This window comes from Nothobranchius furzeri, chromosome 2, assembly GCF_043380555.1.
Source record: "Nothobranchius furzeri strain GRZ-AD chromosome 2, NfurGRZ-RIMD1, whole genome shotgun sequence".
Classification (NCBI taxonomy): Eukaryota; Metazoa; Chordata; class Actinopteri; order Cyprinodontiformes; family Nothobranchiidae; genus Nothobranchius; species Nothobranchius furzeri.
Window position 1 is genome coordinate 24,515,482 of NC_091742.1, and position 125,145 is coordinate 24,640,626.

General features: G+C 42.1%; 8 protein-coding genes across 10 annotated transcripts; 6 read left to right on the plus strand and 2 right to left on the minus strand.

Moving 5' to 3' along the window:
• Positions 1 to 4,093: 4,093 nt before the first annotated feature.
• On the minus strand, positions 4,094 to 5,130 carry rps29 (ribosomal protein S29). The gene is made up of 3 exons (XM_015948097.3): positions 4,982 to 5,130; positions 4,491 to 4,590; positions 4,094 to 4,210 (listed from the first exon to the last, which is right to left on the minus strand). Exons 1-3 carry the CDS (start codon positions 5,092 to 5,094, stop codon positions 4,202 to 4,204), a joined length of 222 nt encoding a protein of 73 aa, XP_015803583.2. The 5' UTR covers positions 5,095 to 5,130; the 3' UTR covers positions 4,094 to 4,201.
• A 2,469-nt stretch (positions 5,131 to 7,599) lies between these two features.
• On the plus strand, positions 7,600 to 14,333 carry mgat2 (alpha-1,6-mannosyl-glycoprotein 2-beta-N-acetylglucosaminyltransferase). The gene is made up of 2 exons (XM_015948096.3): positions 7,600 to 7,798; positions 12,529 to 14,333. The coding sequence occupies exon 2, from the start codon at positions 12,789 to 12,791 to the stop codon at positions 14,190 to 14,192; it is 1,404 nt and encodes a 467-aa protein (XP_015803582.1). The 5' UTR covers positions 7,600 to 7,798; positions 12,529 to 12,788; the 3' UTR covers positions 14,193 to 14,333.
• An 11,916-nt stretch (positions 14,334 to 26,249) lies between these two features.
• wdr20b (WD repeat domain 20b) lies at positions 26,250 to 35,173 on the minus strand. Its single transcript, XM_015948095.3, has 4 exons — positions 34,784 to 35,173; positions 30,406 to 30,588; positions 27,546 to 28,958; positions 26,250 to 26,497 (listed from the first exon to the last, which is right to left on the minus strand). Exons 1-4 carry the CDS (start codon positions 35,030 to 35,032, stop codon positions 26,441 to 26,443), a joined length of 1,902 nt encoding a protein of 633 aa, XP_015803581.3. The 5' UTR covers positions 35,033 to 35,173; the 3' UTR covers positions 26,250 to 26,440.
• Positions 35,174 to 41,662: 6,489 nt separating this feature from the next.
• Positions 41,663 to 46,251, plus strand: LOC107378076 (heat shock protein HSP 90-alpha 1). Of its 2 annotated transcripts, none has more exons than XR_011516751.1 (11): positions 41,663 to 41,891; positions 42,495 to 42,644; positions 42,746 to 43,112; positions 43,193 to 43,326; positions 43,414 to 43,719; positions 44,108 to 44,273; positions 44,593 to 44,783; positions 44,868 to 45,015; positions 45,109 to 45,377; positions 45,519 to 45,802; positions 45,911 to 46,251. XR_011516751.1 is itself a non-coding variant. In XM_015948093.3 (11 exons), exons 2-11 carry the CDS (start codon positions 42,495 to 42,497, stop codon positions 46,018 to 46,020), a joined length of 2,175 nt encoding a protein of 724 aa, XP_015803579.3. In that variant the 5' UTR covers positions 41,663 to 41,891; the 3' UTR covers positions 46,021 to 46,251. The 2 variants fall into 2 exon arrangements, 1 of the variants encoding a protein (XP_015803579.3); XM_015948093.3 differs by having other exon boundaries at positions 45,469 to 45,802.
• A 196-nt stretch (positions 46,252 to 46,447) lies between these two features.
• Positions 46,448 to 48,424, plus strand: LOC139061575 (uncharacterized). The gene is made up of 6 exons (XM_070541900.1): positions 46,448 to 46,483; positions 46,527 to 46,734; positions 47,074 to 47,107; positions 47,447 to 47,554; positions 47,923 to 48,043; positions 48,174 to 48,424. Exons 1-6 carry the CDS (start codon positions 46,448 to 46,450, stop codon positions 48,303 to 48,305), a joined length of 639 nt encoding a protein of 212 aa, XP_070398001.1. The 3' UTR covers positions 48,306 to 48,424.
• On the plus strand, positions 46,602 to 52,552 carry LOC107378062 (heat shock protein HSP 90-alpha). Its single transcript, XM_054748452.2, has 11 exons — positions 46,602 to 46,734; positions 49,131 to 49,280; positions 49,578 to 49,944; positions 50,030 to 50,163; positions 50,259 to 50,579; positions 50,670 to 50,835; positions 50,947 to 51,137; positions 51,222 to 51,369; positions 51,463 to 51,731; positions 51,836 to 52,169; positions 52,273 to 52,552. Exons 2-11 carry the CDS (start codon positions 49,131 to 49,133, stop codon positions 52,380 to 52,382), a joined length of 2,190 nt encoding a protein of 729 aa, XP_054604427.2. The 5' UTR covers positions 46,602 to 46,734; the 3' UTR covers positions 52,383 to 52,552.
• Positions 52,553 to 61,333: 8,781 nt separating this feature from the next.
• Positions 61,334 to 65,811, plus strand: hsp90aa1.2 (heat shock protein 90, alpha (cytosolic), class A member 1, tandem duplicate 2). Its single transcript, XM_015948092.3, has 11 exons — positions 61,334 to 61,515; positions 62,166 to 62,315; positions 62,610 to 62,976; positions 63,058 to 63,191; positions 63,287 to 63,604; positions 63,695 to 63,860; positions 63,972 to 64,162; positions 64,336 to 64,483; positions 64,633 to 64,901; positions 64,987 to 65,320; positions 65,403 to 65,811. Exons 2-11 carry the CDS (start codon positions 62,166 to 62,168, stop codon positions 65,510 to 65,512), a joined length of 2,187 nt encoding a protein of 728 aa, XP_015803578.1. The 5' UTR covers positions 61,334 to 61,515; the 3' UTR covers positions 65,513 to 65,811.
• An 851-nt stretch (positions 65,812 to 66,662) lies between these two features.
• Positions 66,663 to 100,870, plus strand: ppp2r5cb (protein phosphatase 2, regulatory subunit B', gamma b). Of its 2 annotated transcripts, XM_054748454.2 has the most exons (16): positions 66,663 to 66,788; positions 67,257 to 67,316; positions 69,825 to 69,987; positions 85,753 to 85,952; positions 91,754 to 91,864; positions 91,969 to 92,061; positions 92,155 to 92,285; positions 92,368 to 92,427; positions 92,525 to 92,633; positions 92,717 to 92,770; positions 95,055 to 95,225; positions 96,432 to 96,559; positions 96,646 to 96,747; positions 96,838 to 96,910; positions 96,988 to 97,104; positions 100,519 to 100,870. In XM_054748454.2, exons 1-16 carry the CDS (start codon positions 66,762 to 66,764, stop codon positions 100,651 to 100,653), a joined length of 1,734 nt encoding a protein of 577 aa, XP_054604429.2. In that variant the 5' UTR covers positions 66,663 to 66,761; the 3' UTR covers positions 100,654 to 100,870. The 2 variants fall into 2 exon arrangements, with proteins under 2 accessions (XP_054604429.2, XP_054604430.2); XM_054748455.2 differs by lacking the exons at positions 66,663 to 66,788; positions 67,257 to 67,316; positions 69,825 to 69,987 and adding an exon at positions 77,359 to 77,659.
• The last annotated feature ends 24,275 nt before the right edge of the window (positions 100,871 to 125,145 follow it).

The following is a 125,145-nucleotide window of genomic DNA, read 5'->3' on the forward strand; positions in this document are numbered from 1 at the left end:
CCTCCGAGAGCCAGAAGAAGAAGAAATAAAAAGTTGATGCCCATACCATCTCACCAAATTTTAGCTCATTGTCTGTAAAATTGAAAGAGTTGCATCCATTTTTTTGTTTGTTAATGCTAATTTGATGTTGCAAAAATGTGGCATATGCGTACATATATATTAATATTTATATGAAAGGAGCCACAGCAAAATTCCTACAACTAGTTAGGAAAGTCCTAAGAAGTCAGCTCAATGGCAAGAACTGGCCAAAGGAAGAAATGCAGACCACAGCTGGACACGGAAGCTCCTAACCATGCATGGAGGGTTCCATCCCAAATCCAGCGCCCTGAGACTGTACACTAGCCATAAGGGAGGAGACCAAAGACTAGTGAGTGCAATCCACCACATATCGGCAGAGAAAGCACGTGGCTGGCATCGTGTACAGGAACATCTGTGCAGAGTACAGACTGGAAGCCCCAAGATCAAAGTGGGTAACACCCCCTAAGGTTGTGGAGAACGAGAGAGCCAAGCTCTTGTGGGATTTCCAGATTCAGACTGACAAAATGGTGACGGAGAACCAACCAGACATTGTAATGGTGGACAAACAATTGTCTGAAACAATAACTGAGCTATTTTATGTCTAATGATAATAAAACAACAATTTACTAATCTATTTTCTTTTGTTATATAATTATGTAGCAATTTTATTGTTATAAACTAATTAAATTAGCCTTTGCCACCTGTAGCTCCTCCACTAGAGGGCAGTAGACATGTATAGGACCAGATAGGCACGGTTGTTGAAGGTACGAATATTAAAACCTACATAAAGTCTAAATGTCTCCCCACATCTTTCCTCGATGTTTGCATTTCTGTCATACATCAACAGGAGAGATGCATTTAAGTACTCGATACATTTCGTATGAGAACGTTATAAAGTAAAATATAAACAAACTACGGCTGCATTACCCCAGCAAGTCTTCTGGAGAAAACTCGGGCTTAATAAAACATTTTTCTGTCACGTCAGTCTGCAGCATCAAGGAGGCATAACCAGAGCCTTAATGCACTGGTACAAAGAAAAAAAACTGCAGATGAACTGAACATCAAAGACAACACCTTCCATCCACCTGCGTGGTGTGATGCAACATGGAGCACTTGTGTGATCAGCTCCATCTGTCCCAACAGCCCAGCCTCCAGCAGCCACACATTAAAGGCAACTTTCTGATACCACTCTCTCCTTTATGCATTATTTAGAACAAAAGACACCAGATTTAATACTAAATACACTAACACCCTTCTGTTAGCACACCTGGGTCTTCATTTGTAAACTTGGATGTAAATGCAGTGTGTATCAGGGATGTTCAGACACCCCAGTCCGACTCTCTGGGTCTGATTAGAATCATTTTATTATGATTGGAGATCTGTGAAGTCCACGGAGTAACCTTTAAATCACGTTTAGTGAATTTTGAGGTGTATTCAGAACATTTGCGTTGATGTTGCCTATTTATTTTCATTATAATATTGTTAAAATGTTGTTGCCAGAGGGATTTTCTGCTGTTTTTGTCAAGAATTCCTAAATAAATAAGGAGCAAACACCTGAAAATGGTACATAAATCTGCATAACCGTCTCCTGTTTTTAGTGTTTTAATTTCAAAATCTTTGATCCAGTTTTACCAGGTTCTTCGTGTGATTTCCTGTTATGAAATAATTTCAACTGAAAATATGATTTGACTTATTTCCCATCAGGATGTTTGCCCATCCTTCCTTGATGCAGCGTTGCTGCCATCTAGTGGTCCAGATTGGTTCAAACTAAGACAAAGATGAATAATCAACAGAACCAAGTAAACACCCATGTTTGCTGCTTGAAATCACACCAGTCAAGCAGAAGTTTGAGATAATCTCATGCAATATTTGAGTTAGGTCACCAGTCTGAATGCAATTAGCCTCACAGCAGGGTAGCTATCAGGTTGTTGGGTATTACCTCTGCAGGTTTCCTACTCGAAGTACTTTGAAGCCATGCTGACTCTATAGTGAGTTTGTTGCTCTATATGGAAAGTTCTTTCATTATGACACAGCAGATTATTAATCTCACAGTTGGACTTCTTACTGAATAGTTCAGAATACTTGAGAAAGTGACCACACACACACATCGCTTTGCAACCAGTTTAGTTGTTTTCGATTGCTAAAACGAGTTTTTCAAAACAGCACACACAAAACCCCAAACATAACACACAAATTCCTAAACCATGGCTTCCCTTTGCAACAAAACCCTGCCACCACATATCGTAACATGTTCCCAAAATGGAACACGTGTTTTCATTTGGTAAACACAGCCACATTTTCACATGACACACACATACCATTCATTGCTTAAAGAGCAAGTCACCCCCAAATAAACCTTTTTTTTTTGCTGATAAACTAAATAAATGAGTGTCTAATCGTGCTGCAGACACATGTAGTCAATAATTTGGCACTTCAGTGCATCTTAGTTAAAATTTAAATATTCTGCCTAAAACTGGCAGTGTTGTGCCGTTGTCAGGTAAAAACTCTGCACTGTATTTTAATTTAAATCTGCCACCGCTATTGGCTAGTAGGTATGCTATGATGTAAACTGGTACATTATGATGTCACAATGCTGTCGTGAGCCTCTGTGTGTGTGTATTTGTTAGCAGCTCCGCCTTCTCGGTCTGCCAGGCAACAGCATTTGTTGCATTTTTCAAACATGAAGTGGGAATGGAGTTAGACTCTGGTAGGGCTTGACTTGCTCTTTAAACACAAGTAGCCTTTGGGTGAACACTACCAAGCATGGAAAGAACACTGAAGAGCAAAACTGAAAACACAATCGTCTAAATGGAACACAATGAATTACACACTGAATGTATGACAGTGCCCACTTTTCTCTGAGACAAACATTAGACATCACACACATTTTGAGACAAAAAACTTTATTTTTACAGTCGCAGCCCCCCCCCCCCACCCCCCCCCCCCCCCCCCCCCCCATGCAAGCATAACCATGGGGCATCATGCCTCCGGTCTCTGTCTGGCCAGAGGGCCTAATCAACACCTTCCTGGTCCAAACAGCGCTGGAAGTACCGCCTCGAGTGCCTCATGAAGCCCTGACAGGCCTCAAAGGCCACATCTCCACAAGCCTCCTCCATGGCTTGAAGCAGTGGGACCTGGGATTCCTTTCGTACACCTTCCACCTCCAGGCTGAGAAAAACTCCTCAATGGGAGTGAGGAAGGGGGAATAAAGTGGAAGGGATAAAATGGGAAACCGTTGGTGGTCCTGAAACCACTCATACACCTGGGTGGCCTTGTGGAAACTTACTTTTATGCTGCAGTCCCTGATTGCAAATTTCTCGCCAGACCCGAAAGTTTAGATATGAATATTTGTGTGTTTGATTGAAGCTTTGAGAATTTATGTGAGAAGTGTGTGTAAACCTGAAAATTGTGTTTTGACAGCAAGGTAATGTGAAATTGACATCAGTGTTAAGGAGGAATATAAGGAAGTAGTGATAAATTGAGTCAAGCAATTGGGAACAGAAGTAGAGGTTGTGAAAAGTGTTCCTCATTTTTGCTTATTGAATTTTAGCAATCGAAAAAAAACTGTTTCTACACATCAGGTGTTTTATATTGAAACTGAAATGCCTTTAAATGAGGTTCAATTAAAATAACCAGAAACTGATTAGAAAACTGTTGGATATTGTTGATGCCAAGGTTTGCTGCAATGCAGAACTAAAAGGACATTTGCCCAAATTAAGTCCAGACCTCAAGATTGTTCAATGGAAGCCTTTTTACAGTTTTGTCAGAAAAAATGTGGACCTTAATGTACATGATTATTTTTCATGTTTTACATGTACTTGTGATTCACCTTGATTTTGTATATAGAGGTGTTAAATAATAAAACTTTCCTACGTGTTTTTACTTTGCATATTTTAAATAAGCTTGTATTCAAACATTGAGACAATAAAGTTTTGAATTTCGAGCAGCTAAAACCTTTCTATCCCAGCCCGGGTCTCCGACTACGCCATTAAAAATAACCAAAAAATGTGAGGTAGTGAGGTTTTATGGTGGACATCATTTAAAATCACAGTGAATAACCACACAACTCAGATGATCTGGACAAAAAAAACAACACATTTATTTGAAGTGTTTAATTTTTTCCCATCTTGGTCAGCCTTCTAATGACGCCATGACCCGATCAGAGGATGTCAATGCGAGTCATTTAATCCAGCTGTAGGAAAACAAATAAAAAGAGAATTAGAGCAGAGGTAATTATTAGTTTACAACAATCATAATTATTATAATTTGCTCATACAGTTATACTCCAATTTGGGTTTTTTTTACTACGAAATTTTATAATTTATTTTGTTCTTGAGCAGCTGCTCGTGGTTTTTATCTGGACAGAAGCTACAGAACAGTTTCTTCATGGACTACTTGTGCAACACTTGTTTACATGTGTAGAGGGTGATGTGGAATAGAATTCCGCTTTTAAGGTGAAAACTGAATCTCACCTTAATGAAGCCGATGTCTTTGGCGTATTGCCGGAAGCACTGGCGGCACATGTTGAGTCCGTATTTACGGATCAGTCCGTGTCTATTTGAGCACACTCGGCTGAAATCACACAAGAATACGGATTAGATGACTATGAAATTGGAAAAGGTACCTGGAGCATCCGGAAGCAGAGCGAGCCCGGCTAACGGTCAACACATTACGCTACATTTATGATGATTGCTTACTTACTTATCTAGTCTTAACATTGTCATTTGCATTAAAGTCTAGTAAAAACAATAAACTATTGTAAACGCTTCGAACCAACAACACAGATGATGTTGCTGAATAGAGGCGGCGAGGTTCATCCTAAGCCGCCATATTAGCTTCGCCATGAAAGCCCATGCGGTGCAGCTTTGATCCCGTTTTCGCACAAGAACACATAAACAAACACACAAATATCACTCGCATTAGCGCGTCACGCGACCATCCACGGGTTAAGAGTAACACTGACCAGGAGCGGGATCCCTGGCCGAACTTTCTAGGGTGACTCCAGTAGAGCTGCTGATGGCCCATCTTGCCTCTTTTCGCTCGAGTGTCGGAAAGGAGGAAAAGACGTACGCGCATGCGCAAATGACGTTTGCATAGGCTCAATTTCCGGTAAGAACTATTTTAGGTGCGCCCCTACTGGTCAAATTAGTAACTGCGTATTACGTTGAACGACAAAACCATACAGCAGCGTTCACTTGTGTCATAATGACTTTTAGTTAGTTAGTTAGTTAGTTAGTTAGTTAGTTAGTTAGTTAGTTAGTTAGTTAGTTAGTTAGTTAGTTAGTTAGTTAGTTAGTTAGTTAGTTAGTTGTTTATATCACAGCATTCAAATGGTGGATACAGATTTGAGAAGTTACATTTTTGGTTATTATTTTTTTTCAATAGAGAATTCTGACTATGACTCGTGTCAAGTGATTTCTATTTAGATATTAATTGCCAATTTAAAATGCCATTTATTATAAAGAAGAGGTTTTAACTGTTTTGAAATGTGCAAAATCTGGTGTATCTTCATTTTTAAGGATGCATATTATACGTTTGGTAAACTGGCTTGGTTTTAGTCACATATCTTAGAAGTAGAGTTATATTAGCAAAGTACAGGCAAGTAGTAGTAGTAGTAGTAGCAGTAGTAAATCTATCAGCTGAGACCTTTGCCTCATTCTTCACTGACAACGTGGCAGCTATAAGCAAACAGTTTACTCAACTGGCCACTCCTGAACATTCGCTACCACAAACTCCTTCTAGCCCAACCATCTCAAGCCCGACTGCTTCATTTTCCTCTTTTTCCCCTCTCATTGAGAACTGTGCGTCCAAGCTTCTCACGTGCAGCCGCCCTACTACATGCCCACTCGACCCCATTCCGACTAAGCTGCTCCAGGCTATTGCTCCTACAGTAGCCGCAGCAGTCACACATGTGATCAACACTTCACTGACATCCGGTACATTACCCATCTCTCTCAAGCATGCTCAGGTTAAACCGCTGCTAAAAAAAAATTATCTCTTCCTCCAAATCACGTGGAGAACAACCGATCTATCTCTCTCCTCCCTTTTCTGTCAAAAATCATTGAAAGGGTGGCTTTCAAGCAGATCACAGAATACCTCTCACAAAACTGTCTGCTAAACCCTTACCAATCTGGGTTCAAAAAGAGTTAGGGTTACGGTGCTGGTGCCTATCTCCAGCGGTCAATGGGCAATGAGGCGTGGTACACCCTGGACAGAGAGTCAGTCCATCACAGGGCAACACAGAGACACACAGGACAAACAATCATGCACACACACACACACACCCAAGGACAATTTAGACAGACCAGTTAACCTAACTGTCATGTTTTTTGGACTGTGGGAGGAAGCCGGAGTACCCGGAGAGAACCCACGCATGCACAGGGAGAATTATTAGACTAAAATGTGCCCAATAATGTCCTGTGCTTCAGAATTTCTCCTATTTTAAACACTCTGAGGACACTGCTCATTATTTTTTATATAGCTTGATGAATATTTCTATCATATTCTTGGAGTTTGGCTGGAACCTGATTTATCCTTTAAAACACGAATACAAGCAACTACAAAAAAATTAAATTCTCGTCTTAAAATCCTCTATCAATCTGTTAATTGTTTTCACTTTCTGGTTAGGAAAAGAATCGCCACACAGCTACTTCTGCCTATTCTGGACTATGCTGACATTATCTATCAGAACACTTATTTATGTTGCTTGTCTCTGTCGTTTTGTTCTTCGTTGTCCATTTAGGACACATAGAAGTGTGATGTATGGACAGTTGTCCTGGTTCGCACCTGCTGTCAGGAGACAGTTTCACTGGTTTCAGTTCATTTTTAAAACTTTTTACTTTAATTATCAGGATTAATTCCCTATAATTCACTTTACAGCCTGCGGCATAATGACCAGCTCTCTTTTGTTGTTCCTAGAGTGAAAAGAGAGGCAGGGAAACATGCTTTTGGTTTCAAGGCTCCATGTGATTGGAATAATCTTCCTTTATCTATTCGTTGTTTATCATCATTCACTACTTTTCGAAGGGCTCTGGTCGATCATCTTCAGGAATAATCGTCTACGTTACTAATTGTATTTGTTCAACTGGCTGTTGCTTTTGTTTTGTCCTTGTTAGTGTTGTGTGCGTGTGTGTGTGTGTGTGTGTGTGTGTGTGTGTGTGTGTGTGTGTGTGTGTGTGTGTGTGTGTGTGTGTGTGTGTGTGTGTGTGTGTGTGTGTGTGTGTGTGTGTGTGTAAATGATTGTTGTAATGTTTTGATTTTGATTTTTGCTCTGCTGGCTTGCTCTTAATTCTTGTTCCTCTTTTTGTTGTAAAGGAGGACCCACTCGAAAACGAGATGTTACATCTCAAGTGGTTATTCCTCCGCATAAATTATGTTCAAATAAATAAATATTGTTGTTTGCTGTACTAAAATCTCATGCTATGTTCCACTTATTATCCATTCGAGAGTTTGTATAAATCACTGTACTGTTTGATATTGATAGCAATAAATATTTATTTAAAAAATAATTTAAATAAAATAAAAAAAGAGTGGAGAGGAAGTGGGGTATTTTGGGTTTCTTGTAGCCGTAGTAGACGGTATAAAGGGCCGGGGTGCCCACCCACCGGTCCAGTGTGTTGTAGGACAGCAGGAGGCGGTGGTGGTGCTGTTTTTGTACAGTTTTTAACAGCTAGCCGTCATTTGCGCTTCCACGCAGCTTGCTGGAAGGTAAATAGGAGGATGGGACGCCACCGTTTCTCTGTGTGTTCGTGAATGAAGCGCAGGACCTGGGTAGTTTCAGGTGAGTGGCGTAAACACGGGGCTGCTGGTTGTTTACGAGCTTGCTAGCTCGGTTCGGGAAGCCGCCAGCAGCTTGGAAGCTGTTAGCTGCAGCCCTTAGCTAACACTGTTAGCATGATAAAGATGCTAGCTGTCATGTCGAGCCGCAGAGAAAACGCCAGCTGCGTGTTTTACGTGAAGACGTTTTCGTGTAATTTGATTGATTTACTTCGTGGTTTTTTGCGGGGTTTACGCCTGAGCACTGCCGTTGCTGGCTCGGTTTGTGTTTGACAGCCAGTGGCTAGTTGGGGACGAAAATGGTTTGCAGGCACATTAATATGGAAACATGGAGGTATTAGTAAGGGAGGGGGGTCAAAAACACGCAAAATGTTTTAAACAGAAAACGAATCAGTCACACTAGCGGTATGACAATGTGTGGAAACCAGTAAACCCAGCATGTACACTGTAAAAAAAAAAGTAAAATAAATAAAGTAAACATGCTATTTAGTGCAACACATGTCATAATTTCCTCCTTTTTTTGTGTGTGTACAAACAAGAAGCACATGTTTATAAAATGGAACAAATCTTAAATTTGTTCGAATTTCTTTAAATTAGTTTTTCATTAACAAACAATAAATACCAGATGCACCAATTCTGGTTCTGACAGATCTGACCAGCCGATACCAATTTATGTTACTGCTTTTGAGGTTCCTAATGTGCCAAAAATCTGTCCATGTGTTTGTCTAGTTCAGGGATTCCCTAAAGCCGGGCGTACACTGTGCGACTTTTTCACTCGTAGCACTCAGCTTCAGCTCAAACTGTACGACTTCCTCGCAGGGCAGATCTCACGAGTCATGTGCTCACACTGCACGACCCAGTTCTCGGATGCGATCTGACTGCTCTCACTGTACGTCTGGTAGCAACACTTCGGACCTAAAAATATGCTAAAAATAGCAGTTTTTACTCAACACGTCAGACTTCTTTGTCTTGTTTGGCCTGTTGTCCTTCGGGAGTGCTGCAGGAGGACACACAGGGATTTATGAGGGTTGGATGAGGAAAACGAAATAAAGAAAGTAAATCTGTGTTTTGTGATCAGTTTAATTTGACATGAACACGACAAACACGCTTTCTTGACGATCTTTGTGAGTAAAAAAATGTGTAGAAATAAAAATGAACAGCGTGTGTTATTAGGGAAATAGCGAGCGGTGTTGATGCATGATTGCGCATGCGCCGTGAGCGGTTCTGGTACTTTTTGGGTTGCAGTTGCTCGCAGCGCTGCTTCAACAGTGCGATACCCTCACGAGGGACGAGCAAAATATTAAACACGCCAGAAGTCCGTGCGAGCTCACAATTGCTGATCGGTAGCTGGTCACGTGGTGTTAATCGCCTCTCGTAACCCCCTGTACACTACACGACCGCTCGGCGCAAAACTCGCCCCGATCTCGTGGATTCTCGCACGAGTGAAAAATCGGCTCAAAAAAGTGAAAAAGTCGCACAGTGTCCACCCAGCTTAAGTGTGGTGCACTCGAGCTGACGCTAGGGAGTGCGCGAGTTGAAAAGTGTAACGGCTGCGGAGCTCCGAGAAGTCTGTCACATGTCACCATTAGCGTAGCCAGAAACTCATTTGTGGGTGGGCCTAAGAAAAAGTAAGTGGGCCCAATAAATGTAACTGAAAACAAGTATATTTTGCATGCGTGTGTTTGTGTGTCCTCCTCCGTATGTGCCCTAGCTTCATAACAATAATGCGCCGAGCTTCAGCACTCTGGCCTGCGCACGCTGTCAATAGCAAGATATGTTCCATATTTGATCATTTTTAACGATGTTGGAGAAATCTGAAGGTGGTGAGTCATTTTGGCAGATTGTCGAGTGGCTGTTTAGCTTGACGTCCGAGATATGTATGTGTGTATATATATATATATATATATATATCCATGCCCTGATGTGTGGGGCTGGGGGGTGCGTCGACATGGTCGGGACATAGAGGGGCGTGCGTGGCTAAATAAGTTTGGGAACCGCTGGTCTAGTTCATGCGGTCACTACACAAGTGAGTTAACATTTCAAATGAAATCAAATCAAATCACTTTTATTGTCACGTCACATGTGCAGGTACACTGGTACAGTACATGCGAGTGAAATTCTTGTGTGCGAGCTTCACAGCAACAGTTATGCAAAAATACAGTAACGTAAAAACAAGTAAAATATAAAAATGGCTAATCTAAATATACAAATGAATAAAGTAAACAATGAGATAAGAGATATAAAATATACAGAGGCTGGTATGTGCAAAACTGTGGCATTAATGTACAGTATGGAGCGTGTAATGTTGGAGTTTCAGTAGTGAGGGTGAGGTGTCTGCGCCGTGTTCAGCAGTCTGATGGCCTGATGGAAAAAGCTGTCTCTCAGTCTGCTGGTTCTGGACCGGATGCTGCAGAACCTCCTTCCTGATGGAAGTAGTCTGAACAGTTTATGGCTGGGGTGACTTGAGTCCTTGATGATCCTCCCCGCTTTTCTCAGGCACCGCTTCTTATAGATGTCCTGGAGGGAGGGTTCATCTTTATAAATGGCACCAGTGCGTCTGTGGTCACAAATAGAATATTATTTCTACATTATGCAGAGAAAAGAGTAAAATGTCATAACATTTAAAACGGTTTGTTTTATTAAATTGTACTGTATTGCTGTAAAGTTATGGTCTTCTAAAGTATTATCACTCTTAGATATTTTTGGCTATTAACAGACATGAAGTAAGGTGAAAACGGGTTTTAACAGCATAGTTGGGTAACATCAGCTGGACAACAGGCTGTAACGACAGAACAAGACAACATCACGTAACAACGGCCGTACAACAGTTTAGACTGAATCGCTTGTCGATGGGTTGTAACCAGAGAATATGAACAGCCGAATAACAAATTTTAAGGACAAAGTGATGACTTTTTTTTTTTTGCACATTCGGAACCCCTTAATTGCTAGAGTGGATTAGCGGTGTTGTGTCCATGAATGGGGTAAATGTTTGTTTTTGTTTGAACTTGTGCCACTTGATGCTTCCACAGACTGGTGGAGAAAGAAAATCAAACTTTTTGGTTTGAAATTTGTCGATCACTGCTTTAGCCGAAAATAGGCTGATTCCGATCACCAGCTTGTTGTTAAGTTTGTTTTGTGGGTGCATGTTGACTGCACATATTTGAGGCTTGATTTGAATAAAATGCATCAGGCAGAGATTTACGACATGAAAACTGAGAGATGACTGAATTAATAATAAGTAATGGACGTTTTGCTCTGCAGGTCTGAGTGGAACGAGCCAGTCAATACAGAAAATGTAATTAAGAACAGAAAGTAATGTAGGAGAATGCAAAGGGACATCTGGATTGCAATATTTTCTGCTCAGTTTGCATCTTTCTATAAAAGCAGGAGTTCCAGTTAGGTCTGATTGCTGATTAAATGTTAAAATGACTTGCCTAATTGAGACATGCTCTCCCTTTGTGTTCAGCTTTCACTTATCTCACCTCTTTGATGTGCTGTTTGTTTTTCTTTTGTCCTCCTTCTACAGATTTGTCCCCAACAACATTTACAGGTCCTGCCACGTTTGTTATGTTACATCCAAGGCATGTTTCATGTGCCACCATCTCCCTCCTTTCATAGCGATCGGATGTGTGCAGCGCTGCGCTGCTCCATCAAACTGGAGGAGCATGCCAATTTTTGCCGTTTGTATCGTTATTGTATTTTACTGGGGAGCCAAAATGCTCCCATACATGCAACCTAAACGGTACAGGTGATGTCTTAAGCTCCTCTCTCCTCCTCCTTCATGATTACCGCTGTGCGCTTCTCCTTTGGGTTGAACAGGTAGCCCCTCCACGTGACCGATCCACAAACCGCGTGCGCGCCAAACCGTAGAGAGAGGCCCGCACAGATCACGGATCAACGATGATCCGTTGCACTCCAATCCACCACCCTTAGACGAGCACTTCATGGTTTATTTTTATCTAAACACTCTTGTTTCTGTTGACAGAGTATCTATTAGGGATGTAAGAAAATATCGATATGGCAATATATCGTGATATTTTTTCCAGCAATATTATTTCGATATCCAAAAGCTGTGTATCAGAAATATCGATATGGCAATATATCGTGATATTTTTTCCTGCGATTATTACATCGATATTCAAAAGCCGTGTATCTAAATCTTGAAAGAATTTACATGCAAACTTTTGTGTATTTTCTTTTCATTTTGTGCAATTCAATCGCCACCCGCTAGTTGGCAGCAGTGTGCAACGGGTTTTGTTTCCACCATTGAAATGTAAATCCCTCCATCATGGTTCAGATACCTCATGTTAAACATGTTACTTATCATTTTGGGCTGTTTATTGAACATTCTTACAATAAATTCAGTAAAAAAAAATTGCTTGTAACGTCTGACCGAATGTATCGCAATATATCGTATCGTCTCCCCTATATCGTGATTTGTATTGTATCGCCAGAATTTCAAAAATACACATCCCTGGTATCTATGTATTTAATATTTATTTGAGCTGATTGTTGTTGGTTTCCAGGTCTTGCCACAAAGCTGTTCCTCCTATTTATACATGAAAACTGTAATCTTGTGAGATGTGTAGCAGTATAGCATGGATATTTGTTTTTACTAATCAGTTTGATTATTTCCTTTGGCTCCTTTGGCATATACAGAGTATATATTGGCTATAAATGACTGCCATAATGCACTTGGATAACCTACTTTTTTGGTTTGTTTCTCTTTTTCAGGTGGCTTCTGTACACTGCCTCCCAGCAACTGTCATGCCTTATGGGATATTTACGAACCGCCTATGACATTCCAGCAGAATCAATGTTTACAACATCAGGTATTTTTGCCAGCAATTAGCCTCCCAGCATCTTTTTTAGACTCATTTTTTTCATTGCGCAAAGCACAGAATATATACCACTGCAAGTTTTTCCTTAGTTCCTTGCCTTGTTTTTGTAAACAAAACTCCTTCCATTCCCTGGCAAGAGGCTGATCCTCTATCATGAGATTCCGAATCTACAAGAAGAAGGTGGTGATTGTGACTCTGGTGGTTGTCATCTGTGGCCTAGCTTTCTGGAGCAGCGCAAGGCAAAAGAATGAAAGTGGCTCCTTCCCCAAGGAGTTGGAGGCAGTGAAGAAGAGCAGCAGCAGCAGCAGTAGTAGTAGTATTGTCAACATTCCAGTCCAGGTGCAAGCTACTCCTGCAGTTAGCAAAGCAACTGTTCCGCTGCTCATTGTGCAAGCAAATGACACGCACCAAGAAAACACAAAAGAAAAAGGCAAGCTGGGCCATCCTGTGGTAGATAACACTACTTTAGTTTTTCGTGGCATCGTCTTCCAGCTGAATTTTGACCAGACGATAAGAAACGAAGAGAAGTTTAAGAAAACACGACAAAAAGATGATCTGGTTGTGGTAGTTCAGGTCCATAACCGACCCGACTACCTCAAGCTGTTAGTAGATAGTTTACGAAAGGCCCGAGGCGTGGAGAGCATATTGCTGATATTCAGCCACGATTACTGGTCCCCAGAGATTAATAAAGTGGTGGCCTCTGTGGACTTCTGTCAAGTCCTTCAGATTTTCTTCCCCTTCAGCATTCAGTTATACCCCCAAGAATTTCCTGGACATGACCCCAGAGACTGCCCTAGAGACATTCCAAAAAAAGACGCCTTAAAACTTGGATGCATCAATGCAGAATACCCAGACTCCTTTGGTCACTACCGCGAGGCTAAGTTCTCTCAGACCAAGCACCACTGGTGGTGGAAGCTGCACTTTGTATGGGACAGAGTCAAAGTCCTTAAAGACCATCATGGTCTGGTTCTACTGATTGAGGAGGACCACTACCTATCTCCAGATTTTATCCATCTCCTCAAGCTGATGAGAGCTCTTAAGGGGGAGCAGTATGCCGACTGTGACATCCTCTCGCTGGGAAGCTACAGCCACATTGGCTATGCTAGTAAAGCAAACAAGGTGGAGGTGAAGGCCTGGAAGTCCACAGAGCACAACATGGGGATGGCTCTAAGCAGAGAGACATACCAGAAGCTCATCCAGTGCACTGATACATTCTGCACCTATGATGACTACAACTGGGACTGGTCCTTGCAGCACCTGACGGTGTCCTGCCTGCCCTCGTACTGGAAGGTCATGGTGAGTGAAGCGCCCAGGATTTTCCACGCAGGAGACTGCGGCATGCATCACAAGAAAGCCTCTTGCATGCCCGTCAGCCAGAAAACGAAGATCGAAAACATCCTGCAGAGCAGTGGGAACCAGCTGTTTCCGAAAAACCTCCTAATTACAAAGAGACTACCAGCCAATGGAGCCGGAGGGGTGGCTCCTCATGTTAAAAATGGGGGTTGGGGTGACATCAGGGACCATGAACTCTGCAGAAGTTACGTTCGATTACAGTGACCTTAATTGCTACGATTACATATTATTGTCTTTTGCATCCTATATAAAGAAAAGTAAATCTTTATTAACTATTCTTCTTATTGCCTGTCTTACTGGACTGTTTTCTTGAGCTGTTCTAAATAAAGACGAATGTTAAATTTATGGCCTCTTAACACTTGATTGGTCTTTGACAGAAGGGTCTTGTCTTTTCACCAAAAGTGTTTTTTTTTTTTTTTTTCAAAATCGAGGCTTTGAGACGAGGATGCCAATCTTGTCCTTAATAAGGTTGAACTGATTTTAAATAAGATGTCAAATCGGGGAATACAGCTCTGCTTTTAAGATTGGTTGCCCTGTATAGTTCGCAGTCCTGCTGTGCCCGTGCTTAATTTGAAGATATTTATAGCCCACAAATTTGCTGAGATTACTCCAGGTGCTTTGTTCCGTTGAAGGGATTTCCACTTTCCTTCAAGTTTCCAGAGCAAACCGGGAGTCTGTTGCTTAAAACTGTAGTGTGATGGAATGTTCACATGCAAAAAGTAGGACATTCTTCCATCCAGTCAGTTTCAACAGGGAAAGCGCAGCCAGCCACTGCTGCTGAGGACTGAAGCCTGCAGGGCATTGTTTCATTTCGTTGCAATGCATCACTGTCTAATGCTTAAGGGAGAACATAGAAGTTCAGGCCACTGCGTCTCTGCTGAGATTTCCACTGATAAACACTGTTCTTCTGGAGACATCCCAGGACTCGCGTACCGCATTGTTTCTTTTGTTGCTATTGAAAATGCATTTACATTTTAAGTGCCTTGAGCACGGCTCGATATTGATGGTTTCCACTGAGGCCTGAGCTCTGGCCTTTGAAGTCGCATTGATTTTGTTTTCCCCTCCCCACCTCCCAGCAATGTGTAATAATCTTTTCTGCCTACTATTTGAAATCTAGAAGTTCATTGAAACGAGCTCTCAATGCAGTTTATTGTGAGGTAAAAAGTATTTGCCTCCTTAGTTCTGGTTTTGCTTTTATTTTCTGTCTCTGAAGTTTCAGAGCAGTAAACAACTTTCAGGAAATGCAGACTGGTTTAACTTTGTCTAGGTTGAGTTCAGAGGTCACGATCGAACAGTAAGACATGGGGATGGGTACCTTTGACATTTGAATCGATTCGGTACTAATTCCCGGTACCTAGGAATCGATACCGGTACTTAACGGTACCAATTTTCGATACTTTTGAGTGTTTAATATTTTAATTCTCTTTTATAATTAAATACACATTTTTCTCAACATATAACCATATTTGATAAATATCATGATAAATAACATACAACTGTTTGTATTTTAACATCGTCCTTGTAGTTTTATAAGCTGATAATTAAACTGAAGCAAACATCTTTACTGTGAACTAAATTTACTGTATATCTTCATTCCTTTTGCCGTCCTTTTTCATTAGATTTTTCCTACTGGGAAGTTAGAATTTCCGAGGAGAAAGCGAACGCACCATTAGCTGATTTCAATGGTGGCAATGGAAGCTAATTGATCAAGCTAACGTTATCTTAAACAGTTTATTTAGCTGCTGGAGCAGATTAAAACGATGATGCCTCACACTTAGATCGTTGTCGCTGGTTTCGTCTTCACCCAATCACCCGTCGCATTTAGTAAAGTGAAGCCAAACTTTAGAGCGCGTTCATGTTCTTCTAGTCGGAAAATCGGAGTTCCGAGGAGAAAGCAAACACACCATTAGCGAAACGGAAGCTAACATATCAAGCTAACATTATCTTAAACATTTTATTTACCTACCGGAGCAGATTAAGATGAGGATGTCTCACTTAGATCGTTGTCGCTGGTTTCATCATCACCCAGTTACCCATCACATTTAGTGAAGTGGACCCAAGCTTTAGCGTGTGTTCTTTCTACCATGCTGCTCTGTTTACAACTGGCTCGCAGCAACTGACGACATAACGCTCTTGCGCATGTGCAGCTGTCCAGGCAAGTTCTCGTTATGAAGGACGGGTACCGAAACGAGGCACCGTTTCAAATGACATGAATCGGGGGTTCGCTGAAATTTGACGATTAAAATTGTCAAATGTCGTTTCTGCATCTTTACTGCTCCGCTTCAGCCCTCTCCCCCCTCCCCAGCGCAGCGGCCGCAAACTCACTGATGCGCCTGCAGCCTCTCAGAGTTCCTGCTTCTCTAAACATTAAAATAATTATTTCATTTTCTGTTCCTCACTTCTGATGACCTTCAATGGTGTCTGTTTGTTGCAACCACCAGGTACAAAAACTAACTTGTTTTTATTTGACTATTTTTCTGTCCTGCCTGTTTATTATCTTCCTGCATCTCCTCCCAATCCTAAAGAGAAACTGCTACCTGGGTTCATATATATTCACCTTATGAGGTACCTTTGAACTGCGGTTCTAAAAGATTTACCGACTGCAAAAACTGCGGAGTGCGCGCCGGCTGCACCGGTGAGGTGCGTCACCGGAGGACAAAACAGGTGATGCGCTCCGCTCCACAGCAGCGAAACGCATCAGGCACAAATAAGACAGAAAACATAAAAGGAAATGAGCCGACATGAACGATTGTGTGTTAAATTAGTTTTTGAGGTGGTGACACCTAATTTGATGTTACTGTGGCCGTGCTCAGGACGCAGATGTCTGGAGCGAGTCAACGATCAGAGCTTTGCATGCGCAAGCTGGTTAAGGTTAGGATGGGGGTGAGGAGAAGGTTAAATTGCAAGAGGGTAAAGGTCACAATTTGGTTAAATGCCCGTTATACCGCAGGTGTCAGTACCGACGCTCTGGTACAGCGCGTCGCCTGCTGACGAGCTGGGGCTCGTCACCTGCTGTCTTTTCCGAGGACTGCATCTTGTCAGTCATTATCACGTGACAGCGACTAGTCTATGACGGGCATAAAACTCCACTACAGAGTTGTGAGGTCGACTAGTTCATACAACCCCTAGTAGTCAGTAATGATTGGTTTTAACACGTTGGGAAGCTTCAAATGCAGTCATTAAGTTCAGGGGTCACTCACATTTTCCCCTACACACAGGTAAATACAATATTCAGATTTAGGAGAAAAAAAAAACTTATGTTCAATATTGAAACTGGTTTACTGACATGAAACTTTATGCTAAGAAGGAAACGTGAGAGCTGTGTGTTATGAAACGGTGTCTCTTATGCCCTTTTAAACTATAGATGAGGTTCTTAATCCAAGTGTGTCGTTGAGCTGAACATGTCTGAGACGTTGTAACACAGCTGAAGCACAACGAAGCTTTCCTGCAGAGTGCCAGATCTCTGCACAGTAACGAGTCCCAGATAATTTCCTCCATAGTGAACTTTAATTCGCTAACGTGGCACTGCTGCGCTAGATTGTTATGAGGAGATTGTGCTGCTGCGTCCATGGTAGAGGCTCAGTAAATGGGCTGCGCCTTAAGGAAACCAGTGGCATAGCAAACGAGATTAGAGGAGTTGGTACTTCATACATGGTGGCTGGATAGCATCACTATAACCAAGACATTACACCAGGCAGCCCATAAACAACTGTTTTTATTTACATACTTGATCTTTGCAAGCACAGCAACCGCTGCTTGTGCACGACAGCAGTGTCGAGAGCCTCTTAAGATTCAATAAAAGCTTGCACGATCGCTATGTGTGGACAAGATGGTTTCAGTCCAGGTGGGAAGCTGATGGAAACTAAAGTGAGATACAGCCTCAGTTATTGAATTCCCATTAAGAGGGGTCTATTTCCCTGAAGACACAACATGAACACATCAATTTTTGACCGTTTAATTGCTTTTCAAACACCAAGTACACTCAATAACTGGATTTCAAATCTATTGGAGATGATCATGGTTTACTTATCTGAACAAGCAGCTCTGTTTGACATCCATGCATGGATGTGAGCAGATCCTGAGAGCTCAGAAACCCTGACAGGTCGATCGAACTGATCCAGCCTGCTAATCACTTCTCTCTCTTCATGTGGATTTTACAGTTGTGTTCAGAAGGATGAGTGCTTGCCCTTATTCCCAAATGTGACTCATAAATTATGGAAGAGATGTGGTTTCATTCCGAGTTTGGAATATAAAGTACAGATGGCGAAAAGGGAATGTGTCTGCAAAAGGAGATGAAGAGACAAGGTGATGCGTGCAGACAGCGAGGGCCTTATTTCATCATGTTATGGGAGGAAAGTTGAAGAAAGCCACATTTTTTGAGAAATGCTGCCATCTGTTGAGCAACTGTACACAACCCACATAAGCAGCAGAGGAAGGGCAAATTTTATAAAGCTAACTGCTTCATAGCTTGAATAAGATGTAATCCTTAAAGTGATATCATGAAGTGGGATGACAAGTTAAACACTTGAGCTATCAGCTTATCATAAAGAGGCAGTTTCCTGACAAAAGAACTAATCAAAAAAATTTGTAGCCGTGTATGCATACTGCCATACAGTCCTCATTCATATGGTTTTGTTCTGAAGGAATAATCACTCCGTTCCAACCCGAATGCATCTGCAGCTAATTTATCCAACAGAAAAACAGATTTATACTGTAATAGCTGTGTTTAAAAATTACATTTGCATAAACCGCTATGATTTTATTTATTTAAAGTTGAATCAAAGTCCTAAATGACTAGTTATTAACTCTTCTGGGGCCTCATTTTTAAAGCTAGCAAAATTGCGTATGTCCTAAGTCATTTTTTACTTTATGATTTATAAAGAAAACAAGACGTCTTATGTTGTAAATAGTTTTTATTTTTATGGAGTCCTTTGTTTCGGGTGGATTTGCTGTGTTTTTCACGCTGACTGCTGTTTTGCTCCAAATTTCCTCAAGAGGGATAATACACCAACTGAACTTGACAGAAAAATGTGTGTAACTTTGAGCGATCTCTGACCCTGGCGTAAGAACATTTTGGAGGAACATCGGCAGTGCAGCCGGTGAGATGGTACAATGTTTATTTTAAGGCAGATCTTGTAGACGCTCGTGCACACACACACACACGCACAAAAAACCAACAGTCAGCCTCCATCCCATCTCTGAATGGAGTATAAAAATTATGTCTAATTAAAATATATAATTTTTTAAGACATTATGTTCATACACACATTTTCAAATTACTGGTTGGTCCAGTAATTTTCTGACACGTGACAGACCCTAACTAAACCTCCACGCCCAAGTGAAGCCGACACTGGCGCAGCTGCAGCACTGTCGGGGTTTCCTTAAACCTGCTTGTTCAATTGGGATTTAGCCAGCAGGTATATGATGAACGATATTTCCTTCTTAAATCCCTGTTGGGCTAAATTAAATGTTCCCTTTATATCTGGAATATCTCATCAATCACTGTACACCTTAGTGCTACTTTTATTGATGGTATCAATGATTATTGCCTACTTCCTCTTTGTCTCAGTCTGACCATTTCCCTTTTTTGTTCCTTTTTTATGTCTGTTATGAACGCTCTGCAGCTCCTTATCACCACTGGAAAATCAGGGTGCTGCTTGAAGGCAATCAAACATTTTTTTTCTGTGCCTAAGTCACTTTCAAGGGTCTCGATTTCTGTCTTGGTGATAACGGTCATCTATGAAATTGTGCCAATAAGTGTGTTGATATGTTGTAGACAGTCACAGTTTTACATGAGCGACCAGCAGAGGTCACTGTTTTTTAAAGAGCACATTAGGGTAGCACAAGGAAGGAGACCACAGGTGGTGTTGATATAATAAAGAAATGTTTGAGCTGGAGGCTCAGAGGCACGGAATGGTGTGCTGTGTGATCCTTCACTAACCCTCAAAGAGCAAAACATGGTGTCAGGAGTGGGATTGTGATAGTGAAGGCCAACAGAGATACCAGGCAACAGTTCCTATCAAGATGGAAAGTTTGAAGCCACCGGAAGGACTGAAGCTGGTGAGGAATGTCGACAGCAACTGGAGGTGTTTTAAGCAGCAGTTTGAGCTTTACGTGGCTGCCATGGGGCTAGACTCCAAACCTGAAGCAAGAAAGATTGCATTGCTACTCACTGTAGCTGGTCCTCAAGCCATTGAAGTCTTCAACACCTTTGAATTTGAAGAAGCAGCGGACTGAAACAAGTATGACAAGGTGATTGAGAAGTTTGATGGACACTGCTCGCCACAGAAAAACTATGAAAGGTACGTCTTCCGCTCTCGGATGCAGCAACAAGAAGAGACATTTGATTGCTTTGTGACTGATTTGAAGCTGAAAGCACAGTTGTGATTTTGGAGAGTTAAAAAGATTATATGGTTCGGGATCAGATCGTGTATGGAATCTACGATAAACGGAATAGAGAACGACTACTCGGAGATGCCAAACTAACTCTGGATGAAGCGGAGAGACCGTGTCATGCCCGTGAGCTAGCTCTGCAGCATGCAAAGACCTTTGAAACAAGTGTCACAGCAGTACCTGACAGTGTTAAAGTGGCTGTGGTAAAGAAAATGAAGAAAAACGTGCCTCAAAAGATCAGCAAAGATGACATGTACACCTGTAAGTGGTGTGGTGGCAGACATCAACCTCGACAGTGTCCTGCTTTTGGCAAAAATTTGCTTGAAATGTAATGGGAAGAATAATTTTGCCAAACAATGTCTCTCTAAAGTCAAACCAAAATCAGTGAGACTAGTTGAAGAGACTGATTTAAGTGAAACCGTCTTTGTGGGCTTGGTGTCATGTGAAGATGTAAGGACTGTGCACAATCAGGCAGATGGCCGTTGCCAGTGCCCAGAAGACGTGATGTGTTTCCCTTCCAATAAATGGGGCTTTGGTTACACTAGCCCCTTCTTTCCACTGGAGCCGTCAGCAGCACGTCTTACTCGCGTAAGTTGCTGCTTGGCCTTTCCCACGAGATGCAAAGCAGCAGGGGAGCAGCTGTCACCGACAGAGTGTGACTTCGTCAGTAAACACAACAACAAGCAGGGGAAAATTACAACATGACTCCAAAAGGTTTGTGTTTTATGTTCTGTCTGTTTTATAATCGCCAATATGAACCTGAAAAACAAAGGAGACTGCTAGCTAGGTAATAACTTCTCACGGGGCCGCACGGTTAATAACTTTTTTTTTTTAAAGTAAAGCAACCAGAAGGCAGTACGTTTCTTTATTCTGAAAATCTCTGGAGCTTCGCTCCGTTTCGACGTCCGATTTCCTGTCTTTCCTTCCCCAAAAATGTCGAACTTGACCCGTTTCAGAGGCGTCACGCGTAGAAAATAGAACCGGCGCGTAAGGGCCGCGACATGCTGCTCCTGAGACGCAGCCGACTCGCGCTGCTGACGGCTCCGGTGGAAAAGGTTCTGTTGACCACAGCGGTTCCTATCAGCAGCTATGACATGCTGCTGCAGTAACGTGCTGCTGACGGCACCGATGGAAAGAAGGGGTAAGGATTAATGCAGGTGCACAAGTTAATCTGATCAGCACACCAGAGATTCGAGGCATGAAGAATAAGCCCAAGACACTAAACCCTTAAATAACAAAACAATAAGCAGGTTTCTGTATATGCAGTTTAATCATAATGTAGTTCGCATTTGTCCAAAAACACCTGAGCCCCCTGGTCAAAGGACGAATTACTATTTCTCAAAACTGAGCTTTATCCATCTACAACGGGCATGCTAATAATTATTCACATGTAACCCGTACAATCTTATCAATGAACACCCAACTATGTTCTTTATCAAAAGCTTGACACATGGCTACCGTTCACATAGGCTAAACTATTTAGAAAAAATGTTTTCAACACCTTGTTGCGTCTGCGACATTAAAAGAAACGAGGCAGATCCGAAGGCAGAACGGGATCCAACCTGATACTAAGCTGTACCTTTGCAAGTGTCTGATGTGTGTATTCATAAACTCCAGGTTGTCCATTAATTTGCAGATACATTTCTGTTATACACACATACAGGTGCTGGCCAGTAAATTAGAATATCATCAAAAGGTTGAAAATATTTCAGTAATTCCATTCAAAACGTGAAACTTGTACATTATATTCATGCAATGCACACAGACCAATGTATTTCCAATGTTCATTACATTTAAATTTGATATTCATAAGTGACAACTAATGAAAACTCCAAATTTGGTATCTCAAAAAATTAGAATATTCTGAAAAGGCTGAATATAGAAGACACCTGCTGCCACTCTAATCAGCTGATTTACTCAAAACACCTGCAAAGGCCTTTAAAAGGTCCCTCAGTCTTGTTTTGAAGGCACCACAATCATGGGGAAGACTTCTGACTTAACAGCTGTCCAAAAGACAATCATTGACACCTTGCACAAGGAGGGCAAGACACAAAAGGTGATTGCTAAAGAAGCTGGCTGTTCGCAGAGCTCTGTGTCCAAGCACATTAACAGACAGGCGAAGGGACGGAAAAAATGTGGTAGAAAAAAGTGTACAAGCTCTAGGGATAACCGCACCCTGCAGAGAATTGTGACGACAAACCCATTCAAAAATGTGGGGGAGATCCACAAAGAGTGGACTGCAGCTGGAGTCAGCGCTTCAAGAACCACCACGAGGAGACTCATGAAAGACATGGGATTCAGGTGTCGCATTCCGTGTGTCAAGCCACTCTTGAACAAGAAACAGCGCAAGAAGCGTCTCGCCTGGGCCAAGGACAAAAAGGACTGGACTGATGCTGAGTGGTCCAAAGTTATGTTTTCTGATGAAAGCAAGTTCTGCATTTCCTTTGGAAATCAAGGACCCAGAGTCTGGAGGAAGAGCGGAGAAGCACAGAATCCACGTTGCATGAGGTCCAGTGTAAAGTTTCCACCGTCAGTGATGGTGTGGGGTGCCATGTCATCTGCCGGTGTTGGCCCACTCTGTTTCCTGAGGTCCAGGGTCAATGCAGCTGTCTACCAGGAAGTTTTAGAGCACTTCATGCTTCCTGCTGCTGACCAACTTTATGGGGATGCAGACTTCACCTTTCAACAGGACTTGGCACCTGCACACAGTGCCAAAACCACCAGCACCTGGTTCAAGGACCATGGTATCCCTGTCCTTGATTGGCCAGCAAACTCGCCTGACCTTAACCCCATAGAAAATCTATGGGGTATTGTGAAGCGGAGGATGCAATACGCTAGACCCAACAATGCAGAGGAGCTGAAGACGACTATCAGAGCAACCTGGGCTCTCATAACACCTGAGCAGTGCCACAGACTGATCGAGTCCATGCCACGCCGCATTACTGCAGTTATTGAGGCAAAAGGAGCCCCGACTAAGTATTGAGTGCTATACATGCACATTCTTTTCATGTTCATTCTTTTCAGTTGGCCAACATTAGAGAAACAAACATTTTTTCATTGGCCTTTAGAATATTCTAATTTTCTGAGATACCAGATTTGATGTTTTCATTGGTTGTCACCTATAAATATCAAAATTAAACGTAATAAACATCGGAAATACATTGGTCTGTGTGCATTGCATGAATATAATGTACAAGTTTCACGTTTTGAATGGAATTACTGAAATATTTTCAACCTTTTGATGATATTCTAATTTACTGGCCAGCACCTGTAGGATTAACCAAATTTTGGGGAAATCTTGTCTTTAAATGTTTCTAAATAAAAGTACCAAATTCATCAAATACCGCTGTGCTTCTGCAGTAAAAATAAGCAGATCGACCCAAAGGTGATGTATTTAATCAGGAGGTAGAGAACACTTGTTCAGTAGTACGTTTCTTTATGACTTTGCGCATGCAAAGACTTTACTAATGTCTCAAAAGAGCAACTGTTTGCATCAGTGCCTTAAAGCTATACTAGGAGTGCACTAATGGGAAAAATTGCAACACTATCAACACTTTTTTTGGCCAATAACTGATTTTATAAACTTATTTTTCCATACACGTCCGAGATCACTTAAGGGTCATATACTTCCTACATCGATCACACATTCTGTCAAATAACACATGGCCAACCCCCTCCCCCCAAATTAAACAGCAACAAGATGGAAATAAAAATTTGTTAATAGACAAGTTTTATTAGTTGGGCCAATGTGAAACGTGAAAAAAAATTCACTAATATATTTTGCATCCCTAATAAATGATTACATTATTGTCCCATAACTCAAAGGTTCAACAGCTGGTGTTTGTAATATACTAAAATGAGGTAATGCTATGCAAACTAGCTGGTTTTGTAAATGAACACAAGCAGAACGTATTCTGTCAAAGTTGTTTTAATAGGCATCACATGAAGGAAAAGGATCCAGCCGTTCACATCTGAAGCAACTGTACCGCCATCGAACGCTGACGTGCCGTCAGTCAGAATTCAACACAGTGTCAAAAGGATGTTCACAAGTTCGTCATCAGTTGGAGAATTGGAGGAAACCGTAACCGGAGTCACAAGCTTCAGCCCTGCCTGCAGAAAATCGTCTTGTCAGTCTTTAGGTGAGATCACGAGTTGGTTTAAAGATGAGATAAGAGTCTGGGGGGGAACTACACCAGCGATAGTCTCTGTGGTTTACCTGAGCTTGAGGGAATGGCTGCGCCTACCTATGTTGTCAAACCTGCAGCAACAGGCCAGCAAGCACACAGCGCTACCTGCTTGACGAGGATTTCCTAAAACATTTCCTATAACAAACGTTTCGTTCATAAAAATACACCTGAATTCTCTATATGTACAACAGAAAAGACACGTGATCGCCTGCATATTCAAGATTGGTTTTAATATTAGACTTTCTGTATAAGAAATATCACTATTTTAATGAGGATCTTTAAACTAACAGATAAATTCAGCCATAAATCGTTGAAGTACAATATTTACATTTAGTACAGAATCCAATAAATCTCAAACCATATTAAAATAAATGTTCAATAGATACAAAGGTGTTTATCTCAACTTTGTTAGTCCTAACACACTCCAAAAATGTAAAGCCATTCTCTTCTAATTAAGTGCAAAGGAATTTTTCCATATATATAATATATATATATATATATATATATATATATATATATATATAATTATATATATAATTATAATTGCAGCATCCAGCATTGAGACAGAACAGGTCGTTTTTTTCTCAAGTGCTTCCTAAGATGATGACAGAACATTGCATTTATGTTCGGCCATCGCAAGTTCTTAACAGGAAAAAAACTAGAGAACGAGCGTTTAAGAAATAAGTGCAAACTTCACTCTTAAGTACACCTTACATTTAGATATTTCTAAAGGAAGTACAGATCTATCACTTCTGGGTGGTGTTTGAGGACTGGCTGCACAAAGAGTCACTTGCAGAGTTTTAAAATCAAAAAATTCAAAATGCATCCTTTTTCTGCCTCTTAGAACACTCAAGATAGTAACTGCAAACAAAAGTATGGTGGTGTTTTAGGACATCTTTAGGTCTCTCTTCAGACTTGAGACCAACTGCAATCTAGTATCAGGGAAAAAAATCCGCTCAGTCTTAAGAAAAGATGCTAAACTGAGGTCAGCTTCTCATTTCTGCTCAATTCCAAACGAAATGTTATCCTCCAGAACATCTCGGATCCGCTGCAGTTCAAAACCTCCGATATTCAGAATTTTCAAGGCTAGACCTAATTAATCTATGCCAAGAGTAAAAATCTTTACAACACAGTATAATGATTATAATAGTTATTAAATGTGTTGAAATAGTAACATTTTTGCAACCTTTTATTTTCTTGAACTTTCAGAAATAAACTTAAGATTGAATGATCTACTGTAATCTAATCCAGGATAAAAGACTCAAAGTACTGTTTTTTACTAGAACTGATCAAAAAAACTTCCAAATGGTCAAAAGTTTGTGGAATCGACCTTTAACTGCATTATTAAATCAGAAGCTAACTTCAGCATTATGTTTGAATTCTGATGGGATTTTTCCACCCCTCCCGATTTTAACCTTGTTTGGTTGAAAGTCTGAAGACATTTCCTGAGGATGTCGTAAAATGGGAACCGTACAAAAGATGAAGTGCAGGCATTATCAACACATCGTCTGGTCTTTGAAAATCCACAGGCACAAATATTTAGGGATCAGTTTGTTCGTTTCAGACTAGACATTATTTGATATGTCCAAAGATGCAACAGTGAGACAGTCGAACACTCCTGGAAGATCCTAAGTTCACGGAACTTCCAACAGCACCCTTTTACCCCTCCTTCCATGAGCAGGGGTCTCGTTTTCAACCAAATCAAGTTCTTTAATAAGCCCGATAATAAAGACAACATCTGCGTGTTTCCAGTGACGAGAATGACCGTGACAATGGAGGTTATGTGCTGTGTGACGGTGTATGAAGAAGCATTGCGAAGCCCTGGTCATCCTCATCTCTGCTGCGTGGAGCAATTCACCAACAGCACTGGGGCTATACTACTGTTCCACTGGGGGAGTTGGCTGGGTTGTTATGAGATGATAATAGTCCCTGTGGAAAAAGAGACAGCACATGTTCACTAAAATGTAATACAAGAAGCAGATCAGTAAGGCCGGGAGGTTTACTAGTAGAAGACGTGTCAAATGTCTAAATAACTTCTGTCAGAACGTTAAGTGATCTTGGCCCTCTTTCTCCCTATTCAAAACCAGTTGTCACCAGTCTGGGGGTGAAAATTGACGCTGGACTTAAATTTTCTGTGATCTGGTCCAGTTTCTTTCACCTGAGGCGCCTTGCAAAATTCAAGCCTATGCTGTCGAGAGCCCACCTGGAGCGGGTACTGCATGCTTTTGTAATTTCTAGGCTTGATTACTGCAACTCTCTATATGCAGGGTTGTGTCACGCATCACTGCGCCACCTACAGGTTGTGCAGAACAGCGCAGCCAGGTTCCTGACTGGGACCAGGAAACGGGACCACATCAGTCCGGTTCTGGCCTCCCTGCACTGGCTTCCGGTCTGTTATCATTCACACTTCAATCTCCTCGTCTTTGTTTACTATTTCTTCCAGGGTGGTGCTCCCCCCCATCTAGCCACTCCTGAACAGACATTCCACATCACGCGCTCTGCGCTCCTCTGACCTGGCCTGCTCGCTGTCCCTCGTTCTAGGTGTCGTACTCGCGGGGACCGGGCTTTCTCAGTCCTAGCCCCGTCACTCTGGAACCAGTTGCCACCCTCAGTTAGGCTGTCCCCATCTCTGCCAGTCTTTGAGTCGCCTAAAAACCCACCTCCTCCGCTTGGCGTTTCCTGAACGTGTTTAAATTTGGCCCTCTTTTGTTGATTTTATTTCCTGTTTTCATTGGTCTCTTTCTCCCTTGTTTTACCCATTTGTCTTCTACTTTAATGTTTTACCTTTTTTGTAATATTTGAATTGCTTTTATTTTTGATTTATTCATATTTCACTTTTCTCATGTACCATGTTCAGCGCCGTGGGCTTCCCGACAGGGTCGCGGAAGGCTCTTTATAAATAAAGCTTTGATTGAACTGTGGCGACACATGCCTGCGTTCAAAAAGCAGAAGAATCCTCTAGAAGCTAGTCACTCACCACTTTCCCAGGCCTAGCCCATGTGCAAACAAAACCCTCCTGACAAGCTGTTACCAGACAGTCCTCCAGGAAAATTAACACAGTCAGTCTTTCGTGGGCAATCTTCTTGCACACCAGCGGTTCTAGGAGCGGCACCTCCTCCATGCGGGGGCACAGTGTCGTGCCCAGAGTCTTAGCTGCCTCGGCTTTTGCTGTTCGCGACGAGCTCAGCTGGTTGAGCTTGTCGCTGCTCTTATTGCTGATATGACCCATGCTGTAGTTTCTCTTGTGGTCCTTCTCGTGGCGTTCCTTCCGCGACTCGTGTAAAGACAACGTTGCAAACTTGCTGACACTGTTGGCAATGAAAGTGCTGTCGATGATGCCGTTGCCCTTGGTGGTGGTGGTGGTGGTGCTGCTGCTGCTGCTGCTGCCTGTGTGACTGTTTGTGGTGCTGCCTCCTGCTGGGTTGGCTGATTGAGGCAAGCTATTAGATCGAGGTAGGGTGCCAGGGAGGGAATTGGGTGGGTTGCCACTGCTGCTACTATTGCTCACATTATCATTACCATTTGTGCCACTGGAATTGGTGGTGGTGGTGATTGATACAGTAGTAATTGTTTGTCCAGTGGTTGGAGGGCTTGTGGCGCTCATAACGTTAGTGTGAGTTCTGGCGCGTGACAAAGGGAGGTGAGGGAAGAGGATGTCTTCTGTAAGGTCCCACAGACATAGCTGAGTATCCTGTCCTACTGAACCAAATCTGTAGGTCACACTGACAGGCCTACTGTCTGTAGAGTTTCTTTTAGAGAGTCGAGACTGAGAGCTGTTAGCTCTGTCTCTACCTGCCGCAAAGTGAATCTGCTCATGGAAGTCCTCATCACTCCCACTGAACTCTGAGGGCGGATCACCGTCGTCAACACTAGTGGTGCAGTGGTCAAACGCCACCACGCTTACCCACGATTTATGACCATGCCCTCGTGCAATGACTCTGCAGTCCAGGAAAGACCACACAGTCACCAGATCATCCTCACCTCCTGACACAATATACCTCCCATCCGGGCTCCAGCACACACACAGCAAGCCACCAAAGTAGCTTTTCATTGTTCCATGGAGCTCTGCTGCGTCAAAGCCAAACACTCGCAGGAAGCCATCCTGACTTGCACAGGCTAGGAACTTGCCATCCGGGGAGAAGGCAAACTCATTAAGCGCCCCTTCCCCTATTGTCCAGCGCAGCAGCGGGTTACGAGCCGATTTGCTCTTGCAAGTGTGGACAGCATAGTTTTCGCCCTGCTTCAAGAGCTGGTAGTGTGGTGCAGTAGTGCCACAGGTGTTTTCCACGTTGTACAGGTACATGCTGCCACTGGAGTGAGCCACCAGAAACAGACTCTCTGAACCGGGAACCCATCGTACACAGGTTACTCTTGACTTGTCGATTAGTCTCTGGAAGGAGAACAAGAGGAAAATTAGAGATTAGAGTCATTAGCTACAGCTTTTACGATTTCTTAGGAATAGTGATAAATGGCCTGCACTTGTATACAGTAATCCCTCGCTACTTCGCGGTTCGTTCACCGCGGATCCGCTGCTTCGCGGATTTTTTCTTTGGAGCATTTTTCAGGGGGAATTCGCAGATTTGCGGTATTTTTCACTGATTCGCGGTATTTTTCTATGCGAAATATCAAGAAATTCTTGTTTTTTTCATCAATTTCATCATAAAATACACTTTTTGTAATAAAACTAAAAAAAAACAAGTAAAAAATTTTTTTTCTTGAGTTTTATCCACAAAAAGAGAATGTGATCATACGATAATTCAATATAGTACTGTATGTCAGACAGGTCCGCTGGATTCGGGAGTTGAGCTTGTAGGGAGCGTGTTTTCACAGACGCGGAAGTGAGAGCGTCGGTGAAACGCCGGCTGATCTAGGAAACCCCGAGCGTTCGAGCGTCAACGAAGTGACACGGAAATGCCGGGCTTTCCAGAAGTAAGTAAGATAACTTACTATGAGCTGATAGTTCGTTGGATTGATCGGTAGGTTGGAAACTCTGATCATGAATCAGAAGAAACGATGACTGAGTGGTGAGCTGGAAAGGCGACTTCCGTTTATAGCCGCGGTTTGTGAAGTAGGTGCAACGTGGAGGGAATCCCCGCGAGGGGCATGCTGAGTGTCCCTACTTCGCGGATTTTCACCTATCGCGGCCAGGTCTGGAACGCATCTACCGCGATAAACGAGGGATTACTGCACCTTTCAGAGTCAGAAGACCAAAGCGCTTTACAATAAAATCAGTGTGGTTAAATGCACACTGACCTACATCCAGGTCAATCTTGTGGTAATAAGATGGGCGTCTTTTATCCTAGTTTACATGCGCATTCAAAAACCGACCTCACTCCAGTACAGTGGGTTTTCCGGTTAGCTTATAGCAACACAAATAGTGAACAACCGCTGGCGGGAGTGAAGTAGACGAAATTGAAACAGGAAATGCACAATGGCTGAAGGAAGGACAACAACACTGCAGCAAAGCTGTTTTGGTACATACTGTACTGTTTGGTGGTGTTGCACTTGTTACTTTGTGGCAGCAATATAATCAGAAAACCGCTTCCACGGTCTCCGTCACTTCCGGAACACAAGCGTCCAATCGGTTCACTTCGGCTGACCCATTTATATGCTGAATACATTTCGATTGTTACAGCATTTTCTGAGTGCTTCAGCACGATTAGAACCATTCGCCTTTAGCCAGACTAACGCATTTACATGCATTTAAATAAAACAACGAGAGTCTTATTAGGGCAGTACTTATGAATCATTCATCCATTCATTCACACATGAGCTACATCGTAGCCACAGCTGCCCTGGGGCTCACTGACAGAAGCGTTGCATTGTCTTTAACCCACCTCCTCATTGAAGAGTTTGCTAGTTTCCTTCTTGATAGGGTCTATAAGTTGCACCTGTCCTGCTGAGAAGCCCACCAGCAGGGAGACACTTTCTGCTGTCGCTGTGAGAGGGTTGAAGTCATGACACGTAGGCTGCGTGCCTTTGTATATCCTCTTGTCTATGGGTTTACTGAGATCGGCAGCCTGGGGGAAAAACATATCACATACACAGAACCTTTATTTATTTGCCTACTCTCGCAGTTATGTAACAGCATTATTATGCTTTATAATCAGGTGTGCACATAAGTGGTCCGCAGGTGCGCATGCGCTGTCAAAATAAACAATGCGCACCTGAGAAAAAGCCGCAGCACGCATTTGCGCACCTAAGAATTTGTGGATGAAGGAGGACATTTCTGGAGCATTTTAAAGATGTCCAAGAAGCAAACTCCATTAAGTAATTATTTTGGTGTTCCTCCGCCTCCAAAAAAACGTCAGACCGAGTCAGAACCGCAAAAGAAAAGAGTATTCGCGGAGAAGTGGCTGCAGGAGGTCAGCTGGCTTCAAACAAACGATGAACGCACAGAGATGTGGTGAAGATTATGCCGTGAAAATCCCTCCCTGGCAGACAAAAACAGCGCCTTTTACATAGGCACGAACCGAGGACAATATTTTCCTGATATAGGGTTTATTACTCAAGTAAGGGTAAAAAAAAAGTATCTGGTTAGAAGGCTACTTGAGTATTGAGTATCATCTGATCTAATATTTTAAATGATGACATCAAACAGACAAAGATAAAAAGTTATGGGCAAATATTGGTATTTTAAAGACTAAAGGGGAAAAATGTAAACAAATAAACATAATTACAAAATAACAAATTTTAGGCTAAATTGAGACACAAACTGAGGATAATATTTCCTGATATACAGGGTTTATTTAGTTGTCTGAAAATGTAGCACGTTTAAAAAAAATACTGCGATAATACCGAAAACCGTGATAATTTTGGTCACAATAACCGTGAGGTTAAATTTTCACACCGTGACAACCCTACATTTTAAAAGGTCATCTTTATTCATATTTTTTATTCATTTGCAGTGGTCTCTGGTAGGAATGAATGCCTTCCAGGTCATACTCTGGGGGGAACAGGCGCCGGTGCGCAAGTTTCTGGAACTGGAAGTGAGCCAGATCAGATTTGGACACCTCGCCTCAACAACAATGCAACTCTACTACTGACCTTGCTTGCTCTACAACGTTGTTTTATCTCTACAAATAACACAAACCAGGAGGAGTTCTGCTGTGTTGTGGAATTGCTAATGCTAACGGTTAACTTCTACTAGCAAATATGTTTTCTGCTGTTTCCTGGACGCTAACAGGACGCTAAACCAACAATTATTTCATAGGACTATGTCGTCTTACTCATTAGTGTTCATATGTGTACTCCTGCTTTCAAGCAGGGAACTAGCGATGGAAATTAATCTTTTGGCTATAATTCATCAAATTTTAATTACAATTATGATCTGTGTTCTGAACGATTATGAAAACAAACTGATATGATTGATTATCCTTTCCACACGGATTACAAATTGAGCGCACCTCCCACACAGTACTGCCAACTTAAGACACTTTGTTTAACAACTTCCCCGACACCTTTTTGACTTTAGCAAACAACTCCATCTACATTTCTGGTAACCCTTACCTACTTTCTGTGCAACTTTGCCAACAATATTCTCAGCAGATTAGTAAAATACCCAACCTGGGCTCCGGACCGTCCGACTTAAAACTATGAGCAAGCGTATTAGCTCTTTTAAACGAGGAATTAGGAACTGTGTTTGTGATTATCTTTAACTTTTTTCTTTTCCTCCGATTGTGCCCTGGTGCAATGTTACGACCAAATAAATAAGTAAATAGACATGGGTATTGGCAGCTTCAATAGTAGGCTCGTGCACGAGGCGCGCATGCTGTACGTGCACACTCCTTAACGAAAATAACAGCTGAGACAGTCCCGTGTGTGTGTGTGTGTGTGTGTGTGTGTGTGTGTGTGTGTGTGTGTGTGTGTGTGTGTGTGTGTGTGTGTGTGTGTGTGTGTGTGTGTGTGTGTGTGTGTGTGTGTGTGTGTGTGTGTGTGTGTGTGTGTGTGTGGCTCGGAGGACAGAGGACAGGAGAACATGCAGCTAATTAATTAAATAATTTGGTTCTGTAGCTTTCTCTTCAGCACAGCCGACAAAGGTTTATGATGGGTCAGTCCTCCTGCATGCTCAGATCATTCCCTTCCCTTGCTTGAAAAATTGTTCCAAAATGAAAGTTGAACCCACATCTTTTTTATCTGTGAATTCAATGCCGTTCGGCGAGTCTCAAATAAAAATTTGGGCATCTTACTGTAAAAAAATATACCATTAATGTAAAAAATAAACTCTAAATAAACTATGTTCACACCCAGAATCGAACCCAAGTCTTCTGCATGAGAGTCCAACATCTTACAAGGTGAGCTAAAGCACCAGTGATGTCCTTTGTATCTGTAACATTTATATCCTTGATGACAGCTGAAACAACGTTCAAAGAACGGTTCGGAGTGAAAATGGCTATTTTGTTGCTAATTTGCAGGAAATATCTAGAAGAAAGTTCTACAGAAAGTAGCTAAGGGTCCTCAGAAATGTAGCTAGGTTTGTCACTAGGCGTTAGGAACAGCGACAAAGTGGCACTGCCTCTCTCTCTGCTGCTAAAGCTACGGATAGCAAATGCTACGGGCGATGCCTGAGCGTGAACGCGCATGAAGCAGCCTGCTCGACCCGAGCATCTCTTTTTCTGTGATTTTACAGAAAAACAGGCAATCACAGTAAAAATGCCAGGGCTCATTCCACAGGACCAGGGCATTGCAGGAGAATGTATGAAGAAGACATTTATTATTTCTATGCATGTTTTGGCTGTCACACTTCCATAATGCCCCTTTAAAACATTACACATTTATCATTAAACCTAACCTTACAACAGGTCAGACGTGGCTGAATTTTTAAAAGATTCTGCAAGGGAGACGGATTCAAATTCCTCCACAATGTCAGACTCATTACTAGTTGTCCTTTTACCTTAATAGTTTATATTTGAAAGCTGCATTTTGTGTTTAATCAAGTTATCTTTGATTTAAAATTTTGCTGGTGTGAAAAACATAGGAGGAAAAACAGCAAAAACAGACTTATTCTAGCGGCTTAGCCTTCTGGATGTTGTTTCAGGGACAAACATCATCAGCATGTTCTTTCTTTTTAGCCGTCCCGTGTTTAGTATACAGGGGTGCCAAACTCATTTTAGCTCAGAGGCCACATTGAGGGAAATCTAGTCCCAAGTAGGCCGGACCAGTAAATTAAAAAATAACTAAAGATTGTTTTCTTTGTTTTAAGGACAGTGTATCCAAAATAGTACAAATACAACACCTGATGTGTACTTGAAAATTTGAAAAAATCAACAAATAAAAAAAACATTCCTTAGCGATTCAAAGAGTTTACAGATCACATGGCAAGATCAGTTTCATGCAGCACTTAAAGTATATTTGACTCATTTTACTTAACATCTTTTAGCTTTCACCAGCACATCAACATCAGAAGTCACATCCTGAGTGGCGGCCAACTTCAGGATGTGATTCAAGTTCTTGTGTGAGCCTTGAGCACAGCTTTGTTTTATTTATACTCATTACAGAGGAAACTTGCTCAAAAAGATAAGTTTATTTTCACTCTACATTGTAAAGTATGAAAATAAAGTTTATACAACCATCTCGCGGGCCGGATCCGGCCCGCGGGCCGTATGTTTGACACCCCATCTTGCCAATGGACTACAGTTAAAAATTAGCCTGCTGGCTAACGCTGGCACATTTACAGAAATGTTGATTAATGTGCACTGTCCTTACATAAATAAATAAATGAAATGATCGCCTAGATCACGGTTTCCATCCCTGTGTAACAAGGCCAAACGCTGCTAAACACTGGATCACATTACAACACATTCAGACTCTGACTGTAGGGTTTACACACACCATTACACCGGAACTCACACACACTCTTGGCTTCCAGTCGGGTGGCTTAAATGAACACGGTCAACTCTCACAGGAACACCACTGTTGCCACTTCGTACATAACGCTACCATGTAAACAATCCCCAAAACACAGAGCCTTCTCTCGTGTCTTCCAGATTCACGTGTCATCGTTTGTAGCGACGGAGGGCGGAATGTGAGGAGTCGGATCGAGACTGTGACGATGTTAACTAATAGAATGCTAATTAGTCAAACTCGGTTGGGTCTGCTACGTGGTCTCGTATTCACAAAACCGACCTGCGCACTTCAGTGACAACAAGCCAAGAGTCAGCAAGAAAACGCTCCCGTACAGAGGTGGCGCCTTCGCCGCTGTCAAATTCTGTTTACCTTTCTCACGCCTTTGTAGATGTAAAAGTACAGTTCCCGGCCCACATTGAAACAGATCCTGTCACCGTTACCGGACTGGTCGTTTACGTTGACGAAGGAGACCTTGACGGGGTTGGAGCCCTGCGAGTTGAAAGGTACTCTGTTGGGGCGGCTGTATTCGGAGAGAGTGAGCAGCTTGTAGACGCCTTCTCGTGTTGTGAACTGAGTTTTAATGTCGTTCGTCTCCTTCCCTCCTCCCTCCGCTGCCATCTTGGAAATTGGCGTTCATCCTTGTCCCAGCCCCGGATGTTACAAACAGCGCATGCGCCCGACCGTCAAACTCCAGTAGCCATTGGTGATGGGAATTCAGGCTCCTTTTAGAGAGCCGGTTCTTTTGGTTCAGCTCACCAAAAAGAGCCGGATCTTTCGGCTCCCAAGTGGCTCCTCAGATTTTCTGTTGCGTAGAGTACATTTATAACCAAAATAATACAAAACTATATTTGAAATGATTTACTAATATAAAAATATGCAATATATCAAATATTTATAATTTCTATGGATTTAATATCTGAACACTTTATGAAATATCCACTTTCCGACTGCTGGCGCTCATTTTCTCACGGTCTTCGTCACACTCTCCTCCCTCTCGCTCGCCTTTTTCCTCCTCCTCATTCCCTCTAGTCTCCCTCCACCCGCATGTGCTCTGCTGTGTGTCTGAGTCTGATCCTCCCTCTTCCCCGCCCCTACTGCTGTGTGTGTGGACGGTCTGGACACGCAGTTACACATGTTGACCAATCGCCTGTAGCTTTCACCAAAGCAAGAGGGGAGGGGGGAGGGGAGGGGACGACTCCCAATGACGAGCCAGCTCCCGTCGTTCACTTCAAAGAGCCGGCTCTTAGAGCCGGTTCGTTCGCGACCGACACATCACTAGTAGCCATGCGTAGAAAGAATTATGGAGCTAGAAACCAAAACAAAACATAAACAACATGTAGAAACACAGTAATATATTGGTCTTATAAACATATTTTAGGCATAATTATAGCTTGGATGTTACTAATACGCAGTATTGTAATATTAGTCCCATTTTAATACCAATAAATGCCATATTTATTTTTATTTAAGTGATGACTTGCGTATATCATAAAATTAAATATTAATACATATAATTTCTTATAAGCAGAGTATGTTGCCACCAGCAAGTCAAATGACAAGTATATTAAAAGTTTTAGACACAAAAAATAAAATAAAAATTCCATTCCATTTTATTTATAAAGCACATTTTTACATGCCAAGGCCAACCAAAGTGCTACACAGTAAAAGAGGGTAAAAATCAACACACGGAAAGAAAGTAATAAAAGTAGTACAGTAACTACTATAAAATCAACAATAAAAATAAAACTGAGACATAGTACAAGGCTAACTAGGCTGAAGTAAATGCCAAGGAATGAAAATGAGCCTTCGGGCGTGATTTAAAATCTGAGAGAGGGGGGGCCATTCTCACTGCTAGAGGGAGTTGGTTCGTAACGGCGTTGTGACGATGGGAAAAATAAATAATTAGATTACTCCATTAGCTCAAAATTGTGCCGTTAGTAATGTTGTTATATTTAAACGTCGTTTGTCCCAACACTGCCCAATAATAATTTTATATAATCTATTGTGAGATAAAAACAAAAAAATTGAATGAGAAATTCATATTTTGGAAATTTGTACTGTGAGGAGCCAAAAGGACTGTGTTTCCATGTTGGCCTGGAGACCTCAAGGCTTCCTCATAGAAGCAGAAGTGCCCACAATAAAGGAAGTCTGGTCTTCTCTAAATGGTCAGAAAACCTAACAACCTCCCCAGCTGACTGAAAAGGAGATCTGTGTCATTGTAACCTTCCCTGCAACGCGATACACACATGAGAATTTTTTTCTGATTATTTAATTGTCAAATTCTTACAAATTGCACCTTTAATACTGGATAATGAGATTTAAAGGGTGTGCATTGAATAAACTGTTAAAGAAGAAGAAGAAAATATCATAGAAAAATCACGAGGCGCTTCACAAAAACAAAAAATGTAAAAATATAAAAAAGAATTTAGAAAATGGTTAAAAACTATATTTAAAATGAGCAAAAAATAGACAATTGTGATTAAAAATTGTTAAGAAAGACAGAGAGTGAATAGGAAAGAGGGGATATAGTATAAACTCAACAACTTGGTCATTTATCTTTTGCCGTCAAGTCAAACCTGAGGAATTTGGGTGGTGTTTTTGACTAATCAATGTCTCTTGAAGGCCACTCAAAAACATTGGTCCGAAACGGTTTTTAACACTTAAGAAACATGAACTTGAAAGGGTTATCCATGCCTTTATCTCCTCTCGTCTAGAGTACTGTAACACTTTTCACATGTTTTAACAAAAAAGCCCTTTACCGCCTTCAGTAGGTCCAAAACTCTGCAGCGAGGCTCCTAACTGGAGCAAACAGAAGAGCATACATCACTCCTATTCTAATGTTTCTACACTGGTTACCCGCTAACTTTTGAATACATTTTAGAATCCTGACTATAACTTATGGGCCATTCCCATCTGTACCGGGTCGGCCCGGGCCGGGTAGCCCCAGTCGGCCCCAGCCTGGCCCGGTTGATTCCACACACCCTTGCCTTTAGCCCGTGTGGGCTGATTCTACCCACCAATCAGAGACTTGCTCTAATGGAAGGTGTGAATTTGCTGTCAGCAGTGGGTGTGTTGGCCCTGGTCGGCCTGAAGCAGACCCCCTCGAGAAGAGGGCTGAGAATGAGCCTTGGTTGGCCCGGAAAAATACCAGGCCACCCAGATATGTAAACAACCTACGCTGCCCGGCCCGGGCCGACCCGGTACAGATGGGAATGGCCCATCAGATTCACGCCACCCCATGTGGCCAACTGCATTTGCAACTTGAAACAAGTAGGCCCTCCCTTGTTGGATTTAGAAATAAATGGAGCTGACATACCTGGCACTGCAGTCTGACTCTAGCACATTTCCTGTGTAGCATCCAGAAAGTCATGTGCATGCCTAAAGGTCATCAGGCAGTACACTGTCCAGCCATCATTATTTGTAATGCCTGATGACCTTTAGGCATGCACATGACATTCTTGACGCTACACTTGCATGTTTTGGATAATGAACGCAGCTGATTTGTTTAATTTAGTGATCAATCCCTGTAGAAATCAGTGAAGGCTGGGAGACATTTCAGCTGAGTTTTTCACTTTCAGAAATTATGTATGATTTGTCAGAAATCTGTAAAAGTGTTTATCTTATCATGTGCTGTGATATAATGTAAGCATAACTCTTTTTATTTATTTTTTGCTAAGCACGCTCCCTGCCCCGCAGAGCTCCGTGCTATAGGAAATTGAGTACCGACCAGAACTAACCAATAGCGTTAGACTACCGCTTACATGCTTCAAATTTAAGGAATACTTCGGCTGATGCAGAGTTGATGAACTTTTCACAGACAAGTAAGTCTCTAAACTATATATATATGTGAAAACACAACATTACATGAGAATAATACTCGTAAAACAACATGTTTTAGCTCTGTTTGTCAGCAACATTTATAAACAGAAACGTGAAGTCGCGATCTTAAAAAAACAGAAGGAGTGTGATATGCTTGTCAGCCACTAGATGGTGCCATCGGATATGAGAAATACTCCGGAAAGAAGCTTTAAGGTGTTAAAAAGACAAACGCACGGCCAGGAGATAGTTTTCATTTCCGGTTTAACCAAAGACAATCAATAACAGACAAGCAAAACTGCCAAGTGTGCCTTTAAATTAATAAATGTGGTATAAAATTATCATAGGAGTATCAGCATATCCCAAGTTCGGATCAAGATGGAAATTTTCTAAGTGTTGAACTTTTTCTAAGTGTCAGCGCACAGAAGCTGGAAATTTTCTAAGTGTTTCTTAGGATTACCAGTGTGCGAAAATATTTTCTAAGTGTCACCACACAGAAGATGGAAATTTTCTGTTACTTAGGATGACCAGACGTACGAAATTCGATTTGGATGACCAGGCTCCTGGAGGTCCAGCCAGCGTGGACTGGGGTCTTTAACCCAGGGGAGGGTGCTTAATAGTGGGCCGCAGGGTTCGAGAGGTGGGCCTGGTCCTCCATGGTCCGTTCCCCGGGTCTGTCCCAGGTGGCAGCCAGGTGAGGGTGAGCGTGTTGGGGGGTGGTGATGCTGAGGGTGGGTTACCTGGAGGTGTGGATGACGTTGGAGAGGCTGTGTGGGTGGGAGAAGGCTGCGGGGATGGGGGAGCCTGATGAGCCTGGGTGTGATGCAGGTGAGAGAGGGGACAGGGCAGAGGCCGGCTGGACATGCAGCGGGAAGAGGGAAGCTTCAGCCTGGGTGGGTGGAGGTGCATCCAGGGCGGGCAGGGAGAGGTGAGACCTGGGCCTGGGCTGGTCGTCAGCGGCGCTCCACAGGCAGCTGATGGCAGTGTGGAGGAGCAGCAGTCTCCAGCAGGTGAAGGCGGGGAGGAGGAGTAGCAGGCTCAAGCAGGTGATGGCTGGGTGGAGGAGAAGGAGTGCCCAGCAGGTGATGGCGGGGTGGAAGAGCAGCCATGCCCAGCAGGTGATGGTGGGGTGGAAGAGCAGCCATGCCCAGCAGGTGATGGCGGGATGGAAGAGCAGCCATGCCCAGCAGGTGATGGTGGGGTGGAAGAGCAGCCATGCCCAGCAGGTGATGGCGGGATGGAAGAGCAGCCATGCCCAGCAGGTGATGGCGGGATGGAGGAGCAGCAGCCTCCAGACCTTCAATTCAATTCAAAATTCAAAGATACTTTATTAATCCCAGAGGGAAATTAGAGTTTCAGTACACACAATTCAGAGATCAGACATACATGGGCAAGACACACGACAAGAATTGGTGACTGTGGTCATTCGCAACCCTGAGTTGCGCTACCTTAATAGAGATAAGAGGGTAACATGAGGAATTGTTTCGGGAGGAGGGAAAAAAAAGGCACTTCAGAGTTACCCTCCCATCAGGAGGGCAGCTTTGCTCTGCAAAAAAAAAAAAAAAAACACCGCAGACAGATGAGCAACAGACTTCAGACAACACAACATAGATACTCCGACATTAAGGCAGGCAGGGGGGTCTGGGATCCTGTTTCCCCAGCGAGAGCAGCCATGTACGGCGCTCAGCCACTGTAGTCACAGGTGGGAGGGAGTTCTCGGGAGAAGCGCAGAGCACATTGACTCCTGCAGGTTGATGACCTCGCCAGGCTGAAGTCCACCAATCCGAAGGTGGGGGGAGGGGGGGGGGTCACAGCATCTGTCTGCATTCCTTCGTGGGGGTTTGTTGTTAGCATCTCGAGGCTGCTCTGGCGTCAGATTCGGATAACAAGACTTTGTTTGGGTCAGGCTGAGATAATTTTCTCTCTGCCTTCAGTCTTTACTGATCATTCCAGTCCTTCAGTGAAGCCAATTTAGGTTTTTAAAACTTGTCCATACCGTCCGGTGACCCTCTCCGAGATGACATTCCTTTTGCGCACTAATACCAGTATCGCAGCTAGAACGCTGTCCAGCTTACGATTCACCTCGAGTAACGTCCCAGTCTGTGAGGTCTCCACACGGACGGTGCTCTCCGTGGGTGCGGGTCGCCCTCCAGTCGCTCCCGTCTTCCCAAATTTCCAGAAAACCAGATATCCTCCCCCTCCAATCAGAAGAAATCCAGTGATCATCAGGCCAAATATCCACGCGTCTTCAACGTCCTCAGTGGACAGCTGGGAGAGGCATACGATCTTCCACTCCCTCCAGGAATCCAGCATATACCCCGCCGGGTGTGTCCACTGCAGGCAAGTGGGAGCTCCCTGCTCCGTTCTCATTGTTGAAAAAATCTTATCAATCACGTTGAATGACCAATTCCTCAAATCCATAGTTAAAAATAGGGTTTTTCAGAAGAAATGCAGAGAAGCGCTCTGTGGGCAGACAGGGCAAAGAGCCTTGGGAAAAACAGATAAGGGAGCAAAAAGAGAAGCGTCTGTACTCTGCGAGTGCCAGGGAAAAAAGGATGGATTGTATTCTGCTGACATGTTTAAACAATTTTTTAATTTTTTGGTCCTTTTCACAAAAACATTGTCTTCCAGTGACTGCAACAGTGCTTCTTTTTTCAGCTTAGCCCCTGGTGTTTGCTGGAAACATGTTTATTACATAACAGCACTGATATGTGAGAAATGCTGCCACCATGTGGTCATTTTATGGACTACTCTCTTCTGTATTAAATAATCACACAATTTTGTGCCACTTTTATGCCAAATTGCAAGACATGTCACGAACAGATTGACTACCTCTCTCAAGACCAGCCCTCTTGGGACATCTTATCAGTCTGCACTGCATGTGTGAGGGTGTGCAAATACGACGGTATTTTTAGATTTTCATCAAGGCTCATCACACCGATGTGTCCACATTTCTGTTTGACTTAAATCAGCTTTTAAAACAAAGACGTAACAGATTCATATATGTTCTTACACCGTTCCTGTCAGATTACAACAATAGGCTCATATTTTAACATGTTTCAGTCTGACTGACGCTACGTTAACACAATTTATTCAAATTTTACCCTAAAATTCTCACCTGTAGACAATGAGACGCACCATCAATATTTGAAAGTTTGAGATTAACATATAAAATAATCACAGGGGCCTGCTGTTCTGTACATTTTAGCATAGAGGCGAGTTCATGGAGGCACCCAACAGCAGCTGAGGCCCAAAGCCATGCACAGCTGTGACGCTTAGGGGGGTGTAGGGTCCAACAGCCAGACCAGCTATCAGAAACCCTCTCGCTGTGATTGACAGGCACTCCTTGTGACTCTGCAGCCCTATAAGGGCACATGAACTTTAGGGATCTCTCTTCCCCCCCTCCTTCTCGACCTTTCTTCAATGCTGCTCCCTAACTGTAGTGAACGTAACATCTAGAAAGTTCCAAAGAGGAGCTTCGAGAAACCTCCCCTAAAGTATAAAAAGACTCCAGCATGGCTTTGAAATCAGAAGACACTCACTCGACAAACAGAAGAGAGACTAAACTGTTCAGAAGAACAGCGGCGACGAATAGATCGGACGATTTTCAAGAGCTTTGTTTGACAATCAGCTTCAAGAAGAGAGAAAGATTATAGTTAAGGTAAGACTGAAACAAATGCAATTCCAGACTGAAATGTATATTTTTATTTATATGCTTACATTATTTGAATATGCAGATTTTAATAGAGTAGTGGTTATGTTACTCTAAGTGAGCCTGTCACAGCTAAGAAGCACATTAGTCCAGAAAGAGGCGAGAAACACAAGTTCTACATTAATATTCATGTATCAGAATCTTTTTTAAAAGATATAAAACCAGGATTTGTATCGGATTCAATGTTTCACATGTGATCCGAAGAAAGAAAACATAGTAAAAGTGATTGTTCTTTCAGCAGATGCTTGTTTCTTCTTGCAACTTGTTATTAGTTTTAAAATAATGTCAGATTTTTACATAAAAGCCGTTGTGGGGGTTGGGCTGGCATCGAGACTCCACCTTTCTATCAAGACGTGATTGACAGGCGGAGCACATGTTCTTCTGGCAGCAGAAATCATGACCTTGTGCGAGCCATGAAGCCGGATTAGCAAGAACAAGGGAAAAGTTTGGAGTTTAATCACTGAGGATAAAGTTACAAACAATCGATTGACAAGGAAACACTTTTAATATGATTTTCAAGATGCTAAACTTTAGCGAACACATCTGCTTCAGATGCCTGAGAACGCTGGACACATCATGGAGGAAGAAGTGGAGACCTTCGCCTTCCAGGCTGAGATCGCTCAGCTCATGTCCCTGATCATCAACACGTTCTACTCAAACAAGGAGATCTTCCTCAGAGAGCTTATTTCCAACTCCTCAGATGTATGGACAATTTACTCTTAGTGCATTTTTCTTCTTCTTCTTCTTGTTAAGCAACACTTTTAATGCAACTATATTTTAATGCTCTTCTCCCTTCTGGACAGGCTTTGGACAAAATCAGATATGAAAGCCTGACAGACCCTAGCAAACTTGAGTCATGCAAGGACCTGAAGATTGAAATCAAGCCTGACCTGCATGCTCGCACCCTGACCTTGATTGACACCGGCATCGGTATGACCAAGGCCGACCTCATCAACAACCTGGGCACCATCGCCAAGTCTGGCACCAAGGCCTTCATGGAGGCTCTGCAGGCTGGAGCTGACATCTCTATGATTGGTCAGTTCGGTGTAGGTTTCTACTCCGCCTACCTGGTGGCTGAGAAGGTGACGGTCATCACAAAGCACAACGATGATGAGCAGTATATTTGGGAGTCAGCAGCTGGAGGCTCGTTCACAGTCCGATCAGACAACAGTATGTTTTAGACAGAATCATTTACTTGATAAGTACAGTTTCCTTCACTGTCTAAATCTATGTTGATTTCCTGATTTTAGGTGAATCCATTGGCAGAGGCACCAAAGTTATCCTCCACCTCAAAGAAGATCAGACGGAATACTGCGAGGAGAAGCGCATTAAGGAAGTCGTGAAGAAACACTCTCAGTTCATTGGTTATCCTATTACACTTTATGTAAGTTATCATCATGTAATAACTATTTCCTAAAAAAATAACTCGTACTAATCACAAATGAATAATGATAATGATCATTTATTCCAGGTGGAGAAGACCAGAGAGAAGGAAGTGGATCTAGAGGAGGGAGAGAAGGAGGAGGAAGTTGAGAAAGAAGCTGCAGAGAACAAAGACAAACCTAAGATTGAGGATGTGGGGTCAGATGAGGATGAGGACTCAAAGGATGGAAAGAACAAGAGAAAGCACAAGGTCAAGGAAAAGTACATCGATGCCCAGGAGCTGAACAAGACCAAGCCCATTTGGACACGCAACCCAGACGACATCACCAATGAGGAGTACGGAGAGTTTTACAAGAGTCTCACCAATGACTGGGAGGACCACCTGGCAGTCAAGGTAAGCTGGGAACATGGACGTAATTTTGGGGGGGGGACAGGGAGGACATGTCCCCCCCCCCCCCCCCCCCACTTTTTCTAAAGTCAAGTTTTGACCCCTGCACTTTTTACCATCCAAAAACAATATTACTTTATGTTAAATTGACACTGGTTGAGCTCTAGGACCAAGCGGAAAACAACCGTTTGTGTTGAAGCCTGTTTCCCATTAGAGCATACTGTAAAGATCCCCCCACCCCCCACACACACACTTCTAAAGCGAAAATGATGTCCATGGCTGGAAATAATGAGCCTAAATTTAAAAAAAAAAGCAAACACTGCTCTCTTTAGCATCGTTCACCACAATCCTGCTATTAGCTAATAAAGAATATGTCTTTGTCTTGAACCTGCAGCATTTCTCAGTGGAAGGTCAGCTGGAGTTCCGTGCCCTGCTGTTTGTACCCAGAAGAGCTGCATTCGACCTCTTTGAAAACAAGAAGAAAAGAAACAACATCAAGCTTTATGTGCGTAGAGTCTTCATCATGGATAACTGTGAGGAGCTGATCCCAGAATACCTCAGTAAGTAAAGCATGTTAAACATAAATCAGACTAGTCACACATTTTGATCATTTTAGTATGCTATCATTCCCGATTGATACATACAACAATAGATAATATTTAGTTTTCAATTGAACTATTTCTATAATAACATAATTATATTGCATTTCCCTAAGTGTTTATATGTTAGAATAATAATAAAAGCCATTTAAAAGGTAGAAAGCTCTTAGACGATACATTATCCAGAGGGGTGAAACATTGGTCCATGTATAGAAAAACATACCCTGTCTAGTATGGCTTGGATTTTGTTGATTGAACAATTTTTATCTTCATAATTCAGATTTCATCAAGGGTGTGGTGGACTCTGAGGACCTGCCCCTGAACATCTCCAGAGAGATGCTTCAGCAGAGTAAGATCCTGAAGGTGATCCGCAAAAACCTGGTCAAGAAGTGCCTGGAACTGTTCACAGAGCTGTCTGAGGACAAGGACAACTACAAGAAGTTCTACGAGCAGTTCTCCAAGAACATGAAGGTATGTTCATTGTTTTAGTTTACACATTTTTGATGAAGTTCATGTAAAGGTGTAACCTCTGTAACACACACTTTAATATTTCAGCTCGGTATCCACGAGGACTCCCAGAACAGAAAGAAACTGTCTGAACTACTGCGGTACTACACATCAGCCTCTGGAGATGAGATGGTTTCCCTGAAAGACTATGTCTCTCGCATGAAAGACAACCAGAAGCACATCTACTACATCACTGGTAAGTTGTTTGACAGGATCTTCATTCGTTTGCATTCTTCAAAAGCTTCTATCATCACATGTCAAACAATTTAATCTGGAATTGCTATTACAGGTGAGACCAAGGACCAGGTGGCCAATTCTGCCTTTGTGGAGCGCCTTCGCAAAAGTGGTCTGGAGGTCATTTACATGATCGAGCCCATTGATGAGTACTGTGTCCAGCAGCTGAAAGAGTACGATGGGAAGAATCTGATTTCAGTCACAAAGGAAGGTCTGGAACTGCCTGAAGACGACGAAGAGAAGAAGAAGCAGGAGGAGCTCAAAACTAAGTTTGAGAACCTTTGCAAGATCATGAAGGATATTCTTGACAAGAAGATTGAAAAGGTAATGTTTTCCTTTCTGGCAAAATGAGAAATATTGCCTTGGAGGTCATTTCTTTGCGGAATGCAATGATACTAAATTTGATTCTCTATAGGTTGTAGTATCCAACCGTCTAGTCTCTTCACCTTTCTGCATTGTCACCAGCACCTACGGCTGGACGGCCAACATGGAGAGAATCATGAAGTCTCAGGCACTGAGGGACAACTCTACTATGGGATATATGACTGCCAAGAAACACCTGGAGATAAACCCATCACATCCGATTGTGGAGACCCTGAGAGAGAAAGCAGAGGCCGACAAGAACGACAAGGCTGTGAAGGACCTAGTCATTCTACTGTTTGAGACCGCCTTGCTGTCCTCAGGATTCACATTGGAGGACCCGCAAACACACGCCAACCGCATCTACAGAATGATCAAACTGGGTCTTGGTAAGTTTTAGTGTCCAAAATAAAATAAAAAAAACATGTTAGAAATTATCTGTTTAATTTGCTGTCCAAATGGATGTTGGTTGGTAATTTTCGCATTCTTATTTGCAGGAATTGATGATGATGATTCTGCAGTTGAAGACATCATTCAGCCAGCTGATGAAGACATGCCGGTCTTGGAGGGAGATGATGACACCTCAAGAATGGAAGAAGTTGACTGAAATTCTGGACTTTTCTAATGCTTATTTTTGTAAATGACTGTTTTTGCTTCCTCACAATTGATTTGAAGAAATGTTGACCATCTGGTTTAAGTTTGCATTAATGACCATTTATATAAAGCCTATATTAACAGTATAATAAGGTCCTTTGTCTTGGCCTATGTACCTTTTTGTAACTATTACATTTTTATATGTAAAGCTTTCAAATTTGTAATAAAATACATTAGCAAACAAGTTCTGCAGTGATTATTTTGCTTGAGTTGCCCAATTCCAACAAACAGTAAACTGTTGACAAAGAGCATTTCGATGATTCAAACGCAAAATCATTTAAATAACGCATTTGTCATTGACATCTCTAGTTACCTCCTGAATGTTCTGGAAAACTTGAGAAATGTCAGCATTGTGTCATTCCACGTGCCTTCTCAAACCCATGATGCTGCCTTTGTATCCCATAAAAGGAATAAAGGTGTGCACTCTTGTACTGATTGACAAGTCGCTCGACCTATCAGCGGCGACCACACAAGAAGGATTCCAGACAGTTCTGGAGGATTCCAGACAGTTCTGGAAGCTTGAGTTGGGATTTTCTCGAACACACTGAGAGTACAAAAACCAGACAGCTACAGTTTTCGAGGAAGATTCAACACCGACAGAAGCTGCTGAGAGCGAGGAGCGACATCAACACATTTACCTGGGTTATCGTGTCACATTGGGACCAAGGTATTTCAATCATTTGAATGTTTTTTTTTTAGCTTAAAAGCACACACCGGCTGGTATTAGCTTAACTCGTGCTTCATATTTAACCTCTTGTTGAAGCTAATGGGTGTAATTCATGAGTAGCAACATATTCAGGTTTTCTTTCTTATTTCGAAACAGTCAAGATGGGTTGATGAAGTCCATCCAGGAACAATCCTGACACGATGCGGTGCACTTGTTACAAATTTGGGAAAATTGGTTTAATTAATGTAGCTTTCGTTGCAGCTTTAAACATTCAAAGGGGCAGTTTTAAGACTAGCACTGAGTTGTCATTCATTGAATCTCTTCATTTCTCTGTGGAAGGGAGGGGCTCTCTTCTGGAAGGTACTTGCATCCCGTAACTTCTAGAACGTTGCGTTTCAACCGGAAACCAGCAGGTGGAGGTCTTCTTGCTGCTCCCGCTAACGTTATGACAACCACGTGCCTCTCGAATCAGTCAGCATGACAGAATAAAAGCACACCAAACAAAAATGAAATTGTCATTAAACCACATTATTGGTGACTAGGAAATAACTAAGCTGTATTCTGTCATCTGATGACTGGATACAGCTTTAATGCAAATGCTGGGTTATTTCTCTAACCCAACTGCTGGGTCAAGGCTGAATTTTTAGAGGTTGGGTCAATTTAACACATCATTGGGTTAAAAATTCTGACCCAGCGTATTGGGTTAAAAAAGGCGGGAAATAGTAAGATCCTCCCCCTTGTCTGTGAGCCCGCTTCATTTTAAACCAGAGGATGACACGGACATTAATGGAGCTTCACACCAGCAAGGATTTAAAATAAGGTAAGACGTTACTAATAAAGAGTTTAAAGATTAATTTAATTAAAACGGGACATGTAGCTGATAAAGTAACAGATTTTTAGCCTGTCTGTTCAAGACAACCGACTCATAGTTTAGATTAGGTAGCTGGCTACTTAGCTTCCTAGCATCGATATTTATATATATTTTAGATAGAATGTAACACAGAATCCGCAGCACAAGTGCTCTGGAAAATGTTGTGATCTTCTGTCCACACTCCCTGACATAGTGAGGCTCTACTGGGGGGTGTTAGGCCTTCTGGCTATTTTATACCAGTGGTAGCATCCCTGCTAACAGCAGAGGGCCTTTATGCCACAGGCATGTGTATAATGTTACACATTTCAATTGTACAGACAAATGGGTGGATGTGGCTTTGTTGTTGCTGCCAGTGCTTCTCCAAACTGCACCATACAAGTTGAAGGAGAGCGTTCCGACCAAGCAGAGGTTCAGCAGGCCTTCACTGACTTCCAACCTGTAAGTTCTGTTATTTTTTACTTCATTTATCATTCACAGCCCACTCCAACTATGTTTCAACAGCTGTTTGTGAAATCATAACCTTTATGCCTAAATCTGTTCTTTTTTTCCTCTATCCCCCTCAACTTAGACTGGAACCAGCCTGGTGAAGAACCTGAATGGGACCACAGTGGAGCACCATGTCCTTATGGCTGCAGAAGACCATCAATGTTCCCAAGAATTTTTGATCATCAATGGAACTGATGAACCCATCTGTTCTTAAACATTTTTTGTGTCGATGTCAACTATCCAAAACCACGTGCACAGATTTGGGGGTTTATTCAGACATTTATCTTTGCATCATGAATCAAATGCTGTGAAGCTCTGAGGGCTCATGTTGCTATGATGTGAGGTTGATGTTCTGCTGACCAAAGCATTAAGGTGAGGGTTGGGAGCTGATGGACATTTACTTCACTACAGTTCTTCCATTAAAGTTGTTTAACATGTTTAAGACATCACAAATTACAAAATGTTTAATATTTGTCATTTTAAAAAATTGCAATTAGTAGTCATTTACAAAACAAGTTTGAATATGAATGCATGTTTAGAGAAAAGTAGAAAATGCAACTTTATTTGTTATCTATGTATTTTGAAAATTAACATACTTTTTGTGATAAAGAATTGACTGAGACATGTTCATTTTGTTTTATTGAATTATTCAATTTTTATTTTATTTATTGTATTGTATTTACTGTAGAATTGGGTCATTTTAACCCAAGGTTTAGTAATTTAATAACCCAGAAGTTGGGTTTTATTTTTAACCCAGTTTTGGGTAGTCCTAACTATACAGTTGGGTCATTTTAACCCATTGATTGGGTAGAAAGCATAACCCAATAAGCTGGGTCAAACTCATAACCCAACCCCGCTTGGTTAAAATAACCCAGCACTGGGTCGGTCCCTTTTTGACCCAGCACCTGGGTTACAAAACAACCCAAATTGGGTTATTTTTAACCCAGCAGTTTTAAGTGTGGGTAGTAATCAAATGTCAAATTGGGTTTTTCAGTTGTAATCCAATAAATACTTATTCTGGAGTGTTTCTCATTTCTAGATGCCTGAGCCACACGACCAACCAATGGAGGAGGAGGCAGAGACTTTTGCATTCCAGGCTGAGATTGCTCAGCTGATGTCCTTGATCATCAACACTTTCTATTCCAACAAGGAGATCTTCCTTAGGGAGCTCATCTCCAACTCTTCAGATGTAAGTTTGCCTCTGTCTGTCTCATTCATACACATAAGTGGTTAGTGTAGTACTACTGGGACAGCAATACCTCAGGAGGTGTAGAGCAGGTTGTCCAGTAATCCAGTAATCCGAAAGGTTAGATCCCAGCTCCCATCGAAGAATGCTGCTGTTGTGTCCTTGGGCAAGACACTTAATTAACCCGCCTTGCCTGCTGGTGGTGACTAGAGACGCATTCTTCAATGTATGCTAGGCCTTTCATCGTTAAAATGAAATTAAACTCTTAACAAGCACTAATTTATTCCCTCTCTTGAACAGGCTCTGGACAAAATCCGGTATGAAAGTCTCACTGATCCCTCAAAGCTCGATTCTGGCAAGGATCTTAAAATCGAAATCATTCCCAACAAAGAGGAACGCACCCTGACCTTGATTGACACCGGTATCGGTATGACCAAGGCAGACCTGATCAACAATCTGGGCACCATTGCCAAGTCTGACACCAAGGCCTTCATGGAGGCTCTGCAGGATGGAGCTGACATCTCCATGATTGGTCAGTTTGGAGTGGGTTTCTACTCCGCCTACCTGGTGGCTGAGAGGGTCACGGTAATCACGAAGCACAACGATGACGAGCAGTATGCCTGGGAGTCTTCAGCTGGGGGCTCGTTCACAGTCAGACTTGACAACTGTGAGTAATTTGATCATTTAATATAAGTAACATTTAGTTAAAAGTGATTCCTGTAATATTCTACTAACTTGTTTTTCTTGCACAGCTGAACCTCTGGGACGTGGAACTAAAGTGATCCTGCACCTGAAAGAAGACCAGATGGAGTACCTGGAGGAAAAAAGGGTCAAAGAAATCGTAAAGAAGCACTCGCAGTTCATTGGTTACCCCATCACACTCTTTGTAAGTTTCACTGAAGTGTAAGTAGTTTCACGCTAAATTATAAAACACATTTAAGTCCAAGGAATTAAACCCTTGTTACGGATTTTCTTAACTAGGTGGAGAAGGAGCGAGATAAGGAAGTGAGTGATGACGAGGAGGAGGGAGAGGAGAAAGATGAGGAAAAAGACAAGGAAAAAGAGGAGAAGGACGAGGACAAACCTGAGATTGAGGACGTAGGATCAGATGAAGAAGTTGACCACGAGAAGTCTTCAGACAAAAAGAAAAAGAAGAAGATCAAGGAGAAGTACATTGATCAGGAGGAGCTGAACAAAACCAAACCTCTTTGGACGCGTAATCCTGATGACATCACCAATGAGGAGTACGGAGAGTTCTACAAGAGTTTAACCAATGATTGGGAGGACCACCTAGCAGTAAAGGTTTGTCTACTTTTTGTTCAGCGTGATCTCTGGTCCGTTTGTGTTCTCTGGTCCTTAAGTTCACCTCCACTTTATTTCTCATCCAATCAGCACTTCTCCGTTGAGGGTCAGTTAGAATTCCGCGCCCTGCTTTTTGTGCCTCGACGTGCTCCATTTGACCTGTTTGAGAACAAAAAGAAGAAGAACAACATCAAACTCTATGTGCGCAGGGTGTTTATCATGGACAACTGTGATGAGCTCATCCCAGAATACCTCAGTAAGTATGACCTCCTTAAGCGACTTAACATCAATGTCTATCTTTTATAAAATATTAATAAAATGGTGGAAATGCGGATTTGTTTGACATAGTTGTCTTTGTTTTTGTTAGATTTCATCAGGGGTGTGGTGGACTCTGAGGACCTGCCCCTGAACATCTCCAGAGAGATGCTTCAGCAGAGCTTGATCCTGAAGGTGATCCGCAAAAACCTGGTCAAGAAGTGCCTGGAACTGTTCACAGAGCTGTCTGAGGACAAGGACAACTACAAGAAGTTCTACGAGCAGTTCTCCAAGAACATGAAGGTATGTTCATTGTTTTAGTTTACACATTTTTGATGAAGTTCATGTAAAGGTGTGACCTCTGTAACAAACACTTTAATATTTCAGCTCGGTATCCACGAGGACTCCCAGAACAGAAAGAAACTGTCTGAACTACTGCGGTACTACACATCAGCCTCTGGAGATGAGATGGTTTCCCTGAAAGACTATGTCTCTCGCATGAAAGACAACCAGAAGCACATCTACTACATCACTGGTAAGTTGTTTGACAGGATCTTCATTTGTTTGCATTCTTCAAAAGCTTCTATCATCACATGTCAAACAATTTAATCTGGAATTGCTATTACAGGTGAGACCAAGGACCAGGTGGCCAATTCTGCCTTTGTGGAGCGCCTTCGCAAATGTGGTCTGGAGGTCATTTACATGATCGAGCCCATTGATGAGTACTGCGTCCAGCAGCTGAAAGAGTACAATGGGAAGAATCTGATTTCAGTCACAAAGGAAGGTCTGGAACTGCCTGAAGATGACAAAGAGAAGAAGAAGCAGGAGGAGCTCAAAACTAAGTTTGAGAACCTTTGCAAGATCATGAAGGATATTCTTGACAAGAAGATCGAAAAGGTAATGTTTTCCTTCCTGGCAAAATGAGAAATATTGCCTTGGAGGTCATTTCTTTGCGGAATGTGATGGTGCAATGCAATAATACTAAATTTGATTCTCTATAGGTTGTAGTATCCAACCGTCTAGTCTTTTCACCTTGCTGCATTGTCACCAGCACCTACGGCTGGACGGCCAACATGGAGAGAATCATGAAGTCTCAGGCACTGAGGGACAACTCTACTATGGGATATATGACTGCCAAGAAACACCTGGAGATAAACCCATCGCATCCGATTGTGGAGACCCTGAGAGAGAAAGCAGAGGCCGACAAGAACGACAAGGCTGTGAAGGACCTAGTCATTCTACTGTTTGAGACTGCCTTGCTGTCCTCAGGATTCACACTGGAGGACCCACAAACACACGCCAACCGCATCTACAGAATGATCAAACTGGGTCTTGGTAAGTATTAGTGTCCAAAATAAAAAAAACATGTTAGAAATTATCTGTTTAATTTGCTGTCCAAATGGATGTTGGTTGGTAATTTTCGCATTTTTATTTGCAGGAACTGATGATGATGATTCTGCAGTTGAAGACATCATTCAGCCAGCTGATGAAGACATGCCGGTCTTGGAGGGAGATGATGACACCTCAAGAATGGAAGAAGTTGACTGAAATCAGGGTTCCCACGCGTCCTGGAAAACCTGGAAAGTGATAGTCCAATTTTCCAGTCATGGAAAACACATGGAAAATGCGAAATGTCCTGGAAATTTTTGAGTTGTCCTGGAAAATAATTTTCCCTCCTTGCAGATAAACAAACGGATTAAACATTTTGGGCAATATTGGGTAGCGCTTCTCCTTTCATTTCTGCATCTAGCTGGGACAGTGCCCCACATGATGCTTCCAACCAATCTGATTGCATATTCTCCTTCAGTTCCAGTTCCACTTCTGTTTTTCCAACTGTCTTTTTTGCTAGATTTACAGATTTTTCACCCCTAGATTTATTTCTCCAAAGAAGGGCCAAAAGTAGCGACTCGGTTCACGAGTATTGCTTTATTGCAGTTTGTAGAGTGAGAGGTTTTTCTCCTTCTCTCTGTTGAGTGACAAAGGAGCAGTGGAGAGTTTTTGTTTTTTTTCACTCATGCGTTGAGACAAGCGAACATAACGAGAGCTTCGGGATAGCAACGGATAGCAGGTAGTCTACCGGACCCGCGCTCTACTCAGTAATTCATACTAGTTCTATCGTCCGACAGCAGAAACAAAAATATGTGAATGAGAAAAATGTCATGAATTCAATTCTATCAAAAATACTAAGTATGTGCTCAGAGGACAGAGCCTCAGCTGTTCATACTCTTTTTAGCTAGCTACACAGACCGCAGCCAGGAGGCAGTGAGAACTGAAGAATGGCATGGTCATTTGAACAAAGTTGTTAACGTAATTAAATTGAATTCAACACGGCTAAATTAATAACTACAATAATTTTAAGTGGTAACTATATATTTATCATAGTAATGCTACGTACAGTCCAGACTAAAAACGTAGCGAACAACTACAAGTACTTGTCTCTGAGGTAGAAAAAAAATATTTTTTCAGGTCCAATATGTCTGTGGTGTTAGCGGGAGATATTAGCCTAGTCATCTACCCTGAATCTTGTTTCTGGATGACTGGACTAACCTAAAATGACCAATACTGGAACAACAAAATGCAGTTTAACATCCAACTATGTGAAATAAGCAGTAAAGTGTAATGTGGTGTGTACAGTAAGTATAATACATAGAATATGAAAGATATGAAAGATAAGGTTTGAAAAGCAGGCCTAATTTATTGAATAAACAGTCAATATAAACAGTAACAATCTTTCAAAATATGTCTTTGTGTCCTTTATAGGCAGGAGTGAATGATGTCAGGAAGACGGTGCAAATTCAAAACTTTTCAAAACTGGCTTTTTGCTAGCCCCAAGACTCTCTGCCTGTGTGTTGGGGTTTACCCCGGTGGACGAGAGGGTAGCTTCCCTGTGCCCTTTGGGTCGGGGAACGGGTCCTGACTGTTGTTTGCGCTTATGGGCTAAATATCAGTTCAGAGTACCCACTCTTTTTGGAGTCCCTGGGACGAGTGCTAGATAGTGCTCCATCTGGGGACTCCATTGTCCTGCTGGGGGACTTCAATGCTCACGTGGGCAATGACAGCATGACCTGGAGGGGTGTGATTGGGAGGAACGGCCCGCCTGATCTGAACTCGAGTGGTGTTTCATTATTGGACTTCTGTGCAAGCCGCAGTTTGGCCATAACGAACACCATGTTCGAACATAAGGATGCCCATCAGTACACTTGGTACCAGAGCAGCCTAGGTCACAGGTCGATGATAGACTTTGTAGTCTTAGCATCTGTCCTACGGCCCTATGTTTTGGACACCCGAGTGAAGAGAGGAGCAGAGCTGTCAACTGATCACCACCTGGTGGTGAGTTGGATCAGATGGCAGGGGAAGATGCTGCATAGACCTGGCAGACCCAAACGCATAATGAGGGTCTGCTGGGAACGCCTGGCAGAAGAACCTGTCAAGACGATCTTCAACTCCCACCTCCGGCAGAGCTTTGACCGTGTCCCGAGAGCAGTGGGGGACGTTGACTCCGAGCGGGCCTTGTTCCACTCAGCGATTGTTGAGGCAGCTGTTGCTAGCTGTGGTCGCAAGGTGGCCGGTGCCAGTCGTGGTGGCAACCCCTGTACCCACTGGTGGACATCAGAGGTTAGGGGAGCCGTCAGGGTGAAGAAGGAGGCCTACAGGGCGTGGCTGGTCCGTGGGTCTCCGGAGGCAGCAGACAGGTTACCGGATATCCAAGTGGGGTGCAGCAGTGGCAGTTGCCAAGGCAAAATCTCAGGTGTGGGAGGAGTTTGGTGAGGCCATGGAGAAAGACTTTGGCCCTCTTTTATGTTGGATTTTATCTCACAGCTTTCATTGGTTCACTTTTTCCCTTGTTTTACACATTTGTCTTCCACTAGAATGTTTCAACTTTTTTGTAATTTGTAATCTGTAATTTGAATTGCTTTTATTTTCTGATTTATTCACTTTCTTTAACTTTGTACTGTACCATGATAAGCGCCTTGGGCTTCCTGACAGGGTTGCGGAAGGCGCTTTATAAATAAAGCTTTGATTTGATTTGAAAGACTATCGATCGGCTCCAAAGAGGTTCTGGCCAACTGTCCGGCGCCTCAGGAGAGGAAGGCAGTAACTTGCTCACGCTGTTTACAGTGGGGATGGGGAGCTGCTGACGTCAACTGGGGCTATAGTCGGACGGTGGAAGGAATACTTTGAGGAGCTCCTCAATCCCTCTTACGCGCATTCCGAGGAGGAACCAGAGCCAGGAGACCTGGAGATGGGCTGTCCAATCTCGGAGGCAGAAGTTGCTGAGGTAGTCAAACAACTACACAGCGGCAGAGCCCCAGGGGTGGATGAGATTCTTCCTGGGTATCTCAAGGCTATGGATGTTGTAGGGCTGTCGTGCTTGACACGTCTCTGCAACATTGCATGGTCATCAGGGTCAGTTCCTGTGGAGTGGCAGACTGGGGTGGTGGTCCCCATCTTTTAGATGGGTGACCTGAGGGTGTGTTCCAACTATAGGGGAATTAGACTCCTCAGCCTCCCTGGAAAAGTCTACTCCAAGGTACTGGAGAGGAGGGTCCGATCGAGAGTTGAATGAGGAGGAGCAATGTGGTTTTCGTCCTGGCTGTGGAACTGTGGACCAGCTCTATACCCTTGCAAGGGTGATGGAGGGGACATGGGAGTTTGCCCAACCAATCCACATGTGTTTTGTGGATTTGGAGAAGGCTTATGACCGTGTCCCCAGGGGCACTCTGTGGGGGACGCTCCAGGAGTACGGGGTGGGTGGCTTTCTGTTAAGGACCATTCAGTCCCTTTACCAGAGGAGCGTGAGTTAGGTCCACATAGCCGGTAGCAAGTTGGACCTGTTCCCGTTGAGGGTTGGACTCCGCCAGGGCTGCCCTTTGTCACCGGTTCTGTTCATTACCTTTATGGACCGAATTTCTAGGTGCAGCCGTGGTGTGGAGTGTGTCGAGTTTGGTGGCAGGAGAATCTTGTCTTTGCTTTTGCGGATGATGTGGTCCTCCTAGCTTCATCCAGCTCTGACCTTCGGCTCTTGCTGGGTAGGTTCGCGGCAGAGTGTGAAGCGGCTGGGATGAGGATCAGCACCTCCAAATCTGAGACCATGGTTCTCGACTGGAAAAGGGTGGCTTGCCAACTCCAGGTCGGGAGAGAGGTCCTACCTCAAGTGAAGGACATGATGGGTGTACTGCCGTGTAATTTGCAAAGGATGTTTAAAACTCATGAAGAGGGTTATGAATTGAGAGGCGTTAAAAACTTCATTTTTCCATTATACCGAACAACTATGAAAAGTCCATGCTTTCGTTCTTTTTTAAACACAGAAACAGTTTTGTTTACCTGTTTGTAGCTACGGTTTCGCCGACAGCTGCCGGCTTCTTCAGGCTGACGCTGATGGTGGCGCGTCACTTCCTTCTCCGTTTATCTGCGGGCAGCAGAGGACCTTGTCGCCCTCTACTGCCCGCTCTCCCCTCTCCGACGATGCAGTCCCATGCGTGGTCCAGCGTGTAAACTCCGTCGTCCCTGTTCATGGTCCCACATCCACGTCTCCTTATCTCTATTGCTTCCTTGATCCATCTTTTGTATTTTTGTTGTTCAGTGGTTATGATCCGTGTGCTGTCCCAGTCCATTATATGGTTTTCTCTTAAGCAATGATCTGTTACGGCTGACTTTTTTATTGTACTTTCTGCTTCTTCTTTTGCTGCTCTTGTGTGTTTACGATTTGCCTCTTTCTCGCACTCCTTTCTGTGTTCTATTGTCCGTGTATTGAGGAACGAAGGACTTCCGCCGTTTGGAACGATTACACCAGAAACGCGCACGTCTAAGAAACCACCTTCGCTTCTGTTTAAGATGCCGGGACGAAAACATCACACCCACAAGCCTACAGCTGAAAACATCGATCCGGACCCAGACAGCACAAAATATAATAGAAAGAGCACAGAGAGCACTGCTCAAGGAGAGGATAAGGAACGTCATAACCAAACAGAGGCGTGTGGAGGACGAACTGGAAAGAGGACACCTGGACTTGAAAAGGAATTACAAACTTGATAAACAAATGGAGGAACTAATTAAAGGACACATGATGGAAAAACAGGAAAAAGAGTTCATAAAAGTGAAAGAAAGACACATAAAGAAGTTAAACAGACTCATAAACAAGAAAAAGAGGGGAGAAATACAAGGCAACTCCACACCAAACTCATGGGTATGTAACATTTCACAATACAAACTAACAGAAGCAGAAGAGAGCATTTTAAAGAAAGGTTTAAACTTTGCAGTCACACCAAAAGAAATACCATATGATGAATTTATTGTAGCAACAGAACTAGCATGTCAACAGATCACAGATGAGGGAAAGAAAGCAGAACTCAGAAATAACGTAGTTGGGATATTAAAAAACAGCCAAATTCAACACAGCAATATTACAAAAGAAGAACAATCAGCCATGACAGCTTTATCCAAAAATGAACAGATAATTATTCTACCGGCAGATAAAGGAAGAACCACAGTAGTTATGGACAGAGAAAAATATAAACAACAGATGAAACAGATGCTAGAAGACAAAAATACATATGAAATACTTAAAAAAGATCCAACAGAAAACATTAAGAAAAACATGAAAAAATTACTGAAGCCACTGCATGAAAAAGGCAAAATAACAGAAAAAATGTACAAACACTGGATTCCCACAGCAAACATAACACCAAGAATATATGGAACACCAAAAATACATAAACAAAACACCCCACTTAGACCAATAGTTGACAGCATAGGTACACCAACATACAACATGGCAAAAGATATCAGCAGAATCATCAGCCCGTTATTAGGAAATACAGACCAACACTGCAAAAATAGTATAGAATTGGCAAAAGAACTAAAGGAAATTACAATAGAAGACAACGACATACTCATCTCACATGACGTCACATCTCTGTTCACAAAAACACCAACCCAAAAAACCATAGACATAGTAGTTAACAGAATCAGACAAGACAAAACTTTACATAAAAGGACAAACCTCACAGCAGATGACATAGCACAACTGATAGGACTGGTAGCTAACTCCACTTACTTCACATACGACAACACAATATACAAACAACTAGAAGGCTTCGCCATGGGTAACCCGTTATCAGCCACCCTGTGCGAGTTTTTCATGGAAGACCTGGAACAAAAAGCCATAGCCACCGCCCCCCCAAACTGCAAAATAAAACTATGGAAACGCTACGTGGACGACATACTGGAAATCATACCAAAAGGTCAAACAGAAACACTAACACAACACTTAAACAATATTGACGACACGGGCAACATAAAATTCACTTATGAGTCAGAAACAGAAGGCAGCATAGCATTTATGGATATGAAAATCACCAGACAGACCGACGGGACCCTAAACATAAACACATACAGGAAACCAACACACACAGACCAATATCTATTATGGACATCAGAACACCCCACCATACACAAAATGTCAGTAATCAGAACATTATATCACCGAGCAAACATAATAACAGAAGAGAGAGACCGTAAACAAGAGGACAAACACATACAACACGCTTTAAAGACCTGCGCATACCCGACATGGGCAATAAACAAAGGAAAACAACAAACAAAAACAGAAAGCAAAGAACAACCCAAAAAAAGAACCAGAAACCCAGAAAGACAAGAACCAAAACCAGTGAAAACCCTACCATACATCAGAGGCATAACGGAAAAAATAAGAGCAACAATGAAAAAACACAACATAAACACACCAACAAAGCCATACACAACAGTTAGAAACAGACTAGTACACCCAAAAGACAAAATATCAGCTGGACAAAAATGTGGAGTCATCTACGAAATCCCATGCAAAATATGCAATAAAACATACATAGGAGAAACCGGACGCCAACTCAATACACGGACAATAGAACACAGAAAGGAGTGCGAGAAAGAGGCAAATCGTAAACACACAAGAGCAGCAAAAGAAGAAGCAGAAAGTACAATAAAAAAGTCAGCCGTAACAGATCATTGCTTAAGAGAAAACCATATAATGGACTGGGACAGCACACGGATCATAACCACTGAACAACAAAAATACAAAAGATGGATCAAGGAAGCAATAGAGATAAGGAGACGTGGATGTGGGACCATGAACAGGGACGACGGAGTTTACACGCTGGACCACGCATGGGACTGCATCGTCGGAGAGGGGAGAGCGGGCAGTAGAGGGCGACAACGTCCTCTGCTGCCCGCAGATAAACGGAGAAGGAAGTGACGCGCCACCATCAGCGTCAGCCTGAAGAAGCCGGCAGCTGTCGGCGAAACCGTAGCTACAAACAGGTAAACAAAACTGTTTCTGTGTTTAAAAAAGAACGAAAGCATGGATTTACAAAGACACAGCAAGAACACACAAGATGTTCAAAGAGAACTATGAAAAGTATGTGTGTATCTGTATGTGGTATCAAACAGTGGAACAAACTTGATGTGACTTTAAAATTATGTAAAAACATTAGATCATTTAAAATGTTGTATAAACAACTTATAATTGACTCATACATAAATAGCAAGTGATAAAAATGGTAATTGGCTTCAAATGGAATATTTTGTTTTTGTTGTTTATTGGTTTTGTTTTCTTTTTCTGTAGATTCATGTGAACAATTGTTTTGTAACTGTCTTTTTATGTAGCAACTAGCAAGGTGAAGATAGAACGACCTGCATAAAGAAAAGTTTTTTTTTCTTTCAAATTTGTTAATGTGAGCAAATGTGATTTATTAACTGAATTGGGGCTGGGCTAGATAAGCTTTTGCTTCTTCCAGTTCCCTCTCAAATGGTTTTATGTTATTGTATGTTTTGTATTGTTTCATTCAACAGCATATGTTTATCGTATTCCTCATTTAAAAAAATAAATAAATACATTTTTTGTATGCACCAGGAATATGGGGGAGTGAATATGCAATTTCATGTTTTCGATGGTTTGAGATAAATAAATAAATAAATTAAATAAATAAATAAATAAATAAATAAATAAATAAATAAGGAGTTTAAGTATCTCTGGGTCTTGTTCACGAGTGAGGGTAGGAGGGAACGGGAGATCGACAGGCGGATTGGTTCGGCGTCTGCAGTGATGCGGACGCTGAGCCGATCTGTTGTGGTGAAGAGGGAGCTGAGCCAGAAAGCAAGGCTCTCGATTTACCGGTCAATCTACGTCCCAATCCTCACCTATGTTCATGAGCTTTGGGTAATGAACGAAAGAACGAGATCGCGGATACAAGTGGCCGAAATGAGTTTCCTCCGTAGGGTGGCCGGGCTCAGCCTTAGAGATAGGGTGAGGAGCTCGGACATTCGGGAGGGACTCGGAGTAGAATCGCTGCTCCTCCGGATCGAAAAGAGTCAGTTGAGGTGGTTTGGGCATCTGGTCAGGATGCCTCCTGGACTCCTCCCTGGGGAGGAGTTTCGGGCATGTCCTGCTGGCAGGAGGCCCCCGGGTCGACCCAGGACACGTTGTAGAGGTTTCTTCTCCAATCTGGTCCGGTAACGCCTTGGGGTCCTGCTGGAGGAGCTGGTGGAGGTGGCCGGAGAGAGGACGGTCTGGAGCTCCCTAGTTGGGATGCTGCCCCTGCGACCCGGACCCGGATAAGCGGAGGAAGACGACGACGATTTCAATCAGCACAGTGAATTAACCTGGTTCAGTTGCTGAGCAGAAAAAAACATGACATGGAGATGACTTGATGATGCCACAATGTCACATCTCTGGTATGAACTAAAGTAGAGAATAACTTCTGTTTTAGTTGTGTTGCATTGTAAGTAGAGGAAAGCAGGTGGGATTGTGAAAGACAAAAATCTTTCCACAACTATATTGTCAAAATAACGGTATAGGTAGGTACAATATCATATCTGTTTATATATTGGGATATCGGCAAACCGTAGTTATAATAACTTGACTTGTACACTGAAAAAGTCTTGAAAATGTCCTGGAAAAGAATTTCAAGAAAAGAGTGGGAACCCTGTGAAATTCTGGACTTTTCTAATGCTTATTTTTGTAAATGAGTGTTTTTGCTTCCTCACAATTGATTTGAAGAAATGTTGACCATCTGGATTAAGTTTGCATTAATGACCATTTATATAAAGCCTATATTAACAGTATAATAAGGTTCTTTGTCTTGGCCTATGTACCTTTTTGTAACTATTACATTTTTATATGTAAAGCTTTCAAATTTGTAATAAAATACATTAACAAACAAGTTCTATAGTGATTATTTTTGCTTGAGTTGCCCAATTCCAACAAACAGTAAACTGTTGACAAAGAGCATTTCGATGATTCAAACGCAAAATCATTTAAATAACGCATTTTTCATTGACATCTCTAGTTACCGCCTGAATGTTCTGGAAAACTTGAGAAATGTCAGCATTGTGTAATTCCACGTGCCTTCTCAAACCCATAATCCCGCCTTTGTATCCCATAAAAGGAATAAAGGCGTGCACTCTTGTATTGATTGACAAGTCGCTCGACCTATCAGCGGCGACCACACAAGAAGGATTCCAGACGGTTCTGGAAGCTTGGGTTGGGATTTTCTCGAACACACTGAGAGTACAAAAACCAGACCGCTACCGTCTTCTAGGAAGATTCAACACCGACAGAAGCTGCTGAGAGCGAGGAGCGACATAAACACATTTACCTGGGTTATCGTGTCACATTGGGACCAAGGTATTTCAATCATTTGAATGTTTTTTTGTAGCTTAAAAACACACCGACTGGTATTAGCTTAACTCGTGCTTCATATTTAACCTCTTGTTGAAGCTAATGGGTGTTTGAGTAAGCAACATATTCAGGTTTTCTTATTTCGGAAACAGTCGAGATGGGTTGATGAAGTCCATCCAGGAACAATCCTGACACGATGCGGTGCACTTGTTACATGTAGCTTTTGTTGCAGCTTTAAATATTCTTAGTAACGGAGCAGTTTTAAGACTAGCACCGAGTTGTCGTTCATTGAATCTCTTCATTTCTCTGTGGAAGGGAGGGGCTCTCCTCTTCGTCTCCAGCAGCTAGAGAGTTCTACTTGCATCCCGTAGCTTCTAGAACGTTGCGTTTCAACCGGAAACCAGCAGGTGGAGGTCTTCTTGCTGCTCGCGCAGCTCATGCTCGCTCGATCAGTCAGCATGACAGAATAAAAGCACACCAAACAAAAATGAAATTGTCATTAAACCACATTATTGGTGACTAGGACATAACTAAGCTGTATTCTGTCATCTGATGACTGAATACAGCTTTCATTGTAGAAATCAAATGTCAAATTAGGGTTTTTCAGTTGTAATCCAATAAATATTTATTCTTAAGATGAGTGTTTCCCATTCTAGATGCCTGAGCCACACGACCAACCAATGGAGGAGGAGGCAGAGACTTTTGCATTCCAGGCTGAGATTGCTCAGCTGATGTCCTTGATCATCAACACTTTCTATTCCAACAAGGAGATCTTCCTTAGGGAGCTCATTTCCAACTCTTCAGATGTAAGTTTGCCTCTGTCTGTCTCATTCATACACATGAGTAGTTAGTGTAGTACTACTGGGATGGCAATACCTCAGGAGGTGTAGAGCAGGTTGTCTAGTAATCCAGTAATCCGAAAGGTTAGATCCCAGCTCCCATCAGAGAATGCTGTTGTGTCCTTGGGCAAGACGCTTAATTAACCCGCCTTGCCTGCTGGTGGTGACTAGAGACGCATTCTTCAATGTGTGCTAGGCCTTTCATTGTTCAAATGAAATTAAACTCTTAACAAGCACTAATTTATTCCCTCTCTTGAACAGGCTCTGGACAAAATCCGGTATGAAAGTCTCACTGATCCCTCAAAGCTCGATTCTGGCAAGGATCTTAAAATCGAAATCATTCCCAACAAAGAGGAACGCACCCTGACCTTGATTGACACCGGCATCGGTATGACCAAGGCAGACCTGATCAACAATCTGGGCACCATTGCCAAGTCTGGCACCAAGGCCTTCATGGAGGCTCTGCAGGCTGGAGCTGACATCTCCATGATTGGTCAGTTTGGAGTGGGTTTCTACTCCGCCTACCTGGTGGCTGAGAAGGTCACGGTCATCACGAAGCACAACGATGACGAGCAGTATGCCTGGGAGTCTTCAGCTGGGGGCTCGTTCACAGTCAGACTTGACAACTGTGAGTAACTTTATCATTTAATATAAGTAACAGTTAAAAGTGATTCCTGTAATATTCTACTAACTTGTTTTTCTTGCGCAGCTGAACCTCTGGGACGTGGAACTAAAGTGATCCTGCACCTGAAAGAAGACCAGATGGAGTACCTGGAGGAAAAAAGAGTCAAAGAAATCGTAAAGAAGCACTCGCAGTTCATTGGTTACCCCATCACACTCTTTGTAAGTTTCACTGAAGTGTAAATAGTTTCACGCTAAATTATAAAACACATTTAAGTCCAAGGAATTAAACCCTTGTTACGGATTTTCTTAACTAGGTGGAGAAGGAGCGGGATAAGGAAGTGAGTGATGACGAGGAGGAGGGAGAGGAGAAAGATGAGGAAAAAGACAAGGAAAAAGAGAAGGACGAGGATAAACCTGAGATTGAGGACGTAGGATCAGATGAAGAAGTTGACCACGAGAAGTCTTCAGACAAAAAGAAAAAGAAGAAGATCAAGGAGAAGTACATTGATCAGGAGGAGCTGAACAAAACCAAACCTCTTTGGACGCGTAATCCTGATGACATCACCAATGAGGAGTACGGAGAGTTCTACAAGAGTTTAACCAATGATTGGGAGGACCACCTAGCAGTAAAGGTTTGTCTACTTTTTGTTCAGCGTGATCTCTGGTCCGTTTGTGTTCTCTGGTCCTTAAGTTCACCTCCACTTTATTTCTCATCCAATCAGCACTTCTCCGTTGAGGGTCAGTTAGAATTCCGCGCCCTGCTTTTTGTGCCTCGACGTGCTCCATTTGACCTGTTTGAGAACAAAAAGAAGAAGAACAACATCAAACTCTATGTGCGCAGGGTGTTTATCATGGACAACTGTGATGAGCTCATCCCAGAATACCTCAGTAAGTATGACCTCCTTAAGCGACTTAACATCAATGTCTATCTTTTATAAAATATTAATAAAATGGTGGAAATGCAGATTTGTTTGACATGGTTGTCTTTGTTTTTGTTAGATTTCATCAGGGGTGTGGTGGACTCTGAGGACCTGCCCCTGAACATCTCCAGAGAGATGCTTCAGCAGAGCAAGATCCTGAAGGTGATCCGCAAAAACCTGGTCAAGAAGTGCCTGGAACTGTTCACAGAGCTGTCTGAGGACAAGGACAACTACAAGAAGTTCTACGAGCAGTTCTCCAAGAACATCAAGGTAGCTGGATGGTCCCATCTGCCTGCAGCCTTTGACTAATCTTATTGATCCTGCCGAGTAGAGTAGAAAACCAATAACTTGGTTTACTTTTGCACTTTTATGCCAATTAAACCCTTGCAAAGATTTTCTGCTGAGAAATGACGATTCTAATTCGGATTCTCTGTTTACTTTAGCTCGGCATCCATGAGGACTCCCAGAACAGAAAGAAGTTATCTGAACTGCTGCGATACTACACATCAGCCTCTGGAGACGAGATGGTTTCCCTCAAGGACTATGTGACACGCATGAAGGACAACCAAAAGCACATCTACTACATCACAGGTGAGCTTCTGCTGCCCTTATCCACGAATGTGGACTGATGTCCTGGTTGTCTGATTCTTACGGGCTTCTCATCATTTTTTTTTATTCTAAAAGATCAAATAAGTTTAGATTTTTCCTTTTGTATTCAACGATGTCATGTTTGAATCCAGGTGAAACTAAAGACCAAGTCGCCAACTCCGCCTTCGTGGAGCGTCTCCGTAAAGCTGGTCTGGAAGTCATTTACATGATCGAGCCCATTGACGAGTACTGCGTCCAGCAGCTGAAAGAGTTTGAGGGAAAGAACCTGGTTTCAGTCACAAAGGAAGGTCTGGAGCTGCCTGAAGATGAAGAAGAGAAGAAGAAGCAGGAGGAGAAGAAAGCTCAGTTTGAGAGTCTCTGCAAGATCATGAAGGACATCTTGGAAAAGAAGGTGGAGAAGGTGAGAAGATATGAACCGAACCTTATGCCAAACGTTCATTTCTTATGTAACTGTGCCTTAACATCGACCTTTAACCCCTCTCCAGGTCACAGTCTCCAACCGTCTAGTCTCTTCACCTTGCTGCATCGTCACCAGCACCTACGGCTGGACGGCCAACATGGAGAGAATCATGAAAGCCCAGGCTCTGAGGGACAATTCCACCATGGGATACATGGCTGCCAAGAAACACCTGGAGATCAACCCTGACCACCCTATCATGGAGACACTGAGACAAAAGGCAGAGGCCGACAAGAACGACAAGTCTGTGAAGGACCTGGTTATCCTGCTGTTTGAGACCGCCTTGCTGTCTTCGGGTTTTACGCTGGAGGACCCACAGACGCACGCCAACCGCATCTACAGAATGATCAAGCTGGGTCTTGGTAAGTTTTATTTTACCAGTGAGCTACGATTGTATGCATGCTAGGCTAAAGATGCAATGCCCTGACTGTGTGATCTGCTCAGGCATCGATGAGGAGGACGTGACATCAGATGACACCACCTCTGCTCCTACTGAGGACATGCCGCCGCTCGAGGGAGATGATGACACATCCAGGATGGAAGAAGTGGACTAAGGCCTGCTGTGAATCTCCACTAGTGTTCAGAAGTAGTTTATTGTACAGTTCAAAGTTTAATGTGAAAATGAGCTCAGAATGCACCCGTTTATCCGTTGAAAGACCACCGACTTCGTTCCCCCTCGTCTTAAGTTCAGATTCATTCCTCAAGGACAAGCTTGTCAGATTTGTATGTGGAGTTGTACCACTGCATTTGGGTTTTTTGTATTTACTGACATTCCAATGTTAAAGTGACTGTAAATATTGAGATTGCATTGTTTGACAAAGTGTAGCACATAAATAAAGTTTAAACATGAGAAGTTGTATTTATTGGATACATCTTTAATGTGTAGCCAAGCGATGATCGTTGACGATGTACGCAGTTGTGTGTGTGTGTGTGTGTGTATATATATATATATATATATATATATATATATATATATATATATACTGCTGCATTGACCGCAGATAACTTCTGAGCAACATGGAACTACTGCTACTGCTGTCACAATCTGAGAGGAACCATTGCCATGTAGTTGTAAATCAACAGCAGGAAGTGATGCATCACGATATAAACACAGCTTCAAATTGGTTATCTTTCAATCTTAGACTAAATGAGGTACATAATGACATCCCCCCCTATAAATGCACTGTTATGCTGACAAGCCTTATAAAAGTCAAACAGGAAGCTGGGGTTAATTTTTTTAGATGGATTTGATATTAATAAAGAAGTCTGTTGATAAAGGGAGGACCTGTGCTATATAGTAAAAATGGCCACAAGGATGCAGCAGCCCAGATGTGCTCTAAAGTTTCATTTGTTATTTAAGAGATGTTAGATGTTTGAAATGAAAGATCAGATGAATAAGTAACATTTGTATTGGGCAGGATACATTTTCAACCGGTTGAAAGTATACTGCTGCATCATGTGTGTGTATTAAAAATCTATTGTAAAACATTTCCATTTTGAGATGCCCCAGCCATCTTTACATTTGCTTAAACAACTGTCCTGATTAAAAGCAAATTACTTGAATAGAGGTGGAAAAAAAATATTTCTACCGAGAATGCCGTCTAGTTACCTGCATCTCTCACGTTTGCCGCCAGTGGGCGCGCACACTTATTTATCGACCAATCAGAAGTCAGGTGACTGACAGCAGCCAATCACAGAGCGAGAACAGCTTGAACATCTTTTTGCCGTGGTGACCTCCGGGAGAGTTATCGTTTTGGTTGTGGAATTACCGAGAAGGGAGCTAGAGCGGCAAACGGTGGTAAAATGCCAAATAAACCTAAAAAAGATAAGGTGAGTTTTTGAGCTTCAAAGAGTTTATTTTGAAGCGATAGTAAACTTTGTACGAGTGAATATTAGTAAACTGAGCGTTTAGCTTGTAGTTCGGTGTGTCCCATTACATGAGCGGTTAGCCAAATACCAGTTATTCCGAGCTAACTGCTATCCTGCCAAAACAGCACTGGGAGTGTCGCGCTGTTTTGCTAATACACACCCGTAAACATGAACTGGACTGCGTTCACATGCTTTTCTGTTTTTTTATTTTATTTACTTTTTTGCTATAAGTGACAGGACATTTTATCTCAGCTAGTTGTCATAAAGCCCACGAGCTAAGGATAAGCTAACTGCTCAAACAAGGTCGGTTTCACAGGCATACAGTGTTTAACTTAGATTTGTGCAGAACAAAACTGGATAACTGTTTACTGACTTGATATGCCGATTTACCCGGGACAGCTAACACTGATGCTTATTTTCCTCCCCCAGGAGTCTCCCAAGCCTGGCAAAGTGGGAAAGGGAGGAGGACAGGAGAATTCAGAGAATGAGGTAAATCAGATCACTTCTCAAATATCTCTGGCAATAAGATATCACTGCATGAGATTAGTCTGGGCAATCAGTTTGTAACTCACATTTCGTGCAGATAAACTGGTGGATCTGAGTGCTTTGCTATTTCAGACCATATTTACCCACACGTACTCCTGATGCATATTCAACTTTTAAGAATCGATAGCACTAGAGACAGCATTTGCTTAAGTCCCACGTATTATAACTGGCCTGGTTTTATAGTAGACAAACCAGTAGCCAGATTGCTCTGGAACAGTCCACAGCTTCTGATGTAGCTACACTGAAATAAAGCAGCAGACACAGCTTACAGCTGCACATTTCAGCTAAAAACCAAACAAATTCGGTGCCCAGTTTACTCCAAATTTTGCCAACAGTACAGACATGATTCAGAATATTAAATGTTAATTCTTTAGAAAATTTGAATTTGTGTTGTATGAATATTTTGGGCTGCGCAGTGGTTAGAGCTATTGCCTTGCAGCAAGAAGGTCCTGGGTTCGCTTCCCGGCCTGGGATCTTTCTGCATGGAGTTTGCATGTTCTCACTGTGCATGCGTGGGTTCTCTCCGGGTACTCCAGCTTCCTCCCACAGTCCAAAAACATGACTGTTAGGTTGATTGGTCTGTCTAAATTGTCCTTAGGTGTGTGTGTGTGTGTGTGTGTGTGTGTGTGTGTGTGTGTGTGTGTGTGTGTGTGCATGATTGTTTGTCCTGTGTGTCTCTGTGTTGCCCTGCGATGGACTGGCTCTCTGTCCAGGGTGTACCCCGCCTGATTGCCCGTTGACCGCTGGAGATGGGCACCAGCCCCCCTCCCCCGTGACCTTGCATGTACAAAGCGGGTTCAGAAAATGGATGGATGAATATTTTGACAATATACTTTTCAGCATTAGTTTCCTGTAAATATCCGTTGAAATCGCACGTTGGTAGAAATACTTTTTTGTTCTGTTTAATTCAGAAATACAAGATTTTTATACATTTGATTCAATGTATTCTGTAAACGATTGCGTTGGAGGTGTTTTTATTTTATTTTATTTTTTCACGCATGAGGCTGCCGTCGTCAGTATCATTTTATGGACCTACTTTACTCAGAAGCTGTTGCATCAGTTTATTTTTACAGTAGTGGAGCTCAGACTTGCTCTCTGACATTTTCCTCAAATCTGAATTGGATCACATCTAGAAAAGAACCTTTGACCCATATTTCTAACTATTTGAAACGTTGCTGCTCAAGCACAAACATCCGTAGTCGGTCCTATTGTCACAAACTATGTTTTTATCAAATGCTTCAACTCTCCGTTTAGATTCAGAAGACTTGTCTTTTATGCAGTCATTTGACGGTCAGAGAAGAAATGCACAGCTTGTGTGAAATTCTCCTAAATATGATCATTGATTCATATTAGTCCTTGCCTAAATACTCAGTGGAAAAAGCAAAATAAAGCGGGTAGTTTCAGCTTCCACCTCTTACTGAGGTTTGTCTGCTAGCAGATCGATTAATGCACGAACCTGTGTCGTATTAAAATTTAGTGCTGCAGGCTTTTGTTATGTCACCCATCGTGGACTTTAACTAGATGCTTAACAGTAAACAGTGTTTATATAAGGTGTAGGAAGGCTTCGTTTGTGTTGTTGGGTTCAGAATCAATAAAATAAATGAGATGTTAATTAAGAAAACCACAGAAAACATCCTTCCTGTTTGGGTTTCAACTGGAAATCTTAATCCCAGTGTTTGTAGTGGATATAACTGTGCAGTTAATCAAATTGTGCACGTAATATTACTTTAATTGAAATGATTCAATCATGTTCTGCTTTTATTCCGCCATGCTTTTAAGTAGGGATGCACCGATACCGATACTGGTATCGCTATTGGTGCTGATACGATACCGATAGCAGTATCGGTATCTGTAAAAGTTAATCGATACCCGGAACCGATACCAACGCAGTTGCTTGAAAATGGCTTCACTGTAACTTGTCATTTCTGCTCACCTAATATTTTAGTTTTGTGATGATTTCTATTTATATATTTTACTTTTTATCTACCTCACAGTCTTTTCCTGTTGAAAGCAGAGAAGAAAATAAAATCTGTTTTCCAAATCATTGCATTTTTTGTGTGTGGTAGAAGTATCGGTATCGGCGAGTACTCAGATCCAGAGATCGGTATCGTATGGGTTTGGATAAAAGGGGTATCGTTGCATTCCTACTTTTAAGTGGTGTGCACTTCTCCTTCTAAAAGCTAAACTCACACATCTTCAGGTGGTGTTTAACGTTTCCTGTGATTTCGATACGCACTCAAAATAATCCCGGTTATTTTCTTTCTTTTTCAAACAGCCAAGTGGAGACATGGAATATAAGTTCATAAAACAAAGACTATCTCTGTTTTTCTTTTTCAAGTCCCCAAATATGTGACTTGGATGTTAATTAGTTTTTATTTCTAAAGAAGTTCCTAGGCTTGCTGTGTTGTTTACACTGCGTGGATCCAATGTGTGTCTCTCTCGTTTCTGCAGAGTTCTAACAGGAAAACGAGCAACTGTGTTCCTCCCACCACTCAGCTGCTAAAGGGGAAGCAGCCAGGTTCCCAGACACCTGTCAAAAAGGACAAGAGGCAGAGCTCCTCTCGCTTCAGCTTGAGGAACAACAGGGAGCTGCAGAAACTGCCAGCATGTAAAGGTACCTACCTGTGCACGTCATTATTAACTTATTCACTGCCATTGACGACTAAAGTCGTCATTTTTTATTTATTTTTCCCCCGTGTCCTGTCTGGCTGTGAAGTAAACAGAATTGATGTCTGAATGCTGGTGACAAGCCTTACAGATTTACTCTCAGGTGGAGCATCAAAGCGTCTGCTTTTAATGTCACGCCTGATACTTAAAACTTTATTGTTATTGTTTTTGAATGCTTTTTAATTCCAACCAGACACGGAGACAGAGGTGAAAGAGAAAGGAAGAGACAAAAGGAAGGGGGGGGGGGGGGTTCCACAAAAATAAACAATCAATGATAAACAAGAGTCTGCTTCTAGACCTGCAGAAAAGGGACAAACAGCAATACAACAGGAGCAACCTATCACTGCGTCAACTTGATGAAGAAATGTAAAATCAACATTGTTTTACTGAACAATCACACGATAATAAATCACAGTGTATTTAGTGCCAACCACAGCCTTAAGACATGTGTTGAATGTGCCCAAGTCCATACTTATGAGAGCACCATGTGAGCACCTGTGTGTGTACATGCGCTTGTTTATGTAAGGAGCGTCCAATAGAGAGTGTGAGGAGCCACAGATCTGCCCCCCAAAGATGTGTAGGAGATGGAAGGAGCTCCAAGCCCCAGAGATCCAGGAGCCTCCCCAGAGCGCAGGGACCCCAGAGAGACTGCGACCAGAAAAGCCCCTGCCCCCCTTGAGAGGCACAGAGGACGGTAGCCGGCAGAGTCTCTGGGGATATCAGCGGCAAGCCCACAGGCTCGCTCGCAGCCTCCCACCCCCTAGCCGGCTGAGCCCAGAACCCAGTGACCCGGGACCCAGGGGCGACCAGCCCCGCCGGGGACCCAACAGAGCCCAGGGACTCGGATCCCAACAGGCAGACGCCAAAAATCTTAAACCCCCTGACCCGGGAGCCGCGAACACTCAGGCAGACCAAGGCACCACACTCCACACCAGGTGTGGCAGCGGGAGGGGAGGCGAAGATGTATAGCAGCAAAAGACGTCGCAGGAGACGGGAGGAGTCAAAGGCCCCACCTGACATATAGAGTCATACACAGACACAGTCACACACTCCCTCCCTCATGCTCACACATACACACCCTATTCACTCTGGTCCCGGTACTGCTGCCCAAAGGGTACAACCATTACCGGTTCCCAGAGTTCGACCCTTTCTGCTGGGGTGCTGATGAGCAAGCTCCCCTGCCTAACGCCAAGCAAAGCGACCCACCACCCCAGAACCCAAACAAAATTGTCATTTTAAATCCAAACGTTCACTGCCAATGACGACTAAAGTCATCATTTGCATTTTTTTACTGTGTGGGCGGAACGAGCCCCCGCACCGTGAGAACAAACATGTCAGCTCTAAAGCCGATCTTCATCCGCATACGTCACACGTCACATGACCATGAAGCAGAACATCCATGTGTTAGGAGATCGTTTTGGGCCGCTGCTGTAAAAAAAGTGAGGCGCGAACCGGAAAAGCTTCTGCCGATCATAATTCAACAACGGATTATGAAAGAACGGATAACGCTCGAAACGCGCGGATTCTTCCTGATGTAAGAGGTGAGTCTCCACTTTGTTTTGGTTGTTTTGGCGTCGACGTCATCCTGGGGCGCAACGTTCTGTGACTCTTAAAACAGTAATAACGGTGAGAAACGCTGGCAGCGGAGGGCTTTACCGATCAGGAAACGGCTGGCAGCGAATGAGTTCAACAAAGCTGCAGGAGTGCATACATGCATTAACTGTAATCTGCAAAATTCTGTTTTTTATATCTATACCTGAAAGTTTTGTAACCCAGTAAATAATTTTCCTTTAGGCAGGTGCTTGTTTGTGTTGAATATGTAATCTTTGCTAAGCCGAGTGCAGCCCTTACCCAATCTACATGCATCCAGTTACATGGCTATTACTCTTTCTTTCCCCTCTTGCATGTTCACGATCATCCCTGCTGCATCATCCTGATTTTAATACTAAGCTCGGCGAGATATTATGCAATACAGGAAACAAACAGGACATACATGGCATGGATTTGGTGCTGGATTTAACCCAAGTGTCTATATTTAGTAGTAATCCAGTGATGAGGCTTGTGGTCTCTGTGCTTCTTAGTGGTGCCAGTGATAGAATAAAAACGTCTAACATTGCCATAAGGCCTGGGGACATGTTTTCTGTGCATGTTACCACTTATCTATGCATGAGTACACACAACTGTTCTGTCCCTTGTCCCTCACAATCCTTTAATAAATGATCTAACTTGTATGCAAAGAAAACAAACCGATTCAAGAGAGAGTGAGTCAGCAATTCATCACATCTGACCTTTTTGATTCTTTTATTTTCTGTTTGTGTGGCATCAGGCTCTCTCTGGTGCAGGGTATCCGCGGGTCCTTAAAAAGTTTCAAATTTGCTTTTCCAAATTTAAGGCCTCAAAAATCCTTAAAAATGACAAATAGTCCTTAAATAGAGTTTCCAAAGGTCTTAAATGACCAAAGACCCAATAAACTGGATTGTTTCATTTCTATAAAATTTTTTGTGAATTTCTTGTTAGCGTTTAGCATTTTTTGTGTACGATATTGGCGTAAGCGGAACCGTACACATTCAGTTGGTTGTGAAAGGGGGCTATTTTTAGATGAGCACATTAGCTGGTTAAGCTAGCGGGAGCTTGCACCATGGGGAAGTGCAAGTTTAATTGGCTAATCCCACGTTTGTGGCGTGGTTAGCACCGGTTCCAGGCAATAGCTGGAAATTATAGCTTAAATTTTATTTTTAAAAATAGCTCAAATTTGGTCTAAGTGGCCTTAAAAAAGGTCTGAAAATGTCTTAAATTTGGCTCCCTTAAACCTGCAGATACCATGTGGTGATTGTTGAAGAATCGGTGGCCTTAAAGTCACTCTTCAGGATTATTTTGTTTTTAAACCAACATTTTATTCAGTAATTTTGACAAGGAGTTGATTCATTGTGTTGGATGAAAAATTTATCTAGGATTAAAAGATCTAATTAAAAATGAAATAACAAACACTGAATTTTGGGTTAGTGCCGACATCAGTGGTCAGACGGCAGTTTGATGAATGGATGATGATCCAGTTATTAAGTACGGGTCGTTCACAGAGATTGGGTGATGTTTTTTTCAGGATTGTATGTTTCAGAGGTGATTACAGTTATTCCTGTTTTTGACAACATTTTAAAAGATTGTTTATCATGTTATTTTAAACCTTTCAGAGCAAGGATATATGATAAAATATTACATTTGGCAGTATGTCATTTGTTCTGAAATGCAGTGGGATGCGAACATTTAGGCAGCCTTGTTAATCTTCAGGATTTTCCTGTATAAATCGCTGGTTGTTATGATAAAAGATTTCAGTTATCTATATTAGGGCTGGACAATAATTCAATAACAATATATTTCTGTCAATAGACGTGTGGTTCAAAATGGATCAATGCAAACTTCAATGAAAGTTTCCTCTTTCTGTTATAGCCTATTGGATAGCTTTGTACTAGAGTCACTGCTTACACCCAACCAATAAAAACACAGACCCAAGCACGCTTCATCGCCAAGCCCTCCCCTCAAACCTAAACAGACAGTAAAGGGACTTAAAGAAGGTGTTGCAGCAAAGAGAGGTGGGAGAAATTGTCTCAAATAAATGGTTTCAGTACTTCATCAGTGTGGCGATATTTTCATTTTTATAAGTCTGATGAAAAACAAACAACTGTGTCGTTTGCAACAGAGAATCGATAAAAAACAAGTGTGGTAATGCAACCAACATGCTTTATCAAAAAGTAATGGGCTAAGATGGCCAGGGCTGCACTTCAAATAGCTGTCCCCTCGGTGCTGTCTCACAACACCAGTAAGCGTAAGAACCAAAAATGGAATTTGAAGACAAACACAGAAAGAACGTACAAAAGATGTTTAAAGCACAACGTCATTTCCGATGAGCCTTCACACTTCCCCTAAAGCTCAGTGTGAGCGTTAATAACATTCTTGAAAACATTATCCCAGAGTGGCCTACTAGATGTTATCACTGGTCCTGTCGAAACAGGCTCTTCGTTTGGCCTGTTTTCATTCCAGGCATGTTCTCCACCTTCCAATGGAAACATGTCCTTGTGTTTGTCCTGCAGAGTCAATGTTAGGGCCAGGCATCGAGGCCCAGCCTAAGTTTTTAGGTTTAGTTTGACATCACTCACCTTTCTTTCTTCTGTTCTGAAAGTCTCATATGCTTCTGTAATAGAATAGAATAGAATAGAATTAATTGATACCCACAGTGGGGAAATTCACTCCGCATATACATTAAGAGAATAGGAAAAAGTAGTACGGGATCTTGGTGTCATCAGGTTTTCGAAGATCAAACTATACAAGTATGTGCTTGCTTTTTTGTTTAGTTAAAAATGCTTAATTTAATTTTATTTTTTACATCATTTCAGATAAGGACATTAACCGTTTCTGTCTGTCTGTGTTCACGTTTTAAGTTGGAGTTTTCTTGCACGGGCTGTTGGTTTCACTGGGTTTGCTGCCACCTTCTGGTTAGAGCGTCTCATATTTGAGTTAACATCAGCTCTCATATTTTTATGCTTATTCATATCTCATATATTTTATTGTGATGATAGCTTTATGTTAATCTGAGTCCCAATTTGTTCCCCTCTTAAAGGGTGAAAAACAACCTTAATTTGTCCATTTTAGCATAAATTCAGTCAACAAGTATCAAAGAAAGGCCACATTGCTATTATACACCTGCTATAATTTTCATTTTCGGAAAGTAAAATACTATTTAAAAAGCTTTGCATAATAATATTAAAAAGTAAGTTAATATAATTTTAGTTTATGTTAAACTAATTCTAAATTGAACTTGTTTTCCTCTTTGCTTTGTAGGAATTCAACAATTCTAATAATGAAGCCTGAATTTTTTGTAATTTTTTTTGTTGCCAGTTTAAATACGGACAAGATGTTTGATAATCATGGATATTAATGACCATTCTTTGCTGTTTTTCTCTGTTCTTTGCGATGTGACTATCGCACATGCTGATATCGCAATGACAATAAATTGGCGATGTATTGTTCAGCCCCGTTAATAAGACTAGAATTCCTGACTAACTTCTGCTTCCAGAAACCGGAGCGCCAGAGTTTTTTTTTTCACGTTGAAAACGATTCATAAGGCATTCATTCATACTAGTCCACAGCACATTTAATAAAATTAAATGACTTCTTTAAAGTTGATGCACGTGTTAGTTGTCAAATCCAAGGTTTTAATTGGCCAAATTAAAATGATTTTTCTTTGCATCACATTGAAATGCCAAAACATGCCTTGATCACAATCCATTTAGATCACTGCAGTACATTTTATGTCAGCCTCAGTCAAAAGTAACTTTCCAGCCTCCAGTTGATTTTAAGAAAAGGACGTTACCCCAATTTTAGCATCTCTATACTGGCTTCCATTTAATCAATCAATCAATCAATCAATCAATCAATCAATCAAAGCTTTATTTATAAAGCACCTTCCGCAACCCTGTCAGGAAGCCCAAAGCGCTGAACATGGTTCAGTTGTAGGTAAATATATTGAATAAATCAACAATAAAAGCAATTCAAATTACAAAATAGATTAAACATTCTGGTACAAGACAAATGTGTAAAACAATGGATTGAGTGAACCAATGAAAGCTGTGAAATAAATTCAACATAAAAGAGGGCCAAAATCAAACATGTTCTGGAAACGCCAAGCGGAGGTGGTGTGTTTTTAGGTGACTCTTAAAGACTGGCAGAGATGGGGACAGCCTAACTGAGGGTGGCAACTATTAGTTTCGGGATAGAATTTAAAATTTTTTCATTTGATTTAAATGTCTTCAGGGCCTCACCCCGCAGTACCTGTTTGAGCTGCAGCAAGTGTGTGTTCTAGTGTCAGCAGATTATTTACTGTTAGTCCTCCCAAAAATGGAGACGAAGTCGAGAGGCGACTTCTAGGTTCATTCCTAAATCTGGAATGGTCTACCATTATCAGTCAGTCAGATTGAGCCTCTTCATGTGTTCTCATCGTGTTGGTTACCGTTACTCTGTTGCTTTTGTATTTGTTTAATATTTTTGTGGTTGTTTTAAAGTGCTTTATAAATAAAGGTGGAAGTAACGGAATGGAAATCCTGATTTCTGTCGCTGTATTTGCACCAAAGAATCAGGTATTCACATTCAGCTAAAACAACATGTGCTAGGCACCTGTCTGGACTAATACCGGCATAGTCGTGGATTTATAACAAGCCTGACCTTTCTGTGGCTATTTTATAAATCAACGGACTCACACAGATCTATATCCCCATATGCCGGCAACTATTTGGCATTTTTTGTCTTCTCCAAAACTTCGTAATAAAGACTCAAGGTCAGCACTCGTTAGACAGAGAGTTTTACTCAATTTTACTGTTTAATATAACTAAGTAGTTATTCCACAGATGTTGAGCTTTCCTACCAACATCGAGTGTCTGTTGTTCGTAGGTTTTTGCTCATCATTAATTCCGGCCTAATGGGCGATAAAATCGACTTGTTAAAAGTTTTAAGTACTCTCACTGGTGAAGTGGTTAAGCGTGTGTGTGGCTGTTTCTTTTGTCTTCATATCACCGTGTGCTGTGTGATCGATCAAGCAGAATCTAAAATAATCGTAACTACAGCACCTCCTACATGTTTTTTTGTATTAGCTTCAAACAACAGATCTGTTTTATGCATCGTTGCTTTTTCCTGTAAATATTATGGGATTAGAGAGATTGTTTTTGTGACATCACTACTAGTGCACATTAGGGATTGGTGACGGTTGCAGTGCAACGTTGCAGTGTCATGCTTCGACACGACCCTCCACTTCGTAAAGAGCAATAAATTCAGTTTTTAGTGAAAAAGCAGAGTTGCGTGGATGCAGTAGCTGCGTTTGTCTGTTTGTGGGTAGATTCTTGAATCGTGGACCTGCCCTCTTCCTGCAAAGGGTTTGGTCTCCAGTGCTGCCGACGTTGAACGCTGCTGACTGCTAGTGTACATCCTGTGTTGCTTGAAGTGAAACTTCCTGTTTCTCAGTCGCGCACACCTGGGCTCAGCCTGTGCGTCTGCAGGGCCTTCTGTTATGCAGATGGACACAAATGTGGCACCAAAACAACATTAAAGTTTTAGAAATGATCTTAACTTAAGCGTTCGAGTGTTTTAGTTTCTATTTTTTTTTTGAGTGTGATGGAAAATATAGTTTTAACATTTAATATTTTTTTTATTTAGCATTTTCTTTCCACAATATTAATTATATGACTTCTTAGGCTTCTGTAATTGTTTCTGCCCCAATCACAACAACTGGCCCTCCTCTTTTCCTTCAGTCCCAGCCAATCCCTTCCCTCTTGTTTGTTTATGCTGACGACCCACCCATGTGATGGTACTCAGCCAACCGGGTGGCTGCTGGGGGAGATGACATCACTAACTAGCTGGTTCCCTCCAGCAGCAGGGGAGCTTCATTTTCTGCTCAGAGTTGCTGTTAAAATGGAGTCTGGCTCCTCGCCTTAGCCTGGGCTTCCCTCTCCCCCCCTCCCCGGTCTTCTGCCTCAGCGCACTCATGTTGGCATGTACTAACCCAGCCAGGGACATGGTCACGGATACGCCGGGCTCTAACGGGCCTTTCCAGCCTGTGGCTCTAATGCATTTTCGAGGTGAGAACAGGAAATCTGCTCCTTCTGCTGTTCTGCATTTGTGTGTTTAAAGAAGGAAATGAGCAAAACTGTTGTCATGCAGCAGCTGCAAACTTGGATTTTATGGACAATTTTCATCACATGGCTTTAAAACACTGCAACGTTTAACATGTCAGAGTTGTTTCAGTCTGTTGTCATGGGATTGTTGTGTTTGTGCGCTGACTAGGAAGGGTTTGGTTCAACGCTGGTGAGGGACAGTGAGGGTAAATAATGAGTGATGGTTGTGTGCCTCCCCTCCCCCATCATTATATGTCATATGTAGGACGTGAGGTCAGCTTGTTGGCAGGTTGTCTGTTTATTTTGTGTCATTTGACATAAAAAAGTTTAAACAGAGTTTGTATTTGTAGTTTGTTTGTCATGCATGTGAAACACAAACGATCACTCTTCTCAGCTGTGTCTAGTTCTCTAATCACTGACAGGAAGTGATATTTAACTTCAGCCCTGTCATGACAGGCGTGTTACTGGACCGCATCACATAGCCTGTGTTCACCTTTACGTAGCATTTTTAAAACTAGATCGAACTTGTATCCTGCAGTAGACTGAGTCAGATGCAAGTGTCGTAGGTCGGAGCAGTCTGTGATCATAACTGACTTCCTGTGTGCACGCTGGAGACTTTAGAAGAGGAAAGGTTACATTCCCGTCCACGTAGAGACGTCAGTGTGTGAAGTCTGCAGCTGCACAGCATGTCTCTTAATATTTCAGGCCGGCTCTGAAACCCTAGTGCTGTTGTGTAACAGCAGAATGTGAGATGAACCCATGTTTAAGCTTTGAAGAAGTAAACACAAACCCTGGAGGTAGATCAGTCTTGTAAGAGCTTCTAAATACCCCCAAACCATCCATTAAATCACTGTTGGTACCATTAAAAAGGTCTAAATTACACTAAAGTAACCAGGTTTTAAATTTTACACAAAATCAGAAATAAGAGAGATACAATGAACATGTTTTATTGTTTTTGTCTCTCTTCAGAACTTAGCTTATTTTCTATAAGTAGAGTTTGGAAAACTTGCTTTAAGAGTTTTATATTCATCATGTTTATGAAACTCATTTTTTTGGTTTGCTTACATGAACTGAGACATAAACATAAACCTAAAGTTTTGTTTATTTCTAAGTCCTAGTAGAGTTTCCCACTGATATCTTCTGTGTTGCAATACAACATGAATCTATGTATTAACTCATTCACTGCCATTGACGACTAAAGTCGTCATTTTAAATCCAACCGTTCACTGCCAATGACGACTTAAGTCGTCATTTGCATTTTTTTACTGTTTGAGCATTGGAACGAGCCCCCGCGCTGAGAGAACAAACATCTCAGCCCTGAAGCCGATCTTCATCCGCATACGTCACAGATCACATGATCAGGAAGCAGACCATCCATGTGTTTGGAGATCGTTTTGGGACGTTCCTGTAAAAAAAGTGAGGCGCGAACCGGAGAAGCTTCTGCCGATCACAATTCGACAACGGATTATGAAAGAACGGATAACGCTCGAAACACACGGCTTCTTCCTGATGTTAGAGGTAAGTCTCCTCTTTGTTTAGGTTGTTTTGGCATCGACATCATGCTAGCGCGCAACGTTCTGTGACTCTTAAAAAACGGTAAAAACGGTGAGAAACGCTGGCAGCGAAGGCCGTTAGTGATCAGGAAACGGCTGGCAGTGAATGAGTTAAATGTATCTCTCAGGTTTTTTTTTTGTTAATTCCTGTTTAATATTAGAAAAACAAGGATTCTGTACCTAAACTTGTCTCACTTAAACTCTGCACAGAAACAGAAATCAGTTTAATCAAGTGTTTCCACGGATGTGGTTTCTAGAGCTCACGGGTGAACACTTGTGTTCTTTGTTGTGGTGATCTAGCCTAGTGAACGAGACCAAATTCTTGCTTTGCAAAGTTTGGTCCAGGAACGCTCCACTGGAACCTCTGCAGCTCCTAACAGCATTCTGGCTGGCCAATCACAGCTCTCTAGAGGGGTTTCAAACACATAAAGAGCTGTGATTGGTCCATAATGGTGGGCCAATCGTAGTGCTCTATCTGCTTAGTGAACAAATCACAGAGCTTTATCCACTTTGTCGGCCAATCAAGGCACTCCATATGCTTGGTGGGTGGGATGATGCAACAGAGTGAAACAAGATGGCGACAGCTCGTTTGAAACGGCTTTTACATCAATGTTGGACTATTAGAACTTGGGCTTCATCAGAATCAGGAGCAGACAGATGTATTTAAGTGCTTTTTTTTTTAGAAAGAAAAAAGATGTTTTCTACTTCTTCAACTGCGGACCGCCTCTTTTATCGATATGTCACATACCGAGTATGTCACATTCATTGTCCAGTAGCACGCGGAGATCATTTGAAAGACAACGGTAGAACCCGCCCCACAACCGAGAGCCGTCAATGGAGCGTTGTCAGACTAAATAATACATTTATTTAGTCTGGCTTGCCAGGCTAGTGGTGATCTGGATTCTAATAGATTTTTTTTACTTCACTTTGAACAGATTCTAACTTTTTTGTTGTTATTATTATTCTTTTCTAAGAATAGGGTTACAGGTAATGATGGATCATGTCATTTAGATTGTTGACGGCAATTAAATTATTGACCTTTTATTTAAAAATAATGATTGCATTTCTCCTTTTAGTTATATAACTTGTTTCTTTAACTTTTTTAAATAAATATTTAATTTCACAACAAGTAGGTGAATTATGAGTCTAAATTGATAAAATATTCAAAATTCTTTAGCTTATACGAAATATATTAAGTGAAAAAGTGATTTATTAGTTTATTTTTATTCTAACATTTCTAAATTTCTTGTGCTTTTCACAAAACCCAAATTATGAATTTTATTTAATGGTATTTCCAGGGCTGAATCGGCTCTTGGCTCAGGTTCTGGTGTTCTTACTGGTTATGGGTTACTAAACAGATTGCTACAAAAAGTAAAAAGTATTTTCTTCTGTAAAAAGATGGGATAAGAGATCTTTGTCATTGTCATTAAGATGGATCTCTCCGTATTTAAATATGAATGCTGATTTTTGTCTCCAGTCCAGGTTATTATTCATCCAGTTGATTCTGGCTGACGCGGTTCTTGGCTGCAGCTAATCAGCAGCATATGATTTCACTGTGAGAGTAGCAGTTACCCACATGCATCTCTGATTACCAGTGGTCACCCGTGGTCCAAAGTCCTGGCTGCCTGTGGTTGCCATGGTGACACATGGGACACAGGGAGCTTGCTAAGGGGACATTTACTCGTTAATGACAGACTGTAACGATCTGATTAATGCTGGCCCATGGACAGATTTTACATGGCACTAATCCCTGTGTTGGATGGAGATGAATTACCTTTCCTTTTGGTTTCACAGTGCTTGCTTCAGTGTGAGTCAGAACAACTGAGGATGATTTTTTATTATTTTTTAATTATTTATTTCATTTATTATTAAAATAGAAAAAAAACAATACTAACAATAAAATGAGGTTTCTCAAACCAAGACAATAAAAAGGGAACAGAAGGACAAAAACTTATGTTATCTGCCCCCTTTTAACTACAATGACATTTACACTGAAATAACAATAATTATAAATTAGCCTATTCAAAGTAATTGCTTGACTGGTTAGCTAACGAGTTCAATTTGTAAAGAAAAAAGAAAAAATTAATAGTGATAATAGTTCAAAAAGCAAAAGGATTTTTGCACAAATACCTATTCATACATATATACATTAAAGTGCATCGCATGCCCATATGGTTGCACATACTTCATCTATACATATACATGTAGACATACAAACGTATCCACTACATATACACATACACAAACATACATACATACATATGTATGGGGGGGCTGGTGCCAATCTACACCGGTCAATGGGCAATCAGGCGGGGTACACCCTGGACTGAGAGCCAGTGTCCATTGCAGGGCACAACACATACTTCTACGGAATATTTATTGATGTAAAAGCTGAATTGATGAGTGTCATACCAGATAGACAGCCCTTGTACACGGCCATCCACACAACTAATAAACCAATAATGTAGAGTTTGATGCTAACTTTTGATTTTAATAAGGGGGAACATGATTTGTAACCACTTCTCCTTTAAGGAAAATCACATTCAATTGTTAGAACTACAATTAAAGTTCAATACATGCATTGGTTTATTCTCTTCTGACATACTTCTGGTTACCCAGTGCAGTATGTACCAATTATGGTAATAGTATTGTATCTGGTTCCCCCAGAAAAGCTGAAGTTTATCTGTTTCCTGAAGACTCACTGTGTCATGATGGAGAAAGCACATTAATGCTACTTTAACATTTAAAACAAAGGCTAGACAATTCCACTTTGGCATGGAGTTGTTTGCTTTTTCTTGGCTTTATGCCTTTATTCTATGTGTTTTATTCAATTCAATGCAATTAAGTTTATTTTTATAGTGCCAGATCACAGCAAGAGTTCCAGTCATTATGCCAATTAGTCAAAGGTTTCCTATGTAAGAAAACCAAGCAGACTGCATAGAGTCACTGACTAGTGTGTCAGTGCCTTTACAGTGATACCCATAATAAAAACGTCCTTTTAACAGGAAGAAACTTCTAGTGGTACTTGGCTCTGTATGAGCAACCCCCATTGAGTCTCCCAATTCACTGGGGGGTTTGAGAAGACAGAGCAGATGCATGCACGTGTGTGCACACACACACACACAAAGTAATCTTTTTATGGCTGAATAGTCTTCTTCTGAGTGAATCTATAATAATTGAACAGGTTAGCGACTAGTAGCACATTCTATGTTAAAGAAAGTAAAATGTTAATATCAGGAGAGGGAGAATCTCAAGTGGTTAGCAGCAGTGTCAGCCGATGGCCCCCTCCAAGAGGCTATCGCAGCTCAGCAGAACACCAGTGTAGCTTCTTCTGGGGAGAAAAATATTTAGAGAACAAACAAAGATAACAATTTTAATACCAGGAAATAATGCAACTGGAGAGTAGTGGTGGAAGAAAGTAGCGGTGTTGAAAGTGGTCAGTATAGCCTCCAGTTGTCTAATACTAAAGCAGCAAAACTAAAGTGATAACTCCATATAACCTAGCCTCTTAGAAGAAGGCATGTGGGAGGCAGAGCCAGGGAGAACCATATTTACTGACTGTATTCCCCGCTGTACACTCCACCTTCCTCTACTTTGCCACTTGTCCACACCTGAGCTAATATCACTCAGAATTAAACATAAGCTCTACCAAAAACCTGTTTTAAGCCTAGTCTTTAAAAATAGACATGGTGTCTGCCTCACAGACTAATGACGCTTACACATTAGCGTTGGCGTGGGCCCATACGGTACCGAACTGCACCGGAATTTGGTTTCACACACAGGTCCGATTTGCGTTTTCGGTGCCGAGGCAACTCTTTTTCTCAGACTTTCTCCCCAGCGGTCAGACTGGGACCGAGGCAAAACTACGGACTGGTTGGCCGGCTGAAATTACAACCTACCGCCTCCGATCTGCGAGAAGAGTGAGCCAGCGGGGGGTTTCCCACATGCGCGATTCATTTTCATGCTGGATGCTGTTGAGTAAACTTCTGTCTGTAGTACGGAGCTGCCGATCCGGAGCTGCCGTTAAGTGTGGAAATGGGAGAAAAGAATAGCTCTGTGTGTGTGTGTGTGTGTGTGTGTGTGTGTGTGTGTGTGTGTGTGTGTGTGTGTGTGTGTGTGTGTGTGTGTGTGTGTGTGTGTGTGTGTGTGTGTGTGTGTGCGCGCGCTCCAATTCTCTGCATCGGAGCTCTTGCCCTGGCGAACAGAATTATTTTTATTTGATTAGTAATTCAGAAGTTAGGACCCGGAGAATCTAGAGGGAGAAATAATAACATCTGTGATTCTTTGTTGTGAGTTTCTTCAAAACTTCAGAAGTCTCTCTCATGTCCCATTTTCTGTCTCAGACATGCAGCTACCTCACTCTGCTCCACACTAGTGTTGTCAAAAAAATCGATACGTAGATATAAATCGATGCTAAAAGTGGTATCTAAATTAGATATTCCATCCCTGTGGTATCGATATTATGGACTGTTATACACAGCCTTCTTCAAGTACACCGACACGCACGACAGCCAGACGCCGTAAAGCAGCCTCCGCCTCCCAGACAAACAGAAGAAGACGCCGCATGGCTACATTGCAATTTCCCACGCGAGTTGTCTCCAATCCAAGTTTTGTCTGCCAAATAAATAAACAAAAACATAAACAGCGAATTTGGGAGGCGCTTCACAGCCCAACTTAATTAGCATACCAAGTCCGACACGTAGTTGTATATTCACGCTTATGTGCTTAAAGGAAACTCCCGTTTATTGCAACCCGGACTTAATTTCTAGCATGCAGTACGTTTGTTTACTCACGCTGACAACTTTGGTGCTACTTGGTTTCCCCGGGGTATTTAGATCCATCGGCGAATCGCCGTCAGTGTGTATCCATATAATGGGTGCGGACGGGCACCCATGGTGCAGCCTCGAAATAAGACATTATCTGCACCAAAACACATCTTCATGTCGAAAGGTTTTGTTAGGAATCATTAACATGATTCCCTGTTCGTTTGGAGCGGGTCTAGGATTTCTAGGCGTAAACAGACTAGCTGCGGCTAATTAACCGGCGCTTTTAATGACGTCACTGCCGTGCGCCAGTCTGTTTTTATTAAGACTACCGGTAGATGTACCTTTGTCCTACTGTGGAGAAATTCGTTTTCTCCCTTTATTGACCAGCAGAGTTGTTCAAAAGTACAGAACAAAACATGTGGCATTACATCTTATGACAAAAATGCACCTTAAACAGAGTTTAAGCAGCAAAATATCACTCATATCATAGTGTATATATAGTGAGACAATTCATGATTTAAAGTGTTAACTTTCGCCAGTTTTTGTATGCACGCTTTAAAAAATGCTGATACTTGAAAGGTTTAAGCAATTTATACACTTAATTCTTAACATTTAATTTTTGCATTATAAATTGAGGAATGTTATTTTTTGAATAAACTTGTTCAATAAATTGGTGTTTTTAAATAGTATTGAAATCGAGTATCGAGTTTTTTTTCAAGTATCGAATCGAGTTTGAAATTTCAGTATCGTGACAACCCCACTCCACACATACTAGCCACCGACTCAAATGCACGTAAACAAAAGCTCTGATATTAAAATACATCCAGCTGATGTGAAGCAAGCAGAAAAAAAACTTACAGGTAGATGAACGCAGACTCCTGCCCGCAGACAAACACCAGCCTGTCGTCTCCATGGCTGCAAGGTAGAGTGACAGCAGGGACAACCAATCACACGTTAGTATGATGCGGCAGAGCCAATCAGTGAACTTGAAGGCGGGTCTAAGGGAAAATAGGCTTCAGCTTGAGGCGGCTACCTCTGCATGGTCCTAGTGCCGGATATGTATCACAGTATAACAGTTTTGAATGGTAAAATCTGACGAAAGACCGGAAAAAGGGCACTTTAAGCACTTCGGACAAAAGGGGCAGGTGCTCAAGCACCCTCCGCCCCCCCTGCACGTGCCTGTTTGGGAGGATGCTGATCATTTTGTTTCTAATAATCAGTTTCATTCGTGAAGAATCCCGTAAAGATGCTGTAAATGTCAATTTCTTTGAGAATTTTTTAATGTGTGCAGCCACACAATAGAGATCTGTTTAATTTGTATGTGGTGTCATTGTTTCAAAATCTCGAGCAATATTTATTCATTCTGTAAATTATTTTAAATCTAAAAGGCAAACAGGTGTGGCTCCATCCTCCCCAGGTCTAATTTAGAGCCTCTGCATCATTGATGACTGTCTTTGAAATGCAAAATATTTTATTTAACATTTGATTTTCTGCAATATTAATAGAGCTGCATGCAAGTCATTACCTCCTCGACTGTACTGAGAACACACAAACACACAAACTTTATTAAAACAATAAATATTAATTAGCAGGGGACAGTATATCTTATTTAGTCGGTTATTGAATTAACACTATTGTCTTTGTTTGCTTCTGTTTCTTTTCTTTTGATAAAAATAAAAACCTCGTCTAAGATGTGATACCTGTTGGTTTGACCCTTCTCTCTGTTTCTGCTTCGTAGACGTTCCCCTTGCAGAGCAGGAGAAGCTGTTCATCCAGAAGCTGCGCCAGTGCTGCGTCCTCTTTGATTTTGTCTCAGACCCTCTGAGTGACCTAAAATGGAAGGAGGTGAAACGATCCGCCTTGAGCGAGATGGTGGAGTACATCACCCACAACAGGAATGTCATCACTGAACCTATCTACCCAGAAGTGGTTCATATGGTCAGTGTTAAAGCGCTTGTTCTCTGACCTAAACCCGTTTTGTTTGATCTTCTTTTCCTCAAATATACATTCAGCTAAACTTCACTTCACTTAAATCTTGCATCAATATAATCCCTCAGATTGGCTGCGTCTCTTATTTTCAGTTTTAAGTTCAGTTGGATTCTTGTTGAAAGAGTTTTTTTTTAGAGCACAAACGTAGAAAAACGTCTTTTAAGCATTTATTCTTTGAACGAGACTCTGGTGAGACATCAGTATGAGCTCCGTTTCTGTTTTCTAACTAAAGGTTTACATCTACAGTTATTTGAAAGCATGTTTACAAGAAACATTCAGATGGACATAAAAAAACTGAATGTCTCATCATTTCTGAATCGATGACGTCAATTTGGTGAGACAAATATTTGTAGTCATTTACGGCATTTCACACATAACCTAGGGGCTGCATGACTTAATTTTAAAGTCGACAGTCAAGTCATGAAAATCGAGTCGACTTTGACTAGTCGTTGATGACGTCATACACCTGAAGCGGGGGTTGGTTGGTTCGCTGGAGTTTTTGACAATTAAAATTGCGCCCACATTTTCAAAGTTAAACACATTTCTTTTAACAACGGTAGTTTCTGCTTCAGCCCTCTCCCCCCCTCCCCCTGCACAGCAGCTGCAAACTCACTGATGCGCCTGCAGCCTCTCAGAGTTCCTGCTGCTCTAAACATTAAAATAATTATTTCATTTTCTGTTCCTCACTTCTGATTACCTTCAGTTGTGTCTGTTTGTTGCAACCACCAGGTACAAAAACTAACTTGTTTTTATTTGACTATTTTTCTGTCCTGCTTATTATCTTCCTGCATCTCCTCCCAATCCTAAAGAGAAACTGCTACCTGGGTTCATATATATTCACCTCATGAGGTACCTTTGAACTGCAGTTCTAAAAGATCTACCGACCGCAAAAACAGCGGAGTGCGCGCCGGCTGCACCGGTGAGGTGCGTCACCGGAGGACAAAACAGGTGATGCGCCCCGGTCCACAGCAGCGAAAAGCATCAGGCACAAATAAAAGACAGAAAACATAAAAGGAAATGAGCCGACATGAACGATCGCATGTTATATTAGTTTCTGAGGTGGCGACACCTGATTGGATAATGTTACTGTGGCCGTGCTCAGGACGCAGATGTCTGGAGCGCGTCAACGATCAGAGCTTTTCATGCGCAAGCTGGTTAAGGGTTAGGATGGGGTGAGGGGAAGGTTAGATTGCAAGAGGGTAAAGGTCACAATTTGGTTAAATGTCCGTTTTACGGCGGGTGTCAGTACCGACGCTCTGGCACAGCGCGTCGCCTGCTGACGCGCTGGGGCTCGTCACCTGCTGGAGGACTGCATCTTGTTGGTCATTATCATGTGACAGCGACTAGTCGATGACGGGCATAAAAAGTCACTACAGACCAGTGAAGTCGACTAGTCGACCAGTTGACTAGTTCATACAACCCCTAACATTACCTAGAAAAAGTTTTGTCACCTGTCGAACATAAGCACTTTCTTGGCATCAAAATGTCTTTAAAACTAACAAACATAAAATGTGAAATCCATGGCACAAATTAAACAGGATCAGAAATAACTTTTATCCATTCATTATTTGGGCAGTTGGGGACCCATGGTCCAGAAGTGGATGGGCGTGACTTAGAGTCCCTATTAGGGCTGCACAATATATCGCAAATATATCGTTATCATGATATCAGCATGCACAATATGCATATCGCAATGAATGGTCTACTCAAATGTTTGCTACACATAATGCATTCTGTCAATCGAACGGAATCATGATGTTTTTTAACTAATCAAATACAGCAAGACTCATTCTGAGGACCTGGAAAAGTCCCCACAAGCCCAAGACTGCGGACTGGGTTAAACTCATGACAGAGACTCCCTCATTTGAATGCCTGATTGGAAAAATAAGGAATGCCCAAACAAAAACAAAACAAGTGTGGAGTCATTTTCTGCTGTATAAAAGATCACATGATGGTCTTTCTTCTGTATGATGATGTTATTCACTTATTTAATTATCTGCTTATTTTAATTCTGCTTATTTCCTTTTTATTTATTAATTTTATATATATATTTTTTTCTCTTCCCCTGCTCGTGCATTTAATTTAGGCCAGGGTTATGGTTATGTTACATGGTGATGTGTTTGGGTTTGAATATAAAAGGTAAAAATCAATAATAATTTGAATGACAAAAAAAAAAAAAATCAAATAGAGCTCTTCACTCGTTTGGCAAATCAGATGGGTTCTCATAGGTTGGATGCCCACCCCCGAGGTGGACGGCACTTAATTTGGATGGTTAGCAAACACCTGAGTTAGCTTTGTTCTGCTCTTTCTGCTGACTCTGCTTTTCCCAGGATCCACTGATTGCCTTTTCTTTTTTATTTTCTTTTTAATTTTTATGATTTTTTTTGTTATTTGTTTATTTCTTTGTTTTTGATCATTTTTCTTCCTGAGTTAAGTTTTTATTTATCGCAAGTAATATCGTCATCGCAATATTAGTCACTGTTATCGCGTATCGCAGGTTTTCCTAATATCGTGCAGCCCTAGTCCCTATAGTTGTTAGGAAACTAGTTAGCCTAGTGAACTAGACCAAATTCTTGCTTTGCAAAGTTTGCAAAGTTTAAATAATACATCTATTTAGTCTGGCTTGCCAGACTAGAAACTAGTAGGCACATCATCACCCTCAAAATGGTCACGTTGTGACATTATTGCCACCAGACGCTTATCAAAACAACTTGTGTTAATTATTCAAATATGAATAATTTGACATTTCTTTGAATATTTTAAAACCACTCGTACTGCGTTTACATAAAATGCTTCCTTCAGATGGTCTGGTGTGGATGTTTTCATGTTATCAAATTTGTTTTTTCCAAGCCAAATTAAACAGCCTTTGATGTGAATCAAAGCCCTGCCTCAGTGCCACATGTATTGTAAACTACAGATGGTCAATGTGCAAATAGCCCTCTCTCCACCTTGTTGAAGCTCCATTTGATCAGTGCAACTGAAAATTCAACGGAGCTGCCAAATCAGCATAGATATGTTCTCTTATTCCTGTCAGCCCCCTTTCTCCGAGCCCCTTAAAGACGAGGACTCTTTGAAGTCCTCTAATGGCTTTTATCATCAAAGTGTGGAGACTGACATGACAAACTCCTCAACGCCAATGGAGAGTGTATTCTTACGTTAACACCGCTCAAATGTCCCTCTGACAGCGGACCATGTATGACATGGGCTGCATGGTGGTGCAGTTGTTAGCACTGTTGCCTCGCAGCACGAAGGTTGCAGGTTCGAAACTCGGCTGCAGCCTTTCTGCGTGGAGTTGCGTGTTCTCTCCATGCATGTGTGGGTTTCCTCCGGGTACTCCGGTTTCCCCCACAGATCACAACATGCCCTATAGGTTATAAATTGTAAGTCACTTAGGATAAAAGCGTCTGCTAAATAAATAAACATAAACATAAACATGTCAGTGTTCGATGTTAGCAACAGTCAGCCAGCAGACCTTGATAATATGACCATGGTCGTTCCATTAGTCCTCCTCTCCGGGGGAGTGTATTAAATGGTTGCCAGTGGCTGTTTTAACTTGTAGACTGCACTCAAGAGACACGCTCACAATATCTTTAAAGTGAAAAAAGACTCGAGTAAATAATGGTTAGACGCAAAGCTATTTTCCTATGGTTTGATCTGTCATCCACACTAAAATGAAGATGTACGGCACCAAGAAAGTGGAGATTCGTGAATTCTCCCTCATCACCATTTGTTTGTGGACATGAATAATCAGGGTTTTAGGTTTTGTGACATCCCTGTCTGTGACAAATATGCTCTGACGTCACGCGTGTCCTGTTTTTGCACTCCCTTGTTTTAATGGGCTGCATTGCTGAAGCCTGGCAGCTTTATGAACTCATGTTGTGTGGCTCTACACCTTTGAACTTTGAACAGAAATTATTGTTTTCGAACTTTTTTTTTTATTTATTCTTATTTATGTTTCTTATTTCCTGTCCAGGGTGAATAAGTTCACCAAGTTAACTTCCACAGAGTGTTACTTTGTTACAAAGCACAAGTATTACGTTTTATTTATTGCTGCATTTTTATTATTTTAATATTCTTATAGGGATCTCTGTCCCTAAACGTGTGTGTGTTGTTAGATTCCCCAGAGTTAGCTAAGTCAGAAAAAACATGTTGTAACCAGATGTTTTAGCATATAAAGCGATGGAAGCGAAGGCTTGCATTCACCTACATAAACAAAACACTACAATGTATGTGAATTAGGGATGAGCCGGATACTCGTTTCAGACGAGTATCTGGTACGGATAAAGCATTTTTGACGAGTACGAGCATGAAACGAGTAAAACTCGTAAATATCTGTAATTGTGCCAAAGGAAAATCCTCATTGGGTAACTGGCGCTCTGTGATTGGCCAGTCAAATAGAGCGCCCGCCCCTCCCTACACACAAAACTCTGCAGCCGGGAGGTCACAGCTCAGTCCGCGTCCGGTCCACACACACGCACACGCACACACACACACACACACACACACACACACACACACACACACACACACACACATGGTTTCTTCACTACTCCCTAGGTTTTCTTCAGTTTGCTTCTTTTTAAAGGTACTTTAAAGTTATTTAAAGTTACTTTTTCGTAATGTATGTGGTGCATTTGACAAGACAGAGCTGAAAATGGCTCGTGCTGCGTCTGTCACTGCCTCCGCTCCGGTCGGGTTATTATTTTTTTCCTCTCTCTCCCTCAGGATCCACTCCTTAAATATATTTTAATCATTTTCTAAATTCTTTTTTCTATTTTACATGTTTTGTTTTTGTGAAGCGCCCCATGATTTTTATCTTGAGACGCTATAGAAAAGACCTTTTCTTCTCTCTCTCTTAATTCATGCACTTAAATATTAATGTTCTGATTTTATTGAAAAACTTGTTCTGTAATAGTTCCTTTACTATTTATAAAACATTTAATCTCAACCCTGAGGCTGCTCTGTAAATAGTTTTCAAATAAACAATACACATAGCAACTTCTGATCACACTTAAAATAACGTATTGATTTAAACCACGCCCACTTCCGGTTAAACTACACCCACTTCCGGGTTAGACCACGCCCACTCCGAGTACAGATACAGATAATTTAGATGGTTGAACAGATACAGATAGTGGTGTACTCGCTCATCCCTAATGTGAATTCACTTACACTGTTTTATGCTAAACTAAGAAAACCAACTGCTGCCAGGTCATATTGGGCTGTTATAAAATGCTTTTTCTGACTTGTCTAACTCTGGGGAATCTTAACAAGACATGATTTTACTGTGTGGTGGAATATTCCTTTAAGTTAAAATGGATTTGTGGAAACCACCGTTTACAAGAAAAAACTTCAATGTTAGATTTATGCTGTGACTGAGTTTGTGTGTTCTGTTGTTTTTGAGATCTGCTAAATAAATCTTATTTGCATTTCTTGGAAACCCGAGTGAGTTATTGAGACAGTTCTTTGGTGTGTAATAGAGAAATAAGTTTGCATCAAAAAGGCAGAGAATGAAGGCTTTAAGCTTAAGAAAATTTTTTCTTTTTTTTGTGAGGGAAATTTATCGGCCATTATATCGGCTATCGGCCTTTGTTAAAAGTTTTATATCGGTATCAGTCCCAAAAAAAGCATATCAGTTGGGCCCTAATAACAATGTTTAATTGAAATGTTGGGGATTTTAGCTGTTTAAGACCATCTCATAGTTTTGATTTGATGTAGTTGATTCCATTATAAACCTTTCTGTTCCCTAGTTTGCCGTGAACATGTTCAGAACGTTGCCGCCATCTTCTAACCCCACCGGGGCAGAGTTCGACCCAGAGGAGGATGAGCCCACGCTAGAGGCTGCATGGCCACACCTACAGGTACAAAAATACCCACAATGCATTCTGAAAGCGCTTTGTTCTGTCCTATAATCGGATTAAAATAAATCAGCTGTTTAGTCACTACACCTGCGCTTCTTCCGCAGCTCGTGTACGAGTTATTTCTACGATTCTTGGAATCACCCGACTTTCAACCTAACACTGCCAAAAAGTATATTGACCAGAAGTTTGTAATGCAGGTGATCTCTTACAATCCTTATCAAGCTTTTGCTCGAGCGCTACGGCGTTCATCTTCATTAGTATTTAAATGAATTACTTTTTTATTCTTTTAGCTCTTAGAACTGTTTGACAGTGAAGACCCCAGAGAGCGAGATTTTCTTAAAACCACTCTGCATCGCATCTACGGCAAGTTCCTGGGCCTGCGAGCGTACATTAGGAAACAAATTAATAACATATTTTATGCGTGAGTAATTACTTTTACTTTACTCTCAGCACTTTTTCCCCCACATACTTTGCATTTTATTAAAGTATTTTTTGAACTCCAGGTTCATTTATGAGACTGAGCATCACAATGGAATAGCAGAATTACTGGAAATTCTTGGCAGGTGAATTTTTTTATACTTTAAAGCAGGTTGTGTGTGTTTGTGTCAGGATGTAGGTTTTGTTTCAAGTTTCCCATAATGACCAGATTTCTTCTTTTAGCATAATCAATGGGTTTGCGTTACCACTGAAAGAAGAGCACAAAATTTTCCTGCTGAAAGTCCTGCTGCCTTTACACAAAGTCAAGTCCCTGAGTGTGTATCACCCACAGGTAGCCGCTTTGATTTCCTCTTCAGTTTGGTAATGTTTTAAACTTCTACGTTGGAGGCTAAAACACGGATGTTTCTCCTCTAGCTGGCCTACTGTGTGGTTCAGTTCTTGGAGAAGGATAGCACCCTCACAGAACCGGTAAGATTGAGCTTATTTATGCTGTTTTAACGTTAATTTTCAGGATTAAATCACAGAATAAGTTTTTACTGCTTTGTTGTGTACAGATTATGATTTAGTTTAATAAATCCTAGATAATTTAGCTGAATGAAGAAAATGCACCCATGTTGGTGGGTCTGAAAGAATAATATGGATAGAAAACTAGAAGTGTTTTGCATTCACTTGAAAGAACATTAAATAAAGCTTAGTTTTTCTAAACTAATAACATCATTTTTACCCACAAAAGTTAAAAAGCAGTTTTTTCTGTGCTGATGACATCACTGTTGATCATATCCATCCATCCATATTCTGAACCCGCTTGTCCACGTAGGGTCGTGGTGGGGCTGGTGCCTATCTCCAGCGGTCAACGGGCAATCAGGCGGGGTACACCCTGGACAGAGCCAGTCCATCGCAGGGCAACACAGAGACACACAGGACAATCACACACACACCTAGGGACAATTTGGAGAGACCAATCAACCTAACAGTCATGTTTTTGGACTGTGGGAGGAAGCCGGAGTACCTGGAGAGAACCCACGCATGCACAGGGAGAACATGCAAACTCCATGCAGAAAGATCCCAGGCCGGGAAGCGAACCCAGGACCTTCTTGCTGTAAGGCAACAGCTCTAACCACTGCGCAGCCACTATTGATCATATATGAATGAATAAATAACCAAATGATAAATAAATAATATAATGCCATGCAGTTATTTTCTGAAACGATGTTCTAGGAAATAATTTTCTTTTCTAAAATGCGTAGAAAGGATTATTATTATGTTTGTCCACTTAGAGTAGACACCTGAAGACTTTGCGCTTGTAAGAGTTAAAGTCCCATCGGTCATCGCACTGGTGAAATGTTTTCTCTGCATTTGATCCACCTCCTGGGGGAGCGGTGAGCTGCAGACATGGTGCTTTGGGAGCTATTTGGTGGTTTAATGGTGCATTATGTAGAAACGAAGTAAACATGACATCCTGTGGTAAAATGTGGTTACTGCAACTACTTTAAACTGGAGCTTTTTTCCGGTCGTCGTCAAATTACGATTGTCGACGCTGCAGTATTAGCTCCCAGGAGACACGGCACCCCCACACTCACTGATGGTGAACAATAGTTATGTCCCTCCTCCCTTTGTTTTGAAAGGAGAAAAACTGACAATCCAGCAGCCAGCTGGGTATGAAACATGTTTCTGTTTAACCTTCCTTCCAAAATGACTGAAACGTTAGTCTCTTTTGGGATTTTCTCACTGTAAAATTCTCACTATATTCTTACACACTGCAGCTTTAACCCCCAGTTGAACTCCGTAATGCTGGGCGTCAAGCAGGGAGGCATTGGGTCCCATTTTTCAAGTCTTTGGTATGACCCGACCGTGGACTTGAACCCACGATCTCCCAGTCTCCGGGAAAACACTCATACCACTAGACCAATGAGCTGGTTGAGGTGAAAAGCCCTATCGGATCTTGTGGACGTGGCCATGTTTTTATGTTTTTTTCTTTGAAACGGTCTCATTCATTCAGAAAAGCATAGGTTTTCTTACATCCGGGCAAGCCAAGTATGTAAATTTATTGTCTGGCCACGACTCTTTGAAATAACCCAGTCATGGGGCAAAGTCTACAGCTGTACAACGCTGCAGGCAGTTGGACAGCGCTAGGCCCAATCAGAGCAACCAACAACATGACATATTCATTTTTACATGAATAAGTCAACGGGGCAGTCTACCACACGCTGCCGAAGAAAAAGCAGCAAATGCATCCTGTTTGTTGGTGCCAAAGCCGTCTCAAACGATTGCTATTCTTGAGCCGACGCCATCTTTTCCCCGTCTTTCCAGTGCAGAGCCCGCCCAAAAGACACAGTGCGCTGTGATTGGCAAGACACAAAACTGTTGTGGCCAATGGTAGACCAGCTGAAGCTACGATGGAGTATGGCTAGACCAAGTCTTTTGCTATGGTTGGTTCAGATTTCTAGGCTCATTTTTTTTTCCAAGTGAATGCAAAATGCTTCTGTAAAAAAGTCACTCAGATCATTTTTTCAGGGTGTTTTTTGTGTCATGCTTATCTGAATTTGTTACCCGTTTTTGTTTTTGATCCACTGTAGAAAAACAGTTCCTCTGTAACTAAGCCTGTGTTTCTGCTTCGCCTGCGTGTGTGTGTGTGTGTGTGTGTGTGTGTGTGTGTGTGTGTGTGTGTGTGTGTGTGTGTGTGTGTGTGTGTGTGTGTGTGTGTGTGTGTGTGTGTGTGTGTGTGTGTGTGTGTGTGTGTGTTCATATGCAGACTGTTATGGCTTTGTTAAAGTACTGGCCAAAGACCCACAGTCCAAAGGAGGTGATGTTCCTCAATGAGCTGGAGGAGATCCTGGATGTGATTGAGCCTTCAGAGTTCGTCAAAGTGATGGAGCCTCTTTTCCGACAGCTAGCCAAGTGCGTTTCGAGCCCTCACTTCCAGGTCTGAATCACAGCGCAGGTTTAACCCGTTCTTTTATTTTTAAAGGGACGTTATGGAAGTTTGACAGCCAAAACATGTATAGAAATAATAAATTTCTTCTTCATACATTCTCCTGCAATGCCCTGGTCCTGTAGAATGAGCCCTGGCATTTTTACTGTGATTGCCTGTTTTTCTGTAAAATCACAGAAAAAGAGAGATGCTCGGGTCGAGCAGGCTGCTTCATGTGCGTTCACGCTCTGGCACCGTAGCATTTGCTATCCGTAGCTTTAGCAGCAGAGAGAGAGGGAGTGCCACTTTGTCGCTGTTCCTAACGCCTAGTGACAAAGCTAGCTACATTTCTGAGGACCCTTAGCTACTTTCTGTAGAACTTTCTTCTAGATATTTCCTGCAAATTAGCAACAAAATCGCCATTTTCACTCCGAACCGTTCTTTGGTTTGATGTTGTTTCAGCTGTCATCAAGGATATAAAAGTTACAGATACATAAAAACGTCACTGACACTTTAGCTCACCTAGTAAGATGTCGGACTCTCGTGCAGAAGACCTGGGTTCCATTCTGGGTGTGAACATAGTTCATTTAGAGTTTCTTTTTTACATTAATGTTATATTTTTTTACAGTAAGATGCCCAAATTTTTATTTGAGACTCGCCGAACGGCATTGAATTCACAGATAAAAAAGATGTGGGTTCAACTTTCATTTTGGAACAATTTTTCAAGCAAGGGAAGGGAATGATCTGAGCATGCAGGAGGACTGACCCATCATAAACCTTTGTCGGCTGTGCTGAAGAGAAAGGTACAGAACCAAATTATTTAATTAATTAGCTGCGTGTTCTCCTGTCCTCCGGGCCACACACACACACACACACACACACACACACACACACACACACACACACACACACACACACACACACACACACACACACACACACACACACACACACACACACACACACACACACACACACACACACACACACACACACACACACACACACACACACACACGGGACTGTCTCAGCTGTAATTTTCATTAAGGAGTGTGCACGTACAGCATGCGCACCTCGTGCACAAACCTACTATTGAAGCTGCCGTTACACTTTTGGCCTGAGGGGGCAATCGCGAGCATAAAAATTCAAAACTCCGTAAAGTCCCTTTAAGACTTGGCTTGTGTGTCAGGTCATCTCTCACTCAAACTGTGTTGTTAGGTGGCTGAGCGGGCTCTGTACTACTGGAACAACGAGTACATCATGAGCCTGATCAGCGACAATGCAGCAAAGATCCTGCCAATCATGTTTCCAGCCCTTTACCGCAACTCCAAGACCCACTGGAACAAGTGAGTGTGTCTCTGCTCGTGAGTCTCACGTCCTGTTGATTCTAGTCACGAACAAGCGAACCACAGGAATTTTCGTGTGCCCACAGGACAATCCACGGCTTGATCTATAACGCTCTGAAACTCTTTATGGAGATGAATCAGAAGCTGTTTGATGATTGCACCCAACAGTTCAAAGCAGAAAAAAGCAAGTAAGTCCTCAAATGGGCTGTCACATTCATATGGATCATTAAGACTCGCATAAAAAGGCTTTGTGTCTGATGAGTTTCTGTTTGTTGAAGAGAGAAAAGCAAGTGGAAGGAGAGAGAAGACGCGTGGCTGAAGATTGAGAATCTGGCAAAATCAAACCCACAGGTGAGCTAAACTCCACCGATGAGCACATTGAGATTATATGTTGGCTTCTTCTAACCTCTCCATCGCCTCCTCTGCAGTTTCTGACCCACGTTGATCCTGCAGGATCAGGTGATCCGATGGACATGGAGACCGACGGGCTGCCGCTAGAAGATGTCAACATGCTAAAGAAGACTGTAGAGGAGGGAGCCACACCGGTCGGCATGCTCTTTACATTATCACATGACAAACATGGCTACTTGTTTCATTTTAAACTCGTAAAGAGCGTATATGTCAGGGTAATTATTCAGACATGGGTCACGTGGAATATAAATTAATATCTTAGCAGAAGAGGAAGATGAACCGGAAAGTCAAGTTTCTATTTTTGCATATTTATTATTTTGTCCATGTGAGTTACTGAGAGTTCTGTGTCCAACAGGAAAGACATTTAGAAGATGGATGTAATACAGGGTATCCGCGGGTCCTTAAAAAGTCTTAAAAAGTCTTGAATTTGCTTTTCCAAATTTAAGGCCTTAAAAATCCTTAAACAAATAGTCCTTAAATACAGTTTCCAAAGGTCTTAAAATGACCAAAGACCCAATAAACAAGATATTTTTATTTCTATAAAATTTTCGTGAATTTCTAGTCAGTGTTCAGCATTTCATGTGTATCATATTTGCGTAAGCGGAACCGTACACATTCAGTTGGTTGTGAAAGGGGGCTATTTTTAGATGAGCACATTAGCTGGTTAAGCTAGTGGGAGCTTGCACCATGGGGAAGTGCAAGTTTAATGCTAACTGGATGGCTAATCCCACGTTCGCGACATGGTTAGCACCGGTTTCAGGCAATAGCTGGAAATTATAGCTTAAATGAAATTTAAAAAAAAAATAGCTTAAATTTGGTCAAAGTGGCCTTAAAAAAGGTCTTAAAAAGTCTTAAATTTGGCTCCCTTGAACATGCAGATACCCTGTAATAATATTAATAATACATTTTTTTATAAACACTCAAGCAACACAAGGACACCACAACAATAAAATCAAGGTAACAAATCGAGTCGAAAAATCGATAAAACCTTTAAACAGAGAGGAAACATAAGCAGTGAGAGCAAAACTGGCAGCTATGGACACGGTGGACTTGGTAACCAACCAGACGATTTTCTGCTTTGTCACTGTTTAGTCTCAGGTTAGTGGTGAGTTAGGATTTAATTTCAGATGAACAGTGAAAATATAAGTTATGAACAAGTGAAAATCTTGAAGGTTCAGTTGGAAACAACTGGGGTTTGCTTGTTTTTCTTGAAGATGTTTTGCTTTTCATCCGATATCGAGTCCCGATAAGAAGAAAACACATCCAAGTTGTCCTTTAAGTTTCACTTTCATTAGTTTGGGAAGGGCACCGATTAAAAAAATTTGTTTATATTATGATTATATTTACAAGTAGCAGCGTTGCTCATATTTCAAGTCATTTACTCCCTCAACATGCAGCTGTATTGATCAATGCATGATCCTGTGATGGAGCAGGGATGCAGCGTTTTAGCTGGTATGCTAACTTTTCCCTGCAACACCTGCTATGGGCAGCTCCGGTGCTGCAGGAAACAATTTCTCTTTTTTTTTTATTAGCATGGCTTTTTCTATTGGTTGGCTTCGCATTTTTTGTCTGAGTTTGCTGTGAACTGGGACTGTTGGAGACCGCTGATGCGCTTATGTAGACACCCAAAGGGGAAAGGGAAAATAGTCTGTTTTAAAAGCAGCAAATCAAGTAGCTCTGCCTTCTTTGCTTGGTTTAAAATACCACCAAGCTGAAGACATGTTAGCTTTCCTGCGACATGTTAGCTCTGCGTTAGCCAGCTGCTAACAGCTGCAGCTCAGTGTCTGAATTCCTGTGTTGTTTTCGTACAAGAAACAAAGAATATTGATGTGAAGGAACTTATTGAAATGAAAAGTAAGCCATTGTTCTTCCATTTCAAAATCTCTATCTCAGAATGAATTAAAAAAGTCATGTTTGATGTTTTAAATTGTTAAATCCTATTTATTTCTCCCAATCCTTTTAAAATCATGCGGTCGGATCGGCGCGTCCCTATTGAGAAGCAAAACATTTTCAAAGACATACAAGTCCAGTTGTTTCCAACTAAACCTTCCAGTTTATCGTGCTCTGTATGACTGAGAATCTAGTGAAAACATGAAGAGGAGGAGCGCAAGGGCAGAGCCCTGGGGCACACCTCTAGTAACTGGGGTGATCTGAAGGATCTGAGTTGTAGGAACTGTTTTAAAATATCATTTAAAGACCCACTTCTAGGACTTGGCTTTTAGACAGTGACTCATTTTATTGTATTATTGTTTTAATGTGGTCTTAGAATTCCTCGTGTTGTACAGTGATCCCTCGTTTATCGCGGTAGATGCGTTCCAGACCTGGCCGCGATAGGTGAAAATCCACGAAGTAGGGACACCATATTTACAGTACAGTACTGTAATGTAAGTTGCAGTGGGCAGCACGGGCAGAATATCTTACCCTCCAGTCAGAACCCAAAAACCCCACCAGTAGGCAACGACTTATAAAACGATACACTTTATTACACGATCAACAATAAGACACAACAATAAATCACTATGGCCCAAGCCCTCTCTCATAAAACCAGTTGTCCAGCATGAGTCACACAAGCAGCGGTACTTAGCTGTCTCAGATGCGGTGACCCCCCTCCCCGGGGTCTGAGCTTCCAACGCCCCGGGGTGCAGCTTGCGAGGACGGCGGGTAATTCCACAGCGTAAGTCCAACTGCCAAAGTCCGTGGCGGCAGATATCGGTGTGGTCTCGTCATCCCCTATGCCCAGCCCTCGCTATCTAGAGAAGGCAACCAGCCTTCCCTCCTGACACTGGAAGGCTGCATGCCTGTTTAACTGTCTTCGTCGCCAGCAGCCCTAACCGACTGCGAACGACCCCACCCCCCAAAGTCCGATGCCACAATGACAGGTCGACCACGCACACATCTCGGTAGACCTGGTCACCCTTTTATCCTCCCTGGCCTCGTTATCCATAACGAGGACCAGCCGGTGTCCAATCACCACACCCTCAGAGCCCGGCAGCTTCCGTCTTCTGTCCATCACAGTACTATATTGAATTATCGTATGATCACATTCTCTTTTTGTGGGTAAAACTCAAGAAAAAAATTTTTTTACTTGGTTTTTTATAGTTTTATTACAAAAAGTGCATTTTATGATGAAATTGATGAAAACAACAAGAATTTCTTGATATTTTGCATAGAAAAATGCCGCGAATCGGCGAATTTCCCTTGAATAAGGCTCCAAAGAAAAAATTTGCAAAGTCGTGAATCCGCGATAAACGAACCGCGAAGTAGCGAGGGATCACTGTATTTTCTTTTGTTGATCAGTGTTTTTATCTTCTGGTTTTTGTTGCTTTGATTAGTTGTGATTTGGTCCAGCCTGGGCAGCACTTTGGGCAGCTCCCCATGCTGCACTTAGTGCTGTATAAATAAACTGTGGTGTGGAGAACAACCTTAAGAGACGAGAGTGAAACCAGTCGAGTGTGTGATGGGAAATAACAACAGTTAAATAAAAAGGGCGTCGGATGTCCGACTGATTCTTGCGCTCACGGTTCTGATCCTCATGTGTTTGTGTCCAGATCACAAAAGATCACAGACGAGAGCGCCCGCTAATGAGGAGGAAATCGGAGCTCCCCAAAGACATCTGCACCGTCACAGCCTTGGAGCTGCACCGACGAGCCGAGGAAATGATAACGACGCACGACGGCCACTAAGGAGAGCACCACCCAGATCCACTGAAAACCAGCAGCAGCATCCACACACAGGCCCTCAGACGGCCCCGCACAACCACCGAGCTCCGGTGTGGGAGTACAGCCCCCGCTCTGCCCCGCCTGATGCTGGAAACATCTAAAGCTACACATTAGCAGTGCACAACCCCTCCTCTTGACTGGAGAAGCAGCTGTGGGGCTTAGATGTTCCTGCACAAGAACAGCAGGCAACTGCCCCCCCCAAAGAAAAGCTTTTAGCTCCTCTTCTTCCTTCCCTAGTTTCTCTCTTTCCATCTTCTCAGTCCGTGTTTTGTGGGGAGCCTGTGCTGCCCCCTTCTGGTCATTCTTCTCAGGTTTTCCTTTTATGTGTGAGCGGTCAGATCTTCTCTGTAGATGTCAGGTGCTTGTTGAAAAAAACACGAGCCCTTACCGGTAACCTCAACACAAAAAAAAAGGAATAAAAACTAGTTTAAAACATTTAAAGAGATATTTTTCTCCTGCGATTGGAACAAAACAGCGGCTTCTATTTTTCCTTACACGATGCACTAGGAGCTCGTCTAAAACTTCTGTAAAACCGCTGCTTGCTGCTGTTTTTATTTGCCGTATTCATTATACGTTTTATAAAGACTCGCCAGGCAAGTGTTTGGTTTTAAATCTGCACATTCAATTCTCGGTTAGTTGAAAGCTGGTCTGCTGCTAACTTGTTTGATTGCTTCAGCTCTTTTAAAAACGTATTCTAGGCAGTAAGTTGCCTGGTTTCTGGCTTGGTGTCGGTCTGAGCTCAGGATTTACTTTTAGTCCTCATCCAGTTCAGAACAAGCCATGGACATTGATGCGAGGCTTTTATGAGAAGGTTAAAAGGGTCAAATTCTCATGTGAGGTTAGTAAATGTACTCAATTTTTCTACTTTTCTCAAGCTAAACCCCTTTTTTTATTTCGGCATCAGAACGCTTCACAGAAGAGTCGTCGAGTTTGACTCCTTTCTTTTCACAGTGCCTTTGGAAAAGGGGATGCTCGCTCCAGATCAGCTGCAAAGACAGATTAGTGAGCCTCGTTTCTCTTAGTGATTCCCACCTGATGTGTTCCTGTGTAGACCTTTACTCGCCTCGGACATCCCGGACTCCAGACATCAGAGGCAGAGCGCTCGCCCACAAGCAGATTCAGCACTTCCTGATAAAACTTGAAAGAAAACAGAAACAACTGAAAGTGAAAAGAGGAGCAGAGGTGAAATTCATGACGCTGTCTTAGGGAATGTGTGTGTGTGTGTGTGTGTGTGTGTGTGTGTGTGTGTGTGTGTGTGTGTCACCTCATGCCTCATTCCACTTTAGATTAGTACCGGTGCTTGATCCAAACCTGCACATGTTTATTCGTTTCTTTAGTTAAAACAAGAACCGTTTGGGCTCATCGGTGGAGAACAGTTCGATCTGGGTGTGGTTTTGCTTTTATTCCTCCTTTGCCTGCAGAGCCTCTTTTGTCAGTGTTGCAACTGAATGTGCAAATTTGTAAATTATCCTTCTGTAGAAGTCCCTCTGTTCTGTTGTTTGTTTTGAAGATCAATGGTTTCCATCCGTTCAGCGTTTGTCCGACTGGTGACTCTTGGTCTTGAAATGGCTTTAATTCTGGCTTCTTTGGAGCTCTCTTCGTTTGACATAAGCTTTGCTTTCTTACGTGTTGAAATGAGTTGTTATTGCAAGTGTCCTTTAGTATATGTCTTATACTAAATGGCTTCATTGTACATATAATGTACTTTCACGTTCTATTATTAAATAGTAGATTTCATATTTTGTACAAAGTACCGCATGTACAGAGTTCAAAGGTTATTAGCGACCGCAGACGGTTGGTTTATGGCACAAAGTTCAACACGTTATTTTAGAAACTAAAGAGTTTTGATGTTTATTTTATTTTATTTTTTTTGTCTTTGTTATCCGACATCTTTTTCATTTAGTCATTTTTTTCCACCTCCAGACGTGTTCCTCCTTCATACCTGAGCTTTCTGTGCGTGCTTTTATCCAACATCTCTAATGGTGTACACTATCTATATACAACAAATAAAGAGAACATGTGAGTTTTATATTTTCATCCTAATTAAAAAAAAAACGCCATGTCACTATTTGGTGTGTTTTGTGTTTTGCGTGTTTTGATGAGCTCTGTGTGAAGCTTTTTCATTTTACCATCTAAGCTGTTGTAGATGGCAGCACATGGAGCAACTTCTTGTATTTTACCCATTCCTGAACAGCCTTCATTTGGAGAAATGGGGTTTAGGTCAAAGACGGTTGATGAGCTAACTGCTAGATGGAGCTAAACCAAAGTGTTACGCCGGGGACACACCAGCCGCCGAAGCGCTCACAAAATTCGGCTGCTGCTCGCCGCTCCTCAGTTCAGACCAGATCCTTGTTTCTCCGCTTTGGTCGAGGCGCGCCTCGTAGTTTTTCTTTTAGCCACTTGGTGTCCTCCATTTCCTCTACACCCCCCTCCCCCTTGCTGTTTGTGTGTATTTGTACGCATGTGTGTGAACCAGTTAAAAGCTGTCCTACGACTTTCTGCCTCTCTGTCCTGTTTGCTCTGGTTGAAAGACACCCAGAACCACACCCCCTTCACGTGGTCACACACGTGTGTGTGTGTGGTTTTCATGCAGTGTCTGTTTACGAACACATTCGACTATCGCGGAATTGTATTTTGAAATGCTTTATTTTGTTAAATTTACCGGCCTGCCTCTTATGTCTAGGTTTGACTTCCTGCCAGAATTGGCGCGGCCCACCCGGGGCTCGTGAAAAAAATAGAGCAGACGCCGAAACTATTGCTGCATGGCGCGGGCCGGAGCGCCGGCGCGCAGCGCCGAATGAAGGCGGCCCCAATTTCGCGGCGCTTCGGCGGCCGGTGTGTCCCCGGCGTAATGATGTCACTTTAAAATTGCGCCAGTCATCAAAATGTTCTAGTGGTCTGTAAAGCTATTCTAGAAAAGTGAATGCCAGAGGTTTCAACTCCAGGCCTGGAGGGCTGGTATCCGGTGCGTTTTAGTTTCAACTCCGTTTCAGCACACCTGAATTCAATCAGCAGGTAATTAACAGGCTTCTGCACAGCTGATTCAACCACTGAATCAAGTGTGTTGGAGTAGAGAAACCACTAAAACATGCTGGATACCAGCCCTCCAGGCATGGAAATGAATACCCCAGGTTTACGCTATCATCAGCTGCAGCTAACTGTTGACCTCCCTATAGGAATCAAATTAAAAGGATAGCAGAGTTTGAAACGAGCATCCTGTTGAGCGTGGCGCTGAACAACCACAGTTTGGAGAAATGGAGCTAAACTCTGACCATAAATCAGCAGTAACCATCAACAGTTTTCCATTAGAATGAGCGGAAATATGAAATTCTGACTGGAAACGTGACAGATCTTCTTTTGAATTTTACATTTTGTACAAAACTAAAGAATTCCATGTAAGTAATGCATGCTGGTATGATTCATGAAAATTTTGTGTAAATGACATTTTTTTTTTAATTAGAATTATTTATTTTAGTAAGCACCAACTCTTCTAAGGTCTCAAACTGGTCAGCACTAGTCTTTCATTCTCTAAACTGAGGATATTCAAATGGTAATCTAGATCAATCAAATGGTAAGATTAATAATATTATAATCTTACACATTGAACTCATATTTAATGTGTTTCTGAATAGAAAAAGTTCCATTCCAGTCCCTTAAAGCAACATGGCCCTCTGAACTCTTAAAAGCTGGTATTTTCTGCCCCCTGCTGGACGAAAACATCAACTTCTCATGTACTTAAAAAACAAAAGCTTGATTTCCAATCCTGATTATTGCCTTACTGCAGAAAATATTTTTAAGTTTTTGTCTCCACAAAATATTTAACATTCACCAAGAAATTTAAATCGGCAAAAGCTTTAATAATTAGAAACTATACCTATAGGAGAATTAAAGCCGCTCAGGGGTGGACTGGCCTATCTGGCATTCTGGCACTGTCCCGGTGGGCCGCTTAGCCAAGTGGGCTGCTTGCCCAGCTTGGGCTGACACTACTCCACAGTTGGTGATCTGCTGAACATTAGCTACGTGCATGGACGTAATTTTCACTTTAGAATTGGGGGGGACACAGGGGTGGGGGGTTATCTTTGCAGTATGCTCTAATGGGAAACAGGATTCAACACAAACGGTTGTTTTCCGCTTGGTCGTAGAGCTCAACCAGTGTCAATTTAATATAGCGTAATATTGTTTTTGGATGGTAAAAAGTGCAGGGGTCAAAAATTTTACTTTGGAAAAAGTGGGGTGGGCGTGGGCATGACCCCCCCCCAAAAAAAAAAAATTATGTCCATGGCTACATGGTAACCCAAAGCTAACAGAGTTTTTCCAGGCAGTTTTAACAAGAAAAACACGGTAGAGCGATGATGTAGGAGTTGTTTTACTGCGTTAGCATGTAGCTGATGCCCCGCTGATCTCCGCCCGTGGAGAATGAGCTGATCTGGAAGGCCAGGGCTCCCGGTCACAGCGGTCTGGCCCTGCTTGCAATTGAACAGTCCCAGTCCATATTAGATCTCACATTCGGCCTAGAGACGAGTCCCCGTGCGGCAACACCCCCCACCCCCACCGCTCTTCCAATGGGCAGGGCCGACGATTCGTAAAAATGCCAGGGCCGAATTTTGGTCCCAGTCCACCCCTGGCCACGTTTCATAGCAGAATCTCTCTTGCAGTGCAGACCTTTAAATGATCTGATTTATTATTGTAGATGTATCCCATCCCCTCTTACATTCTCCATGAAAATAAGATTTGTGACCAAACACATGCAATTTTCTGGGTTTGAACCCATATTTTCACAGAGGATCATCGGCAGGATGCAGTTTTATTGTTCCATTTATTTTGGACGTTGCTAGGCGCCGCCATCATCCTCTCACAATTGCACAAAAACTCTCGAGATTTGCTCATCTGAGGTCACTCAAGTTCCCCTTTTCATCTGAAGATGGCGAGGTTTTTGCACCCACCCACCCTCTTCCGTCTAGCACTCCTGCTGGGATCTGCACTGAACCCAAATGAACCTGAGTGGTAATGCTTTGTGTGTGTGTGCGCGTGGAGGGAGAGAGATTTAGAAAACAAATAGACTTGCACATTTCTTGCCCAGTGACAGTGACATGACGGTGAAAAGACAGCTCCTCAGATTGATTTGATCTTTGATCACACCAGTCATCTCTCTCTCTCTCTCTCTCTCTCTCTCTCTCTCTCTCTCTCTCTCTCTCTCTCTCTCTCTCTCTCTCTCTCTCTCTCTCTCTCTCTCTCTCTCTCTCTCTCTCTCTCTCTCTCTCTCTCTCTCTCTCTCTCTCTCTCTCTCTCTCTCTCTCTCTCTCTCTCATGGATCTGTGCTTTTCACCAGATCAAACATCAGTTTCTAAATTTACAGTGAAGCAACAAAACACTGTAGCATAACAGTCCCTGTCTCCCAAATGCCTTCCCTAATGAGGATGCGACTCTCCCAACAAAAACACAGAAATCCAAGTTCCCTCATTATCAACACATTGTACTCCAATTATCTAAGAGAAAATATTGCTCCAGGCTAGATGTGTCACTGAAGATCGGAATACGTCAGTGGTTTTTGTGGGTGGCTGAAAGGCTGTGTATCCCTGCCTCTCCTCTCAGACAAGGTCACATGGGTTCACTGGTTTCGCCTGCAGTCAGTGTTGTACCGTCGCTCCAAATATGACGCGTCTCTTATTTTCTCGTTTGATCTGGATGCTCTGACAGCCTTCCTTGACTGTCTGTGTTTGCATCTTGCTCCTCCACCCTCCTCCTCCTCCTTCACCGGTCCTTTTGCTACCAAAATACATCTCATCACGACAGGAGATGTCAGAACCTATTGCCATGGAAACAGCTCTTAAAAGTTTGGAGCATCAACCCCCGTTGTGGCTACATCCAATCAGGTTTTAGGGAGAGGTTTTAGTGTGTTGTGGTTCTTCAGTCTCATGTCTGTCTGATGCAGGTGTGTGTGTTTGTGTGTGTGTGGTGTTTATGAAGAACCAGAAAGGGACTCATCACACTTGGGGGAGGGGGTGCCTGAGATCCAGCTCCTGCATCTTTCCTCTGACTCCGTCGCCCTGTTGCACCTGAAGTTGTTGTGAGAGAAATGACAGTCGCACCTCACACACCAGCTCTTCACCCCCCACCCTCACCCTCTCCAGCCCCCACCCCCCCATGAAGGAGGACTGGTGTGGTAGAGAGCCCTCAGTCCTGCTTTCTTTTCATGCCAGAAACTTGGCTTCAAAGACCTCCAGCATCAAAGAGGACTTGAGATCAGACTTGGTGCACACACGCACGCACGTGCGCGCGCACACACACACACACACACACACACACACACCAGTTTCTAGACAATCAAATTCATTGATACAAAATACAAGATACAAGATACATAATTAACTATTTCCTTTTTGGCAGTAATTGAAATTTAAAGTTTTGTTTACATATTTTTTTCTCAGAGCCAGACGTTTCTATTTCAGGGTCCCTTACACTCCAAAAATTTTGAGTCACATAATTTTTTTTTAGAAATTTATTATTTTACCGTGTAGATGATGCTTATAAATCATAGTTTAAATAAATAAACATTTTCTTTTCTTAAAAATAACTTAATTTTATTTATTAGTTTTGATTCTTTGGTGACAACTAGAGACCTCAAATTGGATTATTTCCTCATCAAATCACAACACGTTGTTTTGAATTACACCTTAGGTTTGGTCCTCTTTGTGATCTAAAAATAAATCATTGAGATTCATTAATTTGTTATATTAGGCAATGTAAATAAACACCATTTCCTATAGAAAACGAGTGAGGAAATGAGGCAAACAATTAGCAGCATACGGGGAGTGCATAATTGTTAGGCAAGTTGTATTTTTGAGGAATAATTTTATTATTGAACAACAACCATGTTCTCAATGAACCCAAACAACTCAATATCAAAGCTGAATGTTTTTGGAAGTAGTTTTTAGTTTTAGCTATTTTAGGCGGATATCTGTGTGTGCAGGTGACTATTACTGTGCGTAATTATTAGGCAACTTAACAAAAAAACAAATATATACCCATTTCAATTATTTATTTTTACCAGTGGAACCAATACAACATCTCCACATTCCCAAATATACATGTCTGACATTCAAAAACTATACAAAAACAAATCAGCCATCAATATAGCCACCTTTCTTTGCAAGGACACTCAAAAGCCTGCCATCCATGGATTCTGTCAGTGTTTTGATCTGTTCACCATCAACATTGCGTGCAGCAGCAACCACAGCCTCCCAGACACGGTTCAGAGAGGTGTACCGTTTTCCCTCCTTGTAAATCTCACATTTGATGATGGACCACAGGTTCTCAATGGGGTTCAGATCAGGTGAACAAGGAGGCCATGTCATTAGTTTTCCTTCTTTTACACCCTTTTTTGAAAGCCACGCTGTGGAGTACTTGGACGCGTGTGATGGAGCATTGTCCTGCATGAAAATCTTCTTGAAGGATGCAGACTTCTTCCTGTACCACTGCTTGAAGAAGGTGTCTTCCAGAAACTGGCAGTAGGACTGGGAGTTGAGCTTGACTCCATCCTACACCCGAAAAGGCCCCACAAGCTCATCTTTGATGATACCAGCCCAAAACAGTACTCCACCTCCACCTTGCTGGCGTCTGAGTCGGACTGGAGCTCTCTGCCCTTTACCAATCCAGCCACAGCCCATCCATCTGGCCCATCAAGACTCACTCTCATTTCATCAGTCCATAAAACCTTAGAAAAATCAGTCTTGAGATATTTCTTGGCCCAGTCTTGACGTTTCAGCTAGTGTGTCTTGTTCAGTGGTGGTCGTCTTTCAGCCTTTCTTACCTTGGCCGTGTCTCTGAGTATTGCACACCTTGTGCTTTTGGGCACTCCAGTGAAGTTGCAGCTGTGACATATGGCCAAACTGGTGGCAAGTGGCATCTTGGCAGCTGCACGCTTGACTTTTCTCGGTTCATGGGCAGTTATTTTGCGCCTTAGTTTGTCCACACGCTTCTTGCGACCCTGTTGACTATTTTGAATGAAACGCTTGATTGTTCGATGAGCACGCTTCAGAAGCTTTGCAATTTTAAGACTGCTGCATCCCTCTGCAAGATATCTCACTAGTTTTGACTTTTCTGAGCATGTCAAGTACTTCTTTTGACCCATTTTGCCAAAGGAAAGGAAGTTGTCTAATAATTATGCACACCTGATATAGAGTGTTGATGTCATTAGACCACACCCCTTCTCATTACAGAGATGCACATCACCTAATATGCTTAATTGGTAGTAGGCTTTCGAGCCTATACAGCTTGGAGTAAGACAACATGCATGAAGAGGATGATGTGGACAAAATACTCATTTGCCTAATAATTCTGCACTCCCTGTATGTGGTTCTTTTTCAATAAAATCCTTAAAAGTTCAAATGCACAGAGCACACGGGATGCTCATGATAATAACAACCCTTGAGATAAAACCTCTCATCAAAGCATCCTGCTCAATAAAAGGTTGCCTCCATCACTTTCTGCACATCCATCTGTCGCTCGGCCGGGTGGAAAAAGAGCAGAAGAGTGTGAAAGGACTGCGTGTGCTTCTTCACTGGTTGATATCACTCTCCTCCAGTGCGTTTTGTCCTTGCTGCTCAGAACACAGTGTTTTCTGCCCTTTTGTCTTTGTCCCTCTAAAACCTCATAGTGTTTGGATGATCCAGCCTCCAGACAGTCGGGTGAGGCTGCCATCCTGGCCCCGTGCTTGTCCTGTTTCACCTGCCCCACCTGCATTCAGACGGCTACCTAAATCCCTGGTGCTGAGCGAGTCTCCGTGTGTCTCCGTGGCCTTGGTAGACAATGAGGTTGTCCCCAGGTGTCCCAAATGATGACAGCCTTGAGATGTACAAGGAGGGAAAACAGTACACCTCTCTGAACAGTGTCTGGGAGGCTGTGGTTGCTGCTGCACGCAATGTTGATGGTGAACAGATCAAAACACTGACAGAATCCATGGATGGCAGGCTTTTGAGTGTCCTTGCAAAGAAAGGTGGCTATATTGGTCGCTGATGGATGGGTTCTGAGAGCTAACACGGGTTGGACTGGTTTATGCCAGTTTAAAGGTGTGGAACTCTGAAAAAAACACTTTTTAATGTCTATATCTGATTATAATCGGTCACTCTGAGTTTTACATTCAGACTGAACATGAAAATAGCCTACACCTATCTCCTGCATTAGCTTCTGATAGAAAATAGATAGTGAATATCTAGGATTAGAAAAACCTGACGGATCTACATCACACTCTCACTTCATGGACTCACTCATCTTGACTCACGATGGGGAAGGCTGTTGTTGGTTTATCGTCCAGGAAACAGCAAAGAACGTCTCAAATAGTAAAGGCTAACCGCTAGCCGTTAGCATTATTTGTGGCAATAAAACATCAACGTTGCAGAGCAGAGTCAGTGTTAAAGTCATGTAGCTGTTAGCCAGTCAGAGGTGAGATATGCAAATATCAGGAAATAAGACTCTAAATCCTACCGTTTGCTTCCACCCTCTGCTGCAGCAGACTTGTCTTCTCCCCAGAAGAAGCTACAATGATGAGCTGCTGAGCTGTGGTGACCTCATGGAGGGGGCCATCGGCTTGAACACTGCTGCTAACTAATTAAACATTCTTCCTCTCCTGATAATGACACTTTACTTTCTTTGACAGTGAATGTGCTACTACTAGTTTACCCGTTTAATTATAGATTCACTAGGATAAATACAATAAAGTTTATCTCTCACCAAATAGAATATTTACTAAGACATCACAATGCAACCATAGAAACACTACTTGCTGTGTGTGTGTGCTTGTGTGCATGTGTGTGTGTGTGTGTGTGTGTGTGTGTGTGTGTGTGTGTGTGTGTGTGTGTGTGTGTGTGTGTGTGTGTGTGTGTGTGTGTGTGTGTGTGTGTGTGTGTGTGTGTGTGTGTGTGTGTGTGTGTGTGTGTCTGTGTGTGTGTGTGTGTGTGTGTGTGTGTGTGTGTGTGTGTGTGTGTGTGTGTGTGTGTGTGTGTGTGTGTGTGTGTGTGTGTGTGTGTTCTGTCTCCTCGATCCCCAGTCAGTCATGGAGGATGGCTGCTTATACTGAGCCAGGATCCTCTGGAGGTTTCTTTCTGTTAAAAGGGAGTTTTCCTCTCCACTATCGCTAAATGCTTGCATAGTATGAGGATTGCTGAAAAGACTCTGACACTAGTCCGTGACTCGATGCAGTTTGCTGGGTTCCTTATATAGGAAACATTATTTCTGATTGGCTGAATGAACTGACCTGGATTTGAATGTTTATTATGTGAAGTGCCTTGAGACGACTCTTGTTGTGATTTGGCGCTATATAAATTAACTTGAATTGAATTAAATTGTCCCTGCTGATTCAAGCGCTTCTGGGCTTCTGTATGGCTATCCTACCAAAGATCACTGCAAATGTATTGATTAAATGAGTGTCCTACACCTTTAACATACCACTATGCCATCTGTATGCTGTATTATTAAAAACAGATGGTTTTCTTATAAACTCCAGTCCATCATGTGACTTTGTTAATTTGAACCTATTATTACAACTATTATTGTTTGTATTGTTGAGAAATGATCAAAACCTTTTTTAGGTAAATCTTACAATGCGATAAAATGTACTTTTCACTTTAGTCCTCGGGCTTATTATTATTATTATTATTGTTGTTATTGTTATTATTATTATTTATTTATTTTATTATTATTATTGTGTGAGGTTATACAAAGATGATATGAGCACGTTTCTTTTTTTTTTGACCAAATCCACAACAGAGACAGTCTGTGTGTGTGTGTGTGTGTGTGTGTGTGTGTGTGTGTGTGTGTGTGTGTGTGTGTGTGTGTGTGTGTGTGTGTGTGTGTGTGTGTGTGTGTGTGCACTTGTCTTTATGGGTTTGTGTGGACCAACCCCTGACGGGAGACCAACATTGTGTGGACATTCACATTGTGTGGACATTTACCCGGTCCACACAACCAAAATCCTAGAGGAAGCTTCCTTTGTCCCACCTAGAGTTAAACATAATTTTTGCACCATTCTGGCTATAGTGGAAGTCAGGGTCCGCACAAACAACTCAGAAAACGTAGTCCACACAAACCCATAAAAATACGTATGTGTGTGTGTGTGTGTGCATGTGTGTACGTGTATGAGTGTATGTATGTGTGCATGTGTGTGTGTGCGTGTGTGTGCACGTGTGTGTACGAGTGTATGTATGTATGCATGTGTGTGTGTGTGTGTGTGTGTGTGTGTGTGTGTGTGTGTGTGTGTGTGTGTGTGTGTGAGTGAGTGATTTATGTGAATTTTTTATGTGAAAAAGTGTTTTTTCCATGAAGTTATTCAATGACCTGTGAGGTCTTTTGTATTTTAAATGGGACTTCTTTTCTGTGACAGTCACACAGCCACATGTGACTTTTTCATAGAGCACATAAAAGTAAACCCATCACAGTCTCTACTGTTGGATCCAATTGAAATTTGTTGGCCTTTTATTGGGTTAGTGACAAAGTGGAAGACGTTGTGTTTTAGTGAAAAGTCTGTTAAATCAATTTAACAGATGGTGACCATCAGCATGAGCCACAGCTCGACATAGTTTTTAAGCTCGCTCTTGTTACAAGGCCATCGTTTTCGTTAAGCCCCAGTCGGCTCATGTTGTGCGCTCCCTCAGACAACCTCGGACATCTTCTAAGAAAAGCTGCAGGCCAACGAAGAGCTGTGGATGATGAGCCGCAACATCTACTTTATGAGACCCAATCGAGATTTCAAGGTGCATCTGAGGTCTGATGCTGCTGTTTGGTGTGAGGGAAGCTGAAAAATGGACCGTTTCCTTTCTCCTTGTGCATGATGTTAGACCAACAACAGAGCCGGTAAAGGCTCTCCAGGGTCACAACGCACATGCTGTTAAACATGACTCATATCAGTGGGAAAGCTGGGAAATCAAGTTATCAAGTTCACTTCGGCTAAGCGGAAAATATAACCAACTTTTCGGGGAAGAAGGGAGGCAGGAAATCAAAACCAGTGGAGGAGAAACGTCTCACACAACCGCGATGATTGAATCAGTTTACTGGTTCTGGCTCTAAATTTAGCTTTCGCAGGATTGTGGTGGATTTTTTAGAATGGATGAGTGAAATGCTTGGCTACCACATGAGAAAGAGACAACAACATTTTTTAAAGAAGTTAGTTGTCATAGTTAGCAGAAATCAGACACAATTTTGTGGTAGAACGCCAAGAACACCCTAATATTTTAGCACCATGCCTAAAGACACGCAGCAGCAGCCAATTCCTCAGCGATAGAGACACGTGAATTCATTCATGAGGCTGAAACGTTTCATACACTTAAAAAAAATCGTTCAATTCCATTCCTTTTACAAATAGATTTTACTGCAAATTTTAAAAAGGCAATAAAACTGCCACTTGTGTGTTTTCTCTCCAATACGAAAACACTAGAGCATGCAAATGTGTGTGAAATGTGTGGTGAATTAGGTGTTTCTCCCTCCTAAACAGCCTCTGTTCTGAGAAACAGAGATAACCTCCTGTATTTGATATGGCACCTTCTAGAGCCCTGGAACCCCTCAAGGCGCTTTACAACACAATCAGTCATTCGAGCATTCACACACACATTCACACACTGGTGGGGATGAGCTACAATGTAGCCACAGCTGCCCTGGGGCGCACTGACAGAGGCGAGGCTGCCGAGCACTGGCGCCACTGGTCTCTCTGACCACCACCAGCAGGCAACGTGGGTTAAGTGTCTTGCCCAAGGACACAACGACAGCGACAGACTGAGCGGGGCTCGAACCTGCAACCTTCCGATTACAGGGCGAGCGCTTAACTCCTGTGCCACCGTCGCCCCAACAGGACTGATGATCTAACCGTAGAATGCACAGAAACCTAATATGGTTCAAAGCAGCTTACAAAGCTGTACACTGGTGTCATTTAACATTTTTATTGGCGTTTGAATGAAGTTCTGTGTAAGTGTAATATGTAGCACTTCCATTAAATCCATGGGTCATGTCCACTGACAAATTAATATTTCTGCAGATATCAAATCAAATCAATCAATCAAAGATACTTTATTAATCCCAGAGGGAAATTAGAGTTTCAGTACACACAATTCAGAGATCAGACATACATGGGCAAGACACATGACAAGAATTGGTGACTGTGGTCATTCGCAACCCTGAGTTGCAGGCTGAAAGTCACACGGGGTCACACAGCACTGGAAACCACGCGCTTCATCTTCATCATTATAGTTAAAACTGCAAGAAAAAAATACTAATTTAGTTTATGTTTATTCATTTAGCAGACGCTTTTATCCAAAGCGACTTACAATTTCTAACCCGTAGGGCATGTTGTGATCTGTGGGGGAAACCAGAGTACCTGGAGGAAACCCACACAACTCCAGAACATGCAACTCCACGCAGAAAGGCTTCAGTCAAGTTTCGAACCTGCGACCTTTGTGCTGTGAGGCAACAGCGCTAACCACTGCGCCACCATGCAGCCCAGCTTTGAAACGATGACACATTTAAAGACAAATCTGTTCAGTTTTAGGCGGAAGAAAAAAAAATTTACACATAAAAATACTTTCTCAAACTATTGCTGCCAAACTCCTCCCCTTGTATTATGTACTGTGAGTCTCAGACAACACCAAACATGCACAACTTGTTGTGCATGTTTGGTGTTGTCTGAGACACGCTGGCTCCTGTTGTTAGAGATACCCCTGAAATGGTCTTCATGTGTGACCACCTCTTAGTGCACGTTGTACCAAGGTGCCGGTAAGGTCACATGCGCTGCTACGTGCCGTTTATGGCTATCAGATACAAAGTACCCGCCACACTCCTTTCACCTGCACACATTCCTGTAGTTAGCATGTCAGTCTTTATTAGTCTTCCTTCTGCTTAATCATGGCAAGAGGTAATGGAATGCTACACAGGCACGTCTCACTTTTTTAGCACACAGTGTCAGGACTTGACACTGAAACATCCGGTTGTCAGTTAGTAACAAGCAGTAACCCTGTTTTATGGTTTTCTTTCATAACTATGGGATGTCTTTCTCAGGTTTCAGAGGTGAGGTAAAGAGAACTGAACTCAGATAAAAAGTTAAAATCAAGGACTTCAAAGGAAATGTCACTCAATACAGAACACATTTCTTTGTACATGTTAGCAGTAATTATCTTTCCTAGGGTAGATAGCTTCAAGAACAGCCAAACTTTAACCCTTCCACTGTCTTTATGGGTGTGACCCCGCGAGGAAAGTTGACCATGGAGCAGGATTGATGGTCTATCCCTTGAGGTCCACGTGGCGGGGTGAGGTGGTGCTCATTCCTCACCCCTGCCACATGGACCCAAGGGATAAACCATCAATCCTGCTCAATGGTCAACTTTCTTCGTGGGGTCACACCCATTAGGACAGTCGGAGAGTTAAGCGATTGGACTTGTTTTAAGACAGCATCCATGCAGACTGTATAGAGAATGAAAGGCTTGTGCAGACGGAGCCCATCCCAACACTGATTGCTGCCTTTAACCAGCTCTTAGATTTCACAGCAGTTCATGCAAATGCAATCTTAAACCTTTGTATCTCTAGCAAGTTATAATTTTAGATGTATTATAACAGGTGCTTCTTTTTGTTGCTGGTTGTGAAATTTTGGCTTGTAAAGGCCTACAAACTTATATGTAAATACCACAGAAATGCATCGTGACAGAGGTTTAAAGTTTTATAAAAGTTTGGAGATCTGAGCTGTCGTAAGATAGCAGCAACACACTTTGGTCTTAGCTCAGACCAGTACACTGTTTTTGCAAACAGGGGCCAATTAGGAGGCCCCACTACATCATTATTCATAACTTTTACACAGAAGCACACTTGAAAGGGGTCAAAAATCTTTTTAAAGCAACGCTTAATTAGTTTTGCGTTTCTCCCACCAAGCTATTGAAAAGGAAATTACAGTTCTCATAAAGAACCCTGTCACATTCTGCTGTAGCTAGGTCTAACAACAAGCTAACACTAACATAAGCCAACTGACAATAAAAAGATTCATGCCAGACAAAAAATATCACTTACAAGTCCAGAAGCAACAAAGTCAGGTCACCATCAGTCTTTGATTTCATAGCCTCCTTCAGCTCCCTCACACAAGTGTAAGCTGTGCTGATGCTCACTCTGGTTTTAGCTCTTTGCCTCACCTTCAGACGTTACATTATATTTACTTCCTGGCTCCACCATTAAGCCAAAAAAAGTAAAATTCTTCTACTTCTTGTACTTTTTAATGACAGTCAGTGAACTGAGAATGCTAACTGCTAGCATTTATATGAGCTACAGGCACAGTAAACCGCTATTGCTATGAAGCAAGTAGAGACCACCCACTAGTGTTCCTGCCCGAGGGCTACAGAGTGCTGTCCAATTTAAAATTGCTCAAGTTTCTGGTTCAAGAACTACTGAAACCACGTTGAATTCAAAAGCTGTAAAAAATAAAAATGATGACTAAAGTCGTCATTTTAAATCCAACCGTTCACTGCCAATGACACTTAAGTCATCATTTGCATTTTTTTTTATTGTGTGGGCGTTGGAACGAGCCCCCTGCACCGTGAGAACAAACATCTCAGCTCTAAAGCCGATCTTCATCCACATACGTCACATGTCACGTGATCAGGAAGCAGAAAATCCATGTGTTAGGAGATCGTTTTGGGCAGCTGCTGTAAAAAAAGTGAGGCCCGAACTGGAAAAGCCTCTGCCGATCACAATTCAACAACGTATTATGAAAGAACAGATAAAGCTCGAAACGCGCGGATTCTTCCTGATGTAAGAGGTGAATCTCCACTTTGTTTTGGTTGTTTTGGCATCGACATCATCCTAGCGCGCAACGTTCTGTGACTCTTAAAAAAACAGTAAAAATGGCGAGAAACGCCGGCAGCGAAGGGCTTTACCGATCAGGAAACGACTGGCAGCAAATGAGTAAAAGAAAGGTTTGTCTTTCTCACTAGGCAAGTCTGGCTGCCTGCCTGGTGAGGTTTAAAGCAGATACTGATCAGTATCGAGGCTGCTGCTAGTTTGGTGTTTGGTGTTTTGAGTGTTTTTAAAGGATATTCCACCTTTAAGTAAAATTTTGTCTATTTCCGTATTCCCCAGAGTTAGATAAGTAAGAAAGCATTTTGTATGCAGCGCAGTAAGTCCATCTGCCTTAGCTTAGCATAAACAATGGACATGAACAGCAGGAACTAGTATTTTGTGTAAAAAGTGATTAAAATGACTCAGTAATGATACCAAGTAGATCTGGTGAGATCAATAATCATGTCGAATGCAAATGGAAAGTAAGAAGTAGCATGAAGGATTTCCAGGAGCCGATTTAGACTTGGGACTACATTACGACAAAGCACCGTAAGCCGCATGGCGCATGGATATAACACATTAGAGTGCAGTTATAAATAGATGAAACACGTATAGATTGATAAATTAAGCTTACAATTGGTGACACACACACACACACACACACACACACACACACACACACACACACACACACACACACACACACACACACACACACACGCTCGTTGAATGGTCACCTTGTTAGAAACACCTGTTCGATTGCATGTTTAAAACCATTGTCAATCTACCATCCACACTGCAGCATCGTGATGCATTTATGCATTGAGACGTGGTAAAGAGGACTTGTTGAGTTTAATTTGAACATCTAAATGGGAACCAAAGCTATGGTTCCAACAGGATCACCAGAACTGAACCAGAAGACACTGGAAATGTTTTCAGCTGCAATGTTGAAATAAAATCATCAAATCGTCATCGTCATCTTCCTCCGCTTATCCGGGTCCGGGTCGCGGGGGCAGCATCCCAACTAGGGAGCTCCAGACCGTCCTCTCCCCGGCCACCTCCACCAGCTCCTCCGGCAGGACCCCAAGGCGTTCCCGGACCAGATTGGAGATGTAACCTCTCCAACGTGTCCTGGGTCGACCGGGGGCCTCCTGCCGGCAGGACATGCCCGAAACATCTCCGCAGGGAGGCGTCCAGGAGGCATCCTGACCAGATGCCCAAACCACCTCAACTGACTCCTTTTGATCTCGAGGAGCAGCGGTTCTACTCCGAGTCCCTCCCGAGTGTCCGAGCTCCTCACCCTATCTCTAAGGCTGAGCCCGGCCACCCTATGGAGGAAACTCATTTTGGCCGCTTGTATCTGCGATCTCGTTCTTTCGGTCATTACCCAAAGCTCATGACCATAGGTGAGGATTGGGACGTAGATCGACTGGTAAATCGAGAGCCTGGCTTTCTGGCTCAGCTCCCTCTTCATCAAATCAAACTTTATTTATATAGCACTTAATAATACAATGCATGCAACTCAAAGTGCTTAACAAATTAAAAAGGCCCTGCATATCCACGTTCCCTCCCATCCCCAGAATTTTAAAAACAGTCTGACAATAAAAACCCCTTCACAACACTCATCCTCCCACCCGCAGAGAAAACATCGGAAAAAGGTTGAATTAAGGTTAGAATTTCAAATAATAAGAGCTAAAATGAGAATTGTATTATAAAAAGTTATATAGATATTAAAATAATGTTGATCATAAATCTATGGTAAAAAATAAAATTCTGTTTAAAAATAGCACATTTATAGAAAGAATACATAAAATAAATAAATAAATAGATGAATAACCTAACTGATTTCTTAATTTATTTAAAAAGTGATAGTAATCAGTTAAAAGCTAAGCTAAAAAGATGGGTCTTGAGCCTGTTTCGAAATTTCAACTACTTCAGAGCTCACTTCCGTCTCCGTTTATTTGCGGGCAGCAGATGACGGTGTTGCACTCTGCTGTCCGTGCTCTCCTTGCCGATGATACAGTCTCATTCATGATCCAATGTGTAGACTCCATTGTCTCTGTTCATGGTTGTGTGTCCACGTCTCCTTATTTCTATGGCATACGCAACAGTTTGAAGAAGACTAGTACACCCAAAAGACAAGAGATCAGTTGAACATAAGTGTGGAATGGTATACGAAATCCCATGCAAACTATGCAAGAAAACATACATAAGAGAAACTGGACGCCAACTCATCACACGAACAATGGGACATAGAAAAGAGTGTGAGAAAGAAACAAGTGGAGGACGCACAAGAGCCGTGAAAATGAAGCTAGAAAGTACAAAAAAGAAATCAGCCGTAACAGACCACTGCACAAGTGAGAATCATATAATGGACTGGGACAGAATAAGGATCATAAACACAGAACAACAGAAATAAAAAACAGACCTGCCCTACACTGGCGCCACCAGTTCCTCTGACCACCACCAGTAGGCAAGTCGGGTTAAGTGTCTTGCCCAAGGACACAACAGCAGCATTCTCTGTCTGGAGCCGGAATCGAACCTCCAACCTTCCCATTACTGGACAACCCGCTCTATCTCCTGACCTACTGCGGTTCCGCATCGTATCATACCACAAACTATTGTACCATATATTTTATCTAATTGTACCATATATTATACCATAAATTATACCATATATCGTAGTGCATCGTGTCATACCACATTGTATCATACCATATATTGTATTGTGTTGTACCATATATGGTTTGTATGGTATCACATTGTGTCATATTATATCGTATCACACCAAAAATTATTGTACCACATATTTTATCTTATCGTATCATATGTTATACCATAAATTATACCATATATCGTAGTGCATCATGTCATACCACATTGTATCATACCATATATTGTATTATGCTGTAACATATATGGTTCGTATAGTATCGCATTGTGTCATATTGTATCGTGTCACACCAAAAACTATTGTACCATATATTTTATCTTATTGTACCATATATTATACCGTATATACCATTTATCGTACTCCATCGTATCATACCACATTGTATCGTCCCATATATGTATCATATGATATCGTAACGTATCGCTTTGCGTCATATCATATCATATCATATCATATTATTTCATATCATATCATATCATATCATATCATATCATATCATATCAGTTTGTATTACATTGTTGCATGATACTATAATTTCCTCATTGGCACGTTAATAGATTTACATGTATTCAGATGTCAACACCTATAACTAAGACTAAATCCATGAGCTAATTTTCACTTGCCAATTAGGAGTGTCATGAACAGAAAAGCAAGTAGGAGATATTCCCAGTTCTGTTCTGATTCAAACCACACGTGAGAGTTGCTGACACATGCAGGGGCAGCACGGTGCTGTTCACTGATGACGCTGTGATACAAACCTGGATGAGAGAAAGGAGTCTGGAATGAGGTTGGCACGGTGTGGTACTCATCTGATATTCTGAATTTTAAAGAGCACACAGTCTGAACATCTCTGTGGCAAAGGGATTTAAAGAGGGATTAAATCATTGTGAAATATCCAACTAACCTGAGATTAATTAGAGTTTCACTACAATCTTCTGTCTTTTGGGGTAAGGCAGTCAAATTCTATCAATCTTGATTGTCTGAAATTTGACCATGGTTCTGCTATTGAGTGCAGAAACCCATTGACATCTGCAACTGCCAGATCTCCAGATAAATTGATCTCATAGCAACCACGTTTCTATGGCAACCGGGATACAGATGCCACGCTGAGGTGAGATGCAGAGAGGACTGGCTGCCAGGCTGATTTCTTGTTCCACAAGAAGGAAACTTGGCTGACTGATTCATTCAGGTTCCTCCCCAAAATTGTTACTTGCATCATCAGCCTCCTACAACTTCCTGTCTTTTGTGCTCGCTCTAATTAGGTTCTGCCATTTATGTGAAACTGCCTTTTCTCTTTGTGATGACGTTTACCTCCAGGTGTTAGATCTAGGATGTTAGCGGGAATGTGCAAACTTTTCTTCTGATTGCATCTTTAACATTCTCACTCTCATTAGTTTTTGGATTGAAATCACAATCTTGGTGTGAGAAATTGTGGATTGCAACAAAATAGCTCTGTCTTCTGATCTCATACAAAACTTTACGTTCATCAGTTGATATCTTTGCTTTTATTTTACATTTTTATTTTTGGAAATTCAAACATATTTTCTCGGAAAAGTGTTGATTTTTGGAGACTTACGGACTACAACAGCTAAGACCACAGCTGTAAATTTGTTCTGACCAATCAAAATCTTCACTGTCAATGTGCTAATGTAACTTTTATAAACGTGATACCGTAACTTCTGTAAGTCTTAATTCAGCCAGTCATCTACTGTGGCGTATTTGGCTGATCTGGTACTGACACCAGAAATTTCCTGGCCGCATTTGTTGAACTTCTCAGAGCATTTTTAAACGACCCGCACTCGTATAGTGCCTTTTACACTACAGTGAATCATTTATCCATTCAAACACACTTTCACATGCTGATGGTGATGAGCTACAATGTAAATATAAAAAAAATCCTCCTTCTCTAACAGGTGTGCCTCAGGAAGAGGACAAAACTTCTGCTCTTCATGACATCAAAGCTTAGGCTATGATAAGTCACCCAGAAAGTCCCCGAGGTCAGGTCTAAATCGCAATAGTTTCGTGGAATATCTTTCCTGTCAGCTCCAAACCTTGTTTTCCACATCATATGACTTTGAGCGCTTGCAGCTAAATAGGAAGTCATGGGATGAAGAGATGTAATTTCAACAGGGCACTATGTCCTGCCAAGCACTACCTTATCACAAATAGCATCATGATTGTGCCATGGGAATGTTTATTTATTTAATCAAAGAGTAAAGTCACTCTGGGAGGCAGACCTGTAGCGGATACAGTATTATTGGGATAATGGTGGGATTCCTCTTGTGTCAAATTAGAAATTTTAAGAGTTTGAAACGATCCTGCTGAATTTAATAAAGAGTGCATTGTAATGGAAAATGGTAGAGTAATGTGGGCTGAATAAATTGCTTTAAAAGCTATTTATTTCTATTCTCATTACTTGTGACCAATAGCTGTAATACTCTATTAATTATAGAATATCACCTTGCTTGATCTTATGATGATTAATTAGAAGGTTCTAGGATTCTTTTAATTATTAAGGGATCGAGTGAACCAGTCAGTGTTTGCATACAAATAAGAATTTATTTAACAAACAATTAAGACTTGACAAATGGTTTAAACTATTATCCTGTGAGCGGATGGAACTAAAAGATGGGTGTCTGAAAACTATCTGTGAATTTGAGATGATGAATCAGAATCTCCGTATCTTCAGGGAGGTGATTCTGGATAAAATAATTTGGTTTGCAGATAAGCTATAAACTGTTATTTATCCAACTGCATACAGACGCTATCTGTGTGTCTGCATTACCGTAGAGGCACCCTCTTGGTGGATCCGAAAGTCAGAGTGGTCGAATGACCGCTGGCACCGGAGGGCTGTAGAGTACCGAGGTGCCGTCCTTTCAGTCCTAGAGATATGTCTCGGGTCACGACAGATGGATGGAAACCACGTGTCTTAAAATAACTCTGAACGAGTTTTGTAAAATCAGTTTTGTTCTGCAGGAAGACTATCTTGCTGTTCTCAGCTTCACAGGTGCAAAAAGCTTTAAGGTTCTGACAGCGTGTCAAAATCTTGCTGAGCTAGAGATCTGCTAAGAGATGGCCAGTCTCCAGCTTTCTCTCCCGACTGACGAGAAAGCAGAGCAGCTGGTTTATATACCCGCTGTTATTACCAAACTTACCACGAATCTCAGAAACACATGCTCTGAGACGCAGAGTCTCTTGAGTCTAGGGACAAGGTTAGTTATGTGTCATGCGTTCTTAATTTTACTCCTTGTCTGGTGTGTGAGCAGATGGTGATGACCTCATCTAGTAAACATACTAAACCATCATTGAAAACAGATTCCTGAACATTTCAGTGCTTAATTATACATAGCAATATGTAATGATTTTTAATCATAAAATCTTCTTTCTTCAATGATTATTTTGAATTATAAAATGATTACTTTAATTACGGAATCTTCTTTCTTCTGAGAACAAATATTTATCTAAAACCGTTCTCTTGTGAAGGGCATTGGCTGCTACTGTTCATCTTTATTATCTGATGAAGCTGTGCTCAGCTGATGAAGTCATCTGATTAAAATGCTGAGTAGTGCAGACTCACAGACTCCTGACAAGGGAAGATACAGCAGAACATGTAGTAGCCAGGGTTATTTGCTCTGGCTGCATATGACCTGTGGGATCTTTAAAATCAGTCCATTTCGTGACGTTACAGCATGGTTTTTTAATATTTAGACAAACGTCATGCATGTAACACGTGCATGCTTAACCCTCAGTATATTATAGTAGAAGGACCTATTTTACAAGGACGTAATTCCTTTCTGTGGGATTATGAAGCAGATATTAGTGTCAATATTTAGAAACAGACCTTAGAAATCAGACACACACACACACACACACACACACACACACACACACACACACACACGTTGGGGTGGAGTTTCCTGATCCAGGTCACACAGAGTGAAACACCAAGTCTTTAGGTAAGAAAATAAAGATATCAGTAGTCAAAGATAACTAAGGACGCGCTGCGACATGCGGCGGGGAAACAGATCCGTACTCTGGAGTGGGTTCTGAAAGTACAGAGTTCAGTAAGGACTGGGGTAAGCAGTGGGTTTGGAAACAGGCTGAGAGTTGACTCTTACTGAATTTTTTGGGAAATCTGTGAATGGAGGAGGATCCAGTAAGAGGCGGTGGCGGGTTCGGGGAGTTCAGGGCTCGGAGAAGGATCCCAAGAGAAACAGGCGAGCGGTGGAGAACTGACGATTGGGCTGCAGTGGGAGACATAGTTCCAGGGAGGATGGGAAGTTCTGATCCAAGATGATGATGAGTGGAAAACACCAAAACCCAAAGCAAGAAATCATCTGGCAAGGTGAAGTGTCTCCCAGCTCCTTAAGTAGGCCGGCCATCAGTGCTGGATCTGAAGCAGCTGAGCTGCTCTCCTGGAAACCTCCCATCTGTAATTAGCTGAGAGGGGTTAGGTGTGCCACTCACCTCAGCCTATGACAGAAACAAAATTGTAGACCTGCACCAGGTTGGGAAGACTGAATCTGCAATAATTAGAAAGTGGAAGACATACAAGACCACTGATAATCTGTCTCGATCAGGGACTCCGCGCCCCAATTGATCACAAGAGTGGTGAGCAATAATCCCAGAACTACGTGGGGGGACTGAGTGAATGACCTGCAGAGAGCTGGGACCAAAGTTACGAAGGCAATCATCAATAACGCACTACGTCACCAGGCACTCAGATCCTGCAGTGCCAGATGTGTCCCCCTGCTGAAGCCAGTACACGTGCAGGTCAGTCTGAAGTTAGTTAGTTGAAGCTAGAGAGCATTTGGATGATCCAGAATAATTCATAAACATAAACGTTGCTGTTTTATACATTTATCTCTCTGCTCATGGCCAGTGAAGAAAGGGAGTCTGATGTGTTGTCATTTTGCCAGAGATTGTGCTCCCAGTGATTTTTGACCCTAATGGCCTTCTGTTGGTCAAGTCCAGTTTTCCTCCATTTTTGCAAGGTTGGGTTGTGGATGAAACAGGTTCCTCAATCCAGTTACTCTCTTCAGCCCTTCCCATGGAATTGCAAAGAATTCCCAGAATTCTGAGTTCTGGGTATTCCCCAGATTCTCCTCAGTGGGATATATGTAGAACATCTCCAAAGGAAACAACCAGGAAACATCCTCAGATACCTGAACCATCTTGACTGACCTCCTTTGGTGAGAAGGATTAGTGGCTCTCTGAGCTCTCCTCAGAAGACAGAGCTGCTCACCTCTTCTCTGAGTCTGACCATTAAATTACATCACAGAATCACATCTGTACCTTGTGTACAGGTTTCTATATCAATTTTAAAAGAAAAGGACTAAATAATTTCCTCAATATAACTAATAAACCACATATATTTAGGTAAATGTTTATTTATTTATTCATTTATTTTGAATAACCTGTATTTACTTTCACAATATACGTAATTTTTCTTCAGGATTCCAGCTTTTTTGTTGGGTTTTTGTGTTTCCCTTAGGCCCTGTCCACATGTAGCCGGGGATCTGCCAACACGTAGATATTTTTCTACGTTTTGGCCTGTCATCCACACGAAAATGGAGTTTTTTCACACGAAAACTGATCTTTTAAAAACTCCGGCCAAAGTGAAGATCTGCGTTTTCTCCGTTTTGGGTGTCTGCGTGTGGACAGACAAAACCGGAGTTTTAAGGTCCGCAACGTCACTTTACGCGACAAGAAAATGCTGACATCACGTGTGCGACCTGTGTTTACACTAGCCGACAGCATGGATGCCCTCAGAGCTGCGCTCGCTTTATCATTCTAAGAGCCACTAAGTACATCTATAGAAACACAATAATTTTTAGCCGTGTTTTGGTTTTGTTGCGGTAGTATAGCATTTTATAATGAAAACAGGCTAATCTGAAAATAATTTAAATATGAAATATGTTTTTTTAATAAATAATTGCTAAATTTCTAAATCAGCTGAAGTAGCCCACCAAACTTAAACGTGG

What these genes read in the sequence shown, in the direction of transcription:
- LOC107378062 (XM_054748452.2), top strand. Translation starts at nt 49,131, where the DNA reads ATGCCTGAGCCACACGACCAACCAATGGAGGAGGAGGCAGAGACTTTT. An exon ending in GCTCATCCCAGAATACCTCA is followed by an intron (nt 50,836 to 50,946) that starts GTAAGTATGACC and finishes TGTTTTTGTTAG; the next exon opens with ATTTCATCAGGGGTGTGGTG. An exon ending in AATGATCAAACTGGGTCTTG is followed by an intron (nt 52,170 to 52,272) that starts GTAAGTATTAGT and finishes TTTTATTTGCAG; the next exon opens with GAACTGATGATGATGATTCT.
- ppp2r5cb (XM_054748454.2), top strand. Translation starts at nt 66,762, where the DNA reads ATGCCAAATAAACCTAAAAAAGATAAG. An exon ending in ATTAATAACATATTTTATGC is followed by an intron (nt 92,286 to 92,367) that starts GTGAGTAATTAC and finishes TTTGAACTCCAG; the next exon opens with GTTCATTTATGAGACTGAGC. An exon ending in TGGCAAAATCAAACCCACAG is followed by an intron (nt 96,911 to 96,987) that starts GTGAGCTAAACT and finishes CCTCCTCTGCAG; the next exon opens with TTTCTGACCCACGTTGATCC.
- mgat2 (XM_015948096.3), top strand. Translation starts at nt 12,789, where the DNA reads ATGAGATTCCGAATCTACAAGAAGAAGGTGGTGATTGTGACTCTGGTG.
- wdr20b (XM_015948095.3), bottom strand. Translation starts at nt 35,032, where the DNA reads ATGGCAGCGGAGGGAGGAGGGAAGGAGACGAACGACATTAAAACTCAG. An exon ending in TCTACAAAGGCGTGAGAAAG is followed by an intron (nt 30,589 to 34,783) that starts GTAAACAGAATT and finishes TTTTTCCCCCAG; the next exon opens with GCTGCCGATCTCAGTAAACC. An exon ending in GGGCTAGGCCTGGGAAAGTG is followed by an intron (nt 26,498 to 27,545) that starts GTGAGTGACTAG and finishes CTTTTTCCACAG; the next exon opens with GGACTATTATCATCTCATAA.
- hsp90aa1.2 (XM_015948092.3), top strand. Translation starts at nt 62,166, where the DNA reads ATGCCTGAGCCACACGACCAACCAATGGAGGAGGAGGCAGAGACTTTT. An exon ending in GTTACCCCATCACACTCTTT is followed by an intron (nt 63,192 to 63,286) that starts GTAAGTTTCACT and finishes TTTCTTAACTAG; the next exon opens with GTGGAGAAGGAGCGGGATAA. An exon ending in AGGACCACCTAGCAGTAAAG is followed by an intron (nt 63,605 to 63,694) that starts GTTTGTCTACTT and finishes TCATCCAATCAG; the next exon opens with CACTTCTCCGTTGAGGGTCA.
- LOC139061575 (XM_070541900.1), top strand. Translation starts at nt 46,448, where the DNA reads ATGATGCTGCCTTTGTATCCCATAAAAGGAATAAAG. An exon ending in CAGCAAGGATTTAAAATAAG is followed by an intron (nt 47,555 to 47,922) that starts GTAAGACGTTAC and finishes TCAATTGTACAG; the next exon opens with ACAAATGGGTGGATGTGGCT. An exon ending in CCTTCACTGACTTCCAACCT is followed by an intron (nt 48,044 to 48,173) that starts GTAAGTTCTGTT and finishes CCCTCAACTTAG; the next exon opens with ACTGGAACCAGCCTGGTGAA.
- LOC107378076 (XM_015948093.3), top strand. Translation starts at nt 42,495, where the DNA reads ATGCCTGAGAACGCTGGACACATCATGGAGGAAGAAGTGGAGACCTTC. An exon ending in AGGACCACCTGGCAGTCAAG is followed by an intron (nt 43,720 to 44,107) that starts GTAAGCTGGGAA and finishes TTGAACCTGCAG; the next exon opens with CATTTCTCAGTGGAAGGTCA. An exon ending in TTGACAAGAAGATTGAAAAG is followed by an intron (nt 45,378 to 45,468) that starts GTAATGTTTTCC and finishes GATTCTCTATAG; the next exon opens with GTTGTAGTATCCAACCGTCT.
- rps29 (XM_015948097.3), bottom strand. Translation starts at nt 5,094, where the DNA reads ATGCGCGTACGTCTTTTCCTCCTTTCCGACACTCGAGCGAAAAGAGGC. An exon ending in GGCCAGGGATCCCGCTCCTG is followed by an intron (nt 4,591 to 4,981) that starts GTCAGTGTTACT and finishes GTGTGATTTCAG; the next exon opens with CCGAGTGTGCTCAAATAGAC.